Consider the following 144,179-nt stretch of genomic DNA (forward strand, 5'->3'; position numbering starts at 1 on the left):
ACATTATTGATAGAGCTAGAAAGTTGATGAAATTTAAAAACAAATTTAGATCTTTCAGACTGGAGTTTTATACACAAAGACAGGACCTTTGGGCTTTAATGTTCATTCGAGCTAGATGTGATAATAATAGTAATATTCTGGTTTTCTGTGACATCTTCCCAGCAAGTAGATGAATATACCTTGATAGCAATATTGAAATATTTATCACATTTCCATAAAGTAGATGTAATACTGTTATCCTTCCCTGTTTATAAGGAAAACAAGGCCTGCTTCTTTTAAAGACATTGTTCAAGGTCATACAGAAAGTGGTTGAGTTGGTACTCTCAGGGTCTTTAGAGCAGGGACACTAGGGAAAAATTTAAGAATTCCATGTAAATGTCATATAGCCACACTGCAAACCCTTTATAAAATCTTATTTGAATGTGTTAATATTGAATAATCATATGGAGTGAATCGTGCTTGAAATTCACATATCTCAAAAAACTATAATAACGGTGTTCAGAAGATCTTAAGAAAATTGGAGCATTTGTTTCCTCTGTGGTTCACCCATTTCCATTCACTCTTCTCCAGTGACATGTAAAAACCTTGTTATCATACAACGTGTCATTTCAGGGTAAGAATCTATCTCTGCAAGCGTCCTTTTGCTATTTCCCTCCCAGGCTAGTCTACAAAGTTCAGATTGCAGGCCACAACTTCAAGTGCAAGATATCTCTTGTATGCTTGTGAGTGTGGTGTAATGAAAGCACTCAGAATCCAAGGTAGGGCGTGAGGCACATTGTAGCACGATCTCTTAAATTCTCCAGCAACACAAGAATGTTATCTTACACAGAGCGAGTCAAAGAGCGCTGTGTCTCCATGTATTAACGATTCCTGTGCTCTGATTACCTCAAACTCTAAAGCAGCTTATTGAATTGAAAATATCAGGGGGAAAAGTATGATTAGGGTTGGTTATTCATAGATTTAAGAAAATACATAATCTTGCCATTTGCAACAACACGGATGGACCTAGAGGGTATTATGCTAAGTGAAATAAGTCAGAGAGACAAGTACCAAACAAATGAGTTAAACAAAACAGAAATAGACTTGTAGATACAGATTGGTTACCAGAAGGGGGCAGAGTTGAGGGGCAGGTCAAATAGGTAGGGTTACTTACTATACTTCTACCTAACAGAAGGGGATTAAGAGGTACAAACTAACATTCAGAAGATAAATAAGTCAGGGGGGTGTAATATACATCAGAGGGAATATACTCAATACTGTTGTAATAACTTCGTATGGGGACAGTTGGTAACTAGACTTACCTTGGGGATCATTTTGTAATGTATAGAAATTTTGAATCACTATGATCTACACTTGAAACTAACAGAATATTGTATGTTAATTATACTTTAATCAAAAAATATGTATATTCTCCTAAGCTTTTAGTTTTGGTAAAAACATTTGAGATTTTAGCAAAGAGAGACTGAAGGTTGTTAGGTAAGCCTTGATGCAGATTCATTAGGCTGTGATCATACTTTTGAAATTTAATAAAATGTGCATTTAACTTAAACATCTGTGATTACTACCTACGTATAATTTCAAAATCAATTGCCCCACTAAAAATAAAAAGTAAGACAAACAAATAGTTCTTAACGACATCCAGGAGAGCTTAAGTTTCTCTTGCATGATCCCCTAAGAACTACTGAAATGTGTGCCATTTGCCACGATAGTATCTGAAAGTACATCTGTCATGAAGATTAGGCCTGAATCTAGCATAAGACCGTGGTCTTGGCTTTCGGTCTGTGGAGTAGATATGAAGCTGTTACCCCTCCCTGCCCTTGAATCAAATTAAAGATCATGTTGCCTCCAGTAGATGCAACTTTTCTTTTATTTTTGTGTAAGAGAATAGTCCTACTTTTCCACGTAATCCCAATGGATGGAACCAGAATAAGAAATATTAGCACCAAACTGCAGCAGTGGAAATCTCCTCCTCCCTGGGATGCCTTGTTGAGTCTTTTCCAGAGATCAGAGAAATTTGAGCTGATCAAGTAATCCCTCCCAGCATTGTATACAAAATTACATATACAAAATTGCATATTTGTATATGTAATTTCTCTAGTTCTTGTCCCAAGTATAAATCAAAAACAGAATTGAATGTCAGGAGAAGTAGTGAATAAAGTACAACATTCTCTTGAAAGATACTCAAAGTAAATAATTAATTTTTTTAAAGATTTTATTTATTTATTTGACAGAGAGAGATCACAAGTAGGCAGAGAGGCAGGCAGAGAGACAGGGGAGGAAGCAGGCTCCCTGCCAAGCAGAGAGCCCGATGTGGGACTTGATCCCAGGACCCTGAGATCATGACCTGACCTGAAGGCAGAGGCTTAACCCACTGAGCCACCCAGGCACCCGTAAATAATTAATTTTTGCATAAATACTCTGAGCCTATAGAATCATGCCTTGACATCTCCCTGTAAGTACCAACAAAATAAGAGTTTAAAATTTCAAACCTTTGGGGCGCCTGGGTGGCTCAGTGGGTTAGGCCTCTGCCTTCGGCTCAGGTCATGATCTCAGGGTCCTGGGATCGAGCCCCACGTTGGGCTCTCTGCTCAGCAGGGAGCCTGCTTCCTCCTCTCTCTCTCTGCCTGCTGTTCTGCCTACTTGTGATCTCTCTCTGTGTAAATAAATAAAAAAATCTTTTAAAAAAATTTCGAACCTTTTATGTCTCATATAAAATAATATTTTAGGACTTAATGTGCCATGTTTATGTACAAAACAGAAAACATTCAAGATAGAATTGTAATAGTTTTATTAAGAAGAATGAATCCCTGTCAATATTTTATTTTCTATTTTGAAAAAAATTTAGAGACCTGCATAAAGGTGCAAAAACAGTCCAGAGAGTTTACATATGCCCAGTAGTCAGCTTCCCCTAATATTAGCAGTTTCTCCAGTTTTTCCTCTAGTGTTCTTCTCTTTGAGGCTCCTATCCAGAATTCTACATTTTGTTTAATTGATGTGCCTCTCTAACCTGTGTGACTATCTTAAGTCTTTTTTATTTTTTTGTGGCCTTAACACTTTTGATGACCACTCGGTCAGATATGATGTAGAATCTCACTCAGCTCAGTTCGGGCTTATCTGATATTTTCTTGTGAATAGATTGAATATCCATTTTTGGCTAAAATATCATAGAAGTGACGTTATGTCCTCTTCAGTACATTATATCAAGGGCTGGTGCATGATGCCACCATGTCATATTGCTGATGGTGTTTACCTGGAGCATTTGGCTAAGATGGTATCTTCCAAATCACTAGTAATTTTGACTCTACTACCCTTGAGCCAATGAACCTTCTACACCCAAATGTGCTGTGTATTTGAATCTGCTATCCTACTAACCCAGTTATATGTTAGGTGTGACTCCATATCTTACCTCTAAGGGTATGCTAAAATATTACTCTTGGTAACCCAGAGTTAGTTTAGATCCAAAGAAGCAAGAATTCAAGTGGAAGACTTTATCATGTTTTTTGACCCCCGCAGTCTTCAGTGTGTGTGTGTGTGTGTGTGTGTGTGTGTCTGCATGTGTGTCTGTGTATGCATGTGTGATGTGAATAAATTTTTGTATATGTAATACATGATATTAAGTGATACATTTTATGTCAAGACTATCAAGAAATTTATAAATATGCTTTTATTTGTGATTCCTAACTGAGATTAAAGCTAGGGCTCTGAATGCTTTGGGAGGGACCTTAATTAGTCTCCTGCTGGTTTACCCCTCCTTAGACCTGATGAGGTAGGTAGCCATCCTTTCTTCTCCCTAGGCCTTCACCATGGTGGCTCCTGGTGAGCTCATGGTTTGCTGTGAAGCAAAGAAAGTGTTGAATGGTGGGAATATCATTTTTTAGTAGACAGCAGTTAACAATGGAGATTAGAATCCTTATCGGTGAGGGTCCTGGTAAGAGGTAGCGCACTCAGCTAGAATTCTTAAAAACCCTTTTTTAAAATTTTTAAAGTATTTTATTTTGAGGAATTTCTGATTTACAGGAAAATTAAAAATTAAAATATTTTGTAATACTCCTCTGTACATGTCACCCAGATTTTCAGATTGTTAATACTTGATCAACATTGTTTTCTCGTTCTCTCTTCCTCTCTCCCTCTTTCTCTATATTATTTATATATATTTTATTACATGTCCTATCATTTTTATATATAATATAGAAAGAGACATATATGGAGAGAAGGACTATATAGAGAGAGTATATATCTCTCTCCATATATGTTACATATCTAAGAATTATTAACTTTTTCTATTCCATGTGAAAGTGAGGTGAAGACATGATGTTTCTTCACTTAAGTATTTTAATGTGCATTTGCTAACAATAAGGACAGTATCTCATATAACCACGCTACAATCATCAAAATCAAGAAATTAACAATGATACATTGCCATTACCTAATGCACAGACCTTATTTACATTTCACCTGTTTTCCCAATAATCTTTATAGCAAACATTTTAAATCTTATCTGCGAGTCCAATCCAGGATCACACGTTGCATTTAGGTGTTGTGTTTTTTAGTGTTCTTTAATCTGTTTATGTTTTCAGTGTCCTTTTTTTTGTTTCATGGAAATGACATTTTGAAGTATAAAGACCAGTTATTTCATAGACGGTCCCTCAGTTGGATTTTGTCTGATGTTTCCTCATGATTAGATTGAAGTTGTGCGTTTTTGACAGTGGTGTGTCTTGAAGACACTCATGACAGAGGGACAGTGTTCACAGGTATGGGCAGGATTAAGGAAACCAGCAAGGGATGCAGAGGCACTTAAAACTAGCAAAAGAGGTGGGGGACCTGGGTGGCTCAGTGGGTTAAGCCTCTGCCTTCGGCTCAGGTCATGATCTCGGGATCCTGGGATCGAGCCCCGCATTGGGCTCTCTGCTCAGCAGGGAGCCGCTTCCCCCCCCCCACCTGCCTCTCTGCCTACTTGTGATCTCTCTCCCTCTCTGTCAAAAAAGTAAATTTTAAAAATCTTAAAAAAAAAACAACAACAAACTAGCAAAAGAGAAAGTCATGCCCCTGGGGTAGTCTGCTCTGAGCTAGAGCTAAAACCTTGTGGGGGTAAGGGGGGTTATCACTGCCAGTTGTGCCGAAGCAAGTGGGAGTAAGAGCAGGTGCTTCCCAATAGTGGAATACAATAAGAAGCAAAAAGGCAAAGAAGAACAGTGTTGTCATTCATGAATGTCAGCCTCCTGTGGCCCAAAGCAAAACAAAAGAACAGAAAATGGACTCAGTAGGCAAAAGAGAATAACCACTGCAGAATTTAAGATTCCCGCTTCATATTACCCCTCTTTTTCTTTTTTTAAAAGATTTTATTTATCTGACAGAGACACAGCCAGAGAAGGAACACAAGCAGGGGGAGTGGGAGAGGGAGAAGCAGGTTCGGGGCTCAATCCTAGGACCCCATGATAATGACCTGAGCCAAAGGCAGACACTTAATGACTGAGCCACCCGGGCAGCCCAACATTCCCCCTCTTCTAAACAACACTTACCATCAAGCTCCAATATGTAATGTTCTATACCATAAAATATCAAGGATCCTAAACCATGCATCGGAAAACCAAGGCTCAATTGCTAGCGTCACCTCCTTCTGGGCATGTCACCTTGGGCCAAATGCTAAGGCTTCTGGGACTCTGTAAAGTCAGTGTCCTGACGTCTGTCCTTCTCGTTCATGGCGCAGTTACAGAGATTATTACTGTGCTATATAATAGGTATAGGACTATGAATTTAGCCACAATTCGTTAACTTAGAGCAAGAATAAATGGAGCATAATAATTTTTGCTTATGCCTCACGTTCAAGGTGAGGACAACTATGCCTCCTGATTAGAGTTGTTTTCCAAAAAAATTATTTTCTCATGTAGTGTGCCTTTCTTGCATCTACTATATTGCTACTTCCCTGTGAATCGAATAAATCATAAACAGCTCTAACTTGAAAATCCACCATTTTCTTCCACTTGGGGATATCACTGAAAAGAGCTGAGCTTATTTTGACTGCTCTATGTCTTGTTTTCTCTGTTTTTCTTGCCCTTTGGAATTTCTATAGTCATTACTTTGTCTAGGTGACCACAATTCTTCCAACAGTCAGTAATATCCAGTTGGTGTAAGGTAAATAGAATGACTGCAAGCATGATTTTTATGTATTATTTTTTTAAAAAAAATAGTATCCACCGGGATTCAAAAGGACTGAGAAATGAAAAGAAGATTTAAAAAAAAATAGGATGGGACAAAGCACTGATAGGTGGAGACTTAAAGGTTCTAAATCTCAGTTCTAGGGACTTTTTTTTTTTAAGGATGTAGAGATGCCAGGAGCTTAGGCTTAGATTGGTGACATAGAGAAACTGTGGCTTTTTGATTGGCAGCAAACATCCGAACACCTTTCTACTTACATCTTCTCAGCGTGGGTTGAGTAAATATTGATTCACTGGCATCTTCAAGCATTGGTGACTCTTACAGAGAATATATTTTTAATGCCATGGGCACTTGTCAGATACATGAAAAGAAAATAAGACATCTCTTTAAAATTTCCCGTTTTATTTTTAAATCTCTTTCAGTGATGGTTCCAGTTTGTGTTACTTGAATCTGGTATTCAGTACCTAATAACGTAAATACTAGATACCAGGATAATGCTTAGCACTCACCCTTTGCAAACACACACCACAATGTCTGCCCTCAGGAGAGAGCTTCCCCAGCAAAATCCATTTATTCACACATTTGCACAAATAAATTCACTGTTTGAGAATTGCTAGGGAGAACCTTTGGATTACTCTTAACAATTCCTTCTTTGGCTTCACACTCAGTGACCTTGGGTAGGAGAAGAGTGAATTGTTGAGACATATCCACATCAAAATCAGAATATTGATTAAAATCACAGAAATGATGAATCTGGTGACTGTTTATTGCCCAGCTTTTGCTTTAGCTGGCTAATATCAGTGTCAGACTTTATCATAAGAACTCTGTATCTTACGGATCAATGTGATTTTGTTTATTTTTAGAGACACTCCACTTTGTGGGCACTCACATGACTTTTAAACAGTTTAGAGACTGTAAAGTCAAGATAAGGATTATTTATCTTTACATTTCTTCAAAAAGTACAATATAAAAACTTGTCTGAATATCTTAAAATATGCCCTTCTTTAAAAAGCATCTTCTTTTTCATACGTTTTTGTTGAAGCTTTTCTGTTTGTGCGTTGACCAACTAGGTCTCTTTCGGGTTATATGTGGTTGACCCATGGCCACCCTGTCAGTGAGATCTCCTAGTTTTATTCTTTAGACTTAGGCATAAGTCATATCCCCTCAGGACATTCTCTTATGTGCCTATCAGAATTGTGTAATTCAAATGAAACAGCCCTGATTAGTGGCAAGTGCTCTTTGAATAAGATCATCTGATGATCTCCAATCCTAAAACTCCCTGTTAAAAAGGTTCTGTAGAAATACTTCCTGCATCATAATCTTGCTTTCAACACTGAGAAAGTCTTAGTGAAAAAGACCATAATCATCATGTATTTGTTGCCTCTTGAAGGTGGGGCTATAGTACCCTTCTCAGGGGTCAGTCTGCTGCTTTTTTCTTCTGTCCTTTACCAACACCCATCAGCTCAAATGTTGAAAGGAAGAGTGGAGAAATGATAAAAAATTCACAACCAGAAATGCATAAGCCAAAATACTTTCTCCATTAATGCCTTCACACCTCTCCAACTTTTCCCAGCTTTATGAAATCCAAACTTTTAAACTTAGAATCTCAAAAATAAAGCCCGCTCTATACAGCTGTTGGAAAGTCATGACATGCTGCCTATGCATTTCTTGTCATCTTTTATGAACATGTTATTTCTGCTGTTTTCCACTATTTTATTAGTGGTGTTCGTTTTGTTATCTTTGACAATACTATTAACAACGGTTTTATATTTCTACGGTGGTTCCTTATACTCCCTGTATCTTCATCTTTTATAAATCACTAAGGCTTCTGATGCCCCTTCCTAAGTTAGCTGTGGGAAGTGGGGTAAGATGTAAGGCTAATAGCCACGATGAAATCAGAGAAATCATTAGTATTTCAGCAATGGAACCATATCCCTTGTGACTTGATGTGAATTATCTGCCTAAGCAGGAACCTAAAATAACTTAGAAATTTCTGCTAACAAGGAGTTTGATCTATGGATTCTGGTTTTCCAAAAGCTGTTGCTTACCTGCCTCATTTGGGGCAGAAATGCCCTCTATTTGACAGGACCCTCTAGTCCTAGGAAAACTGGTGCATTCCAAAGGAGATGAAGGAAGATTTGTGTGAGACACATTGAGTTGGACATTTATGTATCCTTTTGGTAATCAAGCTCACATAACCAAAATAGGAAAAAGGGGAGGAAGAGGAGGCAATGGCAAGGAAAAGTAGACTTCCCCAGTGCCGTGGCTCTCAGGAACAGGAACATGATAACCGTGGTGGGAAATGACAATCAGGATCTACACAGAAACCATAGTTTTGATGGGTACCATCTTTCCAAAGCAATGACTCATATCAAATTTAATTCAACACCATAACCTCCCCTCTTTCTGAAACTTCACTGCCAATCTTAAGGAAAACGATCGCTCTCATGAATATAAAGACTCAGCAGTCTTATTTTCAATACTCTGAAACAGCCTATCTCTTCCCTTGAGTGCGCCAGTGTTTTTATTCAAATATATTGCAAATATCTGTGCTTCCTTTGCAATGGAGTGCCATGAAAGAAAACACATTTTTACCAATTACAGAGCAAACATCAAGAACTGTCAGATGACTTGTCACAGAGCTTTTAAGCTTAGTGTCATTTTATTTTTACAATCCAGGGTTTTAACAACTCAGAGGCTTTCTATATGTTCACTCATCATAAATCTGTAATTTAAACACACTAATTTTCCTGTTTAATAATCGAACATATCATTTCCATTCATATTTTCCATTTCTTCCTGCTCTCAATACTCCAACTAGATCCAAATATTTCAAACTTTTGTGACATCTTTCACATGTTAAAAGTGCAGTTTTGCTGAACAAAACAAAATAAATAAAATTCAGCACTGGACAGCACTCCCCAAAGCTGCTTGGTTAAGGCGAAAAGTATTCTGTTTCCATATTGGCCTGGGGCAAATATTTATGTAAATTTTCTGAAGCTAGAAATCCAGCAAAATTATTGTGATTTTTTTTAGGTCATTACATTGGGAATAAAGAAAGATCACCTAATAATAACTAAAATTAGCAAAAAAGATATTACTATGAGAGTAGTATTCATTTCTTCCCCCATCCCCCCAAAATCTAGATATTTGTCTTAAAAATGTTAGATTGATTTGAATAAGCACTTTCATCTAGATTAGATAAAGTTAAAATCTAAATCTAAGATTATATTTCTAAATATAAATATATATTAAAATATTTGTAGTTTCTATAGCATATTTACAGTTCACAATTCTGCAGCTATGAAAATCCCTCATCATAATTTTGAAAATCATAAATGTCAAAAAATTTCCATTACAAGAAATTCTCCTAAGAACATGTAAAAGATACCCCCTGCAATTATAGTGAATGTACCAGTAGTAATTGAAGAGTTTGTTCCTAGAATAAGTGTAAACTATTGAGATGTTATATGAATGAAGCATATATCAGTCTACTTCAATCATAACACGCAAGTGGGAAAAAATTTTAATGGACCACAATGAAAGGAAATTGTTGTTATTGAACATAATGACGTATTTGCCATTACTTCAAGCTTTAGCTTATAAAGTTCATATTTATTTTTCTTAGTTTTTATAACTATGTGAGATTCATCTTTTTTGTTGTTATCACTGAAATAACTGTATTCACAGGAATTAGGAATGTACACAGATACCTATAGAAATATGTAATATTAAATATATACATACTAAAACAAATTATATAGTGTGGCCATAGTCAAGGTTTATTAGAAATGTCAGTGCTGGAGTTGCCTGGTGGCTCAGTTGGTTAAGCATCTAACTTTTGATCTCAGCTCAGGTCTTGATCCCAAGATTGTGAGTTCAAGCCCCATGTTGGACTCCAAGCTGGGTATAGAGCTTACATAAATACATATCATAATGAACGTTAGCCAAAAAATAACACTGAGGTAGATATATAGATATATATGTATATCTGTATATGTATGACAATTTATGATGATAAAATATGATGATAATTTAAAAAGTGAGGCCAATTCAAGAGTATTTGTAACATACCAAAAAAAGGTAATAACTATTTACATTGTACTTTATGGTGTCTCCGAGGGTAAGATTGTTTCATAAATTTGATGGATTGCATTGAAATATCCCATAAAGACCAGTCACAGATACCTTGCCTCAAAGGTAAAATGTGTTCTGATTTTGAGGCCCAATTCATTCTTGAAACAACCTGGAGATCTCAAAAATAATCTACAAAATTTTAAAATTTTGACATTTTTGTTTATTAAGTTAAAAATACCTCAGGGAACTTACGACTTTCTGACAACTATAATACAAATGCAAATTTCTCTTTCTTTGTCTCTATATAAATAAAGCCAAACATCCGGCACAGTCAGTAAAAAATTCAGTTATATGTTTTGTCTGCCAAATATTTGGAAACATTTTAATTTTTATTCCATCTTTTCAGATCTTATAGACGTTTTTGATTAGGTCATCTTTTTAATTCCCCCTCCCTCTCCTGTATACCTTAAAAGGAACAGTATATGCATTCCAATAATTTAAAACTTCAGTTGATATTTTTTAGGGCTAATGAAACTGTATCAATCTTATAACACTAAAGTTCTTTCTTCCTCTGAAATCTTTTTGGGAATGACATGGAGAGTAATTAACAACAACAAAAAATATGATTCCTTAGAACTTAAAATTATTTTTAGTAAAAGAGATTTCTACTAAGTTTGTAAAATAGCTTTGTTCCACACTTCCTCACTTTTTAATACGTGCCCTTATTTGTTAAATTAATAGAAACGTGCATACAGGCATATATGTGCTGAATGTGTAAATGAATATGTATTTGTCATCTTTAATGTATTTGAATTTGGCTGATGTACCCATAAAAAAATCCTCCAGCATATTTGCATAATTAAGCATAATATTATGATAAACCATTTCAAAGAAAAAAAGGAGGTTTTACCATCACAATATGTTTACTTCTTTTAACCTTGTATATTCAGAATCCATCTCTGAAAACAATTAGAGGTAGAAAAGATTGGCTTTGCTTCATGAAGAGAAGTAAAATATTATTTTAATTACTCTTGTGTTATGCCAAAAAACATAATTATGTAATAAATATTAAACATGATTGGTACCATTTTAAGGGGTAAGATTATCCTATCCTTTCCAACTTTCACATAAAAATAGAATTCCAGAAGGCAGTATTGATTGAGATTACAGTATAATACAGCCGTGTGTGTGTGTGTGTGTGTATGTGTGTGTGTCATCAATGTGTTTATTTCTGAGTCACCAAAGGGCCTGATAGTCAGTGTTCAGTATGTACTCGTTGATCAATTCTTACTCATCCCTGAATTATATCATCATAACATATGTGAGGTTAATAAGAAAATAGATCTTTTGAAAAGAAATTTTAAAAATCTCATTATTAATATTTTAAAAATAAATTTAGAAATGTATAAATTCTGAGAACCACACTGTAGTTGTAAATTAATAATAATAAGATAGTAATAGATGGATATTGAGTGTTTGTAGTTTGATGAATAGAAAGAAAATTCATGAACAAAATAGAAAATAATTTAACCTATGAGGAAATGCATGCATTAAAGTTCTTCCCCGGAGCTCTAAGTTGGTACTGTAGTTATTGGTGACATCGTGTGGTTGATGTTGGTATCTACAGCACTCAGAGAGTTTCCTAACAACAGTTAAATTACTCATATTAGCAGATTTTGAACTCTACAACAGTGTTATTAACTGTAGACACCATGTTATATGGTAAATAAGCAGATCTTATTTATCTGATTAAGTGAAGATTTGTACCTTTTTACCAGCTTCTCCATATTTTCCCCACCCCTCAGCCCCTGGCAACCACTTTTCTACTCTGTTTCTGTGATTTAACTTAAATGTGCTCAACACACACACACACACACACACACACACCACAAAAGGTATATATGTGAGCTGACGAATGTGTTAGTTAACTCAATGAGTGGAATCCCTTCACAATGTATATGTCTATCAAATCCTCACCTTGGACACGGTAGATATCTTATAATTTTATTCATCGTATATACCTAAGTAAAGCTGGACAGAATAGCTCCTGAGAAAAAAAACAGAGTTTAAATATATAGTATTCAAATTACATTGGAAACAAAGCACTTCACCTATATCATGACTAATAATTTGTCCTTCAAATGATACACTTCTTTTGGAGTAATATAGTATGCAGCCGCTTATGAGAATTGATTAATTATATTATGACATACAGGGTACACAAGGGCAGTATTTTGTACTATAACGTTTGCTCCTGTCCATTTAAAAGAGCTAACATTTTTAATTACTAGAGTTAGACAGTAGTTGTTTTTCTCAAAAGAAGGTAGAATTCTCTATTCACTATCTCACCTCTTTATTTGAAAAATGTTGCCAGCATTAAAAACACTTTAAACAATAAATTTTATCCTGTTTTTTCACTATAAAAATCTACAATGTTTTCATCAAACATTACCATTTGGGGGGAACACCTAATATCGCCAACATTTTAGATGTGTTTTTGTCATAATTCCCTTTCCAGTTCATAATAGAAAGAAAAGTGATTTTCTTGTTAACTTTGAACTTAAAAGGTCCTTAAATGAGAATGCTGATATCTAATAGAACTTTCGTCTCTGCTGTGCCCAGTTTAATGAAACAGGAGGTCGCAGATGTTAATGGAGCCCTTGCCTTGGAGGACAGGTGAGGCTGAAGTACAGGGTGACCAGCGCAGGGACAGTAAATGTCGTGTGCTGTCTCCCCCCAGCAGAGTGAAGGGGGCCCATTCCTTCAGTCAGCATTCCAGCTTGTCCCATGCCTGCACCACTCCCTCCCACCTGCCTTTCTTGCCTCTTCGCACCTTACATTGTGTTGCCCGATACAAAGCCCTCTGGGAACCTTCTGTCCCTACCCAGCTAAGGACTTCTAAATTCTATCGTATCTCCCCCTGAGCTATCAATTTGCGACTTTTGCCAGGGTTTAGTGAAAGCAGGTTCCCCAGAGGAACTCTGTGGTGCCATGCGATACGAAACGAAAACCTCCCTTTTGCTCTCTGTCTTTTAAAATTCAAGCCACAAAATTGCACAGGGAGGGGGAGCACAGATAACATTTATTCGTATAGGCGATTCTCACTGGTTTTAAAGAAGGATGGGAGTCGTGGGTCCTGGCGTTAGAGAAAATGTTATTGTCAGTTATGTCTCAAGGCCAAAGTCACAGGAAACACAGTCTTTAGTTGACTACGAAAGCGTCTCAAAGAAAGCACAGGGATGAACAGTCTCTTTCCCGAGCTTGGACGACTGAGAAATCTGGGATGTGCCTGGCATGGCGGTGCGGGCTATTTTTGGAGAAAGCCAAGACCTGTAGTTGCTTCTCATCGAGAGAGATGTCCCACAGTGATATCCGGTTATTGAACTGGTGGCATTGACAATTGATGAGGCGATGGTATCATCTGTTAAGTGCAGGTCACAGGAGGAAAACAGGGTGATCTTGAGGGCAACGAGATACAAACCCAGCAGAACCACACTGCCATTGCCTGGAGCTAAATTAACACTGGTAAGGAAAACCCCTTGGAATATTTTTCCTTCTTTGCTTGGGGCCAGTCTTGGGACTAATTCGATAAAATCAGCTGAAATCTCCTTTTCCCTCGACAGAATTCACTTCATTACCTCATATATTCCCTCATCCGGGTGTAACGGGACCGGGTTAGGTTCAAACAGGTCCTGATGCCACTTCCTAAGATATAGTCCCAATTTTCTTCTCCTGTATGTGGCACAAAGGACGAGAATTTCTAGAATGTGAGGAAATTGCTTATCAAATGATTGTCTAAAGATCAGCAAATTATAGCTGAATTTCACTGGGTAATTTTCACCCTTCAGAATCTTTTGACTATAGGTGACGAAGATCTCACCTTTTTTTGTACTAAATTATTTTGGTAATTCATCAGGAAACCCACCTTCCCACCCCGTAAGACATATAACTTGAGGTAAAAGTAACAAAGGCTTCACTTGTGTTTCAATTACTGAAAAGACTGGCAAGTTTTCAAATGTGCTTTTTCCACATCTTAACTCTATCAGTCTTGCTTTTTGAACAGAGTACGGGTGCCATTTTGGACATTTAATTAACTGGTACATCTTGTAAAAAATTCAAGTGTGATCTGTAACTGCTTTGAAGGGACTCCCCACCAGATACTGACGAGGGGCCCATCAGCCACTTGTGTCATTTGTACAAGTGGATTTTCCCATTCAATTTTGGTTCCACTCTAAGTGATGACTTCAGCGCTTGAATTTATTCCACGGAAGGCCAGGAAAGCACTGTGTTCTCCAAGCCCGATGGGACAACCTTCAACCAAAGGCTGAACTTTTGTTGTCAGAAAAACTGGGCCTAATGATTGCAGCAAACAGGGCTGGGATTTTATTGGTGTCCTCTCTGTGACTGTGACAGTGTTGACATTAAATCAAATTCAATTAGCATGGGCTTGCTAATGACTTACCCTGCTTCAGAAAGTGGCGAGGACAAAGCAACTTGGCAAAAATTCTCCCGGTTACAGTCTGGTTTCCAGCTCCTTTTGGTCGCTTTTCAGTGCGATAGCGAACTGCCAGCTTGTCGCCGTAGATGAATGTTAAAGACCTTCACTAATGAAACTCTTGACAGTATCTGTGTGCCGCGAGAGGGAAGGGGGAGGGGGGGCAGGGGCACCTCTGTCCTCAGGTGCTCCTGAAGCAATGTGGACGCCCGGCGCGGAGCGCATGGAGAGAAACAGCTACTGCGTCCCTCGAGGGTAGCTTGGCTGGACAGGGTATCAAAGCCGCGAGGGGAAATGAGGTCTGGGGTGGGGATTGGGTTTCCGTAAAGCTAGAGGCACCCTCTCCGAATGCGTGGGAGGCCGGCCCATTATCTGGGCAGCATTTTAAAGGAACAGAGGAGCCATTCTGATCCCCGCACCACCCCAGCAAGACGAAGACGATGTCCATTCCAGATAGCTGCAGCTTTGATCGACTGCCTCCCCATTGTGGCTTCCCCATGGGCTGGCACTGTCCTTATCACACCCGCCCCTCCCCCAGAAGGGGCAAGGACAGCTTACATCCACATCCAAGCCTCCCACTATGCTGTCAGCAAACAGCCCCAGTGCTGAGTCACTCTCAGGAGTCCTCCGCAAACACAGTGTTGAGTAAATAAAGTACGATCTTAATTTAGAGAGTTTATGAGAGAAAAAGCCAATATCCTGCCATGTTGTTATGTCGTTTTAATATTTCAAGCTGGCTTCCTTGAATGTTTATCTTCAAATTATCTTCTCCTTTCGCCTCATAGACATTTTCCCTTCGTAGCTTTTTCTCTGTTCCTTTAAATGGACTCTTCATGGCAACTGCACAAAGAAGGAGCATTCCAGGGCTCTGAAACACAGCCTGTGTCCGGTGAGCGCACGCAGATTTGTTTGGTCTTCAGGTGGAGAACATCACCGTCCCTCTTGGAGCACAACCTGATGATTGTAAAGGAACGACGTCGGAACTGTGCGAAAACTTCAGCCTTCCTGGATCTGCTGTAACTGACAGATAAATTTATCATGTAAAACTGCAGCTTGGAAAGACTATGAGAAAGCCCCGATCTAGCGATACCCTTGAGAATCCACGGCTACCGTGAGGGAGAAATCTCTTCATTCTCGTGATTTCTAAGATCATAAGGAGGAGAAGACGGAGCGCTGCGCTCCAGAAAGGAGCATTCTGTTGGGGAGAGCCCGTGCCAGCAGCTGCCTGCCCCTAAGCTTGTCTGGGACGGAAGCCTGGCACTGGTCGGGGGCAAAGGAGTATTTGTTCAGGAAGAATATAGAAGTAAAGAATTATAAGAAATTCAGACTACTCTAATTATGTCCCGATTCCTTTAAAAGTTGACTGAGCCATGTGTATGAGAGTCTGGACACCTCAGATATCCAGAACGGTACAGAAAGTGTGGAAAGTACCCCTCACTGTTTAATAGCAGCAAGTGCAGAATGTCCTTTTTCACGCCTCTGTTCTAAAAGAATCACCTTGCCTACTCTATAATTACCCTGAAAAAAAAATAGATATTCTTCCTCTTACTTTACAAACAAGGAAACTGAGGCTCGGCCTCAGGGGCAGCTCTAGAATTTCTCAGTGACAATGTCCACTTACAGGAGGCAGTTCACAGAGAAAGGGAGGGGCTTCATTTGCTTGACTGTCACTCTCTTCTCACTTAAGTTGGTTGTTCATGCTCCTCGCTTAACCAGAAAAGGTGAGAAACTTTTTCAGAGTCTACCCGATAGTGGCAGAGCCAGGGTGATTATAGACTGCTTGCAAAATGCTCCATCAATGGTAACTTTCTTGACTATTACAGGCTTCCACAATCATGGTGCATGCCTGGACATTCACCCAGGAATAGGCTAACTTTCCCAAAAGGTCTGATTTTTAAAGGTCTGTCGGGGACCAGAAAATGTCTCCCACTCTCCTGTCCACAAGTGAAGGGTTTGCCTCCCGCAAACACATTAACTCAGTCTCCTGACTGAGTGATCCAGGGAATATTACATTCCACAGAGTAGGAAGGACAAATTGGACACAGAATTTTGTGAAGATCAAATGAGATAAGGCGCGCGGAAGCACTTTGCAAATGAAAAGTCACCGTGAAATGTAAGCTGGTGTTATTAATGATATTATCACACAGGATTTCTCTGCCTCCGTTCTTAATGGAATAATGGTCTTCTTCAAGGTCTCTAGAAGCCAGACCAAAGGAGTGTGTTTCCAGAGAAACAAAACGTAGAGGTAATTGTGGATGTTCAATAAATATTAAACAGCCTTGCTATTTGTGGGAAGCTTCAAGTACATGATTAAGTTGCAGGTGATGGTAAAGGAAACCAGCATGATCTTTAATTATAAAATACTTGTTAGGTTTGATTCCAGCAAAATGCAATTACCCTTGAGACTTCCGGTTATATCTCACAAGAGGTTATGTTCTCGAGATGAAAGCTTTTGTGGGTGAATGTTAGACTCCATTGTTTGGGACCATCTACCCCGATCCTGGCTCCTGTCTGTAGCAGCTAATCACCGTTCACTTGGCGAGCCTTGCAGGAATTCCCAGTTGTATGCCAGCCATTCTGTGGCCTGCCTTGAAGTATGGAAACATCACAGAAGTGAGGATAAGGGCAACAGTGGCATTAGCTAGGCTCAGGGAGAAAGGAACTTAAAGGGAATTCAAGATTTCATAGTGGACAAAGAAGACTCAGTAGGAGGGAGAAAATGGAATTGTGCTTGTACATGGCACCATGATTATAATGCAAACAAATATCTTTTTTTTTTTTTTTTTTCAAAGACTAGCAGGGAAACCTCTGGATTTCATTTTGGAAAACTATCCCATAAGTCTGTAATACCTTCTGTTAAACTGAAAATTTTAATCAGTGTCTGCAGTTGATAGACTAAGAAAACGCTATTTTGAAAGCCTTTTTTAAGTTTCATGCCAGTAGGGTTCCAAAAGCCTTTTTATTAAGAACACTGTATATAATAATAATAGCTAGCATTTAACTAGTGCTTGCAACATGCCATGTTCCAGCAAGTGCTTTATATATCGTTAACTCAGTGCTCATAATGAACCCACGGGGAAACTGAGGCACACTAATTGAACTCCTCTCCAGGTGCACAGCCTAAAATGGTAGTCCGTTCCTGTGTCCAAGAGGACTGGATGCAGCATCTGTGCTGTCATTCGCCAAACCATACTGCCTCCCAGGCTAGTGCCACGGGGGTTCCAGGCATACACAGGTTATGGAAGGGTGTGTGTGTGTGTGTGTGTGTGTGTGTGTGTGTCTACATGATCTTTGTGTCTTATGCATGGAGGCAATTGAATTTTGCTGTTTTCCTTCTCTTTATATTCCTCAGTTTCTTTCTGAAATTGATTCTGTCAGTTGGATTTTATCTCTTCACTAGGTCAAAATGGTTCTGTAGAAGAGTCCCATCTACCTTTTGAGAGTGGACTTGGAGTTTCTCCCTTTGCCTTGAGTCATCTCTGCCCTAAATTAGAGTCAGGAGCTTTAATGCAGGGTGACCATAGTTCTACTTTTAGGAATCTACCTGGTTTCATTTGCCTCATCCTACATCTGTTCTAGAGAGCAATCGCAGGCGTCACTGGACAGGAATCTTCATGTGGAACACGCAAGTTCATGGTCAAAGTAGTTAGTATATTTCCGTTTGAGAGAAACTAGGTTCTAAAGACTATGAGGTGAGTGGTAGGTCACCTTCAAAATCAAGAGCAAACACTTTCTCAGAGGAAGTTCGAGAGGATGACACCCGTTCTGGGTGCAAAGTGAAATTGAACAGACTCAGAAACAAGACAAACCTGGGTTTAACTGACAGCTTTCTGACTTTCCAGGTATTTAGTCGCTCTGATCCTGTTTCCAACCCTGTAAGATGAGGACAATAATACTGAACTAAAATTACAACTAAACAGTACCTTCCTGGGCATTTTTCATTTCTCTTTGCTTTTTTTTTTTTTCCTGTATTGAAAGTCTTAGGCCAGTAGGGATCAGCCAAGAGCAATCCTATTTCTAAATTTTTAGCCTTGTTTCCAATGACCACCAAGATCAGAAGATAAAAATACAGGTTCTACGAAGGTCAGGGAAAGTATGGGTTATTGTAGGCCTTCGAACACTCATGTGAGAGAGAACAGTGACAGTTTACAAGGGGTGACTCAGATGCAAGCTGGACACATTCTTTGGCGATGGTTCTTTTACCTTTTATTTGGGTCAGTGGAGTGTATTCAGGTTCAGGACATGAAGGACTCTAAGGAGTCAGTTACAACAACCAGATCATACGGGTGTCTTACAAATGGATTCTTAAAACTGTGCCATAAAAATGTAGTGAAAAATATTTTATTTTGAATATTAGAAATTTACTTAAAGATTCTTTTAAAAATACCTAATCAGTGCTGGGTACCAGTGACTTAGCTGAAATGGTACAAGCCCTTAGTATTTTTTGCACTATTTCCAAGTGAAGGTTATTAGGGTTAAAATCATCCATCTTTCCTCTGAAAGCCACCTAACTCATTTGCACAAGCTCTGATCGCCAATCAAGCCCTCTGCCAGTTGATGTGTTTCTGCATGTCCTTATCCCTTTCCTTCTGCCCTGCTTCAGATCAGCACTCAGCAATTGTCCACATGTGAAAAAAAGAACATATATATACATACATATATATATGAGTAAATGAGTACATCTTCCTGGCAAGCCAGTTTGTATACTATATTCATTTTATATATAAATATATGCATGTTACATATAAATGAGTATTTTATCTAATCATTAAGTTCTTATCTTTTTGTGATTTTTCTAATGCTTATTCCATTATTTCCTCATCTAAAATAGTAATTCACATTTAGTATGGAATATTTCAGTTCTTTAAGACGTTTTCAGTTTTGGGGCGCCTGGGTGGCTAAGTGGGTTAAAGTCTCTGCCTTCACTCGGGTCATGATCCCAGGGACCTGGAAGGAGCCCAACATCGGGCTCTCTGCTCAGCAGGGAGCCTGCTTCCTCCTCTCTCTGCCTGCCTGTCTGCCTACTTGTGATCTCTATCTGTCAAATAAATAAATAAAATCTTCTAAAAAAAAAAAGGACATTTTCAGTTTTGACCTTCAGCAAGTCCAGTGTATGGACATGGAATTTATAATTAGTTAGAGATATTAAGTATTGGGTAGTAGCAAAACTACTATTTATTGTTTATACTTTAACAATAATTTGCGGGGTGCCTGGGTGGCTCAGTGGGTTAAAGCCTCTGCCTTCGGCTCAGGTCATAATCCCAGGGTCCTGAGATCGAGCCCCACATTGGGCTCTCTGTTCAGCTGGGGGTCTGCTTCCTCCTCTCTCTCTGCCTGTCTCTCTGCCTGCTTGTGATCTCTGTCTAAAAAAAAAAAGAAAAAGAAAAAACAATAATTTGCATGTTGCAGTTGTGTATTTTCACTTTTTTTCTGTTTAAGTTTCTTTCTTTCATTTATTTTTAGTTCTGGCCACTTTTTTTTTTTTTTTTTTTTAGAGAGGGAGAGAGGGTGCAAGTGGTGGGGGAGGGACAGAGGGAGACAGAGAATCTCAAGCGGGCTCCACATGGAGCCCAACACAGGGCTTGATCTCCTGACTCTGAGATCATGACCTGAGCTGAAATCAAGAGCCGGCTTCTTAACCAACTGAGCCCTGGCAGCATCTTTTAGCATTATTAAAGGGCTGAATTCCCAAAGGCTTTCCTCCCCGAGTCATATCAGGGTTAACTGAACTCTGAGGGGTGGGCCATGCTTCTTATTAAAAGATACAGTATTGTCATGTGCCGAAGTTGGATAGACATACAACATTCAAGTGTTGATGGTAAATAAATTGATAAATAAATGAGAGATGGAAAAGAAGTTCCATTTGCCGAAGAATGTAAATTGCAACCCTGAACTTGAGAAGCTCTTTTCTGTTCACATCACCAGAATGGGTGTGTCTTATAAAACACCAACTGTAAGAATTTGAAAATACTAGATTTTGATTTCGGTTTGCGCCAGTCAGCCTTGGCTCTCTTCTGTCAGTGGCCAGTTTGCATTCCCTTTGGGCAGACATATTTGTCCAGAGAACATTGGAAGGCATTTCAGAATAGCTTTAAACAAGGGTATTGTTTAGGGGGAGATGGAAATGACACATGTGTAGTAAGCCTCAACAAGAATGTGACTGGAGGGATGAGGAAATCATCAGGCAGTTTAACATTAACTTCCCTGTCATACAGTCTCCAAAATATGCATGAAATAACACTCGAGTGTTCTGTTCTCTGTTAATTTGCTAAGCCAGTGTTATGTCATGCCAAGATTTGCATGAATGTTCAAAAAAGTGAAATGATTCTTCTGGTTTTGCCCCCTACCCATCCCCAGTTTTATGGAGATATGAGTGACACATAACATTGGGCAAGTTTAAGGTGTAAAATGCGATGACTTCATACACATATACATTGCAACGTGATTGTCACAATAAGGTTAGTTAACTCATCCTTCACCCCAGATAATTACCATTTTGTTGTTTTTGTTATAAAGAGAACAGTTAAGGTCTTTCTTAGCAATGTTCACATATACGATACGGTATTGTTAACTACAGTCATCATGGTGTACGTTAGGTCCCCACAACTTACTCATTTTGTAGCTGTAAGTTTGTACCATTTCACCAAAATTCCCATTTCCCACTCCCATCAGCCTCTGGCAACCATCATTGTACTTTGGGCTTCTAGGAATCCACCTTTTTTAGATTCCACATATAAGTAAGGCCACACAGTATTTGTCTTTCTCTGACTTACTTCTCTGATCTTGCCCCTGGATTGGGATCCAGAATCATCTTTCCAAGAATTACTGCCAGCAAGACAGTGTAAGACACTGAAGTGTTTTTGGTATGCTAATTAATGGTAGCTATGGAAAAATTAGAAAATGGCACTTCTCTTACCTGTTACTGGAGCTCCTCAAAAAGAATTCTGTAATGATTTTTAAGGAATATACTGTTTTTCCAAGGAAGGAATTAAGGTCACTAAAATTTATTCATAAAGGGTGGTAGATCAAATAATTAGTTGTAGCTCCCTGTGGGGGTCCAAGGAAGCTGCTGGTCCCAAGTAACTCACAGAAACCAGTCCAATTTAGTGGCGAGAACACTCTAGGTACCCATGACTTACAATGGTATTGCCTTACCTTGGGATGGTCACTGAAATAAACCATGCCTCAGGCTCAAGTCCCTGACATTGGTAGCAAAGAACCCAGGAGACCCTACATAACTCCTTTGGGTCCCAAAGTAGAAGTAAGAGTGTATTTCTTAGTTTCTCTCTTACCTTATAAAAATTCACCAGCATCTCGAGAGCCCCAGCTCATACCTTCTTAAAGATCCAGAGCCCCAGAGAACAGGCTTATGCATCTCAGGCACTGAAAATGTTACCGTTCCTTAGAAAACTGATCATGGTCGAAGGTGGGGCATGAAATAGGATCCAGAAGGTTTCCTTTCTCTTGAGCTATAAACAGACATTTTTCTATGTGCTTTCACTCCTGCAGTAGTGGATGAATAAAACTCACGCTAGTTTCAGGATAGAGATAAGGATCTCTATTTGTTTGGTGTTTCCCTCTCCTATCCTGGGAACTTAAGAACAAAGGCAGACTTAGCAAGCAAGGTTTGCCAGCAATGAATTGATAGGAAATACCTCCATCTGCTTGAGAGGGCAAAGTGTGTAGAGTTCAAATCAGAATGCAAAGGAGCTAGAGGCATTAATGATAAAATGTGAGCCTACATCCCCCTCTTCAAATACCCCACTCTCCCTACAGATGTATCTGTATCAATCTATTCAGAGGCCCCGGTCTGTCTAACCTGCAGAGAAATTCTCTCTTAATGAAGTGATCCTCCCAAGAGCCAACATCATTTGTTACTGAATTCATGACTACCAGTAGGCATTAGAGCTTGGGACATTCTTCTCGTGGATTATTTGATAATATATTTTATGCTATTTCTCTAGAGCTTTAGAAACTCAGACACCTGCTACATACTTTATACATGTGTAGGTTGTTATTTTGCATATTTTTAAAAATAGCATTATTATTTTTGTTCTGAATGTCCATACTCATGAAGTGAGATAAAGAATTCTCACCCATATCAATCAGTTCAAAGAAAAATTGGATTCCTTGCATTTATGGTGACAATATAAATATTCTATCATCTAGCCAGTGTCTGTGTATATCTCTTCTTGAAATTCCCAGCATGGGTGAGATATTGCATTCTGTCAGAAGAAATAGCACCCCAAAACAGCAGTACATTGTATATGAAATGGAAAAAGTTTATAACCTGTTTACTTAGTTTATTAGGCCATGACATTAATAAGACCAAGGTTTGGAGTTGAAATTATGAGCTTGTTAGCCATTCTGTGGTAATTTACTCCCTACTTTCTGACATCAGTTTCCAGTTGGCTTTTACTATGTGTACAGAAAAGAACTTAGCCAAGAGGTTAAGTGGATCAGTGGAAGTTGTCATCAATATTAGAAAAGTGGCTCAGAGCCTATGGCCTGGGAATGGCAGGTGAGGAATGCCAGTGTCACTTAAAAATGTGAAAAAAATGGGGTGCCTGCGTGGCTCAGTTGTTAAGCATCTGCCTTCAGCTCAGGCCCTGATCCTAGGGTCCTGGGATCAAGTCCCGAATCAGGCTCCCTGCTCAGCAGGGAGTCTGCTTCCCCCTCTCCCACTCCCCCTGCTTGTATTCCCTCTCTCGCTGTGTCTCTCTCTGTCAAATAAATAAAGTCTAAAAAAAAAAAGTGAACAAATTATTAAACTGAAAAGAACCCAACAAAAGTTACAAATTGAAAGCCTGTTTGCAAAATAAATGCAACAATTTTATTTTGTTTGACCCCCAACAGTATTTAAAAATACCCAAATCAGTTACCAATGTGAAGCAAACTGGAAGATGTCACACAAAATTTGGGGTGCTCCTTGTATCACAACAGTCAGCTAGATGTGAGCAGCAGCTGCTCCTTTGGACAGAGTGCGTGCCTAACAGTTCAGCACAGTCCCCCCCTCCCCATGCCCTGTTGTCTTGTGCTCCCCTCCCTTCAGCCACATATGTTACCCACCCGAGCCTGAAAAAGTACTGGAGCTTGCAACCTCCTGACGATCACATATGCACAAGATAGAGTTGTGGGGTCGAAGTAGTTGATCTTTTGGGGGGAAAAAAAAAGATCCACTCTTTGGAAGATGTCAAAATTTGCTTCCAACAGATAGTAAAGTGAAAGTTGCTATATCTTCGAGGAAGAGTAAAGATCTTACACCACTTATGCAGATCTCTGCATGGGATTGTGTGTCCTAACGGCCCCGTCGATGCGTGAGGCAGTCATGTGGCATGTGGACTGGGCCAGTGTGTGAAAACGGAAAGATAGGGAATGCATACCTAGCTTCCCCTACCGATCCTCCTTCCTCAAAAGTCTGCAAGGCTGGCCACTTCCAGAACTGACACTGACCTAGTTTCCTAATTCTTGGACTCATGTAAATGCTTCTCTTTAGAAATTTACTGTTGCCTAAGTGGATGGTTTATAAAGCAGTTTATGGACTAAAGAAGACCTGGCATAGACACATACAGGCAAGTCCCAAAGTTTCACCTGCCCCCAAGCATCATCTTCCCCGAACATCCAGACAGTCCGCGTTGAGCCATTTCCTATACAGAGTCCTGGCAATTCTGCAAAACAAAGGCCCCCTTTCCTCCCTCTTCAGGATTGTTTATATTTCCACATATTTATTATCTGTGTTTTATTTGGTATGGGCAATAATTTGCCAAATCATTGTTTTGCCTAGTCACATAGATTTCCAGAAGTTGTCCCCAGGCTGCCGATCTGGCAGCTACAGAGGGCAGACAGTTCCGACTCTACACCAGCTTCCTCCTTCCTAAATGCAAGAGCGTGGGCTCACGGTTGAGATACAGCTTCTAAGGAGTAAATGCTACTTAGCTCTGAACCTCTCAAATGTTTGAGACTGAGCGCTGAACCCAAAGACGCTCCGTGTGCGTTCTGATGGGCAGTCTACAAGTCACACGTCTCTTCCCTCTACAAGGCAGAATTCAGCATTTGTCCTGCCAGAAAATAAATTCACTAGGAAACAAGCTCCGAATTTTGTTGGCTTTGCTCAAGTTTATGCAAATGTTATCTTTGGGTAGAGCTGGGACAAATTGAAACTTGCCCACGAGGGCTTCTATGATGGTGAGAAACCATTTCGGAGGATTTAGCTTGTACCGTCTCTCTGCACGCTAGTCCTGATGATGAACATTCTTTCCAATTTTGAGACACTGGCTGGACAGACTGAAAGTTAAAGACCACTGATATCATTAAATGGGCTATTTCTGGTAGGCTCTGTGTTGCAAATCATACAGAATTTTATTCCCATCCCTATGCAATCTTATAAATTATATGAGTTTTGTCTTTTGCTTTTGCTTTTTTTTTTTTTTTTAATACAACTCTGTCATTTCTGCAGCACTGTAGACAGTTTAATGAAGCGGTGGAGAGGTCCTTTGGAGCCAGTCTGTCTGCGTTGTCCTGGCTGCATGACCTTGGGCAAAATATTTATCTTCTCTCTGCCTCAGTTTCCTTGTGCAAAATGAGTATTATGATAACAGAACCGTCTGTGGGGTTGTCGTGAAGCTTAAGTGAGATGGTCTAGGAAACAAGACTTACTATAATGACTGGCATGTAGCAAACACTTACTTAAATGTTAATTTCTTCTTACTCCTCCGGGCATTGTAGCATGCTGGGCTTTCAGAGTAGTCTAGGACGTTCACAGTGCCAGTCACTGCGTTGGAAAGGTTATCTGTTTATGCAAGAGTCTCCTGTTCTTCACGCCAGCTCTGTATCGCAGAGGACAGAAGCCACAAAGAACACATTTAACTAGACATGAGTTTATTTTATTTAAACTCATTGTTCGTTGGTAATGGAGACACATGCTGTGCAAACAGTTGCCATTCTCTCTTCGGTGACTATGTGGCAGACCCTTAGACTAAGGGAGCTGTAAGCAGAAGCGAAGCAGACTTAGAATGAATGTGGAGACTGTCTTCAAAGTGAGATCACCAGCTAAATGCTCTAAGGCTTCTGGCACTGGGACTGGCTGTCAATGGATGTAAAGTTGTGTTGTCACGTACAGAACAACTGTCCATAATTGTAATGCTGTGGGACGATATCCCCAGGGCTCTGGTGCACGAGGTCTCCATTCTCCCTTTCAATCTCAGCACCAGGGCGGTGGTCTAACCAGACACCCTCAGGATAACGGCAGAGCCATCCAATCTATATGTGCACCAAAGTGTTGCCTGAGGCTAAAAAATATTATCTAGTACGGATACACGTGACCGTTTTTCAAAGGTAGACGCTGTACTGAGGGCATTGGTAGCATTTTATAACTGTGACTCTTCCCCATCAACAGGATGAATCTGAAAATCTGCCCACTATAAGTAAGCCTTGTTATTCCAAGTTGTAGAAGCCACTCCACCTAGCCTAATTTCAAAAAATATCAGGGACAAAAAGAGTAATGTACGAAAATACAAAAGTTAATGGAGTTCTCCAAGAGTTAAATTACCATATTCTATCTGGAGTTTTTGTAAAGGATATAAGCAAGGGTCTGCTCTCAGATTTTTCAACAATTTCATAAATTATTCAAGGTTTGTCAAACTGAAGAGCTGTTGCTTTTCAGCAATCTTGCTAAGTCCTCTTCCTCTGTTGGAATTTTTAATGTTGGAAGGCAGGTGGCGACCATAGTCTACCCTTTGTTTGTCCTGACCATCAGGTTATGAAGAAGAGTAACTTCATTGGTACCACAGTAGCCCACCTTCTCCACGGTTTTGACTTCCATAGTTTCCGTTACCTGTGGTCAGCCACCCTCTGGAAGCAGACCATCCTTCTGAAGTATTGTCAGAAGGTCGACATTGGTCTAACATTACGTCACAATACCTGCGCCATTCCCTTCACTTCATCTCATCATGTAGGCATTTTATTATCTCACGTCATCACAAGAAGAAGGGTGAAGAAGGTCCGATAAGGTATTTTGAGAGAAGCCGTATTCACGTAACTTTTATTACAGCATGTTGTTAAAATTTTACTTTATTATTAATTATTGTTGTTAATCTCTTCATGCACCTAATTTATAAACTAAACTTTATTATATTTATGTATTTATATATAAAAAATAGTATATATAAGGTTTGGACTCTCTGCAGTTTCCAGGATCCACTGGGGGTCTCGGGACGTATTCCCCACAGATAAGGGGGGGACTACTCTGTGCTGCCAATTGGTCCCTTTTCTCTCCCCCATAAAAAGCTATTCAGATGCAGCTTTCAACTCATACTTTCAGACTTGTGCATCTTATCACTTAGTTCTCACCCACTCTAAGTTTATGAACACTTAGATATACTTTTAAAGATCTACACAGCAGTTCTTTGAGACATTATTTTTAGACTTTATTTAGAGCAGTTTTAAGTTCACAGTGAAACTGAGAGGAACGTACAGAGACTTCCCATGTACTCCCTGTCCCCACATACATAGCCTCCCCCACCATCAGCATTGCTTACAGGATGCTACGTTGTTTAACAGGGATGAGCCTGCACTGACTCATCACAAGCACCCAAAGTCCACAGTTCACCGTAGGGTTCAGTCCCGGTGCTATACATTCTCTAGGTTTGGATAAATGTATGATGACATGTACCCATTATTATCACAGGATATAAAGCATTTCCCTGCCCTAAAACTCCTCTGTGCTCTGACTATTCACCCCGCCCTTGCCCAGAGCACTCTTTTTCACAGAAGATATTAACACGGAATATGTCCGTAATTTACCAAAGTGCTAATGATCCATAGATGCCAATGGTATATGAAAGTCTAGAGCTAACAGGTATATTGTAAAGAAATATATTTCATTTATTTTTATTTGTATTTATTGATTCAGGAAAAATAAAATTGTGTGTGTATGAGTGTGTGTGTGTGTGTGTGAGTGTGTGTGTGTTTTCAGAGTATTTTATTTTCGGAATTCTTATTTTTGCTTCTGTGTTATACGACTCCACATGGACAGAGTTGGATCTTTTCTCGGAGGCTGGCAAATGTTTTTATTTGCGTTTTGCCATGTTCTTGAATTTCGAGTAGAGAAGAGATTGTGGGAGAAGTGCTAACAATGGGTCCTAGCATCACTCAGGAGATTGGTCAGACTGAGCACAATTTTTAACTTCGGTTTAATCGTAAAATTAACAGCATAGCCCTCTCCTACCTATGGCAAACTAAATGCATTTTTCGATTTCAGTATCTAATGCTCCATATTTAAAAGTCATGTCTGATAGGCTCCTAACCAATGTATGTGTTTTCTTCGTACCAATATTAGCTGGAAATTCCTTGCAGAACAGACGGTTTAACTTTGGCTTCACTTTCTCCATAAATAAAATTAACGACTTCGTCTAAATGGACAGTGCTGTGATAAATTATGGGAATACTTAGGAATTAATAAAGATAACATAATTAAAGGAGTTCAGTCTACATTGGCCCACAGTGCTCTGTAGGGATGGTTTGGTGGTTTTGGGATTTGGATTTGAATCCATTAGAGCTTCCTTTCAGTGAGAATCAATCTCTTCACCTAAAAACTGAGGGATTTGGGCTAAGCCTGCTTTTGACTCTGATAGTCTACAACACAGGGTGTCCAGAATATGTATAACTGTATAAAACTCGATTCTGTGCTTCAGTAAACATATGGATATATTGCTCTATGAGGAAAATATTGACCTTGGCAAACTCGAGTCAATAAATTTTGATGTTTGCCTTAAAAAAAAAATCAATACCCACTTTTTTATCTCCACATAAAATAGTGCTTTCAAGAGCCAAAGCTAGTGATAGAAATGAGTTTACCTCTCATCCTAATAAATGCATTATATACAATGTAATATTATTATAGATTATCATTTATTATGGTTGGGTGTTCTTTGATTTAGAACAAGGATATTATACTCTTAATTCATCATTCAATTAACTTTCCTTCTGAAGGAAAGATAAAAAACATCTCTCCTTCTTTTGGGGCCATTAGTACATGAAATAGTATATTCATTACATAAGAACACTCGGAGCTTTTAGGCTATCAATGGAATCTTGTTTAGTCAGCTAAAGTACATGTATTACCTTGTTGTATGGGTACAGAGCGATTCAAAGCAAGATATCTTTTAATCCTCTGAGGAAAACAGTTGTATATTTCTCTGGCCTGCTTTCCCTGTTAACGTTTCTTATTTCTTCTGATTTTCCTTTGGATTTGGCTCTGACCATTAGATGAGATTTTTTTTTAAACAAGAAACCCAGAAATAAAAAGCGAAGGCTTTACATGCATGCTTGACAAAAGAATGGTTGTACCTATCATTTTTCTTTAAAATGAAACACTGGGGGCACCTGGGTGGCTCAGTCGGTTGAGTGTCAGCCTTTGCCTCAGGTCATGATCCCAGGGTCCTGGGATGCAGTCCCACATGGGGCTCCCTGCTCAGCAGGGACCGTGCTTCTCCCTCTCCCTCTGCCTGTTGCCCCCCAGCCCCACTTGTGATCTCTCTCTCTCTCTCTGTCAAGTAAATAAATAAAATCGTAAAAAAAAAAAAAAAAAAAAGAAACACCATGTTGACATTTAGAGAGCAGTGTAGGTTGGACATCCCATTATAGAACATCTTAAAAACATCCCTTTCAAAAACTTATCCATCATTTTCCCACAGTTAGATTCATTCTGACAGTTCAGTAATTTTGCAAATAGGATGGGCAGAAAGTGAAAGGAAGGAGGAACTTCAGTGATCAAATGAAAGAAAAGACACCACAGCCACCGCCCCCCCTCCCCCCCCTTCCCCGCCTCCATGACTTAGAGTTTTCTCTTCCAACAGGGTCTGCATGGTTCAGGGATAAGAGCCAGGACTGGCCTGGATTCAAAACCTGACTTTGTCACCTACATGCTCTCCTATGGGCAAGTTGCTTTGGAAGCCTCCGTTTTCCCATTCTTTCAATGGTTTCAAGACCTGTCTCGCAGGACTCCTGTAAGAATTAAACACCTTTTATTGTATGGGATGCATCTAGCAAAGTACCCTAACTCAATAAATACTGGTTTTCTTTATCACATCTCATCTCCACATCTATGAAACTTATTTGAAAAGGAAAAGGAAAACCATAAGGAAGAACATCACAGAGGTTCTCACATGCCCCCCTGCACAGACCATGCTCTCCTCTCGTCTCCTCTCTCCAGCATCGGGGGGGAGCTGGCCCTCTCTGCACTCCGCCCCAAACTGCAAGCTTCCGGTCTTCCTCAGAGAAGTATTTTCAAACCCAGAGATGAGCTTGGGTGTCCAGTTACGCAACCTTATTCTTCTTTGCTGCAATTTGCACACTTGCGGTTAATTCCTTATATAGCATTATATATAAACGGTATTACTAAATTAAATCATGACAGCGACTGGCTTTCTGTGGTAGCTAACAAACATGGACTTTGGGGTCAGGCTGTCTGGATTCTGACTCTGGCTCCTCCACTTGATACTTGTGTGCCCTTGGGCACATTACTTAATGCTTCTGTGCCTCAGTTTCCTCATCTGTAACTTGAAGATAACACTATCACCCATCTCAAGGAGATAATAGAGAGAGAGCATTTAAGATCAAGCCTGACCCAGAGCAAGCTCTGAGTCACGGTAGCAGCCACAGAAGTAGGAGTGGTAGCTCTGGTTACGGATCCTAGCGCTAGGCGTACTCAACGCACTGGGAGTAGCAGCACCCCCTGCTGGACTGAAAAGCATAAGTCTGTGGTTCAGCACTGTCCCCAGGGCCCAAGTTTGGGCCTGGCCCATAGGAGACGCTCAGATATGTTTGTTGACAGACTGATGACTTTCGGAGCAATTATGAGGCCTTCTGAAATTTCTTATACATTGTTAGTCATATAATAACAGTATTTGCTAATAGTCTGGGTTATAGTCTAAGAGTTGTAGTGCTTGGGGCGCCTGGGTGACTCAGTGGGTTAAAGCCTCTGCCTTCGGCTCAGGTCATGATCTCAGAGTCCTGGGATCGAGCCCCGCATCGGGTTCTCTGCTCGGTGGAGAGCCTGCTTCCCCCTCTCGCTCTGCCTGCCTCTCTGCCTACTTGTGATCTCTGTCTGTCAAATAGATAAACAAAATCCTTAAAAAAAAAAAAAAAAAAAAAGAGTTGTAGTGCTGGAGTGTAATTCTATACTCTGACCTCAACCAGACCTTAGTTCAAGTCCTGATTCTGCACTTGACTTTGGGAAACTTATGTGCCCCCCATCATCTTAGTTTCCTCACCTGTAAATGGGAATTGTCATGAGGATTAAATAAGATAATACATATATAATGTAATGCATACTGACTTACACACTCTAAGGCTCTTTCCACGGATTGCTATCATGCTGAGTGAGCTCTCTGACCCATCCAGCTTGTCCCTCACAAGGCACCCAGGGGTACTTTGTGAGTATGTTACTGCTTGTTAGGAGCTATTTGTATTTTTAGTTTGGAAAGTTTCCTAATCTGAGCAATTTGGTTAATTTAAAGGAAATTTTCAGAGCCCACTGAATGACAGGAGGAAAGGGGGAATGATGAAGACGTCTTCAACCAAATACTAGATAGCCCTGAAATTTCTAGCCAAATTGAGTTCTTGTAAAATGGACTTTAATACACACTGAACTTCTATAACATAACTAACCTTATGTTGCCTTTAAAAAGTGACCCCGATCTTGAATTGAGACCATGATAGTCTGTGCACGTGAAGGAATGGCTTTCCATGGTGGGAGTCGGTGTCTAGGCAACAGGCAACCCATCATGGTCCTCTCATTAATTCTCATTGTAAGAAGAAGTCGCTCAGCTTTAAAAATATTTTAGGAGAACACAAAAGTTACACACACTCTAGTTACCAAGAAAAGAAGATTTCAGATTTATAGCAAATAAATGTAGAGAAGACATAGTCATAAACATTCTAATTTAAGGCAGGTAGCTGGTACTAAATGGACATAGATCATAAAGTGCTGGCGACTGGGCTGATTATTCCTTTAACTGCTCTGGAGAGACAGGCTTCAGATAAAAAATAGGTGCTTTCATGGAATTTGAAATCGTTTTTCACATAAAGCATGTTTTTCTCAAGGTTGGATTTACCTAAATTCATTGACAGCTGGAAGCCAAATGTATTCACATTAAACTGTTTACATCACAGGGATTCCAGTGGATAAACTACACTTCATTTATTAACATACGTCAAATAGAAGAGGCCCTAACTCCTACGTTTAACCAAAGAGGTTTCTCATCATTTCTAATGCCTAGAACGTTACTGAGAGATTCTGTGTGTGTGTGTGTGTGTGTGTGTGTGTGTGTGTGTGTGTGTGTGAGAGAGAGAGAGAGAGAGAGAGAGATGAGATTATGGTCGATTTTTTGGTTTTGATGGTATACCATTATTTAAGGTTTTTTTCTGTTTAGTTTAGCAAAATGGGAAGTGGATGACTATCTAGAGTGGCTCAGACTTTGATAGTTCAGAAACTGCCCATAGCCATCCATATCCACTTTCCCAGGAACCCTCAATCTCCTGCAACCTCCTGTATTTCCTGGAAAATAAATGGTGGGAATGTAGAACTTCAGGAATGACAAGATGAGAGTTTGCTTTCTTGTTAGAGAAAATATAATTCCCAGAGAAGGATTTCTTAGAAAGGCAGACTCTCAAGCCCATCCCAAACCCCCTGAACCAGGATCTGCACTTTCCCAAATATTTGTGTGTACATTAAGGCTTAGGAAGCCCTGCCCTGGGAGGTCCCCCATACTGCTGGCTACCTCCAACCCCCAGGTTTTTTTGGAATATCCTCATGACATCGCTGTACAATTTGTAGAACTGGAGAAAAAGAAACAGCCAAGGGCCTCGAGAAAATGTGATTCTGTCGCCACTGCCTGCTGGGCCAATTTTCTAGGAATAGGTGATTTAAGGGCTGGTGAACATGTAGAAAATGAAGGACCTCAAAGGGGAAGGCAGATACTGCCAGTATGTCATACGAGAAGCCAGACCCCAAGCTGGTTAGTCGTCGTCAATATCATGTCTCCAAACCTGCAGGAGGTACTGTGGGCCTGTCAAGGATGTTCCAAAAGCCACGATTCAGGGGTGAAGGGAGATAGGGAACTAGGGAACGCCAGCAGTGACAGGCCTGTGAAGAGCTTGCTCAACCTTAGGAAGGTCTTCCTTGTGTCTCTAGACTGTTTCTTGAGCTGATGAGGTCACAGCAGTTCGAGGGCCCGCCCAGATTCGTACAGTTACCCAAGTATAGCCCTTCATCCATCTGTAACTCAACTACCTGGCAATGTCATTTTCCCAGATGACACATCAGAAATTTAGTTTCATTCGATTTTACAAATATTGATTGATCACATGTGTCAGGCACCATACTTACGACTCAATTTTTTAATGAAAAAAAAAATGCAAGTAACCAAAATAGGCAACAAATTCATTGCTTAAGCTCATGTAGCTCATTCTTCGATGTAGAATCAGGATGGGCCAATTCTGAGTCTATTTTTATTTAACCAATGTAGGCTACTTTACACACAATTCCTGCAAACTCTGTTATCTGGTTTTCAAGTCCTCCATAGAAGGAGTAAATGGCGCAGATGGAGAGGAAGATTCTGTTCCTCCAGGAAAATGCACCAATTCAGCCAGAAGGGCAATAGATTGTCCTTAAATAAAGAGGCGGAGATCTGCAAATAGAAGATCAGCGCTCAGAAGGCATAGCCATCTGAAGCCATCTTTGTGTAGAGACCAACATTTCCACGTACCTCACAAGATCTGGGCCATGATGTGCTACGTCAGTGCACTGGATCCTTAAAAGGGAGCTGAACCTTTACCAAAAAAAAAAAAAAAAAAAAAATTGAATCATGTTCAGAATACTAGTTTAAAGAAAAATAAAACTTATGTAACATATTTTAGAAGGCTCTTCATGAAAAGAGGCTCCAGTAGAAAAATCATAATGCTTGAAAGAGCAGCTGCTCATTTTAGGGGAATTTGCAAAGGCTCAAGCTAGAAAATTCTGGATATGTGAGGCTTTCGTGTATTTTTAAAGGGAGAAAACTTACTTGGCATGACATCAACAAATTGAAATTAGGAACATTCTCTTAGATGGACCCTAATTTATTCTACATGCCTTTTGCATGAATGAAGCTTTTTTACCAGCTATACATTTATGAACATGGCATAACATTTGCCCATGACACATGTGAGGACTCAGAGCTGTCGGCACAACCCTTCTCATATTTCAAACCGCATTTCCAGGTTCTTGAGGATCATTTCAGTTCAACTTCGAACAAAAGAACCACGACTCTTATCTGCCTGCTCCTTAGGAAATATGCAGAAATAGGGATATCTGAGTATCAAGGATCATGGAAATTGTATGTACAATTTGTACATAACTTGTTGGTATAGTTTATTTAACACAAATATGTATTTTCTATTACATTATCACACACATATATGAGAGAGAGAGAGATGGGAATATGCCAGGAGAAAGTTCATAAAAAATACACTCAAAACTCCTTAGCAGTGGTTTTTCTCTGGGAAATAAGATTAATTGTGTTTACTTTCTTCTTTATATCTCTGCGTTTTGTGGAGTTTTGTAAAGAGCACACACGCACGTACACAGGCACTCATACCTTTTCATATATAAATTACCAGTATTTCCATTTGGAAGGAAAGGGAGAAAGAAAGGGAGGGAAAGAAGAAGAAAGGAAGGAAGGAAAGAAGGGAGGGAGAAAAGGTGGGAAAGAGGACTGGGAGAATGAGCAAGTCCGTTCATTGACCTCCTGAATGCCACTGAGCCAGCTTCCCTTCATCCTTCTTCATTCTGAGCTATCCTGTCCTTTTTATTGTTTGGGGCTTCCCTGTCATTGCCACAGATCATTCTGCATACCCTGTCCCTGAGAATGTCCCTTTTGGGTAGATGATAAAAACCAGCCTGAAGTCTCAAGGCCAGATGTGGGTACAGCCAAAGATTGGGGACCCTCCCTCAGTTGAGTCTCTCCCAGCCCTACAAGGCTCTCTGTGATGCTCTCTTTCTGTCCCATATGCAGTCTGGTTATCTTCCTCTTCAGAAACACATCTGTGAACCAAAAAAACAATCCTTGGTTCAAAATGACAGTCACCCTGTCATGGGTTGATGAATATTAGGACAGGCTGGAGAAAGAGAAGACTTTGGGTACAGGCAGCCTCTTCTTGGGTAGAGTCATTGCTCAGCCAACTAAGCAGGGCATAACTCATCTAAGGAGGTAGTTTTATTTTTTCTCTCCAACATGCCCTTTCTTTGTATGCTGTTTAAGACTAAACAGTATAAAATGGGATTGACATTATGTAATTACTTGCCTTTTACACTGTGCTAACTTAATTTGCTTTTCATTCTCAGGTATTTAAGAGATCATTATTTTCCCATCAGACTTTACTGTCTGCCAATTAAAGTGTTAGATGCATGAGGTAGACCATTGTTCGGAAAGGTTTCAGGTGGACATGGTGAAAACAACAACTTTGTATCACTTTCCTTTGGTCAAAGACAGAATTATTTTGCCAGCCTATCAGTTTACGTGATACTCTCTGTGCATTACTTGGTGGTTTTTTGGTTGTACTTACGAATAAAAATGGCATGGCCATCATATGAGTTCTAGCATTTACAACTAGGTACAAATTAAGTCTCCTGTCTCTGGGAAGAATAAGCAGATGGGGATCGGGTTCAGGAGCTGGAGTTGTTCTGAGGTCACCCTGAGTCCCTTGGCTGCACCTGTGTTACAAAGCACGTTGCAATGAAACCCAGTGGTGTGGGGAGCTGTGCTGTCCCTCTGTTTCGCCTGGTCCACTTCATCAGAAACCATATCCCGGTTCCACAGGACCCACTTTAGTCACATGATCAAACAGGACTCATGTCCAGGGAATCATGGGATCTAAGTTGGTTTAAGAAAGGTGTGTTGGGGCGCTTGGGTGGCTCAGTGGGTTAAGCCTCTGCCTTCAGCTCGGGTCATGATCTCAGGGCCCTGGGATCGAGCCCCACATAGGGCTCTCTGCTCAGCAGGGAGCCTGCTTCCTCCTCTCTCTCTGCCTGCCTCTCTGCCTACTTGTGATCTCTGTCTGTCAAGTAAATAAATAAATTCTAAAAAAAAAACAAAAAACACACAAAACCTTTTAAATAAAAAAAAAAAGAAAGAAAGAAAGAAAGAAAGAAAGGTGTGATGATTTGAACAATAACAACAACGAAAAAAATCCAAGCCACTTTTCTTCTCATCCACTCTCATTTTAGGTAATAAGAGCCATAGCACCAAGGATTTTTCATCTTAGTACCTGAAAACACAGTCATTTTCTTTTTTTCTCTGTCATTATGGAAAACGCTTGTGCTTTGGAAGTGCAAGGAGACCATAGTAATTGCTGAAGAACCGCACAAGGAGAAAGGGTCCAAAATAAAGGTGGGGACATTTGTCAGCTCCAGAAAGCACTTTTCAGAAAAGAGAAGTAACAAATAAGAAAGGTCACTGTAAGCACAGCCAGATTGCCTGGACCATTAAAAAATTAATAGACTGTCCGTTATGATAACTCAGGGGCCAAAGGAAGAGAACAGCTTGTGCAGTCATTAATTACAAAATAATATTATGGTGTCATGGCCTCCTGGCCAGAATCTGGGTTCTACTTTGGACCTGAAAAAATAAGCCCCTGGGTCTTGATCAAGCAGAGGGCTACAGTTTGTTTTGATTACCATAATCCTGGGTTTAGAACGCACACCGGTTGAGTGAATCCACTTCATCTCTCTTCTAAGTGAGTAGCCCTGGAGAAAGCAGGGCTGTTGCCTATCAGATTCTACCTCCGAGTTAACCCTGAGCTCACTCCAGGTTTGGGTCAGGGATCCTGCACAGTTACTGAACCCCATGCCTGTCTGTAAGAGAGGCTCGTTAGATAACCACTAGCCACATGTGGCTAACTAAATTTAAATTCAAGGTAATTAAAATTAAATAGAGTTTAAAACCTAATTCCTTATTTGCACTTGCCATGTCTCAAGTGGTCAATGGCCATGTGGCTGGTGGCTGCCATATTGGACAGTGCAGAAAGTTCTGTTGGACAGCGTTGTAGATTAGAAGCTCTTGTTGTCTTGGCACCCCTGCCCCGCAAGGAAAACCTTTAGACCTATCATGGTAGTTTTCAAGCTTGAACATGAATCTGGATCACCTGGAGGGCGTGAAAACACAGATTGCTGGGCCCTACCACCAGAATGTCTGACACAGTAGGTCTAGGAGGGGTCCCTCAGATTTGCATTTTTAACAAGTTCCCAGGTGATGCAGATGCTGCCATTCACTGGACCACACTTTGAGAACCATGCTCTCTACGTAGCAGGAGTAATACCAGCTTAAGGACAGGGCTACAAATATCAAGCCTCAATTCTGGAACGGAAAAGGAGTGTTTCTGGAGCTGCAGTGTCCCATACAGCAGCCACTGGTCACATGTGGCTCATGAGCACTGGAAATAAGCACCTAAAAATGAAAATGTTAATGCTATTTAACTTGGATTAATTATAATTTAAATATTAAAACAGTGTAAAATGTTTTTCCATTTATTTTAGCTATCTTGTTTTGGCAGAACTACATTTAACTTAAACCATTGAAAAGGTAACATCCAGATTGAGATGTATGTGTAAAGTGCATATTAGATGTCGAAGATTTCGTATGGGAAGAGAAGGTAAAATATCCCACTAATAATTTGTATACTGATTACAAAAGGAAATGATAATGTTTGGTACCTATGATGTTGAAAAAAACATATTGAAACTAGGTTTTCCTGTTACTTTTTAATGTGGCTACTAAAAAAAATTTAAATTATATATGTGGTTTGCGTTATATTTCTGTTGGGCTGTGCTTACCTAGAACTTACCCACTCTCTTGAACTATTAATTGCCTATCAGTTCTTTGTAGTCGTAGGTTGGAGGGGAGGAGTGGTAGGTTGGTGATCTCCAAAGGCCCTATAATACTCTAAAATTCTGCAGTTCCTACAAGATGAACTGCCAGGAGATAATCTTTCTCCCCTGCAAAACACTGGGCTCCCAACTCCAAAAATTCTTTCCATCAGATACAAAAGCCCATGAATTGAAATGCCAGCTATTATTCAATGTCCTCCAAGGTCAAAAATAGGGAATTTACTTCTACCACATGTACATGAAATTTTTAAAAATGAAATTAATATACCATGTTCATAATAGCACTATTCAAATAGCCAAAAGGTGGAAGTTACCCTATATCCACCTGTAGATGAATGGGTAAATGAAGTGTGCTATATACACGCAATGGAATATTATTCAATCTTTAAAAGGAAGAAAATTCTGACTATGGTTGGATCTTGAAGATATTGTGTTAAATGAAATAAGCTGGTCATAAAAGGACAGATGGTATTTGAGAGGTATAGAGGACCTAGAGAATCAAGTTTATAGAGACATACAGAGGGGTGGGTTCCAGAGGATAGCCCCCTTTGTGTTGTGAGTACTACAGCTACATCGAGAATTAAGATTCAATGATATGCCCAGGTCGTAATGGTGGGTTGTGGCAGAGCCAGGATTCTGCACCACCTGGGGTCCTAATAGCTGCCCCGTGATCATCTCTGAGCCAGACCATGCCAAACTTCAAACATCCCAGAAACCCAAGCTACTTTAGAAACTACTAGTATGGAACTTCCCCAGACCAATTAAAGAGACAAAGATCAGCCCTAGACAAATTGTGGAGGGGTTGAATTTTTTTCTTTAACAAATATCTGATTTCACTTCTTATCCTGCCATCTCCTGGCTGGTCTCCTGTCATCTCATAAGGTAGCCAACTTTGCCACTGCTTCCTAAAGACTACTTTTCAACGATGGCCCTCGGGGAAGCTGTAGACACATCCCTCAGCCCTTCTCCATTAAAACTTACCCATCCTGGGTCTCCTTCACTTGGAGCTTTGCTGAGCTCCTGACCCCTAAACCATTAGTTCACATTTAGAATCACAGTGGCCTGTAGAGGTGGTTTTATTCTTAAAAGTAATTCCTTAGAGATAGCAGTGTCTTCAACAAAGAAATAAGTGATCAAATGGGAAGTTTCAGACACAAGGGAGACCAGAAATGAAGTATTTTCAGACTTTTGGTGGTGTCCTTAGTCAAATTACGGGAATTGTCTATCTATAGGTGAAGGTTGTATTCAGAGTTAATTAAAGTAAATCTCCCTGTTCATCACTGAAATGCTTTGTCCATCTACCCTAAAGTTAGTCAGGATACAGAAATCTTCACAAAGGCCCTCCTGAGGATCCTTGGTGTCCCTCAGATCACTAATGGACCACGCAGACTGTCATTCATGGTCATTTCGGATCATCCTCTGAACTACAGGTGGTCAAAAACCTGTCATTTGGGGGCGCCTGGGTGGCTCAGTGGGTTAAAGCCTCTGCTTTCAGCTCAGGTCATGATCCCAGGGTCCTGGGATCGAGCCCCGCATCGGGCTCTCTGCTCAGCGGGGAGCCTGCTTCCCTTCCTTTCTCTCTGCCTGCCTCTCTGCCTACTTGTGATCTCTGTCAAATAAATAAATAAAATCTAAAAACAAACAAACAAACAAACAAAAAACACCTGTCATTTGGTGCAACATGAACTGAACCAGCTCCAAGATCTCCTGTTGGCTCTGGTAGAGTTTTCTCATTGAGATAGACTCAGATGTTAAGATAGTAAAAGATTCCAAAGATGAATTCCAGAGCTAGAAACATCAATAAATTAAAATCTTCTGTTGAAGTGCAATCCTATCGTATAGTACAGTATCATATGCATTATTTATCCAGCGAAGAAATAAAATAGTGCAGACTTTACCAAAATCATGGGAAACCTGAAGACTATTTCTAGCCAGGCTTAACCAGATTTCCTTTAAAAATTATAATTTTCTTTAAAAAATAAAATAAAATAAAAATAAAATTATCATTTTCTTAGGCTAATGCTTTTAGTAATTTTCATTCCTCAGATACAAAACATATAAGAACCAAAATTTCATGTTAAATAGTAGATAGACATCATTCTAGGGTAAATATTTACTGTATTATAACCCTGAGATATCAAGAGGCCATTTTTCACCTATTCCATTCGCAATTACTGTTTTGAAATATTAATAATAGTATCAGAAAGAGTATAAAGAGATAGGCATGCTCATAACATGCTCACTGTTTCAAAGAACCTTTAAAATCATTATGCCCTTTTTCTTAGCTGGTCCTTTAATGGGAGTCTAAGGGAAGTAAGCAGAAATATGCATTTTATTTTAGGGAAAAAGTCTTAGAAACAACTTAAATACCCACTTATGATAAAAATCGAATGAGTTAAGCAAACTATGTGAAGAAGTACTACATATCTACTAAAATTAATGTTTATGTGAGAATTTTTTAAAAAGATTTTATTTATCTATTTGACAGAGAGAGAGAGATCACAAGTAGGCAGAGAGGCAGGCAGAGAGAAAGGGGGAAGCAGGCGCACTGCTGAGCAGAGAGCCTGATGTAGGGCTCGATCCCAGGACCTTGAGATCATGACCTGAGCCGAAGGCAGTGGCTTAACCCACTGAGCCACTCAGGCACCCTATCTGAGAATATCTTAACAACTGTTTGGGTTTTATTTTAAATTTTAATTGAATTTAAATTTGCACAGGAATATCTGAGTAATATAGACACAATATTTTAATGGTTCAAAAGGTATTCTGCTAAATGCTCCCTCCACCTTTAACCATCTCCCCAGAAACAAACAGTACTACCAGTTTCTCATTTATCACATCAGAGATATTTTATGCATATATGAGTTCTAACAAGTGTGAATAAAATGTTTATTTTCCCTTGAGGACACTCATATTAAATTTGTATCTTTAAAAGAGATTACTTCTCAACTCTAAGTATCTCAATTCTTACTATAAAGCTTCCTATGAGATTTCCAAAAATTACTGTAGAAGAAGGACTTAATATCATGTGACATTGCTAGAAATCCTATTTACCCACATCTCTATAGAGACCTGTGATCAAGAGCTAAAACATAAGGAGTTGTATTCCTGCAGGCACTTTCCCTCCGGACTCCCAATAACCTATTATAGTTCAGTGGGAGAATGAGAGTGGATGAGTTTTCTTTCTCCAGCCCAGGTTATGGCCACCGGAAGACTATACATTTAGTGTAAATGTGCAGTAACCCCCCCAATCTTGGCACAAGCTATAGTGACAAGGAAGAACCACATTGTCCCCTTAGAAGCAGGACTAGACCTTGAACTTGGCTTAGCTCCTGGTCAGCAGTATGCTGGCCACCCAGCACCAAGTACTCCTGCTCCACGTCACGCTGACCAGGGTCTAATTCCATCATCACAGCCCATCTGACTCCCAGCCTGGCCTTCCGTCAGTGCCACCGCCCTCCCTGTGCCTACAGGAAACCCCAAAGCCTAGAGAGCCCCACTGTTTTTCCAGGCAGAATAAAATATCATCCATTGTGGCTTTATGTTGAGACGTTGTGCTTTTCCCTCAGATTAAAATCAGAAGATAGAAAATTTGTTCTATAAGCTGTTGGTTGAATTCCTGAGCCCAGCACAAAGCAGCATTCAATAATTTTTCAAAGAGATGCCTAAATGAATGAATCTTGTATTGTTTCAAAGAATACTTTTTTAAGAGGCATGCATGATGCCTTTTGGCACTGTATGTTATGTTAAATAAAAACAGTGTGGGGGGAAGTTCTGGTGGCAAGAAAAGAACCTGTTCTGTTGTGCTTGAGAAAGATTTGTTGCAGCATTTGGTTCAAAGGCCTCAATGATGACAGGATGCACAACGTGGCGACAAGTGTTGGCCCTTCCTTTGCAGCTGGCCTTATAAACAGGCTGGTGGGGCCCCAAGCTGTTTCATCTGAACCGAGCCAGCCATGGAGAGGGGTAAAAATGGATGATCCCGGAATTACCTAGCACCTTTTTTGTGTGTGTCTGAACAACTCCACTGTTCAGGCAATAATTCCTTTCCCCATATCTGGTTATTTAATACCTTTCCTCCTGTTTTGCCAAGAAATTATTCACGATGTAAATTAGTTTCGTTTATAAATGGTGAACATTTTCAAATTTTAAAATGCACATAGAAATGTACATAAAAATGTGCCATATAAAGTATTGTTATTTATGGTAACTATTATTGCTGTTCTAATTAGTGTAAGAGTGATAGTGTTTATAATGTTCTCCCAAAATAACAGGCAACTTGTTCACTGCATAACTAGAGAGTGTAAATGAGCACTGGCCTAGGCAGTTAGTACGCATTTGGTAGGAACTTATTGCTGAATTAATCAGTAGGTGTAATTTTTCGTGTCATGGGATTATAGAGAGTAAGAACTAGCTTGGGAGGTGAGGTCTCCCCCTCGGTGGGAGGAATGCATGGTCTGTGGGACAGCTCTCCTTGAAGTATGATGTGCCAAGTCGTAAGAGTTTCTCAAGTATCCAACCCCCAAACATACGTGTCCCCATGGTGGCCCTCCAGGAGGACCCTCCACCTCCAGCAGTAAGGAAGGTGCAGGTACCCAGCATGCCTTGGGTTGGAGCTCAGCTATGGGGTGGGCAGTTTTCATGCTTAGTAAGGGCTACCATGTGCTGACCACGTTCTGTGTGCCAAGCACGGACCAGTGACCTTACCGCAGGATATCATTTTATTCTTTCAACAGCCCTGTGAGGTAGGAGTCGTCACGCCAGTTTGGTAGCGGGAGACCTAGATGCAGAGAGGTCGGTCATCCTGACAAAGTTTACATCTCCTGGGTGGATTAGGACGTGAGTGCAGGTTAGGGCCCATGCTGCCAACCAGTGTTTCTCAGAGTGTGATCCTCGATTCGCTGGGAGGGCCATGAATTCCTTGAGGCCAACCTCTAATTAAATATTACGGGCCCTTCTTATTTTCAGTTCTTGTAATAGGCAAATGACAAATCCACAGTGCTTCATTTTTACGTAAGACCAGTTACTCACTTAGTGGATTACAAGGAGCTGGTAAAATACTCAAATTAATTGATTTTAAATTTTAAATAGTTCAATAAAAAACACTATACTGTATATAATATATATAATAAATATATATAATATAAAAAATAAAAATATTAAAATGTGGATATTCAGAAACTAAAATTAACATGTGATTAAGTACTTATAGATAGCTCTAATTTATATTCTGTAAGAAATTCAGACTAACAGATCACGTTGTAAAGTTGCCACTTTACACATGTCACCACAAAGATGATCGGAAATCCACTGGAAAGTGGGAGAGGGTGGCATGGCCTAGGAGTCCCGAGGTATTGGTCTGGCTTAAGTGTGTTCCAACTTAATAAGGCTCAGTACCGCTGTCCTAACCGGTATACTAACATGGAAAGGGAAAGAGGCGTGTCAGTCCACATGGGCAGCTATAATGAAGTACCATAGAGTTTTCTGGCTTGGAAACAACTGAAATTTGTTTCTCCAGGTTCTAGAAGCTGCAAGTCTGGGACCAAAGTGCCAGCATGATTGGATTCTGGTGCCAGGCCCTCTCTGGGTTATAGACTTCTTGAATCCTCACATGGCAGAAAAAGAATGCTAGCTAGCTCTCCGGCCTCTTCTGCTAAGGACACTAATCCCATTCACAAGGATTCCACCCTCATGACCTCATGACTCCCTGAAGGCCCCACCTCCTAATACTATCACTATCATATTACCATCATCTCATATTACTATCATAACCTCATAGGATGTTATGAATTTTGGGGAGACACAAATGTTCGGTCCATTGTAAAGAGTTCATTCCATTACATGTGAACAGAACAGAGCACGCTGGTATTATCTTCGTATACGTGGAAGTGAGCTGAAGCATCAGATGTCAACAAGTTCACACATTCCTATCGTTTATGTAAGATAGGATCCTTAAGATTTTATTTATTTACTTGACAGAGATAACAAGTAGGCAGAGAGGCAGGCAGGGGGTGGGGGAGGGAAGCAGTCTCCCTGCTGAGCAGAAAGCCCGATGCGGGGGCTCCATCCCAGGACCCTGAGATCATGACCTGAGCCAAAGGCAGAGGCTTTAACTCACTGAGTCACCCAGGCACCCCAAGATAGGATCCTTTTTTTAAAAAAATCCCGTTGTTATTTTCAGAACAAATGATCTGGAATCTCAAATAAGGCAGGATGCATTCAGTACTGATGAGCTCTGTCTTAAGTCTCACATCGATTCTTTCTTTGAGTAAATGTTTGACTCCTTTCCTGTTTTAAGGTATCCTAACGATTCTGTCTCTTTCATACCCCAAGCAACATACTCTTCAGCTAGGCTATTTAGTCTCTTTACAGAAAGTCAGAATAAGCACTTTTCGGAAACATACCTAAGGCAGCTGCTCCTCCGACACATCACCCATCAACTGCCTTTAGCAAACGAAAGATAATTTTTAGATTCCGAGCATTAACTATTCTTGGACCCATTAGCTGCAAGGGCATTGGTAAATTGGGTTATATTCACTCTATGAGCATTTTTGTCACAAAGTCAAAGATCGGTATTGTCCTTTATTTATTGAAATGTCCCTGCAGCATTCATGCCCAACTCATCTGAAAAATTCCTTAGCCGTTGGGGTATACAGTTTTTAATTTTCAGCCAATAAGACAATAATTCACTGTTCATTCCTAAAGATCACCCAGTCATTATTTGTTAGTAAGTGTGGTGGTAAACAGCAATTATTTCTACTTGGTGATTTTATCTCAGCCCAGGAAAAAAAAAAATGCCTAAATAGGGTAAGAAAAGAAGTCTTTTAAGTCTTTGATATGACATTTATCACTAAAAATTCCCCAGGCTTTGTTGACCTCCCAAACAGCAATATTTTGATAATGCTTTTCAAGCAGTTTAAAAATAACTGTAATTTACCACTTAATAGTGCTTAAGACAGCTACTTGCACACCTAATAAGTATTAAGGACAAAAAATATATATAAATGGAATGGGAGGGCAGATGCTACTGCATTCACTAAGTGGTATCCCCATGCATTATTTTACCCTTTGTTCTGGCAAAACAGAGTAAGCCTACAAATTGTATACAGTAACACTTTAATCCTAGGAAGCAAAGGGAGATCTCATCATAAACATGTATTGCTTTGTTTCCCTTTCTTTCTTCAGGGACACTGGAGTTTAAATCTTCCTTTCAGTCCAAAAGTAACATTCCGCAGAAAGTATAGTAAAGGTATGAATGATACTAAGTAAAAATAGTTGTGACAAAAGTGCCACCCCAGCCTAATACCATGATTAAAATGTAGATAGAGAAAATAAGTCTTTTCTTATAAGAAAATAAGAATAAGTCAATTCTTTTCTCATTCAGACACACAGTTTGATGACAGGTTATCAAATTTCCTGAGGGCTAGGAGGATCCTAGATCATCTCTAGGACCAAAAGCTCCGCGCTACTGTTGTATTAGTAAAACCTCCTATGGGCCAGTGAGCATTGTCCCCAAGAGAAACATTTTGTGGAATTTTAACCCTGGCAATAGTGACGTGCCCCGTTTTTCACAGTGTGGGCACTGTATCTACCATGGCGATCGCCAATTTGCCCCCAGCAAGGAGATAACCCCTTGTCAGTTTGCTCCTTAAAAATAGAGAGGGGAAGGGTGCCTGGGTGGCTCAGTTGGTTAAGCCTCTGCCTTCGGCTCAGGTCATGATCTCAGGGTCCTAGGATGGAGCCCGGCATTGCGTCGGGCTCTCTGCTCAGCAGGGAGCCTGCTTCTTCCTCCCCCCCACCCCTCTCTCTGCCTGCCTCTCTGCCTACTTGTGATCTCTGTCAAATAAATAAATAAAATCTTTTTTAAAAAAGAGAGAGGGGAAGGCTTGCATAATGTGCAGCTTGTCCTTGTTTGGCGGAATCATCTAGGCCTACTGAAATTGCCAAGGCTGGAAACAGGCCTTCAGGACTTCCTCGAATAGAAGAAACAAGCAATGCTTAATGCTTAACAGTAAAAAGTGTGTCTCAATTGTAGTGCTCCTAATATCACTCACCTTTGTGAACAAGTTTATAGCTTATGTATGTGACTTAGAGCACGGGCTTAAATGTCCAACCAGAAATGGATCCACCATTATTAGGCATGTAATATAAGCCATGGTCCTCAGATTTTAGCAGTCATTAAAATCAGCTGGAGGGCTTCTGAAAACACAGATTGGTATAATGTTCACTCCTGTAGTATTGGGAGCACACCTCAGTAGATCCGAGGTGTGCCAGAGAATGTGCATTTCTAAATACATTACAGAATAATGTACAGAGGAATGGGAGGTAACACTGAGGCTAGTCATCTGTAGGCCACATTTTAAGACTAGCACTGTAAGGTTCACTTCCCAAGCCCCACTGTGCCTCAGTCTCCTCATCAGCTACCTGGCAGTACTCACACCCACCTCCCTAGTTGTTGGGACGATAAATAAGATAATGCAGTTAAAGCTCTTTTTTTTTTTTTTTTTTTTTTAGATTTTATTTATTTGACAGAGATCACAAGTAGGCAGAGAGGCAGGCAGAGAGATGGGTGGGGAGGGGAGGAAAAGCAGGCTCCCTGCTGAGCAGAGAGCCTGATGCAGGGCTTGATGCAGGGCTTGATCCCAGGACCCTGAGCTCCTGAGATCTGCTGAAGGCAGAGGCTTAACCTGCTGAGCCACCCAGGCGCCCCACAGTTAACACTCTTAACACGTGCCTAACATGAACTAAGGTCTCAGCCTATGCTAGGTGTTACTACATTTTACTTTTGTGGACCCTGGGGAGGGATTCTGCAAATGAACACAGTGAATGGCTTCATATATTTGCCTTTCAAATAAAGATTTTGTTTTTAAGTAATCATTTTACCCAGTGTGGGGCTCAAACTCACAACCCTGAGATCAAGAGTGGCATGCCCTACCAAATGAGACAGCCCATGCACCTCATGTATTTGCCTTTGATCACTCCTCTGGATTTTCTGCTTTTAACTTTAGATCAAACTAAACTGCTATTTTCACTTTGAAGTTAGGAAAGATTTTGTTCTTCAAAGATGCTAAACCTACTTTCAGTTTACCAACATGTGATTTGTTTATGTGGTTTCACACTCTCCATTTGTTTCTTATTCTGTTCAATAAAATATTCATGATCTGGTTGGCTGTAAGAAGTGTAAGGTGTCCCAGGATGAGTGAAGGAGAAGAACCATACACTGTTCTATCTTGTAGGATACTTTAGGGACAGATTTCCTTGTACGAATGCAAACTTGGACTGCACACAGAGATAATGCTACCATTCTTGGACTTTCTACATTTTTAAGTAAATTTGCTGTATCTGGTTGTTAAGCTGTCTCTTGGCGAATATGTTCCTTAGAAGATCCGAGATGAGAAACTCAGCTCCTTTGCCGATTTTGGAGCAAAACTGAGTTGTCTTAGCACTTGCGACTGTACCTGAATTCATGTAAATTAAGATATCTTGTTGGTGCCTTTGTACAGAAAGGGGAAAAAAAGAATCTAAACAACAGTAATATATGACAGAGCCTAGATATATAGGCTAAAGATCACTGATGTTTATAAAATTATTTTTCTTGATGACAACAGTGCAAGAAGACCAGGCTCTTAAGAAGTAAGAATGGTTGTGCTAGAAAATTCTGAGCTGCTGTGGACAAAGCCCATGGAAGAGTTCATAGTAATACAGGTCCCAGGTGCAGCAGCTGGTAGCCATGTGTCCTGGATTAAAATAATCAAAGCTCGTCCTCTGATGTTGCATGTTCAGCAACACGCAGAATTTCTGCTGTCTCTCATGGCACCAAGTAATTTAGGTGGTCTCCATCACAGGCAGGCTTATGAGGGAGCTTATCTGAAGCCGACTTCCCAGTGAAGATACCTTGGCAAACATTCTCATGGTATCAATCTTTTTGCATATTTTTAAGAATGGTGTCTCTTCTACTCAGGAGAATGACTTTTAGATTGGAAGGAGGTACAAGAGTCAGGAAGGCAGAGTGGAAGCTCACCAGTGAATAGAAGGTTATGAGTGTGAAGTTTGCCACTTTAAGTAAGGACAAGTCTCCAGATGAATGCTATATTGGAGATTACAGATTGTTTCTTCTTTAGTGGTAATCTTTGAGATTCCTGGCAAACTAAAAAGCTTCCCAAAGATTAGAAATAACTCAAATGCCCCACATTCAGAAACAGGCAGAGGAAGACGAATTACATATAGGCAAGTATTTATACCATATAAGTATATGTATATAGATATGGATACGTGTATACGTATATATGCATATATACACATATACACTGAAAACCCTCAGTAGCGAGAACTTAGAGCAAATGACAGAGTAGAGCCATAGGACTTGGGAGGTAAATCTGTATCACTGGCGTTCATATTGAGACACCAAAAATTAAGTAATGACATGCTAACTCCAAGTACTTTTTGATAGTGTTTATAATACTGATAAGACCAACAGGACACCAGAGGAATCCTACTTATATTTATGCAAGGCTTGTGGACATCCTATAATATGTGGGCTTTAGGTAATCATGCTTGATTAATCAGCAGGAGAATGCAATAGTGAAAGTGGTCGTCTTACAAAGTCCTGAACCTCCCATCATTGAACACCACCAAACAGATGCCAGGGAAATCTCTTGGCTCTCTTGCACCATACACTTACACACCAGGGATTCATACGGGAAGGTATTCATTTCACTCGGTTACCAGAATTTAGGATGCCCTTAACACATGTGTTTGCTGAATGAACAAATGTCAAAATGCAAGAAGTTGGATTTCAGCCGTATCCTCATGTTCGAATGTCATCGACTCCTAAGGCTTGGATTTCTATTGAATTAGTGTTTGCTTAATATCAAAAACATTAAAAGCAAAACAACGGAAATAATAAAAAGATTGGGGGTTGCTAGAGGAAGGGAGGGGGGAGATGAATAGGCAGAGCACAGAGGATTTTTAGGACAGTGAAAATATTCTGTATGATATTCTAGACACACGTCATGATGCATTTGTCCAAACCTCTAGAATGTACACCACCAGGAGTGAACCCTAATGGAAATTACGGACTTTGGGTGATTATGATGTGTCAATGTAGGTTCATCCTTGTTTTAAAAAATGTACCATTCTGGCGAGGGATATTGATAATGGGGGAGGTTTTGCATGTGTGCGAGCAGTAGGTATGTTCAAAATCTCTTTCTTTCAATTTTATCGTAAATCTAAAATGGCTCTAAAAAAACATAGACTCTTGAAAAAAATATTCAGCACTTTTTTATGTAAAGAACAAACTAGTTGTTCTCCAAAGTCTACCTTATGTATTGTATCGATCTAAGAAGTCCTATAATGAAAGGAATCTATTTTCCAGAATACCGGGAAGTTATTCCTGTTCATTTTCTCAAAGTTTAAAACATGATATTTTGGAAGGAAGCTTAGGAATGTGTTAGTGTATGAGCAACCAAGGCTCAGAATTTCTGCCAGTTGAGTTTTGCGTTCTGGTACTGATGTCATCATCCAGTAAGCATATTGCTAGTCTCTTTGTTTTTGATTCTACTGTCTATATAACTTTCCCTTGAATGGAAAATAAATAGGAGCACTGTAGGGAAAATGCTTGGACATGTAAATGGTTTTTATAATACAGGTTTGAACCAAAGTTAAATATTTACAAGCTCTGTCACCAGAATAATTTAGCTACTTACTAAAGCACTGATCGCTACTGTACAGCATTTAAAAAGGAAAGTGTTGAACTTTCTTAAATGGGTTGTACAAGGTAAGTGTCTCCCAAGGGATATTGGGCAAGATTTGGAAACCCTTTGGACTGTGACAGCTAGAGGGTGATATTGGCATCTAGTGCATAGAGGCCAAGGATGTTTACAAGTAGCGTAAATACTGCATTTACAAAACCTTCAATAGGTTAACCATTCCTTTCACCTTCTGGAGAACGTATAGTTTTGACTACACTAAAGTGTATATATTTTTAAGTGTATATTTAATTTTGCTAAGTACCCTTCATAAACCTCATTTTGCAAATGCAACTTTGACAGAACAAAACGTTTTCATGACTGGAGAAACACTTTCCCCTGCTTCCTTGTCAATTTAGACAAAATGATGCCATTTGAAGTACACGCCCATGAAGACAGAGACAATGCCCACCTTGTCTCCTACTAATGTGATTCCTACTTTACGGAACTAAATGTTTCTTGCATGCCTTCTGTATGCAAGATGGATATTGATGTATATGCTTTCACATTTTTTGAAACAAATACATGAAACGGTAATTATTTTCCCCAAATTACAAAGGACAAAGCAGTGGTTTGAGAGGGTAAGTCACTTCTTAAAAATGCAAGCTGCAAAAGGGTGGAACAACCCTGCTCCAATCCTGACGGGCTTCTGCTCTTCCCTCTATCTTCTGCACCAGCTGTAGACCTTAATACGTATACAAGTATAGTCATTCTGGTTCATTACTCAGGGGGCAGATTGATGAATGGATATACAGCTTGTATGTAAAGACTTCAAGCAAAGAGTTTTCTCAGGTTTTTTTTTTTGGCATCAAAATAAGACTATTGAGATATCTACATCAATATAACATAACACATGCACACGCTGTATATATGCATATATAAGAACATCACATACACACACGCATAAATGTTAGCTGACATTTACTGAATACATATTATCTTAGTACACATTCAGGGTACCTCAGCAAAGTGGCACGGACTGGTGGCTTATAAGCAACAAATAGCTCCCAGTCCTGGAGGCTGGAAACCTGAGATCCGGGTCCCGGCAGGGTTGGATCCGGTGAGAGCTCCCATCCAGGCTGCAGACTGCTGACTTCTCATTGTATCCTCCCCATATGAAGAGAGAACCAGAGAGCTCTCTGGGGTCCTCTGAGAAGGGCACAAATCCCATTCATGGGGATCTAGCTCATGACCTAATCACTTCCCGAAGGTCCCACCTGTTATTACCATCACACTGGGAGTTAGGATCTCAGCATCTGAATTTGGGAGGACATAAACATTCCGACTATAACACCTACCACACTCTAGATACTGTTCTCAAGGCTTTAGATGCATTTTCTCTTCTGTCTTCACACGGGATCACCAGAACTCTGTGAGGTGGGTGTTATTATTACCTCCGTTTCCTAAGAGTAGAAACTGAGGCACAGAGGGGTTGTAGCTTCCTCTGATCAGATAGCTGTTAAATAATAAAGCCTGGGTCTGTGTCCAGACACTGAAACTCGAGACCTACAGTTATCAACTGGGGGCTACAGTTATCAACAGGGGATATTTGGCAACATTCGGAAACCTTTTTGGTTGTCACAGCTGCTGGATGATACTGGCTTCTGGCGGACAGATAGAGACCAAGAATGTTTACAATTCACAGAAAAGCTCCCCAGAAAAAAAGAATTGTCCGGTCTAAAATGTCAGTAATGGCAAGGTGGACTGCTCTAGAACCTATGTTTAAGCATTTCTCTATACTTTTCTGCCAATGCATTGGGACAAAATCATGAAAATAATGAATGACATCTGACTTTATGGATGATTAATTTTTACCTGCATTTGATCTCACACCTCTTTCTCATGGCAATATTGAGTTTAACATCTAACACTGTATTATAGTGTATATCGGAATCATCTGGGACACCTGAGTGGCTCAGTCAGTTAAGTGTCTGCCTTTGGCTCAGGTCATGATCCTGGGGTCCTAGGATCGAGCCCCACATTTGGCTCCCTGCTCATCACGGAGCCTGCTTCTCTCTCTGCCTGCCGCTCCCCCTGCTTGTGCTCTCTCACTCTCTGACAAGTAAATAAGTAAAATCTTTTTTTTTTTTTTAAAGATTTTATTTATTTACCAGAGAGAGAGAGAGAGAGAGTACACACAAGCAGGCAGAGAGGCAGGCAGAGGCAGCGAGAGAAGCAGGCTCCCCGCTGAGCAAGGAACCCCATGCGGGACTCGATCCCAGGACTCTGGGACCATGACCTGAGCCGAAGGCAGCGGCTTAACCAACTGAGCCACCCAGGCGTCCCAAATAAGTAAAATCTTTAAATAAAACAGAATCATCTGGGTATCTTCTGTGAAATAAAAGGAAAAATGCCTGATCTCACTTCCAAAACTTCTTACTGAATTAGTTTCCAGTGAGTCTCTTGGGAATCAGATATTTTTCTAAAAGTTTCCCCCAAGTGATTTTAATGTGCAGCTAGGTTCTGAGACAATTTGTAAAAACAAAGAGTGGAGCTTTTTAAAGTACAAAACCCTTCCTGTTCTCCACTAAAGTAATAACAGAGCAATGGCGCACAGTTACCGAGCACTTATTTTGTGCTTGGGGCCATGCTGAATACTTTACAGGAATCTTCTCATTATCTCCCTTTAAATTCATCCGCACTTCCATTAGGTGGGTGTTCTCACGGCCATCTTACAAGCGATGCAGCCGAGGTTTCGGAAGACTTGGTCACTGGTCCGAACCACACAGCCAGTATGGGACAGCGTGCAAATGACCTCTCCCTGCTCCGGACTGGGAAAGCCAGGCTGCACAGCCATGGCCCTGAACAGGAGTGTGCCCAGGAGCACCTGGAGGGTTGTGAACACGTGGAATTCTGGACACCCCTCCCCCACACACGCCAGAGATTCGGATTGGGTAGATCTGGGCAAGGCCCAAGAGTCCGCGTTTCTAACAGGTTCCCAGGTGCTGCCGCTGATGCCGCCGGTCTGGGGAACCACCCTTTGAGAACCGCAAAGCTAAAGAGGGACAGTTGCGTATGAAATCAAGCCATTTCTCTTTTATGACATTTCTTTTGTTGAAGAAGCTTCATCTCTCACCTCCTCCCTGAATTTTGGGAGTTGTTTTGTGTTTGTTTGTTTGTTTGGGGGGGTTTGTTTGTTCGTTCTTTAAGAGTTTATCTGAGAGCGCGTGACGCAGGCGCGCATGCGCGGGGCTCCTGAGCAGGGGGAGGGGTAGCGGGAGACGCAGACTTCCCGCTGAGCTGAGCGGGGAGCCCTATGCCGGACTCCACTGCAGGACCCCGGGATCATGACCCACGCCGAAGGCAGACTTCACTGACTCAGCCACCCAGGTGACCTGTTTCTTTGTTTTTTAAGAACTTTTCTGTGCCACTAGCTTAATGTCTTGTGATACCAGGGACAGTCTAAGTACACGTTAGTGCGGCAGGCGTAGAGTGGCCTCTGCGTACCGTGGCGCGGAGGGAGAGCCGTCCGGGAGGAGAGGTCAGTTAACGATAATGCTTACAACCGGAGAAAAAGATCCACCAACGGGACAGAAGAAAGACGGAAACCAATGTGACAACGGCCCAAAGAGGCAATTAAATGTCAGACAAAGGGGATGAGGGAAGAGTAGTAGATGAAGGGGAAAGAGGAAATCAAGAGAATTCGTTTGTCCCAACCTCCTTGCTCCTATGCTGAGAACCAGTCGTGAGTAAATAAAGAACAAAAAGAGGCAAACGCTTTTTCTTCTTAACCTTCTCTCATTTCCACCGAGGAGCAGCAAGCAAATAAGCTCACGTGCCCCAAAGATGAGCTAGAAAGGTGAAGGAAACGGTGGGAGTAGACAGACTCCTGTATGGTTCCCCTCTCCCCCGACGGCCCGGCTCGCTGCTGTCACTGATGGGCTCCATACATTTTATTGACTCTTTATGCTAGACACCAACGCACAGAGAGCGCTTATCCCTAAGGAGCTTATAGTCAAGGTGAAATGTAAGCACCTAAAAAGGATTAATGAAGAACACCAGTACCCATGAATGGTGGAGAAATAGGATCCCGGGGTGGGATTCATGGTGGATGAAGTGGTCAGTGATCTAGTGGGTACGTGTTGTGATCTTATTTCGGAGATATGCAACCTGAGGCACAAAAAACGTTAAGTAACTTACCCAAGAATTCAAAAGAGATGCTCTAATTCCAAGTCCAGGGTTTTCCCCAAACTAATTGTTGCAAATGCATGAGCACTTGTTAGCATAGCTTCCCAAGCTCCTCCTCAAAAGATCCTGACTCAGTAATGGGCGGGAGTCAGGAATCTATACATTTAACATGTGTCTCTGGTGATTCTGAGGAACATTCTGGGGCTTCAGTCCTGGCTGCCCATTAGAATCACTCTAGAAATGTTTAAAAATTCCAGATACCTTGGCCCACACAGAACAAATCAACGGGAGATAAGACAGAAATCCTTGGGCACTGATATTTTTAAGTTCTCCAGATTATTCCAGTGGGCATCCAAAGTTGGAAACCAGTGGGCTCAGCTCCATCACGAGTAATATCGACAGGCTTGGCCACAGCCTCCCCAATCCACTTGACCACTCCTTGCCTTTCTTCCCACTGAAAAGCATTTTCCAGTACAGTGTGGGCCAAGAAGAAACACAGGTGCTTGAGAAAAGAGAGGAAGAGAAGGGAAGGAAATCAAGAAACCATTTGTGACAGGTGATTAGAGAAAAGAAAATGAGAGCTGTCCCAGGTGGTAGGGGGAGGTGACGGCAAAGAGAAAGCATTGTGGTTCATCAGTGAATCCATATGGTAAACCTAAGCAAGGGTTAAATAAAGCTGCCCCTCAGGAGAGCGTTTTGCTCGTGCATAAAAATAGCGCTCTTTTCTGTAGGAGTTAAAGCAGTTTTTACCTAGCCATGGTAGTCATGAAGTCAGAAATTTCTGTCTGTGTGTCTTTGTCATTCTTATTTTATAAGTGGGAGCACCGAGGCATGCGGGGGCGGGGGGGGCGGAGGAAGTCACTTTAAAGCCCAGGGTTAAGATCAGGTTAGGGTCAGAACACACTGTTGCCATGGGCATGGTGTAAGGCACGTGTGTTTTCTTCTGTAAAACGCCTGTGGGCTGTATTAAGTACTCCATGGACAGCTGGGGTCCAGCCTTCATCCCTGGACCTCCAGAGGGTCTCAACTCATGGGAGCAAAGTAATTCTGAAGAAAATGTACATTATACTCTTATAATCACAGAGATGACCCTTGTTACGTGCCATGGGCCTCTTGGATCAGCTTCCAAGGGGTTGAGAACGAAGGAGAATTTCAGTGCAGAAATAACAGTTCTGGGGGCTGGATGCAGGGGGGTGTGGGGAAGGATCCGCAGCTCTTAAACTGCTGATTGTGATTTAGCAAACGCTGCCTTACCTCATGACTAAGTAGTATCAGAAGGAAAAGCCAATATTCTCCCTGCTGCCTCCCTCGCCTGGGCAGGCCCTTCACCCTTCACTTAATGAAATGGAACAGTTGATACCTTTAACTCCCTCCTTCATGTAATCTCATTAATGCAGTCTGTTGGGATTCTAGTTGTGGAGTAACGTCAGGGCGGTCATCGGACCTCCAGGGAAACGTGCAATATTTTTCAGTTAGACTGGTAATCGCTACGTCAAAATGTGTGAGAACGAGCCCAAGAGTAAAGCTGACGCCACTGGTGAGTTTTGCGTTTTCTTCTCTCTCCAGACGCTTAGCTGTACCAACTGTCCTTCAGGCAAACAGGAAGCGGGTAGAAGCTCTCGGCAAAATGAAATGATGGCTGGGGTGGGAACAATACATATTTTCGGACTTGAGAATGTCTGTAATAAAGGCTTTATTTTCCCCTGGAGAACATATTTATATGTGAGTGTTACCATATCCTGTATTACCAAACGCATAAGTTTTGAGAATGAATTCAGGTAGTCACGTGACCCTAGCATGAGGTTAACTCTGGGAACAGTCTTGTCACAGTTTTGTGGCTCTGATTTTAGTCATTGGCATTACTACCGTTAGGACCATTTACTTTCTCTGATTTTTAAAAAATTCACGTTATGGTTATATGATGTCAGGCAGTTTCTCATATGTAAAAAACCTAGTTTCCAAAAAAGGAAATCTATTTGGTTGAGTGATTACTAATAATGAGGTGAATCATATTTGAGTTTTTCTCCTAAATTTTTTTACAAGTTAGTACCTCGTTCCCTGAATGCACATTATCTCATCATGTTTTGAGATAGGTTTTGAGCATTTGTTTTAAAAACATATCAGGACAATATGATATTGATTTGCTGTACTTCTTTCCCTAGGACTAGAGAGCAATGAACAACAGTTGAAAATATGAAAATGTAACTTAACATAATTATTTGTTTCAAATAATACAAATCTTACCACCATGCAAAAAAAGTTACTAATCAAACTAAAAGTCTTTTGGATATTATGTAAACTGAGAATTACATCTTTGCCTGTTTATAGCTTCCTGGTGCTTGCAATTTTAGAAAAGAATGGATATTATTTTAAAGCAATTATTCACTGATTTCAAATGTATGTTTTTAAAGACCGTCTTGGTGAAAGAAGTCATTACAAGCAGATTGCAGTTCTGACATCAGTGGATTCTTTAAACACTATTTATCCTTACTACTGACAGATTTACTCGGGATATTGTTGCTATTGTTGTTTAGAAATTAATAACACTGGACATATTAGCGTCTATGCACTTAATCCTCTTTGCGTCTGAATTAACAATTAGCAGCGGCTGACAGGTGAACAGAAACGTTCCTTTCTCTCCTGATTTGGTGGGGAAAAGAACAGGAGTTTTCCCCTCTGTTGCAAAATTACATAAAACACAGTGTTTGATTTTAAGAGCTTACGCGTGTGTTCACACACATTTTTTAAATAAATTATATGAGCAAATGTGTATTTACGTTCTGCAAAGAGAAACAAATATTTTACTTTCCTTTTCAATTTTAGTGGAATTAAAAGGAATATGCTAAATTAAATCTGCAGCTTCTTTTAAAAGTTACTACCGTAGAATACTTAGTACTGTGCTCAGCAATCTGTAGTTTTCACCGGTCTCTTTCCTCTGTTATTTTCCCCCTCAAATAAATATCTTTGCGGCTTCGAAGTAATTCAGACCTCTAAAGAAATGACAGGAAAAAGGAAACTTGCCTTTCTCCTACTGATTCAGTCCACTGATAACCTCAAAAGGCCTAGGGTATAATTAATGTATAACAAACACGGCTAACAAATGGGCCGACCGTAAACATCTCCATGCAAACGCTGTCAAAAACTATCAATGATTGTGAATCTTCTGGTTGTAGAAAAAAAAAAAAAAAGACAACAACAAAGGAAACTTGTTAAAGTGAAATTGGAAAATCACGGTATTTGTTCTTAGTACTTGGTCACCTTTGTTCCTACACCCCTTTTTGCCAGCTTACGTAAACACTGAATAAAGCTGTGACAGATTACATGCAGCAGGCTGGATCTGATGAGCTCAAAAATAAGATAGCTTGGGTCCTATAATATTTAGGATTATGCTGGTAATCTCTTTAGGGAAAGTGTGCGATATCAGCAGAATGGGCATTCCGTCTTCGAGGGAGCTGGGCACTCCTAATTCTCCATTTGCTGGTGGCTAAACCTTTGCCTACATTGACAGAGGGCCTTTGTGATGTTTGGCGTAGGGGGAAGTTATTAGAGCTTCGAAAGTGACATCCTGAATTATCATTTGACCTCTAAAATAATTTCTGGTGTGGCGTGAAGATGCAGACTCCTTCCTTTAAAATCTGCATGTCTCCTTTTTTTGGAAAGGCTATTTATGTAAGGATGAAACTGAGCCCATACCTGCCTTGGCTAGGACATACATGATACGATGGTGTAATTCTCAGCGCAGAAACTTGCAGTACATTTTGCTATGGTAGCATTAGCTGTTAAAAACAAAGTCAGAGCTCTTGTAGAGAGGGCCTAAAATGAGGGCCTAAAATCTGAGTTCTTATAGAATACTCAATGGTGCCGTTAAATGTCCGGAGTGTTTTCCTATAAGCTAAAACTCCCTCATGTCATATTGGAGTGTCTCTTCATACAAATTTTTCACCAAATCAACTGTCCAATGGCAAAGCAAGTCTTTATATTGACAATTCCTTTTCCATTTCACTGTCTTTCCCTCTCTCTGACACGTAAAACAGACGTAAAACTCTCATGTATGTCCTAAAGTTTGTTTATGTAATAATTTGCTGTATTAATAGCTAGGGGAATATAAAAAGGGATATGTTTATAAATATGAAAGAGTTCAGTTTTGGGCCATCCAAGCAAATTGTAGGACATTATGAGCCAGTTAAATAAGATTATGGCACCAGGAGGAAAAAAAAAAAAGTTAACATAGTGCTAACATTCTGATCTTATGTGGACATTGTCTTGCAGGACAGTAATCCACCCAAATACCTTACAAGAGGATGACATGCCATTTTTATTTTATAAGGTTTCTCTTTTCCAGAGCAAAGGCATTGAAATTGGATTCTGATCACTGCCTTTTAGAATATAACCTAGTTCTTCTCCCTGTGGTCCTGCCTTGTCTCTTTTTAAACATACTTCAAGAGATTTAGCCTTTCTTTGCCACCAAGCAGAGAAAGATGTATTTTTCTTCCTTTTGAACTCACTAAACAAGGGCTGAGAGCTTCCAGAATGGTCTCTCCTGCTTTACCAATGAAGAAAACGAGAAGTAGTATTGTGTGGTTTCCATCCCAAACTTCAGTTACTTGCAGGGGATGTGTGTGTCTTTCTGTCTGTGTTTAATTAGTGTTCCTGTTCCAACCTTTGAATCTTCTATCTTCAGATACATAATAGGATGTTTTGATTTTCATATTCATCATGTATGTCCCTGTTAACTGGTCTTTCCAAGTATTGTTGAAAAGAAAGCGTACAGACCACCTCTTAGAGCACTGAGCCATACTACACGAGCCATATGAAACTGCCAATCCTGAGTGCTCCCTTGCACACAAAAAAAGTGGCAATTTCGTGTAGTTCAACCAGATGCATGTGACTACAGATAGAAAGCCTAGCCGTATGATAGTTCTAAAAGCATTCTGTTCTACTGTTCACTTAACGCCAATAACTAGCCCCCAAGATAAGCTTAAATAGCTCATCTAGAATTTTACTCTCATAATTGGATTTTCCTCTTTCAATCTTTAGTCACCAATTTTAACTTTGACATTTTCCTACCTATTTACCACTTGAAGTTCTGTTCACTCTCTAAACCACCTCACCCGCCAAACCTTCCCAGCGTCTCCTACTTGAAATCAACATCTTCTACTCCATGTTCTTCTAGCACTCTCAGTCTGCCTTGCATCCAAATTATTTAGACCTCTGTGGGGCTGTACAATCACTGGATTCATTCTGAAGACAGAAACTTGGACTTGCTTGTATTTGTGGCCGAAAACAAACAAATACTTGCAGAATTAATTATTTTTAAAGTATTCCTTACTTGTCTTTCTTGAGCTATCTCAGAGGATCCTGACCACCTCCATCAAAAGAAGTGCTTTTGTGTAATTCAATCATTTTTGATAATTAATAGACTTTTTAGTGCACTTACAGATGTGCAGAGCAGTTGAATAGAGTTCCATAGAGGTACTCACCCCCACACATGCAGTTTCCTCTATGATTAATATCTTGCATGGGTGTGATATATCTTTTACCAGTGATGAACCAATACTGATACATTGTTTTTTTTCTTTTCTTTATTCTTTTTTTTTTTTTTTTACTATTTTTAGATTTTTCTATTGTTAGTTTCAGAGGTAGAATTTAGTGATTCATCAGCTGCATGTAACACCAGTGCTCATTACATCAAGTGCCCTCCTTACTGCCCGTCCCCCAGTTACCCTCATCCCCTCACCTGCCTCCCCTCCAGCAGCCCAGAGATTATTCCCTAGAGTTAAGTGTCTCTTTTGGTTTGCCTTCCTCTCTGTTTTTATCTTACTCTATTTTTTCCTTCCTTTACCCTATATACATAAGTTTTGTTTCTTAAGTTCCACATATGAGTGAAATCATATGGTATTTGTCTTTCTCTGACTGACTTACTTTGCTTAGAATAATACACTCTAGTTCCATCCACATCGTTACAAATGGCAAGATTTCATTCTTCTTGATGGCTGGGTTATATTCCATTGTGTGTGTGTGTGTGTGTGTGTGTGTGTGTGTGTAGATATATGTATATCTATATACAGCTGCATACATACATACATACGTATACACCACATCTTCTTTATCCATTCATCTCTCAGTGGACACCTGGGTTCCTTCCATAGTTTGGCTGTTGTGGGGCATTGCTGCTATAAACACTGGGGTACCGACGCCCCTTTGAATCACTATTTTTGTATCCTTAGGATAAATACCTAGTAGTGCATATTAGGTATGCACTATTATATTATGTATTATTATATATTATATTATATTATATATTATATATATTATATATATATTATATATTATATATTATATATTATATATATTATATATATTATATATATTATTATATATTATGTAATAATATTCTGTATTATGCACTATTACTACATAGGGTAATTATATATTATGCAATATTACTACATAGGGTAGCTCTATTTTTAAATTTTTGAGGAACCTCCGTACTGTTTTCCAGAGTGGCTGCACCAGTTTGCCTTCCAACCAACAGTGTAAAAGAGCTCCCCTTTCTCTTCATCCTCACCAATATCTGTTGTTTCCTGAGTTGTTAATTTTAGCCATTATGACTGGTGGTCTCTCACTGTGGTTTTGACTTGTATTTCCCTGATGATGAGTGATTTTAGCATTTTTTTCATGTGTCTACTAACCATTTGTATGTCTCTCTTTTTTTTTTTTTCATTTGTATGTCTTCTATGAAGAAGTTTCTGTTCATATCTGTTCATATCTTCTTCCCATTTCTTGATTGGATTTTTTTTTAAAATTTTTGGAGTGTTGAATTTGAGAAGTTCCTTATAGATTTTGGATACTAGCCCTTAATCTGATATGTCATTTGCAAATATTTTCTACCATTCTGTAGGTTGCCTTTTAGTTTTGTTGATTGTTTCCTCCACTGTGCAGAAGGTTTTTTAATCTTGAAGCCCCACTGGTTCATTTTTGCTTTTGTGTCCCTTGTGTCTGGAGGCATGTTTAGTAAGAAGTTGGGGCAGCCCATACTGATACATTATTAACTACAGTCCATACTTTATATCAGGTTTACTCTTTGTGTTGTATCATTTTATGGGTGTTGACCAATGGATAGATATTTATGCATCATTATACCATGCGCAATAATTTCACTAACCTAACAATTCTACATTTCATCTATTTATATTCCCCTCCATCCCCTGAATCTGTGGCAAGCACTGATTTTTTTTTTTTTTACCGTCTCTATTTTGCCTTTTTCAAAATGTAATATGGTTGGAATTACACTGCCTTCTTTCACTTACCTTATGCATATATGATTCTTCCATGTCTTTTCATGGCTTCATAGCTCCCTTCTTTTTAATCACTGAATGATATTCCTTGTCTGGATGCAATGTAGTTGGTTTATCCACTCACCTATTAAAGAATATCTCATTTGTGGGGCAAGTATGAATAAAGTGGCCATCAACATTAATGCAAAGGTTTTTGTGTGGATGTAGGTTGCCAGTTCAGTTGCTGCCTTCCAAAGATGCTGTCCCATTTCTCATTCCCACCAGCAACAAATAAGCATTCCTTTTGCTCTGCATCTTTGCCAGCATTTGGTATTATCATTCTGTTTTGTTTTGCTTTGTTTTGTTTTTTAGATTTTAGTCATTCTGGTAAGTGTGTAGTGGCATCCCATTGTTCTTTTAATTTGTAATTCCCTAATGACATATAACATTGAACATCTCGTATGCCGATTTGCCATCCATACATCATTGCTGTGGTGTCTGTTCTGGTCTTTTGCCCTTTTTTTTTTTGGAATTTTGAAAACTCTTTGAATATTTTGGTTAGAAGTCCTCGGTCAGATTCTTGTTTTCTAATATTTTCTTTCTGTCTGTAATTTGTCTGTTCTGCTCTTAATGCAATTTGATATTTAACATAGAAAAGCTGTATTTTTTCATCTCCCAGGAAGAGGGGGTTTTGCTGTTTTTGAATTTTTATCAAGGGAATGAAGTCTGCCTGTTCTCTCTGAGTCATCTGTGTGACTTGGTGTGTGGAGTTCTCCATTCCTGTTCTCCTTCAGTGAAGGGGGTGCTGCATAAACATGAGCTTTCTGTTGAAGATTTCAGCTAAATGAGGACTAGAGAAAGAGGCTCAGGAACAAAAGAAGGAACTGCAGAGAGACTGGTTTTTCACTGAAGCAAAATAATCGCTGTTTTCTTCTTTTTATAACTGAAAAAAATTAGCTCTCAAGAATACACATCTCCTTTTAAGTTTTTAAAATTTATTTAACTAATTTCTACACTCCCATGTGGGAATCAAATTCATGACCCTGATATCAGGAGTCACATGCTCTTCGGACTGAGCCAGACAGATGCTCCATGTCTTTTTTTTTTTTTTTTTTTGAGATGAAAGTCTCTTCACATGGAGCTGTGGTTTAGGGGTAGACCCTCTGAGAGTTAAATTGTAGAATACCTTCTCCTTCTTTCTTCCAGAACTTCTCAAATTTCGCGGTGCATATGAATCCCGGAAACATTGTTACAATGCAGATTCTGATTCTCTTGGTCCAAGGTAGAACCTAAGGCCTGAATTTCTAGGGAGCACCCAGGACTTGCGGTGCTGCTGGTGAGGGACCACACTTTGATGCTAGGGCTCAGGACAGCGTGATGATCAATGGGAGGAATGCAATGAGAAGCCATCGTGACTGCTGAGCTCTGTGTTGATGAATATGACTCCACCAGATGGGGTAGCTTTCTGAAGGTATCCTCTCCAGGATTACCACGGAGAGCTGAAATGAGTTCATCTCTTTGCAAATATTGTTTGTCCTCCTTATCTCCACCCAAATGGAGTAAACTTTGTGTGACTAAAAATTTAAAAAAGAAAAACTACTTTTAAAAATCTCCTTGAAAGGCTTTTTTTGCAGAGCATCCAGTGAGTGAGCTAGTAGTAGTGGTCAGACCCCAAAAACAGGTCTGCAGAAAGGGAGGGGAGAGGACATACTACCACACAGGGTTACAGTGTGAAGAGATGTAGACCAAGCTGACAATCGTTAAAATCTGTAAAGGAAACCCGGTACAGCGAGTGTTAATTACAGTAATGCAAGATGTTTCTGGTCATACACTGGCTTCTCTTTCTTCTGCCTTGTCAATTAATGACAAGGTTTTTTGTAACAAACCCTTCAAGTGTCCTTCCTACTGCCTTTTGAACAAAAGAGAAATACCTAACAGACAACAGCAGAAACTGCTTTTCCTGAGTCCTGTAAACTTTTTAATTTCCCTTAATGCCAGAGAAATTAAAAATTCCATTAGTTCTCAGAATAGCTGCAACTGTAATTGCCTGGACATCACCGGGCAGTTCTTCTCAAACCTGAATGCTGTCCTAGGCAGCTTGTTAAAAAGCAAATTCTGATTCAGTTGGTCTTGGGAAAGTGTTGATTCGAGGCATTTCTGACATGCCCCCAGGTCATGCCAGTGCCACTGGTGTGCAGACCACACTGTGGGTGGTCACCAAAGACATGCCTGCTTTTATCCTGAATGATGTCAGGTCCTACACACACATTATCTTGTTGTAATTAAAACTTTGATAGGATAAGATGTAGTTAATGGGAACCAATTCATAAATAATGAGTTTAAAACCACTACGACTTCCAAGGGGGATAGTTAACTTACTCTCAGTAATTGCTATTGATGATGATACTAATTGCTGCTACTGTCCTTTGTTGGTCTCATTCTTGTTCTCTGTTGTTTCAGTCTTTTGCGGTGTTAGAGTAGGTAAGCAACTCTTTGGGGCTGAATGTTCCTCTGGAAGATAAATCAACGCCCTTCATGATAATCCTATAAAGCAGGCCTTTGAAAAAAATCATTTTTTGCCATTCTCATATGATAGTAATTTTTTTCTTACTCTTGCTCCCAACAACATGTGGGATATAATAATATAAAAATAAATGTTACCTGTAGGTCATTCAGAAGCTGTCTATCTAAACTGAATGGAATCAAAGGCTCACACGGACTACCACCCAGAATATTACAGAGGAGAGTTTAAGAAGAAAGGGAGATCCCAAATGCTGATAGAGGAATTAGAGGAATTCTAGTAGGAATTAGAGTGTACTGAATTGCATGCACTGTATTTGGTATTTAAGCAGGAAGCTGGGATTAAAGATGCTGTGTGCCCCGTTGAGACACACATGAACACATACCTGATCCGACGTCAGGAATCTTTTAGAGTCACCACATAGCGTGATATAAAAGCTCAAAGACTTCTGCTTTTTTCCTAAGGGTCTCATTTTTCCGCACTTCCGCTCTTTTCTGATAAATCAGAGTTGCAGTGAAACCAGATCTTAGAAATACTCTCTTTATCCTGTAGGTTTGCTCTTATGTGACATCAGAAGATTGTATAGATTGTAGAAGATTGTATAGAGGTAGAAACTTACCAGTCTGCCAGTGAGATATGGAGAGAGTACGAACAGGGATTTTAATTAGGACTTGCCACAAACAATAGGTGAGCTGCAACTTACATAGCTACTGAGACCATGTGCAAAAGGAATTTTAACCAAAATAGTCAACCTTATTGGAAGTTTTGTATGTGCAAATTGTGCTTCACTCAGACAGTAAGAGTTTTTCCTGCCCTGCCCACTTTTAGCATAACTGTAAAATTCTGGGAAACAGAAACTGAGGGGTAAACCCAGTATCCAGGAATAGAAGTTATTGTAGATGGGGCAAATGTTTCTTATTTCCCTTCAGGAAAAGAAAAATGGGGGTGCCTGGGTGGCTCAGTCCACTGGGCATCCATCTCTTAATTTCACCTCAGATCATGATCTCAGGGTCCTGGGATCAAGCCCTGACCCTGGCTTCACTCTCAGTGGGTCGTCTGCTTGAGATTCTCCCTCTCTCTCTGCCCCAGCGCCCATCAAATAAATGAATAAATCTTTTTAAAAAGAAAAAGAAAAAAGACAGAAAACAAAAGATACTAAAAGTATACCCCAAACCAAAGGTCAGCAAACAAAGAGAAACTTCTTGGTCACTCCTTAGTAATTTCAGATTATAGGCTTGTCCCTGGGCTTTATTTCCTTTGCAGGTGGTTCACATGCTACAGAGAATTCCTAGTTCACAGTTTGATTCATTTAATCATCAATGGAAGGGAGCCTTACTGTAGCAGAATCACTTGGGGATCTATTCCAAAATATATATCCACCCCAATCCCAAGATTCTGATTACTTTTCCTCACTCCAAACATGGTAAATCTGTATTGCTTAAAGCCTTTTTTTTTTTTTTTTTTTTTTAGATTTTATTTATGTGAGAGAGAGAGAGAGAGAAGGATAGCAGACTCTCCACTGAGCAGGGAGCCGATGTGGAGTTTGATCCCTGGACCCTGAGATCATGACCCGAGTTGAAGGCAAATACTTAACCAACTGAGCCACCCAGGCACCCCTGCTTAAAGCCTTTTTTATAAAAGGGAACATGTGGAATCTCTTGGTTGTACTGAAAGAAAGAAAATTAGGACTACTGCTTTTAGGAGTTATACAAATGATCTTTGGTCTCAGTAGAAAATTTTTTGTGAAAAAGTCCTGAGGCTCCTGGGTGACTCAGTCAGTTAAGCATCTGCCTTTGGCTTAGATCATGATCCTAGGGTCCTGGGATCAAGCCCCACGTCGAGCTCTCTGCTGAGCAGGGACCCTGGTTCTCCCTCTCCCTCTGCCTGTCATTCCCCCTACTTGTGCTCTCTCTCCCTCTTTGTCAAATAAATAAATATATATATATATATATATATATATATATATATATATATATATATATATATATTTTAACCCAGACACTTTCCTCCATGGACTTAAAATGCCCAGACGATAAAAATGGCCAGGTTGAGTTGTAGGAGTTGGAGTGGGGAATTGAGAGCCACAAGAACATATGCAGTTTCCTTCAACCAGACAGTACCTGAACAGTCTACTATTACTACTGTGCCTGGTGGATTCTTTTAAGAATGAAGGTATTTTGATGCACCAAAGTGATGCATTTCCTAGTGCATGCATTCGCCTGGATTAGTTAATCTAACTTCACACCTGCCTTCAGCAGCGGGGCGTTCTGAGGGAGCAGAACAAAAGACATGTACATTTTGATCATCAAGAAGCACTGAACACACAGTGACTTCGTGCGATGCTGTAGTAAGGGGCTCTAAGCAAGGGAGAGCCTTCAGGAGGTACCGGGGGAGAGGGGGATAAGAGAGAACGGCCATCTTCAAAGAAGAGACCAACTGTGACTAGTTGATAATTGTTGAATAGGACCTGCCTGCCAAATCAGGGGGTATTAAACTAATTGTACTTCCTAATGTGATCTTATATAAGGTAAAACATCAAATTCTTTCAAATCTTTCATGATATTTTTTGATATTGTATGAATATCATTTCCGAAATACTATCTAGGATTGCTTTTATAAACAAAAAGATGTAGTTGGTAAATAAAATTTTAACTTAAGTCTCCACAGAGGATTGCCGGTAGGAAAATGGAAGTGAGCAGAAGAGATAAGAAATGGGGAAACTGTGAAATGAGCACATCTCAAGCCATCTCTCAGGGCATCCTGGCTCCTCTGTGTTTGTCTCTCAGAGAACACTATTGTTGAATTAATCTGCAAGTCACACAAAAGCAGGAAAGTTGAACTCCCCCTTCAGTTACCTTAGAGCGCCTTCACCGTCACAGCTGGTGTGGTCCAAGCCACCACATCCTCCCTGGACATTCAGCTTGGACCCGTGATAAATAGCATGTCCGAAGATCTGCGTTCACTGCAAGATAACTGCCTACCAGACGGTGGCTGGAGTACTGGCAGGACGTTTAGAAATGTCCATTGGAGCAGTAACGTCTTCATTGTCCTAATCAGTGTCCGAAATTCTCTGCCTTGAAGACACGCTTTATAAAATACATAGTACGAGTTGTGATGTTGTAGCGCAGAAGCAGTTTATTTTAAATGAAGGCAAAGGAATAGGATTAGTCCTTTAAATTATTTAAATTTATCTTTACCTATAATACGCCTCAGATGACCTGTTCTGCCATGAAAGGTAAAAATGGCCCTAGGTTTTCCAAATTGATAATCCCTTCCCACATGTAGCAACACACATATACCCTTTTCTTTCTCTTTAAAAATACTGTTAAAATGTTTATGGTTCTTCAGGATTACACGTTGAGCTGGGATAATAAATATGTATAAATATGCAGATGCTCTATTGAATCATTCCTTCTCCCATTTGTATTTTCCAAGTTGTATAAGATAACCTTTGTGGCTTTCAAAAACATCTTCTCACACCCTGGGGGGCAAATTACCTCTATTTTCATTTCCTTTAGAGTTAGATCATTTTATAATTAAGAACTTATTGAAGCAGATTCTCCCCACGTGTAAGTTACTCCCTGGGGAGTAATTTATGCAAAGAGTGCCTCTGACTTAATATAGACGCCTAACAACTGTACAGCAGATACCTGTTATTTTTAGTCAGTTTTGTAATCATTATAAAGAATCCCCTGTTTGAAAGGTTATCACTTAAAAAAAAAGTACAAATAATGTATAGTGTCATTCTTTTGAGTTTCTTAAATAAGATTTTTTAATAGAGGAATAATAACATGGTCTGTCATAATTCTTGTCCAGTAGCATTAGGAATACCAGCTAACAGTAATTCTGATGCTGATGAAGACTGACATTTTGTAGTTCTTGACTCTTTGCAAGGCCCTTCACATAAAATATCTCATTTAATCCTCACCAATCTATGACGTTTGTCAGCTAAACTTGATAAACCAAAGAACAAGAATTTGATCTTGGCCGTGGACCCAGTCATTAACAGATTAAGGACAGGAATCCAGGAAAAGAGAATAGAATTACATCAAATCTCACATTTTTCCCCTATCACAAAACCTTGAAAACAATTACCAGTTTATCTCATCTGAAAGCTGAAGAAACAGGACTAATATAAATACTTAGGCTAATAACTATTTTAGTTGACTTTGTCTCATCTCCTGATGTGTTGTTTTTTTTTTAATTTATTTATTTGTTAGAGAGAGAGCGAGCAAGCACAGGCAGACAGAGTGGTAGGCAGAGGCAGAGGGAGAAGCAGGCTCCCTGCCAAGCAAGGAGCCCGATGTGGGACTCGATCCCAGGACGCTGGGATCATGACCTGAGCCGAAGGCAGCCACTTAACCAACTGAGCCACCCAGGCATCCCTCATCTCCTGATGTTTTTATCATTATCTCTTTGGCTGGTGCTATTGGACTAATACAGGAATTCAAAATTGTATTCATATCCGAACCCTGAGGTAGGCAGGGAAAGGGTTACTGAACAAAGTCTTGGGAAAGCTGGCTAATTTCTAGTTGCCATCTCCCAAACCAGCTCAAGGGCATCATTAAGCACTTTGATCCTCAGTTTTCTCATATGAAAAATAGGGCCATAACGCCGAATTTTTTGCTCATAAAGATGACTTGAACTTACCATGAAATACTTGGTTTCAAAAAATTGAATACACTCTCCTAAAGCTAAGTATTCTCTTTTTAAAAAATTCAAAACAATAAGAGAAAGAGGGTTATGTCTTACATTTATCTGTTTTGTATATTCCAGGGTGAGAAACTGTAGAAAAGCATCCAAACGGCAGATTGATGTACAAAGCATTTTGAGGCATATTTTGCATAATTATTTTAAATTGGGAACAGGAATAGCAGCTCTTCCTGGTGTGTACAATTTTAACAGCACTTAGAATACTACCAGAGACATAGGAATTACTATATTCTAAATAAAGTTTATCTCATGGATCCATCCATAACCTCAGTGCTGATGACTTAAAATCATCTTTCCAAAAGTTTCCACCTACAGGTGCCTACCCGTGCACACAGGCGAGTTGGAAATCCCATGCCCCACCACATTCCACAAAGTAGTTGCCTTACCAGCAGCCCCATTTGTGTCAAACCTGCTGTTGAACCTGACCCTCAAGGGCGAAGCTGGAAGTCACCTTTGATTCTCCATCAGTCTCCACGTCTGTGTCCTTTCTTTTGCTGATCCCGATTGAAATTCCTATTTGCTTCTTCCTCTCCCTTTCTCCTGCCACTGATGTAATCCACACTTTCATCGCCTAACGCCAGCTTTGGAATAGCCTTTGAATTGGTCTTCTGCTTCATTTTGTTCAGCTGGCTGAACCCACCCTTCTAAGGGACCCAAACCACCACTTCCAACATGTCTTCACCATATTCCCTTCCCTTTGCCCTTTGCCCTTCACATCAGCCTAACCTCATCGTACACAATCTTCAAACTCAGCCCGGATGTCTTCATCCCCATGAAATTATTTTGTTTGTATTAAAGTCATAGTAGCCACCTGTTTTTATCATTTTCCCCTGATTTCTCCGTGTATTAATTTTGTTGTATTGGTGAAATTATTTTTGTCCTTAATTTATCATATCTTGTGTCGATAACTTTTATTAGTTTCGTGGTCATGTCAGTATGCTCAATAAATATTGTCACCATTGACATTTTCACAAGTAAACATCCAGCCACATAATGTATAAAGCCACCACTATCCCTTCCAGTTTTGCTTTATTTACTTATTTAAAATGCTGTTGAAATGAGGCAGTGGGATAGCTCTCAGTGCCCTCGTGTTTGTAGTGCAAAATAAGAAAACCAAAGCCACAGGTTCAGGGGATTTTTTGAGTCAACTTAATAACCAGGTCAAGATTAGAAAAGAGAAAGCAGTGAACTAAGAGTTTAGAAAACTTCTGATCCCTGGTTATATTTTTCAGTTTTAGAAAAACAAAGCAAACAGTGGTAGATGGCTGCCCTTTCTCTCCAGTAGTGGTGGGCGACCCCACTCCAGGGTCCTCAGACCCTAAGGTCATGCTGGGAAGAGGTGGGGAGAGAGACAGGAGAGCAAAAGGATGAAACTCAAAATGTCTCTTTTCCCCTTTCAGCACAAATTGAAGTGATACCATGCAAAATTTGTGGCGATAAGTCCTCCGGGATCCACTATGGAGTGATCACGTGTGAAGGCTGCAAGGTAGGGGACTTTAACACAGCACTGGCCAGGCATCGTGTTTGCCTCAAGCATCCGTGTACCTCCCCATGCACGTGGTGACTTCTTTTCAAAGAGGGCTGAAGGATGCTTGTGCCTGCTGCTGACACATGGGAGTTTCTGCTTGGTGTGTGGGTGGGTTGGTTTTCTGTTCTTTGGCCTTCCAGCTTTTTTGCGGTTGCCTACCTGGTCAGCAGCTACTTAAAAATGGATTGTTATTTAAAAGCTTGACTTAGTCACATTTACAGAGATAGAAATACAGCTTCTTCCTGTTTTAACAGTACTGTCTTCAGTAAACTCAAGGGTGTTGATTACTAGATGAAACAACTAAAGGTTAAAGATTGCAAGCCAATGGCCTAGATTTATGAATCGGCTTGAGAAAGAAGTCAAAGGTAACAGTTGCAATATGCATAGGGCCATCCTTTATTCTCACATTCCAGAAAAATAAAAGTAGAAGCATAGAATGTCAGAAGTATACCAGACTCTAAATTAGTTAAAAATTATCTGCCCCAACCTCCTCCTCATTTTTCAGTGAGTGAGGTATAAACAAGATCACGCCATTAGGCCAATGTCACTGATGTAATTAGTGACAGAGTATGGCCAAAAACACAGGATTTTTATTCTCAATCCAGTGTTCCTCTCCAAGGAGAGATTGAACCAACCCTTCCAAAGGCAAACAACTTGCTCTTAAAATACAAAGTTGAAAATAGCAGTTAACACAGACCTAATCTGAAATAAGAGAAACTTGAAAGTTCACAGTAAGTTTTTACAATTCTTCCTTAGAAGGGGGGCGGGGGGAAGAGTGAGAGGCAAAACACCACGGAGGAAATAAAAAATAATTCCACACCTAATTTCAAAGGGCAAAGTGTCACGAGAACACAGAAAACACTCTGCAAGTGAAAAATGATATGTTGGCAAAGTTATTGACAAAAGCAGTCATATTTTTGATCAAAGATGGAAGCAGAGCAACTCATTAATTAATTAAAGATTGGTAGATGGGGGCCCTTGGCTGGCTCAGTTGGTGGAGTACATGACCCTTGATCTCAGGGTTTTGAGCTCGAGCCCCATGTTGGGTAGAAAGATTACTTAAAAAATGTAAAAAAAAATTTTATTTTTAAATCTGTAGACTGAAGGAGATGTACCACAACCATAGATTCTAAGAACCAGCCTTAATCTTAACAGACTCAAAAACACGTGAAATGAAACTCACCGTAACTGTCAAATAGTAGTGGTATGTGAAAAACTGGCAGTGTCTTCATAATAGTCTCAGAAAAGTATGATTCCTGGAACTGAAACTGGGAGGAAGAAATGAAAAAGAAATAAATGAAAATAAAGTGGGAAAAGGATACAGAGAGGGCAGAATAACATGAATGTAACTAACCTGTCGATACACTGACCTGCTTTAAAAGTGATTAGTGATAATCCATATTTGAACATCATGAGACCTATGTTGCGTTCTGTTCCTCTGCAGACCTACAGTTGAGAACTGCATGTTACCCACCTTAATGCAGTTGTTTCCAACTCATCAGAAGAAACAATAAAGCAAAATTACAAATCAGCAATTTTTTATTCTCCTTAGACAAATAGTTTTCTTCGTAATGTTAATAATTTGAGAATCTGAACCCTCCAGGGAAAGCATTCCCACCACTGTGCTAGTTTATTATGCAATTTTAAGGCTCCTGGTCTAGTTTACAAAGTACCCACCACATACATATTTTTTTACCTGTGTCAAAGTGTGGATGTTTTTTGTTTCAACATATAAGCTCTATTAGGAAAACGCCTGATTTCAAAATATGAGTGTATGTTCATGTTAAAAAGCAAAACATTTTAAACAGTAATTTCCAGAAGATTTGACTCTGAAACAAATATATTCGAATAGGTCAATAGCCAGAAACAAGTGTATAGGTTCCTGTCATTTTTCTGTTTAAAGGAAGAAGACCCAATACTAGAAACTACATTGCCATTCAGAACCATATTCTAAAGGTGTAGCCAGAATGACATTGTACACGACACTACCTTTTTTTATGTCCTGGGAAAACCCACATGTGTCAGTCTGCTGCATCTTTCTCCAAATAGAAAACTCAAGAAACTCAGAATAAGATGTTGGAATCAGCACGTTCACTATCAACCTCTGAATTTTCATAATACAGTTCTTGAGTCAACATAAACAACCCATTTCAAATAACATCAATTCAGCTTGTGCACTTATTCAAATTCCTCCTCATTCAATAAAATTTGAAACAGAATCTCTTTTTTATGCCAAAGACCTCATTTGCAATAATGAGCAACAGATAAGCAAGAAATGCCTCGTAATTAATGTCAAATTGGTCTTAAATTAGGACTGTGGCTATGACTTCAAAAGTCTTCTCTGTCAGCTCTTTTGCTAAGTGGCAGTAAAGCATCCAAAGATAAAAAACCACCAATTCTTTCTTAAAATATAAATTCAGAGTCCTCTTTTATCAAGACTGATGGGCCAAAGTTATGGCTTCTGGCCACTTTGATGGTATATATCTTCCTTGACCTGCACAGGGGTTATTATGTCCCTACAAACTTAGGATGAGTTGAAAATACCTGAAGTCAAAAATGCATTTAATACACTTAACCTACCAAACATTGAGGCTTAGCGTCGCCCACCTTAAGTGTGCCCAGAACACTTACATTAGCTTATAGTTGGGTAAAGTCATCTAACACAAAGCCCACTTTATAATAAAGCGTCGAATATCTTGTGTAATTTATTGAATACCGTACTGAAAGTGAAAACCAGAATGGCTGTGAGTATAGGGGATTGTTGACCCTCGTGATTGCCAGGCTGACTGGGAGCTGGGGCCACAGCCCTGCCCAGCATCACAAGAGAGCACCGTACTCCTCTCACTAGCCTGGGAAAAGATCCAAATTCAAAGTATGGCTTCTACTGAACGCGTACTGCTTTCACTCCATCTGTAAAGTCAAAAAATCATAAACTGAACCATTGTATGTCAGGAACCATTTGTGTGAAGAGTACATCATTTCAATCCCTGGGGATTGGATGTGAGCTCAGTTTTAAAGGGCTCCGTGAATTCATTCAAACTGGACAATTAGATAGCTCCTTCTGCCATCACTGGTCCATTATGTAAGCAATACACGTGGGCCTGTGGGCACCAAACTCATCCTTGTTTTGAATGACTTGGAGCTTACAACACAAAACTGGTTGGCATTTTTACTCTCTAAAAAGATATGGACCACACATCCATTTCTGAAGTTCTTCACAAGAGTGGCCGAGCTCTCTTCATGTGCTAGGCCACGCCATATGAGAGCCCCAAGCTAAAAGAAAATCGATAATCTTGATCCCTTTAAACTTTTTGGGGTGTTTTGCATTAATGTTGATTCTCAATATATTGTGTTAAAATATTACTTATCCTGATTAACAAGTTTTTTGGCTCCTCTTAAATTTTGTGGCCAAGATGGGTGCCTTACTAGCTGCGACCCTAGTCCCAGCCCCACTCTATCCTGCTGTTGATAACTGAGGAAACACAGATTTTCCCCTATAGGGTTTTCTAATTAAGGCAAGTGGTATCCAAAGACTTTTTTAAATGATTAACTCAGCTGTGGATTCATTTAGAAGGGTTATGTATAGTCCATGGCAGTTATGTTTGTACCAGAAAGACCCAGACTTACTTATATGAAAACCTCCTACATCTCCTGAGCCTGAGGCCAAGCAAAGAGCATGTATTCAGCTTTTATTTATTGCTGATTTTTATTGAACAATCAATATATGGTATAATGTATATACCATATTTCCTTTATTTAGAGATGAGGTTAATTATAAGGGACATCGCTGGTATAAAAAAAACAACCTTCCAGATGCATTCTGGCCAAATTTAAAATTTTTAAAATAGGTAAACGTGCATCTTAGGAACTATAGGAAGGTGATGGTACACACTGGGCCCACCCTCCTCAGTACAGCTATTACAACCAACAGCCCAAGTTCTTTACCCCGCCCCCCAGCACTTGCCATAAGGTTGCATTATTGTCCCCATCATGTTTTGTCACATTTGGCTTGGCAGTGACGCTGTCCTTTGCCACTCCTCCCCGACTCCCTCCTCTTTGAAGGAAGGAGCTCTGTTCTGTTTTTCTTTGCAAAGATCAGTACAGGTCACAGATGTCTTTAGTAAACATTGATTAAATGAATGAATGAAAGACACCTTCGTCTCTCTGCAGACAGTACACATTTTCCCCAGTGCAAACATCTGTAAGCTAACCAAGGAGAAGTGTCAAAAAAAATTTTTTTTTACTTAAACTCAGTTCCAGTCACTGTAGAAAATGTAGCAAAGGTATATGTTAATTGTCTCCATTTTCCTTCTTATAGATCCACCTCCCTCCCATTCTCTTTTTGCTTCTAGGGATTCTTTAGGAGGAGCCAACAAAACAATGCCTCTTACTCCTGCCCACGGCAGAGAAACTGTTTAATCGACAGAACCAACAGAAACCGTTGCCAGCACTGCCGACTGCAAAAGTGTCTTGCCCTGGGAATGTCGAGAGATGGTAAGACACTGCGTTCTTATTTCTTACTTAAAGGCTTTCACATGGATGCTTTGCCGGAGTCTGTTTAAGCCACCGGAAGGATTCTAGACAAAGGGACTTGGGGATAAAAGAAAAGAAAACCGTGTGCTGGTCGTACATGAAGAAGATAAGAAAGTATAAAAATACTGTATTGCTTCTGAAATAGGAAGAAAGGAAAGACTTTCCTGTTGTTCATGGAGCAAACTGGGCTACCAAGTTTTGGTGAGAGCCACATAGGCCTGGGTTGGAGCCTATCTAGGTTTGCCTGTGCAGGAACGGTTTCCTAGGATGTGAGATTTTCAGAGCCAAAACCAGGGACAGTTTCAGGGAAAGCAGGACCGTGAGGTCACTGGGTGAGTCTGATAGGTGCATAGGTTGCTTGGTACGTGGAGATGCTAAGGAACGGCCTGCATGTCTGTAGGAAGCGCAGAAGTTCTACTGTTGGGCATGGACTTTGGGAAAGCATCATGAAAATCGCAAAGGCTGTAACAGAAGTCCAAGTCTTTAAAAAGGCCATGTGGGTGGTGTCCTTCTCATAATACAGCCCAAATGGGGGATGTGGGTCCCCAGCTGAATTCCACAGATTAATGAAACAGGACAAATAAACTCACACAAAGAATTTCATCTTGTATTGCTTTCATTTTTAAGCACTCATCTCAACTAATTATTTCCCCAATGACATTGGCCACAGCACTCCTATATCAGGTTGTGAGCAACCCTGAGTCCTGGGGGCATTTCTGTCTTGTTCTCACTGTATCCTCAGGGTCTAGTTAAAAGCAGGCACCTAAATGTTTACTGAATAAACCATGGAATTCTCTTTTACCTGGAGCCTGACATACAGGCAGTTCCCCTGGTACTTATTCTCTGTGTGTAAATTGTTGTGGATTCTCTGCCTCTGGTCACACCTCATGAAGGTCAAGGTACTATGTAAGGAAGGAAGGGAGGAAGGCTTCCAGATTTTAAAGAAATACAGGTAACTGGCATGCACTGTCTGTTGGTATAAAGGGATTTTATGAGTTATTAAGTCACCGTGAGCCTTTTACTCATTTGGATGAAATCAGTTCTCCATAAGTCTTGGTATCTAAACATAAAAACTGCTCAGTTCTTAGCTTGCATTCTCAAAGTACTTATAATTTTTTGTTTATCTTTTTCTACTTCCCAGTCCACCTAACTTTGCCTTGCATAAACATATACCTAGGAGATAAATTTGACCCCCCCCAAAAAAAAAAATCTGACTTTGAGCCTTTCAGTTTATAGGTAGCTTCCAAAGTCGCAGAGATGTAAGTTTCCAAAACTCTTCTATTAACTAACTGACTTTTTGTTGTGTTTTGTTTTTCTTGCTTTTGTTTGTTTTTCTTGTTTTTGCTTGTTTTACTTGCTAACTGTGTAGCTTACTCCTAGGGTAAATTGATTACACTATGTACTTCCACATAACTAAAGTGAAGAAGGTAGAGGGTGGGGATTTAGTAGTTTTAAGGATTTATTTAGTGAAATTATATGGGAACTTGAGTTGATGATTTTATACTTTATTTTCACCATAGTGAGGCAACATATTAATTGACAGTGTATGGAGGAGAGTACATATTAATAATTGTGCAAAAAAAATAAGTCATTAGTTATTTGTCTCTGTTACTTCTTCCTACAATAAAAGAAAGTGCCTCTTTTGGAAGGCAGGTCTTAGGAGTCCATGCTGGTGAACAGAATTATGGGCAAGAAAAAGGCATATGGTCCAAAGTTCTCAAAATCTAGGAGATTGTCTGAATCCCATGGCATAAAAGAAATGTGTTGGGGGGGGAGGGTTATTTAATGGATAAAGCCACAATCTACTCTCAAGGGGGAAGAAATTCGCCACAGCACAAAAACTTTCAAGTAAAAGTAATACAATGAAAATGTCTTAAAGACACTGGGAATTCAGAATAATGATCCACCTTAATTTTAGGTCCAGAGATAATCCTGAGACAGCCAGAGATGTCTTCGAAAAGATGTCCTAAATATGTTTTATGTCAAACTAATGATGAGGAGAAATACTTGGGAATGAGGATAAGAGGCTCCAGCAGAAGCAAAAGATGATTCTAAGGGAAAACAATTCTTCTTGACTATGTTATATAGAGGAAGTTTCATCTGAACCTTGATTATAAAGGGTACTTTGTAGCAAATAAATTATACTAACCAAAGTAGCTGACTAGGTTTAATCTCCTGTTGATATGTAATGCCTTGTTTGTGGATTTCAAAAGCCCCAAAGTTATAGTTGATTACCTATGTCTAGTAAGGACTCAAGAATGAGAAATGGTTAAAAAAAAAAAAAAAAAGAAAAAGAATGAGAAATGGTACTTCCTTTGCCACTAATTTATTATACTTACCTTCTACTGATTAGGCAAGTACTTTCAAGGTCCTTTAGTGGTAGTACCAGTAGCCAAGATAAGATGCCCTCACACCTAACTTCTTTCTGCATACACCTTGCCCATTTTCCTTCAGACAGAAAGTGTCATCTTCATTTTGATATTTTCATTTGCTTTCTGTCAGTTATACATGGCACCAAGAATGTTTATTTCACCATACCTAGTCAGCAAAGCAACATGGCTACTTATGGATCATTTGATATAACTGTTAAAATCACTGAACTTTCATTAATTCCTGAATTTCCACTTCTATAATGGTTTATCAGCCATGGCACATATATGAGTAGACAAAAAAACTCAGCAGTAACAAATTTGTTCAAATTTATTTGGGGTAAAGACTCGAAAATCAAATCCACTTGGCATGCACACACATGTGTTTCTGTGTCTAAAAAGGCGAGGGCACACATGTTTATATGTGTGAGAGTTGATAGCATGTATTCGCCCACCAAATCTTCTCCACATTCGTATTTATTTTTCTTTTTAATGGGCCCTTCACAAACGTTAGTTTCAGGAGTCTTCAGGATAAACTTTCCCATTATACTACTACAAACAAACAAACAAAACCCAGAAAAAAATGCTTGGTGTCAGCAGGAAGATGTGGGGCCCCAAAGAAAAAGCATGATACTCACCTTGCAATAATTTGGGTGTGTGACCTCCTAAATGACATCCATCAATGAAAAAGCAGCAGCTGCCCTACAAGAACAGGCATCACAGATTAGGCTTCTACTTCTCCAGAATGGTATTGTCCAATATCCAGAATGGCATCCACATGTCACTATTTAAGTTTAAATTTAAATTTTTTAAAACTAATTTATTTTAAAATTCACTCCTTCACTCACATGAGCTGTATTTCAAGTGCTCAGTAGCCACATGTGGCTTGTGGCTACCATCTTGGAAAGCATATAGAACATTCAGTCATCACAGGAAGTTCTGGGAAAGGAGAGCGAGGAGAGAGAGTATTTTTAAATTATGAATAGAGTTGGGTAGGTTGAATCTGATCTTTTCTACAAAGCTTAGAGCACTATAAAAAAGGCATATCCTTGAAATTAAAAAGAGTTAAATTAAGACCGGTTTCCTTGGTAAGCAGCAAGATGTAGGCATAGAGAACTTTACAACCAAAAGATTGTAAGATAAAATAATTTCCAAAATGACTATGGTAGTTCTACGATTGGGTTTTCTTGAAGCCAAAAACACATCTCTAGATGTCATGTGTTAGTAAATACAAATCCTCAAAGAATCGATGACTTTGTTTTATAATTATTACAAAAACTTCTGTTCCATTTAGAATCCCACAGTCTGGGGCGCCTGGGTGGCTCACTCATTCAGCATCTGCTTTCGGCTCAGGTTGTGATCCCAGGGTCCTGGGTTCAAGCCCCACATCAGGCTCCCTGCTTGGCGGGAAGCCTGCTTCTCCCTCTGTCACTCCTTCTGCTTGAGTTCCCTCTCTCACTGTGTCTCTATCAAATAAGTAAATAAAATCTTAAAAAAAAAAAAAAGAATCCCACAATCTAAATAAATATGAAAAGATTCCCAATATTTTGCATAAAATTGTTCTTTGCTAGTATGGGATCAAAATGAGTGATAAGAGCATATCATAAGCAAATATCATCATCACTGAATATTTATAAAGCACTCTGATATATACAGAATCGTGTGAGTTTGAGAGCTAGCAGTTTAACAAGTGGCTGCCTCTGTACTCAAGTGAAAATCATTAACAGAATAATTCAAGTTTGAGAGGGGCAAATGCTTAAAATATGTGCCATTCTGATTAATGAGTAGTGGTAAGAAAAATGCTAATACTTGAAAATATAATAGTAATGCAGCCTTTGTTAGAAATAGGCCTATGAATATAACAAATGTTTTTACAAATGGTGACAAGGAATTTTTTATATGTATAATATATACCTGTCTGTCAGGAAAGTTTTCAGTAGATTTACTTGTTCCATGTACTAGAATCATTTTCCCCAAATATATCACGACTTTTGTTACAGGAAGGGGCACAAAACTGAAATACTGGCTTATCGGTGTTTCTGAAATAAATGGAAAATTTATTCTAAAATAGTATTATAGTAATTGTTAGTGAAGTTCTTGATTTAGGATGAAGCCAGATAATTCCAAAATGTAGGAGAGCTTTAAGTTGTCTCTGAAAATATTTCGGTTTGTTGGTGACCTGGAAAGAGCATAACTATTCACCATTGGGTTTTCAGGAGTTTACCAGGGCAGAGGTCTGGACAGCATACTTACTTGACATCATTTGCTTTGATTATGAGATGGTTAACAGCACATTTCTGAACCTAAAATTATTTAATGTAGGGTCTTAACTGAGTTCACTCACTCATCTGCCTCCAGCTATAGGTCAGTCTGTGCCTCTGCCGAAGATGAATAGCCTTGTTTGGAAAGATCCAGAGGACTTGGGCGGGGCTTCACAAACCTTATCCTCTAGCAAGCTGGTTTAGGCACGTCCTTTTCCTGGTGAGATAATTCAGTCACACAAGTACTTCTGAAGCCTCTGTTTGTCACATGTCAATCTCCCATTGGCCCAAAGCATGTCACATGACCCTGTGGCAAGGGGTGGGGCTGGGGGGGGCCCTTCCCACAATGATAGGTGGTGTGCATTTACCCTGGGAATAGGTATGAAGAATCAGGGTCATTAAAGCAATCAATCCACCCCAATGTATATTTCACTTAAAGGTAGAGTGTATGGAAATCTGAAGCAATTTTTAAACAGCAAGGGTTTTAAAAAGAGACATTGCATTTATGTCTCCACAATGGAGGAGTTTCTCCTCAGTTGTTTTTTTTTTTTTTCCTCTATAGATCTTAACAAAAAAGTATTCTACTAAAGTAATTCAGAAAGTAGATCTACTCCATGGGGCACCTGGGTGACTCAGTCAGTTAAGCAGCTGTATTCAGCTCAGGTCATGATCCCAGGGGTCCTGGGATCCAGCCCCACATGGGATTCCCTGCCCAGGGGAAAGCCTGCTTCTCCCTCTCCCTCTGCCCCCCGCCCTGCTCATGCTCTCTCCTGCTCTTCCTCTCTTTCTCTCTCAATTTAAAAAAAAAAAAAAAGGTAGATCTACTCCAGCCAAAATAAAATTTTAATCTACAACAATAAATAGAAATTTTGTATCCATCTGCATAGCTCTGTTATAAATGCTATGCTGAACCTACATGAATGCAAAGGACAGGTTAGCAAATAAAGAAGGGTGTCAATTAATTTCTTGGGGGGAAAAGTTCTTCTTCCTGAATCCAGAGTTATCACGGTTTATTTTTTCTTAAACAAAAAAGGTTTTCCCAAAGGAATTTATATATTATATAAAATATATGAATTTATTAATACATTTATTTATGAAATTATAGTTAAAATGTTATATATATTATTTGTAAAGATACAGTATAAAGGTACACAGGATGCTTTCCCTAAAATTTTCTTTAGAATTTTGTCCATGGACAAACTGGAAATGTTGCACATAAATGTGTGTCTGAGATACAGAATCTAAAAAAGAGTGTGTCTCTACCAACAAAATTAAATGCAGTGATCTAAATGATTCCAGACTCTATAAAAATGACAGTTGAGGTGGAAAGGGGAATTTGGTGTGAATTAAACATGTGAATTGTCTTCGGTCAGAAAACTTACTGGGTAATTACCCCTTTGTTTTTCTGTTTAGGCAGCACCACAACTTAGTCTTTTAAGGAGGACCAAGGAGAAACAGGAAATTTGGGCTGCTCTAAATCCAGCCTTCATAGCCACAACCTTCCAGCAGGCAGGAAGGAGGAAGACAGCATGTCCCCACTCTCAGAAGTATATGTAGCCTTTCCATTTACTTCCTGCCACCCAGAACTTAGTCACAGCGACACCTGCCAGTGAGGGGGGCTGGGAAATGTGGTCTCCATTCTGAACAGCCAACGCTTAGAGAGAATTTGGTAGCTCTGTAACCAACAGAAGGAGAAAATGAACATTGATGGAACATGGCAGGGGACGGGGGCGTTGTGAAATGGCAGCTCTTTCACTGTAGGTATCTCTCTGGGGACTCTCTGTTCTGGAGAGTTCTTAAGCACTTCCTCATTTAGTTTTTCTCAGAAATTATGTTCACCAGCGCTAGTGACTGAATCCAGGAATTGGACCCGCTTCTACCCTCCAATTTCTTCTTTCTACATTCCCTGGGCTTCCGGTACCAAAAGATGATTGGGGTAGCAGGGTCTGGGTGGCTCGGTCCATTAAGCATTTAACTCTTGGTTTCTGCTCAGGTGATCTCAGGGTGGTGAGATCAAGCCCCAAGTCGGTTCCACGCTCAGCAGGGAGTCTGCTTGTCCCTCTCCCTTTGCCCCTCTCCCTGCTCACTTGGGTTCTCTCTCTCTTTCTAAAATAAATTAATAAATAAAAATATTTTCTTTGCAAAAAGGTGATGGGAACATTGTCGGGAAAGAAAAGAAAATGGAAACTCAGAGAGGAACCTCCGTGTTTGTCATAGTCCCCACCATTAGCATGAACTGAACGACAGTGTTTGATGATTCAGACAAGGTGGTCCCTTGGCTTCAAATACTCACTTGAGAGGAAAACTGTCAATATCCATAGCAGTTCAGGAGGTTAAGCTCTTCTAGTTAAGAAACAGTGAATCCAGATCAAAACACCCTCAGATCATTCTGTGACCACTTACAGAGCCTCTTCCTTCTTTTTCCTTACAGCGGCTATGGATTTTTCCAGAAGAGATAGGCAATGTAAAACTCGGGGGTGGTAGAACAAGAAAGGAAGGATATAATGGTGGGCTCACTTGCCAAGCTCTGGATATACAAAACTTCTATTTTCCAAAGACTGAATTTGGTCCCAAAAGCCAACTGAAGACAAATGCTTACTTCAAGTGGTGTTCATCATCCTTGGTCTCACCCACTGTGCTGTTCAGAAAATGTGAAATATGGGATGCCTGAGTGGCTCAGTCAGTTAAGCATCTGCTTCCAGCTCGGGTCCTGGGATCGAGTACCTCGTCGGGCTCCCTGCTCGGTTGGGAACCTGCTTCTCCCTCTGCCCCAACCCTGCTTGTGCTCTTTCTCTCTCTGACAAATAAATAAAATATTTTTTTAAAAATGTGAAATAATAGGGTCCTCTCCAACAATCTAGTAACCCTAGTACTTAGCCCAGGAAGCTGAGAAAGAATATTGGTTGACATTTTTTTTTAATTTCATAAATTCTTTTTTTATTTTATTTTATTTATTAATTTGACAGAGATTACAAGTAGGCAAGAGAGGCAGGCAGGGAGAGAGAGGAGGAAGCAGGCTCTCCGTGGAGCAGAGAGCCCGATGTGGGACTCGATTCCAGGACCCTGGGATCATGACCTGAGCCGAAAGCAGAGGCTTTAACCCACTGAGCCACCCAGACGCCCCTTGGTTGACATTTTAAAAGCAGGCGCTATTTGATAGTTTTGGGTTTGTGGGTTTTCCCCTGCACAGAAGAAAGAACCAGGAACTATGCTTTCTAACTTCATAGCAATAAGAGATACATACGTAAGTTTGGACATTTCTTCGAAGCTTAGATTTACTTCTCACTATGCACATTTTAAACCAGGACGGACCCTCCTGAGTCTGACCTTCCCCCAGGTGTGGGGGGCAGGTGAAGGCACTCTTGGGTGTCCAGGTGCTGGGATTCTGCGCATCGATGTTGAGGGGACAAGCACCCAGGACCCCTTGGACTTGCCGAAATGATAACCCCAAGCCTCTCTCCTGCTTTTCTCTCACCCTCCCCCGCAGCTGTGAAGTTCGGCAGGATGTCCAAGAAGCAGCGGGACAGCCTGTATGCGGAGGTGCAGAAGCACCAGCAGCGGCTGCAGGAGCAGCGGCAGCAGCAGAGCGGGGAGGCCGAGGCGCTGGCCAGGGTGTACGGCGGCGGCCTCAGCAACGGCCTCGGCAGCCTGAGCGGCGAGGCGGGGGGCGCTTACGCCAACGGACACGTCATCGACCTGCCCAAGTCTGAGGGTTACTACAGCGTGGATTCCGGCCAGCCGTCCCCGGATCAATCTGGACTTGACATGACTGGAATCAAACAGATAAAGCAAGAACCCATCTATGACCTCACGTCTGTACCCAACTTGTTTACCTATAGCTCTTTCAACAATGGGCAGCTAGCGCCAGGGATCACGATGACCGAAATCGGTAAGTGGGAGTCGCCTCCCAGCTCCTTTTTGGCAATTCTGCTCTGAAGTCAGTCGCCTTGGTCCTGCGTAGTGTGGTCGTTGTCGCAGGTCTAGGTTCGATGGCTTGCGTGCTTGGCTTCTAGTGAAAAATGCTATTTGAGTTAAAAATCTTTTTTGTGATAAATGTCATTGGTCTCCCGGCCCACAGAATTTGATACTGGGCAATGGAAGGAAGAGGACATGATCAACAGGAAAGTGCTGTGTGTAAAGGTGTTCTCTGTTGAATTTGGGTTCATCACTGAAGGAAAAATATTATTGGCATAAACAAGAGAATTTCAGCAAGTATTCAGAGTGATACTATATAGAATAACTATAGATATATACTAAATAGAATATAGATATATACTAAATAGAATAGCTAAGGGATGTAGAAGCAGTTTGTAATACCTGAATGAACAGGGCTCCAACTCGTTCTCTAAGATAACTTGGGACAAACCAGAAGCAAACAGTACCTCCATTTCCTTCTTTTTAAAGGCAGAGGAGTAGACCAGAGACCTGTGTAAAGATCTGTGTCTCTTGTAAGTCTGAATTCAAGAATTCTACATGGGAAGAGAGTCTAAACTCCTGGCATGGAAAGAGGGGAGTCTGGAATGTTACAGAACGTATGAGCAGCCAGTAAGTTACAGTGAAGAGGGTGAGTCACAGGCATGAATGTGACAGCAACAATCCTCCTTTGGCGGCAATGATCTTTGATCCTTAGGGAGTGGTCCTCAAGAGTGCACTCTCCTAGCCATGCTCTCTTCTGACCTGTTTCAAATTTGTTTTACCCTGTTAAGCTCAGGAGTCTATTAACCAGTGGATCTCGTTAACTAACTGCCATAAAAATATTGATGTAGGTTTCACATGAGCCTCCTGGGTCACGAAGTTGCCTGTTAACAGTAGCCTAGAAGAGCTACCCAGACAGTGGCTCCGTGGGACTTCATTGTGGTCTTAGGTATGGGGGAGGGGGAGGGAAGCGAGCTGGGCCTCTGGAACCTTGGAGGAAACGCTCACGTCCTGCCTTGAGAGGGTCACTAAGCCCCAGGCCACCTGAGTTCCAGTGCTGACTCTGGCTTGTTATTTAAGCTGGAGCAAGTTTCCGGATCCCAGTTTGCTCATCTTTATAAAGGGAAAAGTATTAGTTCCTAGATCACACAGTTGTAGTAAGAATTAAACGAGTTCATACTTGCAAAACAGAGCAATGTTTGACACTCAGCAAGTGTTCAATGGTTATTATTTGCATGCCAGTCACCTTCTCTGTCTAAACTATGAGTAGGAGCCCAAAGCCTACGAGTGTTTTAAATAAAGCTGATGTGAACACATAATGAAGTCCATGCCATATGTATCTTGGCTATTTCCACCATCTGGTTGAGGAAGAGTGATGTTACACAGTTATAAAACCTGAAACCTTACCTCTCTTTTTTAGCGATTTAGCATGTGACAGTGAGTAAGGAAGTTGTTGACAAAGCACCTGCAATGACATTCATAGCCGAGAGACACAGCAGACTAAGCCTCAGCCGTCATGACAAAAACCTTCACTATCATCGCCACCCTTAACCTTGGCTTTTTAACTGTGTCATAGGCACTTTACATGCATTTAATTTCCACGAACATCTCATAAGTAAGAATAGGATTCCCATTTTACAGATGTGGAAACAGAGGCTTAGGGGTGTCTCATGGCTTTTCCCAGGTTTTTCAGTTCCATCCAGGCAGTCCGATTCCAGTCCTTTTGCTTATCCATTACTCTGCTACCTGCTTGGGTTTAATATCCACAAACTGCACTGTCAGCCAGTAAGGTCAGTCTTTCAAAGTGGAGTCGCTCCAGGTGCTTGGGAGGCTCAGTCAGTTAAGCTTCTAACTCTGGATTTTGGCTCAGGTCACGATCTCAGGGTTGTGAGATTTAGCCCCACATCGGGCTCCATGCTGGGCATGGAGTCTGCTTAAGATTCTCTCTCTCCCTCTGGCCCTCTCCCTTTTCTCCCTCTCTAAAAAAATTTTTAAAATAAATAAATAAATTACAGTCACACAGTCTTTCCAAGTCGACATATTAGAAAGAAAAAGAAGTGGGCACCATTTTTTGCTTTTATCCTCCTTCATATCTAAGTATCTGAGTCTGGTCTTGATTTTGAACATACATATAAAATGTAGGCAAAAACTCTTCATTTTGGGGCAGTCCTCTGTCCCATACCCCAAAGGAAAGGCTTCTAAGAATTCAGAAACCACAGTTCCTTTGTGGTTTAGAATCGGTCGGAAGTATTAGGGAAAGAGAACTACAGCCAGAGCCATCAAGTCTGGACCTCCATCTCCCAGTAACTTTTCCTCTCTGGCCCTCTATTTATTTATGAACTGATGCGTTTGGACAAGATGATTGCAAAACTCATCCAGATTTTCTAGAGACATCAACACCCAGATGAAAACTAGCATGTATTTTTTCTGATTATTTCTTGGTACCATTAGTCTTTAGAGATCTCTAGCTGAGCTGTGAAGTTGGGGGGTTTCTTCCATCAGACTTTCAGGGATCCAGCTGGCTTGTCCTGCTGCTGTTCGCAAATTTAGCAGGCCCCTAAACCCAAGTAGCGACTTGGTTCACATTTCATTAAAACAACAATGCCATCTAGTGGACGCAGACTCCCTCTATGTGTGTCAAATGCATATAACCTATGACAAGTCACAGTAAGGTGATACACTGTTCTTTCTTGCACCATCCAAAACACTGTTCCTCATTTCACTAAAACACCGTGTCCACAGCATTATCGTTGAGCAGAAAAGCATCTGTGGTATGGAATGGTAGTGAAGAATTCTTTCCAAAGCTGAATAGCCCGAGTTCAAATCCTAGTGTGCCCTTTCTCGTACGCAATCTACCTGATCTCTTTGGGTCTCAGTTGTAAACCTGGAACAGCAGTAGTCCCACCAGAGGGTGTTCATGAGATGAATTAATACTCCTAAGCTCTTAGATCGGCAGCTATCAAGCGTAAGCTGTATTATTATTATTATTAATGTAATTGATATTGTAATGTGATTTGTATCATTATAATTAATAACATTAGTGGTTATTACAAGTAATATAAGTACCTTTTATTGAGCACCTACATTGTGCTGAGCAATGTCCTCAATTTATTCTTATAACAATTGTATTATGCCTATTACAGAGGTAGGCGTGTGTCCATTTTACAGATGAAAAAAAAAGGCTCAGAAGTTACAAAACTTATAAAAAAGCAAAATAAGCATGTGAGCTCAGGTCTGAGTAACATCAGAAGCCATTCTTTGAACCATTATACTGTATGTCCTCCCACCAAAGGGAACCCCTCACAAGGTAATTGGCATTTGCACAGCAAAACATGCCTAGTGTTTGCTGCCTGCCTGCCGTCCTTCTAGGTGCTACAAAGGAGCACCCAGAGTGAGAAAGCTGACATTTTGACCTGCCTTGATTAATGAGCATCTATTCTAATGTGGCTGGTAGCAAGTTGTCACAGAGAGAACTCTGTACAGACAAAATAGTCTCATTTTAGCCACATTCTCACTGGGTGAATTGAAAGTGATATGACACTAAAGAATTTTTGAGCATCACTCTTGGCTATTAGAAGCCCTGATCTGCTTTCCTCTGGTTTCTGAAGGAATAATGAACTGTGTATAAGCACGACATTATTCTGGTATTGAATTTATCATAAAAGCAGCTTTTTTTTTTTTTAACCAGTTTGGGGAATAGTTCGTGTAGAATATGGTCTTACAGCTTGGAGTTATTTTTTAAAAACCACATGTTTCAGAACCATGAAACAACTGTGTAAACAATAGAGGGTCATCCCAAAAAGTGAGTTAAAGGAATGTCATGAGAGTCAGGAATATTCCCCAGAAAATCCAAGCTTGTCTTTCTAAAAATGTACCAAAGAAACTACAAACTTCTTAGGTTAAGTACCTAATAATAATAACTTACTTCATGGAGAGAAGTGTAGAAAATGCATGTTAGCCATTTTGAGCTTCACACCAATGCCTTCAGCTGGATAGTGAAGAAATCCCATTTTGCAGATAAAGAAATTAAGGGATTTTCCTAGAGTAGAGTTAGTTAGGTGACAAAGTTTAAATTCTGACGTAGGTCCTCAACTGCCCTAGACTACCAGACATTTTTTTAAAACATATTTTTGAAATGTGCCTGGCCTTCAAGACCAGCAGACTGTGGCTCCTGCCCTCACCTGCAGACATGAAAACAAACGATAGTAATTCAGTGTGTCACACATTACAAGTCCTGGGCGTAATGCTACCACAGACCCTCGGGGAGGTGAGGGAGGTTGGGGGGGGCAGGTATTGCTTACTCTGAGCCATAGCTCTTAATAGGAATAGTTTATTCTCGTGGTCTTGGAAATAGAAAACAAAATGTGGGTAAACAAACAGAAAAATATGAAACATTTCAAGAATTATATCCTTGGGTTTCTCAAAATCCCGTAGGAGAAAAAGCCGTGAAATAAGACAAGGACGAAAGTAAGCAGCAAATTAATATTTAGGCAGGAGTATTAACTGGGTTTAGTTGGAACTTTACTTCAGGCTGGCATAAGGATGTGTTATATCTTTGGAGATAAAATTTTGCAGTGCTTGGTGGCTGGGAGAGAATGCTGGCTAACGGGTACCCAGCGAGCGAGCAAAGAAAGGAAGGGAGGCTTCTGTATGTGCTCCCCACAGCAGCTGTCAGACCGGTTGAGGGACCCAATAGGGTCCTTAAATGAGGAAAGCTCATTTAAGCTCAAAGATGATTGACAACATATCTGCAAGGTACTAGACAACAAGACAGTTCAAATAGCCAAACAATATGCTTTTAAAATCGGGGGGGGGGGGGACCCATCAAATTCGCTGTGAGGCTAAGGGAACAAATGACCTTTTACACACGCCTGAATTTGCTCTTGCTTTTAGTAATTTTCTCTCTAGATAAAGAAACGTGAATTCCTTGGTCTCCCTATATAAGCTTAAATATAGATTTAGTTTCCTGTTTCTTGTGTGTTCCATTTATGGAGTTTGGAAATTTAAGCCTAAAAACTAGGCATAAGCCTTTTTTTTTTTTTTAAGTTACCTATTCCAGAAGCTGAGTAGTAATAGAGGAGATTGCAAAGAGATTTGTATGAAAGTGATCTAGTCCCCTTCACTACCACTGAATTCTGTCAAGTCCACATAGAAACTCAGAAGATCTCACTAGCATGCTTTATTTGGGAGAAGTCTATCAATATTGGTGTTTCAGTTTTTACTTATTTAGAACCCAAAGCAGGTGCTATGGTCTTAAGGTGGCACGTTTAGTGACATACGCTTCTGCAGATAAATCTTTTATAACTACTTAAATCTGTCTATGCATATTCATATGTATATTTAATATACATTTCTCTGTGTGTAATTAATGACTTATTCAGAAACGGTACAGAGAATAGAATTTAGTTCTAGCTACGTATCTCCTTTGTCCCCTGATGGCACTGGTGGCAAACACAGGCAGGCATGTGATTCGAGAGCAACTGTCTAGTAAGTCACTGAAATAAATAGAAGTAGACCAAATTAGTGAGAAAAATCATTCAAGCAGCACGGGGAAAGGAAAGTCAGTGTCTTTTGTTCTCCCTTTCTTGCTTTGAGGGAAGACATCTTGGGAACTTCCACTGTCCTCCAGTACCTCTTGTTCCCTTCCCCCAACCACAGGCCCTTTGCAGGCAGTTTAGGGACCCTATGTTGAGGTTGAGAATCCTTACTCCACATACTGGTTGTGTGAACTGAGGTTCAATCTCTTCGTTCAGAAAAATAAGGTGGGTTGGATTAAATGACTTTGAAGGATTATGGTTCTCCCACCTCCTGTAGGAGGTTCAGCCCTCTGTACAAATATTCCCTCTGTTACAGCCACTCCCCAAAGAGAAGGGTAGGGTGGTAGACAGGAGGGACTTGCAAGCAGCTAGGCTATTCTACAAAGTGCTCAAGCTCTTGCCTGGGGCTGTGGCCAACTACACCTCCCTCATGAGGAGGGGGACCCATGTGCTGGGCTGACCCTAGTGGTGATAAAGTTAATAACCACAATTAGACCAGAACTAGGCACCAGCCTTTTCTCTCCCATCCACACTCCTGAAACAAAACAAAACGCAAGAAACTAGGTTGAAATGAGCATCAAGGATAACCAGAGGCTCAAGAAGAGGGTGGCAAGCAATCTCCAAGTACCGGAGTTCATGTTCATTCAGTATAAAGGATGAGATGCTGTGCAGATACAAGTTCAGGGTAAATCCACCCACCCTCACTGGCCCACTCCAACTTGACTACCTCCCCGAGCCTCTCTTGCGGGAAGAGAGGAGACTATAAAATGGAAGATATGTTCTTGACTGCTAAGGGGACTTAGCCCTAGCCCCAGGCCTACTCAGTTACCTCGGGCACTGGAGAGAGTCTTACTTGACTCCTCTGAAATTTTCACACCCCCTTGTTCTTTGCCACCTACAGAATTGGCTGCCATTTCTAGAATCCTGCTCTCTATCCCAAGAGAAATTTCCCAGATATGGGGACTGGCCTAACCAACTCCATTTGTCACATTTCTGGGATCTCTACTGTGGCCACACTCTTGTGTTAACCAGTCCATGGCTGTGCATTCCTCTCGAGTGTCCTGGGACAAAGAACTACAGTTCTTTGCTAGGGTCATTCAAATCCGTATCCTCCTAGATATCCTTTAATAACCTCACAAAGATGTTCCAAATGTTGTAGCCACTCTAGTATCAAGCTCTGTGCATTTAGTGGAGTCAATGGCATAATGTATACAGAAGCACTCTGTGACCAGCAAGGCTCCAAACAATTATAAAGATGGCTTACATTATAAGCAATACAAAGGTATATGCTCAGTTCAAGTTCGTGTACATGTTTGCATATTTGTCACAACATGCTTTACCTCTCTGTTAATACAGCTTCCCTAATGTGCTAGCATTCACTCCATTAGTAAATATCTTAACTCACCTTTTCTGTTTTGACTTGAAATTGCACAAAACTGATTTTCCTCACTGGACTTTTCCTAGCAATATTAGTTTGGGATTAATTTTTGACGCAGAATTCAGAACTTCGTAAGAAAACTCTAAAATCCACCAACCAAAAAAAAAAAAAAGAGAGAGAGAAATGCTATTGAGAAGCTGTCAATTTCACTCAATTTCAAAAGCCGTAGTAGATATGAAATATTCTGCAGTAAGGAAGAGGAAAGGAGATTTCAAGAGGTTCTGCCTACAACTTGCCGAGGGGGGAAATGTTTATGCTTATGAGATAACCTCTGAAACAGCCCCCACGGTCGAACAGCATTTTGAGTCATTGCAAGCTTTGACACTGGCTCTTGGCAAGAGCCCAGAATTGCTTTTCCATGCACTCATCTTGGGAAGAACGGGTTAGGGCTCAGATACCACGTGGGTCGTCGTGGAACACAGAAATGTCATTTGCTGGCCAAGTCACTGGAGGTTAATGCACTTCAGTGTTACTGGCATAGGATACAACCAGCCTGAGAGGCTGTCCCTGTCAGTGGGCTCAGGATTGACTTCCATGACGTTTATGAGTGTGGGGAGACCTGTGGTAAAAGTTCCTAGCTGGAAAGACTTATTTCTTTGTTTTATTTTTTTTTCTTATTGTTTTGATTTTATTTTCAGGATCTAAACTTTCCTGAGGCAAAATACGTTCTACCCTAAGGAGAAAAAATGTGCTATTTAAATTTGAGCCATGTTTCCAAGGCCCATTGTGGAACTGCTTTCTTGTTCTCAGACATGTTTGTTGTAGGATGACTTAGAGTAAGACTTCATAGAAAACACTTATTTTATTTTATTTATTTTATTTATTTTTTAAGAAAACACTTGTTTTATTTTCATTTATTTATTTTTTTTAAAGATTTTATTTATTTGAGAGAGAGAGAGAGATCACAAGTAGGCAAAGAGACAGGCAGAGAGAGAGGGGGACCAGGCTCCCCGCTGAGCAGAGAGCCCCATGTGGGGCTTGATCCCAGGACCCTGAGATCATGACCTGAGCTGAAGGCAGAGGCTTAACCCACTGAGCCACCCAGGCACCCCGAGAAAACACTTGTTTTAAAACATTAGTCCACTAAAGGTATTATTTAAGGAATCAAGTTACTTTCAAAAATTTGGATTTAATGTTTGGAAATGTTAAAAGTTTGCCTCCCAAGATTTCCTCTGAAATAGTTCCTCCTTAAGGTCAGAAGTACATTGACTAAATTTCCAAAAGGGGGAGGGGGATTGCTTCAGTTTAAATTCACAGTCAATCCATAGGTCAACAAAATCCAAATAGTAAAAGTCAATGCTGATGATGGCCCTGAGCAATTTTCATAATTAGGTTTTCATCATTTGTGACCCGCTGATTGTCCTTCGGGTGGCGCGCGGAGGTGCAGTCTTTTAAAGAGTGTAGGGAGAGATCTTAATGGGCTCTGGGTTGCATTGCTCTCGTCTGTTCCATCTGAGAACACCCTCTGTAACTCTGTGAGACTTCTCCCACATGAGTCGAAACAAAGAGAAATTCCCATGTAGCCCCTCAGACTCAAGTCGCCATGCTTCACACAGTCCTTAGAATATGTCTCTCCTGCCAAATCCTTCTGTAGAAAGAAAATCAACCCCAAAGACACTAGGACTTTAGGATGTTAAGTGACTTCCCAAAGGCCACAGAGTAAAAATCCAAAGGGGTCCATATTGGCTTCCTCTGTCTTAGAAGATAGCTCCCTTAGAACTGATCAATTCTAGGACATTGAAGTAAGTTGATGTTTCCTGATTGTTCTGTGAAAGAGGCCTTTCACTATGAAAGTTAATGTTGAAATGTTTTTCATAAAAGACTTTCTCGATTCTATTAACTAGTTTGAAGAAAGGAAACTGTAATTTCCCAAAAGTTAGACTTATACACTATCACAATAAAACAAAATGCCTGTGAGCCCAAATGGCTTTCCATTATTAAAGTATTAAGAAAGCACCCTTTTATATAGTTCATCTGTTTCGCTGCTTTGTGACGCTTTGTGGTTTGGCTTATACTCTGCTTAGACATAAATGCTATATAATTTCTTCCAGTTTTTCCTCTTTACATTCTTTCTTACCTTCTATTTAAAGTGCTCTTGGGGCACCTGGGGGGCTCAGTTGGTTAAGCATCTGCCTTTGGCTCAGTTTGTGATCCCAGGGTCCTGGGACAGAGCCCCACATTGAGCTCCTTGCTCAGCAGGGAGTCTCCTTCTCCCACTCGCTCTCCCTCTGTGATCTCTCTCACTCTCTAATCTCTCTCACTCTTTCTCAGATAAATAAAATCTTTTTAAAAATTAAAAAAAAAATAAAGTGCTCTTACCTGAGCTTCCTAAAATTTGAGGAAATAGTAACCATTTTTATTAACCATCCATTCATTCAGTCTTTGCCCAGATAATATTATTACTGGTAGTAATAGTAATCTAATTTTTTCATTGTTTTACTCTGTGTTCATATTTCATCGAACTGTGTTGATCACATTTTCATCATTTTTTATAGTTAATTACATAGTCTCATATTTTGTTAATATAATTTTTCTGAAGAATTCTAAGAACATTTTGGTTCAGGTCTACATGAAGTAAAAATCTGTTATACCATTTTTTGATATACTCATCAGCAGTATAATTTGTATGAAAAGGAGACCGGAAGCTATGTTTTTTCACTGGTGAGGGAGTAGTGAGTGGTTAGACCATGAAGCTGAGCCAACAAAGGAGTTATAGGTTATTTATGCCCCCAATTCCTTCTTAAAAGAATTTAAGAAACTTAAATGCTAAAAATAAGCGACTTTCCTGTTGCGGTTATGCATCACTAAGGGATGGCTGTTTTAAGCTTAAATGTTATTGATGTTTTTATGCTGACAGCACAGTTCTATTTATGTTTTAAAAATAAGAAGCTCTAAATAGAGATTGGAAAAATCAGAAAGGTCTTGAAATTGATAGTCACCTATTAAACCCCCAACCTGTGTACTTGTTCTATTCAGTGACAGGAAACTTACAAAACTAGTAGTCTGCGGTCAAAAAGACAAAATGCACACTTGGTTAAATGCTTCACCTTTCAAGCGGTTGTTCTACTATATTATAGTTACTGCCTCAGAGCATGGATTCTGAGGAATCCTGATATTCTGAAAACCTAATGCAGGCACTTAAAACTTGCCTTGAGCAAGTCCGTGGAGATATCCTGGCATTAATTCAAAGTGAATCCCCTAAGAATTCCACTTTCACACCAGTAATACAAACGAAACAGAGAATTGAGTGGTTCTCTAGATCCTTAAGGCAAGCGATAAATTAAAAATTCATTAATCATTTTGATTGAGGCGGAGAATATAGTATTTTAGGGAGAATACTTCCAAGTTTAAAAGAAATCCCTTGTGGAGGAAAATGAATAGAGGGTATAGTTCACCAGGAAGAAACCATCCTTTCTTACGGAGCCAAAAAAAAGGTGGGGGGAGGGGGAGGAGAAAGAATTAGGAAGTTCAGATGCACTATATATAGCGTGGAGTCTCAGTTTTCTCTCCTTGGTACAGTTGGGCCACGGGTGCTCTTGGTAATAACACTGAAAGCAGCAGTTTTTAAAGATACACTCAACTTTCCCCGCTCCCAGGATGTGGGATTCTAATGAAACCACCTGTGTAATCCGTGTCAGAGATGCTGCAGCCTTTGGAGAGCACCATTTGCTGAAATGTCTAGTGAGAGCTAAAATAAGCCCCTTTGGTGGAAAAAACCCGCTGAGTGGTTGAAATCAGAGCTGCAGAAGGTCACTTGCTATTTTAGAAGCTGCAAGCTGGTCCTCGTTCTATAGCATTACAGTTATAAACAAGGAATTGTCACCTTACTTGTCAGTTTACTTATTTCTCACCGAAATAAACACACGTAACCTTTTCTTCTACATAGGATTAGGTAATTTGGATGACTTGTTTCCCAACCTCACTTTACTCTGTGGATCAGTACGTATGCAAAATTATTTTTCATGTATTTCTTTAAGCATTACTTCAAAATACTATTTTTACATTGGGCAACAGGACTGATCTTTAAAACTCCACTTACCTTTGTGAACTTTATCACATACATCTCAACCATTTCTAAGTGCCTTAAGGAAGGAGTCGCTGCCTACTTCTTACATTTATTCAGCAGATCACAGTGAAGATTGATGAGGATGGGGGAGGGGTGTGGAAGTCCTGTAAGTCTCGGAGAATAGAGAGCCAGTTCACTTCTGAAATTATTTAGATACAGTCCATTTGGAAATGGAAGAAGGAGGTTAGTTCCAGCCCCAGGGTTCTATAACTTTTGCACACACTGTTGAGAATTGCCATCAATTTTATTCTAGATTTCCCTTCAAAAATTTAATTTTTCTCTTCTTAATGCCCACATCCTAAGTGGATTTATGATTACCCCTAAGAGTTCCAGAGAAGTGTGACAATTTTAACAATATTGTTTGTTTGTTTTAATGATTAAGTATATTTGCTTTATATCACTTATTTTCTAAGCCTCTTTATTGGGGTATGATTGGCATACAAAAAGCTATGCATACCATTAAATATACAACTGAGTGAGTTTGGAGATAAGCGCAATCTGTTAGCCACAATCTGTGCCATAAATGTATCCCTATATCAATTATTTAAAAATTTTCTGGGATTATGCTTTCACTTGAATGGATGTTGTGTCTCATAAGGTTACTTGATATGTGGAGTTACAAATTTTGCCAGTTATAAGTCTTGTGTTCCAACAAGCCTTCCTTCAAGAAAAGTATCAGGGTCAAAGTTTAAAAACAAAACATCAATTTTATTGGGGGGGAGGGGCGTGGAGAGAAAGCAAGAACGAGACCTTGCTCGTGAAATTAACAAACAGAAAACAAGGCTCCTGGACTTGACATTAACCTGAAATTAACCCCCAATTTTTCCTTGTATCAGTGTTTGTGTTTTACCTCATTGGGATCGAAAAGAAATGACTAGACGGAGCATGTAAGATTGTTTTTCTCATTCCTTGACATCACTTTATTAGCTATCAAAGCAGCTCGCGTGCTTAGAGAACTGGACAAACCTGTGTCTCACTGAACATATGATTTGCCTTAACTCCTGAGAAAATGTAGCAACGTCTTTATATCCACTTAAGAAACTTCCAGCCTCATCCCTGATCTCAGGAAGAACAAGGTAGAGTTCATGGACATTGCCCCTGAAGGCGGGAGACCTTCCCCTCTGTCAGCCGTCCAAGCCCCTATCCCAGCTCAGCACGGTGGGCTCCCGCTTGGATCTGTGCTGCCCGCGGCCCGGGCTGGTTAAAGAATCCAACAGAAAGTAGGCTCTGACCAGCAAGTGCAGTCCCAGCCCGGGAAACGGATGAAGGGTGTGCGATTGCCCGGAGAGATTCCGTGTGCTCTGCTCCTTTACCTCAGTCTCTTTGTCTGGACTTCTCATGTGGTCGGTCCCCGGAGAGGACTGCGTTTACTCTTACCTTTTCTCTTTTTCCAGGCAAGGACTCTTGAAAGTTCCTTTGGTTCCTAGCAGGAACGTTGCCTCCTGTATTCTTTGTCGCTCCCTTTGTCCCTTCTTCTGAAATCCTTCTCCCCTTTTCAAACCGCAGACTCTCGGTCCGGGCAGAGCATCTCCTCTGATGGCCGTGTGTCTTTCTAATGGACAGCATGAGCCCTGGGGCCCTGCTCCTGGCGCAGAGTCTAGTTCACCCTGCGGTGTGTTGACCCGCACCTCGAGGGGCCCACGGCGGGTCCTGCACGGCTCACCTTTGCAGGGCGCACCCGCGGGAGCACTCTGTGCCTTCGCCTACGCGGATATTCCTGACTCTTATGTCAGATTTACCTTTGATTTCTCACCAAAAGGGTGTGAGAGTAATCGTGCGCGTTCCATGTTTGATCTCAAAACCGCTGGGAGTGCTTAGGCTTTAAGATCATCTATTGAGGGGGCAGTGTAAGCTTTCTAATACCCTTTGTGAAATAAAGCAGAAAATGGAAGACTGGGTGCGCGGAGGGATGGATGGGGCAATGGACATTTTCAGCATTACCGTTACTAACTCAGCACTGGTTGAGTACCTTCCACGTTGAATGCTCTCTGTCTCCTGTCCCTCTCTCTCTCGCTGCCACACTTGCGGGTCTCGTGCACCCCGCTTCGGAACTCTCCTAGAGCCAGAGCCGCCTCCTCTCTTGCTTGACTTCTCACCACAGCCTGATTAATCTTGGGTACTCCCGCATGCCCCTGCCCCTTCTTTGCCATGGCCAAGGTCACCTTCATAAAAGAAAAACCCCAGCGGGTCACTCTCCTGCCCCACGGCTTCCACTGGCTCCCAGTTGCCTAAAGATAAAAAACCCATATTCTTTAGCCCCGGCTCACTCCGCTCTCGGGTTCCTGGTGCCAGTTTCCATCCCCGGCCTCGTGTCTCCCATCTCTCCACGCACTCTCTGCCACGCTCTACAGAGCTCTTGCCAGGAAAGACAGACCTGATGTCAAATCACCATTTGCTGGCTCTATAAAAATGGCTCTAGAGGCACTCAGTCTCTCTCTCGGTAAAGGGGAAATTGGTTGTAAAAGGTAAGGCTTATAAGGAGCAGAAATTATCTAGCTCCTAATAGCTTTCTGTCTGTGCCTTTGTAAGGGCAGCCCCTCTCCCTGAGGTGTGTGCCTCTCTCTTCTCCCCATGACAAACCCCTGCTCAGACCCAGATCAACAGGCATCTTCTCTATGGCTATGTTTCTGCCTCCCCCAGATTGAATTGGAGACATTCTCCTTCGGGCTCCCAGAACAACTCAAGGGCATTTATTACATTATGATATGATATGTTATGATGTATGACACAGTGAGACCCCTTAAAAAAGACAGTGTCCTATTTTAAAAGATCTGTACCTTAACCTGGTATAAAATAGCTTTTCAAAAAATATTTATTGAATGAGTGTGTGGAGGCACTCTGCTAGGCTCTGCAGTCCAGTTCTTAAAAAGCACACACACGCAACCTCGAAAGGTCTGGAACAGACCGATCCGCACACATAACCACAATCCAAGTTTAAGTGGAACAGGGCTCTTTTGGATGTGGAATCACATGTAACAGCAGCCGACCCCGCCACTGGAGGACACAGGGAAGCAGGGAAAGCTTTGCAGGGAGTGGACGTCTGAGCGTGTGTGTGGATTTTACTTCCAGTTTTGTTTAACCTGCCCATGTATTTATTATGCCCACCTGTCCTTATTCCCCATAGGACCCCAGGCTTTGGTGGCAGAAGGCTGGAGAGTTTTTAAACCTTGGCCAGTAGTTCCCAGGAGATGGCATAAAGGGACAGATAAAAGAGTTTTCCATAATGCAATTTTGAGTGGCAGTTGCAGTTTTGCTTATAAACCCTGAAGCCTGTAAATTACTGACAAATCAGCATATCTTTGAAGATGAAGACAGACTACAGCAAGAAGATAACAGTTTGAAAACTAGAAAGCCATAGAAACCTTATGTTTTCATTATATACTTAGGGATAGATTTTTTTTTTTTAGATTCTAAGTAATTAGACTGCCCAAGTGAAATTGAAAAATGATGAACCATGACATACCAATCTATTTTAATATGATGTATAAAGTAATTCCTGCCCTTTTTTTTTTATAACATCGGAGGATATTCAATAAAATTTTGAATATAGGATTTTTTTAAAGAAAGGATTTTAGAATATGATAAGTAATGGGAGTCTAGAAATTCATTCAGTTCAACTGTAGAGAATAACTGTAATCATAATTTAGCATTTTGTAGCATCTTCTACATCTAGCACTTAATGTTTCTGATTGGAAAACTCTACGAAATATTGAAATATCTTCCTCCAGTGGTACTGATTGCAAAGTTAAATCTCCCTGTTTTGTGTCCATTGGAGTCCTCACGTTGCTTCCCTGATGACAAATTCTATAGAGTGTCCTAACAATGATCAGTGTGGCTAACATTTACTCAGTGTTTATAGTATACCAGGCAATGGGCTATACAAGATTTTTTACTTGGAGAGCTCACTGGAGGCACAGCATACATGTCTTTATCCTCTACATCACCAAAACTCAATATATTTCACGCCACGTGTCCCAGAAGCTTAGCGAGATAAAAAGAAGGTGCCTCAGCACCACTCTGGGAGTTATCCTGGAGGAATGAAATATGGCCATTTAGAAAGAACAGAAATTGCATCTGAAATTGCATAACCTGAGACACTAGAAAAATCCTATTCCTGTATGAGCCAAGAACAGTTATTAGGCGGAAAAAAGATTTGGTCATCTTCATTCTACTCATCCCGCTCATATAGAATCCCTGGGTACTTGGGTTCCCGAGGTCTCGTGCTATTCGTATGTTCAAATAGCTGAGGGATTTTGAGGAAACCTCCTACCAGCTCTGTCTAGCTCTAGGAGACTTGTTGCAGGTTTTTAAGGAGATCTGTTATGTCTGGTTCTGTTGTTCAACTGGCCATACCTCCAAACCCAGAATGTTCGGTATTTAAGATACAATACCAGATACAGCTCATTTGAGATGAATGGCCCCAAAAGACCACCTTTGTTTGTTCCTACTTTTTTATGAATGTAATCATCTTCTCATTTTTAAAAGAAAAATTTCCTCTTATGAAAAATTAGAAAGGGGAATATAATCGTCACCATGGCCCAACTTCAATAATTAGCACCTCATGAGTCAATACTGTTTCATTTATATTCCCTCTGCCATTATTTATCATGTAAGATATTTATATGGTTCCAAAGTCCAATCTACAAAAATAATATCAGAGCATCTAGCCTCTACGCTGTCCTTCTGCTCTCTTCTCTTTCCTCAATAGAGAACTTATCTTTTTAGATTATTGTTTTATCTTCTCTTGAAAAATATAAGCCAATAAAGTTATATTTAAATTCCCCCTTTCTGAGATAAACAATGGGAGTCTGGTGATTTTCAAAATACTTTTAAAGTCTTTGGAGTGAAATGTCAAGCGTGTTACTGGTCTTCTAGGCCAAAAAGCAGGAAACATGGTCATTCGTGTTTATTTTAAAAATAATTATTTGGGGCACCTGGGTGGCTCAGTGGGTTAAGCCTCTGCCTTCGGCTCAGGTCGTGATCCCAGGGTCCTGGGATCGAGCCCGCATCAGGCTCTTTGCTCAGCAAGGAGCCTGCTTCCTCCTCTCTCTCTCTCTCTCTGCCTGCCTCTCTGCGTACTTGTGATCTCTCTCTGTCAAATAAATAAATAAAATCTTAAAAAAAATAAAATAATTATTTGAACACTTTACAACTTGTAAAGCCCCGGGTTTGTGACCCAAAAGGGGGAGGGAGTAAAAGGCGGTAAATTTTGATTAAAAGACTAGAAATTGAGGGATGCCTGGGTGGCTCAGTCGGTTAAGTATCTGCTTTTGGCTCAGGTCATGATCTGAGTGCCCTGGGATCAAGCCCCGCGTTGGGCTTCCTTGCTTCTCCCTCTCCCTCTGCCTGCTGCTCCCCTTGCTTGTGTTTTCTCACTGTGTTCTCTCTCTCAATAAAATCTTAAAAAAAAAAAAAGACAATAGTTAGGAGATACATAGATAGATAGTAGGGTTAAAGACACTAATACAATTGGAGTGTCTCCAAAGGGATTCCTATAGTAAACAGTAGCAGCTAGTTTCTTTGCAGAGCGGGAACTTACTCACAGACCCTCTAACTGCTCTTCCTTCTCACAGATCGAATTGCACAGAACATCATCAAGTCCCATCTGGAGACGTGTCAGTACACCATGGAGGAGCTACACCAGCTGGCGTGGCAGACCCACACCTACGAAGAAATTAAAGCCTATCAGAGCAAGGTACTCTAGGAAACCATGAGACCATTTTTCTTGGGATTTCTCTATTTCTGGCTTTCTCGAACCTCAGCATATCACTGACATTTAGGGCCAGATAATTCTTTGTGTAGAGACTGTCCCGCACGCTGGCGGATGCTTAGCGTCTCTACCCGCCAGATGCCAGTAGCAGTCCCCTCACACAGTCGTGGCAGTCAGCTGCCTCCAGATATCGCCAGATATTCCCTGGGAGCCCAAACCACCCCAATTAAAAAACACTGCCCTATTCGAGGGACCAGGGAGACTGTGCCCACATCATGCCCACATCATATGACTTTAAGACCTCTCATGGTGGCTTCCCAGGGCCAGGCAAGGAAGAGAAACAATTGAGAAATTGTAGCAGTAGTAATAGTTGCAAATTTACACTACAAAGATATGTCATAAAGCATCCTAAATGTTTTTTCTTGCCCTACATGTTAAAAAGGACCAAAGACAAAAAGGACAACTCACTTCATGTTATAATTATTTATTGTTATTATTATTATTATTACTTTGTATCTACTAGAGAAGTTTTTAAGAGAAGGAATTTGCTATTGTTATATAGTCACATCACTTTTCTTTGGGATGGAGATCCACAATTACAAGATCTACCAGTAAATGAAATTTTAAATAAAATACATAAATGGGTCTATATCTAAACATATGAGGGTCGCCTGGCTTGGTCAATCAGTAGAGCATGCTTGATCTCAGGATCATAATCTTGATCTCAGGATTGTGAGTTCCAGTCCCACGTCAGGTTTAGAGATTACTTAAAATAAAAAAAAATATATGTGTAAGTCAATAAATATATGATTATAACATTGATTTTTCTCCACTGGCATAATTAAATCTTATCCCTTTTATATAAATAAGACAAAATCATAGGTATTGTTATGATCAATAAAAAGCAGAATTCACACGCTTGGATTTATGTCTCCTGTTCCAAGGAAGATAATGCAAGGGTCAAAATACATTTCGAGATTCTAAATTACTTGAGAGTGATTTGATGGTTTGAGGTCTTTCCCCGTGAAATTCTTTCTATAGCAAACAGCACTCTCCGTAAGTTCTGGAAAAAGAACACAATGTAAAAATCTTACAAGTTCAGTGTTCCCTTAGGTGCCCACGAACATGACCAGATAGAAGCCTGGGAACGAAGTCACTGCTCCTCAGTGCGAGAGTTTTTTTTCCCCAAAATGGACTAAGAGCCCGAGCTTGTTTAGGGGAAGAGGAGAGGAAAAGAGCAAAGAAACTAAACATCTATCTTTACCTATTAGTGCAACGCGTCCATTATTTTCGTCTCAGTACATTAATCGTGTATCAGGGTTCGAACAGGTCAGAACAGTATGTCAGAAAATGTTGTCTACCTCTTTCAAAGGAATTGGGTACATCTTGGCCTTGGGCCCCATGTGACAGGTGAGCCCTAGGAGGGAAACCCTGACTATGTCACTGACTCTCCATGTTGCTCTTGGCCCCACGTTCATTCCGTGTTTCTCTCTTGAAGTCCAGGGAAGCGCTGTGGCAGCAGTGTGCCATCCAGATCACCCACGCCATCCAGTACGTGGTGGAGTTCGCGAAGCGGATCACGGGCTTCATGGAGCTCTGTCAGAACGATCAGATTCTACTTCTGAAGTCAGGTAGGCCGGGAGGAGACTCATGGGGGGCCTGTTGGCGACCAGGACGCAGTCAACCCTTGGCTCAGTGTTGGTTCTGGAAAACCTTCCTTCCAGGGTGTAGTTCATATTTACTACCCACACGGTTGGCCAACTCCCAGAGGAGACTCCCGGTAATAAAAGTGCCCTGATACTCATTCAGTTCCCCTTTGAAGTCAAATACAATTTTGCTTATTGAAAGTGGAGCTATTAATTGCAGAGGTTGAGATTCCCCAGCCTGACAGGCCGAGCAAGTCATGAGCGTGTCAAGGCAGCTGAACTGCCGAACTGGCTCTCAGACGCGCCACTTGCCTTCTGTCGGGGGGAGACATCCAGGCTAGCAGCGCGTTGCCTCTGTGGTCACTCCCCATCATTTTAATGAGGATAGCCTGCAGCCAGTCTACACCCGGAGAAACCCCCTGAGCTCTAATCTCCCACCCCCTTCTCTCATACCTGCTCTCTGACTCGCGCAGTCACCTAGGAACGTCTGCACGTGGCGGACTTCCCAGATGCTGTTGCCCAAGCAGGAAACGAATTTGCCTTCTTGACCCCTGCCCCCCTTTCAAAATAGAAAATAGGAACCATCATGGTGTTTATTAACCTTCCTGGACCTGGGCTGTAGTAATGATTATATATACACGTGTGTGTCATAACATACTTTACATATGTTCATGTTTACTCACGACATCTCACTTAGTCTGGGGACATTGGTATTATTTCCCTCTTAGAGGAGGAGGGGAAGATTCAGAGAAATGAAGGGCTGCGTTCAATGTCACAAAGCCAGTGTGTGGCCGAGCTGGCCAGATAGAATAGTTATAAGCTGCTGCTGCTGCTTTACCACGTGATTGAAGATGGTACAAACCTTCTCTCGGACATGAACTTGATTGATCAGTTATCTATTGCTGGGTACACATGACCCTGAAACCTATAGGTCAGACGACAGTCATCATCGATGTTGTTCCCAAAGCTACCATGTGAGCAGGTCTCATCTAGGGTTGGCTTGTCTCTTGCTCCATGTGGGGTTCACTGAGGCAAGCGACGAGACTGAGGGCAGGAGGATCCCCTCACTTGGCTGCCAGTGTGGGCTGGTTGAGTCCAGAGTTCAGCCAAGGCTCTGGACTGCAGGCTCCAGTTCCTATGCATGCACGTCAGCCTCTCCACAGAGCGCTTGGACTTTCTCACAGCATGCTCGCTGGTTTCAGAAGCCGGCACTCCAAACGCCCAAGGCCAAAGTGCATCACATTTTTCTGGCTTGGCTGTGTTATTTCCACCTCACCCTGTCAGGGCAGCCATGACCGCGCACCTGGACTCAAGGGTAGGAGACATGAATCCTCCTTCTTGATGGGGGAGTGGTAAGGCCCTTGAGAGGCATGTGGGACTGAAGATGTTTTTGTGACTCTCTTTGAGAAAAAAAAAATCTGCCACTTTTGATACGTGACCTTGAGCTAGCCTCCCGAGAGGGCAGTTCCCTCATTTGCAAAATAAAGAGACGGAGTAGAATAAGGAATTCCAAACTTCAGTGGCATTGGCAGCTTCGGAGGAGCTCACTGACTGTTCTGTCTGAGTCGTGGGCATCATCCGAGGCCCACGGATCTGAGTCTTTGAGAAGGGAACCCAGCTCACTACGTTTCTAAGTCTCGGGTATAACAAGCCCATAGACGGATACTGGAGAACCACTCCACCATATGACCTTCTAACATCTCTGCCTGCTGTAAAAACGTTGACTCTGGTATAAAGGGCAGACAGAGTACTTAACCTCCTTAAACCTCCCATAACTCACCCCTAAAAAGGGGGGGGGGCTAATAAAACTCACCCGAAATGGTATTGTAAGGAACAAATTAATAACAAATATAAGGGGCCAAGGAATGTGCCTTCCCCCTTATAGATACTCCATAAATGGTACCTGTTAGTGTTTTTGTCAGAAAAACCATTGTTTTGGGGGATTTTGTTTTGTTTTTACAAGACCAGTGCTCTAACCACTGAGTTATGGAGCTTTGTTTTGTTTTTAAAGTTGTTATTTATTTGACGGCAGAGAGGGAATACAAGGGGAGTGGCAGGCAGAGGCAGAGGGAGAAGCAGAACCCCGCTGAGCGGGGAGCCAGATGCGGGGCTCGATCCTGGGGCCCCTGCCCCAAAGGCTGCCACTTATTGATGGGTACCCCAGGCACCCCAGTAAAACCACTGTTTTAATTAAGGTTTACAAATCCCCTTCTATGTGTAAGCCCCTGTGCTGGGTGACAGATAAGGGAAAGCAGAGAGAAATTAGCAGACCAAAGAAAGTAAGACACAGACATAAATATTCAGTGGCAAGTAAGAAAGGCACCACAGATACCCTGGGGAAACCATGGGCTTAGCCGATTCACCTGTACGGTGGGTCCTCAGAATGTCCCTAAATGTTCAGAGGGCAAAACAAAGGCAGCAAACTGGTTCATTCAACAAATATTTAGAGGCGCCTGGGGGGGCTCATCAGTTAAGTGTCTGACTCTTGGTTTCGGCTCAGGTCACGATCTCATGGGTCACGGATGGAGCAGCACGCAGGGCTCCGCATTGAGCAGCGAGTCCGCCTGAAGTTTCTGTCCTTCTGCCCCTCCCCCCACCCGCATACTCTCTTCCTCTCTCAAATAAAGAAAACTTTACAGAAATAATAAAAATAAGTAGTTAGTAAGCCCCTACTAGGTGCCAGGAACTTTTTTAGGTCCTGGAGATATAATAGTGCATAAAGTAACCCCAACTCCCTAATGTCTGCGGACACAGGTCCTGCCCTCCCTGGGCCAACAGTGAAGTCAGAGAAACGCTAGTCTCAAGGCTGAACGAGTTCCTTCATGTTAAGGCTTCCCCAGGCCTTTGACCTGTGAATGCTGATTGTAAGTCTGAAGTGAGATCATATTCAGCGTTTTGCCAAAACTCATTTGACCAAGAAAACCTCATTTCAAAGACATCAGACGTCCGTGGTGCCCTCCAGAAACACCCTGAAGGGGTCCCTATGTAAAGTCGTCCTGTGCTGAAACCTAACACGGACTGTGGTCGAAATCGAGGCAGGGAGCACGTGTGACCCCGGCAGAATTTCTGCAAAAGGGAACAGGCTGGACTTGCCTGCTGCAAAGCTCCTTGTGGATTCAGGAGTCGGAACCACCTGTAAGATTAGTCCAAAGGGGAAAAAAAAAAGGGAGAGAGAAGGAAGGAAGGAGAAAGAAGAAAGAAAAGAAAAATTATGTATGCTTCCCAAAAACCATATTGTTACTGCCCTCCATTTTAACCTCCTTGAAGGTCTATTTTATCTTTAAGTCCTCACACAAGCACAAAGAGAGGTTGTTTTTTTTTTTTTCCACTCGGGAAGGGATCCTGAGGTATTTCTGAATGGGTGCAGCTATGTGTCTGCGCGTGTCTCTGTGTGTTTTCAAAGTTTTTTTAGAAGTCTCGTGGCCTTTATAATAATAACTTTATTATTGCACGTATACACATATTTCCTTTATTTTTTTATTCATAGGTTGCTTGGAAGTGGTTTTAGTGAGAATGTGCCGTGCCTTCAACCCATTAAACAACACTGTTCTGTTTGAAGGAAAATATGGAGGAATGCAGATGTTCAAGGCCTTGGGTGAGTTTACCTTTGATGGTGACACAGTTTTCTTAGCTGCCATCAGTTTCTCCACTGAGAAGCTGGTAAATGAAATGCCTTGATTCTTGAATTTGAACTAGCGTCTCACTTGACAGGGGCTGGACCAGTGTTATCTAAGATCTTAGAGTTGTGCATCCTAATATGAAAGGTGGGGAGAACCACAGACCCCTTTGAGATCAACCACACCTCATTCAGAAATCAATGGAGACCGGTTCCGAAAGAACTGAGAGACATTCTAGATTATTCTTCGTAAGATCAACTTTTATTTTCCCTTCTAGCTTACTGCCTCGCAAAGTACACTAGGTAGACCACTGGTGGTCCGTGGGTGAGTGATCTCTTAGTGTCTTCTGTAAATGCATAATCGTTAAGATATTCAATGAAAAGAAGCGCTCCTTCCCTTGCTTCTCTCCCATAGCACTGACTTTCTCCCTGTTAATTCATGAGGTTCTGGTGGGAGCACAGGAAGAGGGGGTGCCAACCTGCCTTCCCATGATCCCCAGACCTTTCCTGTGGGGCGGCACACACAGAGGCAGTCTTTGAAAGTGCTGGGTATCGTTCACATCCAGGCATCGGTCACAGAGCAGATAAGAACGTTAGCGAAGATGGGCCGATGCCAGGAAAGGTTTTAACGATTGGCAGTGCCATTTGTTCCATACGTGGCCCCTGGACGTCACAGAGGCCAGTGCCCTTTCACCTTCTGTGCTGTCAGTTGATAGGGCGGCGAACGGCAAGTCCGTCTGGCTGGTTTTGCTTGCCTTCTGCCGCTGATACACATCCACGTCCTCTACAAGGCTAGATTTTCAAGAAAGGAGGAAAAGCCTTGGCAGGCAACTTGGGTATATTTCCAGCCTCATAAAATAAACATTTACCAAGGATCAGTGTAGGGACGAAGCATTCTTTTGCCAAAATTCACCATTGCTAAGCAACTGACCTACAAGGGATCCGTGAGAAGGTAAAAATAAATGAATGCCTGCCCCTCAGTAAGATTTTCAGGGAAGTTACCCACTTGAAAGCTACCTCCTCTTCGTTCTATAAGAAGTTTGGAACATCTCAGTTTGAGGTCTCTGGGCATTCTATGCTGCCAGGTTCCGGGGCCACTAAGACCGATAGCCCTAATGCCTTATGTGTGATGTTTTCAGTTTTCTGCGTATGTTCTCTCTCTACTGAAGGATCCCCAAAATCACTTATTTAAATATTTTTAGGTGGAACTAATTTCAGACTTCCAAGATTATTTTTAGTTTCTACAGTCCCAGTTGAACATTACAGTGGGCACACACCATCCCCATTGGCCCCTCATTGGTGTAATGTTAATTTTCAGTGCTTGATTGAGATGTTGCCCAATTTCCTCATTCTGTAATTCCTGGGAACTTGGAAAAATTTTTGCCTAGTGTGCAAATCCCTGAATACCGTCTGGATTATGGGGCTTTCCTTACTATTGCCCCATTCCATTCAATTTTTCTCATTTAATTGGCCTTCTTTTATAGGTTCCGATGACCTAGTGAATGAAGCATTTGACTTTGCAAAGAATTTGTGTTCCTTGCAGCTGACTGAGGAGGAGATTGCTTTGTTCTCATCTGCTGTTCTGATATCTCCAGGTAAGGAGGTCTGAGGTCTTGTCTTTAAAAAAAAAAAAATTTCTATCTTTAACATGAATTACATCTACCCAAGCCTATGTACTCTGGCGAAATTTAAATTTCCTTAAGCAAGCTTGTGATATTTTTGGACAATTCAAAAGAAAGTAGCCTTAAATTAATTAAAATGAGCCATTTTGCCCCACAAGCAAGAGAAGGGTGTGTGGTAAGGCTCACTCCAGATTTAGATAAGTGAAAGTATTCCTTGACAGATTAATGAGGGCGGATGGCGGCCTGAGTTACAGCTAAGTTCTATTTCGGTTGTAAGAGTAAAGGAGGTTGAAAACAAATGTCCATCAAGGTGAGACTTAGTAGAAATATATTTAAATGAAAGATCCAGCATGAGGACAAAAGGAAATAAAATATACAACCTTCTCTTTAAACACCTCCTTTGTTGGCTCTTCCACCAAGATTACCAATATGAGGGGCTTTGAAAAGCCCCAATATGAGGACAGCAGAGGGAAAAATGATTCCCACTAAAGACTGGGAAAGGGAGAATCTCCGATGTGGACGCAGACATTCCCATAGGGAACGTGTCATCACTTCTCTCTGTGACCTTAAACACTTGACCTCCCCCCCCCCCAGAGCTTTAGTCTCCTCATCTATAAAGTAGTAAGTGTGGACTTCATTATACTAAAGATCGTGGGGCGCCTTAACTGTCCGACTCTTGATTTCAGTTCAGGTCATGATGTCAGGGTCATGAGATCGAGCCCCGTGTCGGGCTCACACTCAGCTTGCTTGGAGTCTGCTTATGATTCTCTCCCTCTCCCTCTGCCCCTCCCTACCCAGCATGCTCTGTCTCTGTCTCTCTCAAATAAATAAATAAATCTTAGAAAAAAATGAAGATCATGTCTAGCTCTAAAATGCAGTAACATACCAAAATTTTCAAAGAAGATAAGGTGTAATGTTTATAGATCCAGCAGAACTCTAGCAACTGAAATGCTGTTAAAATATATGGCAGCTTGAGGGGGGGAGGAGTCAAGATGGCGGAGAAGTAGCAGGCTGAGACGACATCGGGTAGCAGGAGATCAGCTAGATAGCTTATCTAACCATTGTGAACACCTATAAATCCAACGGGAAATCGAAGAGAAGAAGAGCAACAATCCCAGAAACAGAAAATCGATCACTTTCTGAAAATATATGGCAGCTTGAGAATGTCGAGAATCCTAGTATAAGTACATGGCTCCTTCTTCAACCAGAATGAACTCAGAGTCACTCAGCTGTCTGCTCAGTTAGATTTTGGGTGAAAGGATACCAGTGTCATTTATAGTTCTCTGCTTATAATTTTCATGGCCACGAGACTCATTCTTTCTATAAAATTCATCCTAGGGACTAGAGCTCTTTTTGTTCCCTAACATAGTTTTCAGTGGGACTGGAAGAAATTAATCTTACCTGTGATTGCACACACTGACATGTCATTCCAGCTGTATCTACCAATAACACCAGTCTCTACACTTTTTATTTGATCTTATCTGGGAGAGAGAGTAAGCAGAGGGAGAGAGAGAATCTTAAGCAGGCTCCGTGCTGGGCACTGAGCCTGGAGTGGGACTTGATCTCAAGACTCTGAGATCATGACCTGAGCTGAAATCAAGAGTCTGACACTTAACCAACTGAGCCACCCAGGTACCCCTTAGCCTCTACGTTTTTTTATCAGTGAGGCTTTATCTATTTATCGTTAAATTTTATGAAGACTTTTAAATTTGCTTCTATTTTTTATTTAACCATGTTATCAAAAATAGAAATTATCACTTGGCATGTTATTACTAACAGTTTCTTCTGTGGCTCTGTCTACAATCAAGTTTTTCCTCTAGGCCTTTTTTTTGTTTTTTGTTTTGTTTTAAACCCTCCAAAGTTTCCCAGGCCTGGAAGCACAAAGATAAATGGGAGAAGTGACAAGAAATAGTTATTTCTGATAGCAACCACATGCCAGATAATTTTCCTCCTACCATTTTCTCATCGCATTTGACAGTTTTCTTGGAATATAGTTAAATAGAAGACTCGTTCTAAGCCTGTGGGTCTAGGATGAGGGAGGAGATTTCACTCTGCTTCCTGCTTGCTCAAAGGAAGTTTTGCAAAATACACTGTGCTTATTAGGGATGTTTGTGTTAAGTGAGTAAATTCCTAGCAGCGAATATAAGATGTGGCATAACTCACCTAAACTATCTATGAAGATAACTGCCCAGACCTAAGGTAAGCCTGTTGTTTATGGATCAGCTGAACTGTGAGCCTCTAGCCATCAGATTCTGCAGAGTTTGGAAGCATGACGTTTGGCTTTGTCTACCTGGCCGAGAATCTTCCAGCCCAGACGTTTGGCTTTGTCTACCTGGCCGAGAATCTTCCAGCCCAACTCGGGGGCTTCTGCAGCTCCCGATACCTTGTTTGCCATCCTGGCCTAGTGCCATATTCAGAAAAGAGAGGAAAGACAGATGTCCAGCCTCTGCAGGCTCTGTTCATGCCAGACCCCACCCTTGAACCCCCAGATCTTGTCATAAAAGCCACTGTCTGTTCAGCTCCGGATAGTTTAGAGAAGGGCGAGGGAGAGAAACCTAATTTATTCGGATTGACAATTGTCACTGAAGGCTTTTGTGCTCACTTACGTAAGGGTTTTGCTTGACCGGTGGCTAGACTTGTCCTTACCCTGTCTAGGATTACAGAATTGAGTTTCTCACCTGACCTGAACCGTGTTCAGATGGACCATTTCCAAGTTCTTTTCCATGAGTATTTGTTCAGCATTTGGAGACTCTAGATGTCTCTTCATGGAAGCTCCCACCCGAGGCATTGATGCTGGCCTGCATTTTTGTCACCAGACATAAGGCTTCTAGGAGGAAAGGAAGGAAGGGGGTGGTGGAGAGAGAGATACAGGAAGGAAAAAAAGAAAATGTAGGATAGGAGAAAGGAAAGGAGGGATTGTCCTATCCACCACTTAAAAATTCCATGTAGAGAAAGAGCACACAGGATTAAATTTTTGGAATTGATTCATGTTTATGCTTTGCATTATACCTTAGCTTATAAAAGGGAAGGGGGATCCTGAATACCAAAAGTATTCCTGTGCAATAGATTTTCTTCTAGAATTCATTTTCCTCACAAGCCATAAACTTAGATTCTTTCAAAGTAGAAGTTAATGTCCCAAAAAAAAAAAAGAGAGAGAAATGTAAGTTGTCACAAGATAATAAGAAACATGCTGGTGTTTACTAGAACCATTGGGTTCTTCCCTCCATCCTCCTTTCCTGGGTCAGTGTATCTGGCATTACTATCATCAGGGTATTTCTTTTAAAATAATTTGTGTTTTATATAAATAACTATATGTCTTCAGAAGCAATGAAATGGGTCTGAAACTCAGCACCTGTAAATGTAGTGAAAGCTAACATTCCCCCCTACCCACCCTTACCTAATTCTTTTCCTTTGTCAGACCGAGCCTGGCTGATAGAACCAAGGAAGGTCCAGAAGCTTCAGGAAAAAATTTATTTTGCACTTCAACACGTGATTCAGAAGAATCACCTTGATGATGAGACTTTGGCAAAGGTATGTCCTGGGAGAACAGACCTAATGTCACTGGAAAAACACAGTGACTAGTTAGAAAGCAAGGGCATTTCTCAGCAGTATCAGTGTTTGGAATTTACCAAAGATGCATAAAAGTTGAGGTGCTGCTTTAAAAAGGAGATCAGTAAATGAAATAGATTTAGAGGAGAATGACTTTCTGCGGGAGGATATTGATGGATCTCAACCTCAGGCACAAAAAGACCAGGGAAAGAAACTAAGGGTGTTTTATATGAAGAACAAAAGCCTAAAGCAAGGAATCAAGGCTTCAGAATTGACAGATGATGAACGAAGAGACTTTGTGGCACTTCAGAAGTCAGATGTGGGCCAACCTTAAGAGTAGGGAGATTTTTATTTAAAATCAGAACCATAAAATAAGAATTGCTGAACAAAGGCGTAAACCATTGTGAGGTAGTGAGCTCCCCGGCATTGGTCGTATTCTAGTAGACACTGCTTGGTTTTTTGTCAGATGTGTTGTAAATCAGAGTCCTTCCCAGAGTAGAAGATTAGACTGAGTACTTGTAAATTTTCCTTCAATTCTAATCTTTTCACACACGATTTATCCAGGGGTTCCTTCAAAATAGTGAAGTATCCCTAGGCCAAAATGTGTGCATCCTGCCATCAGTGTCTTTGTTCAGCTGACTTAAGAATAGTGATCTTTAAGAAGAGTTCTGAGAAGAGATGTTTACCAGAGTAAAATTCTCATAGGGGGAAGAAGTAATTTCCTAATGACTGAAACTAAACATTACTTTAGATCTTAAAGTATCTTAGATTTCTTAAGAACTGGAATTTTTTAGAGGGTAAGCAACTGGCAAATGGAGCATATTCTCAGTTGAAGACAATAGGAATCCTAGTCTATGTTTATAATCATTAAAACCTTCCGACTGCTTTTAAAGTTCCTTATTTTTTTAAAAGGGGAAAATTCTATTGGAGGTATTACCACATATTACTTTGCAAATACAGAAACTCCTATCTATAAAAAAAAACTATGAATTACATATGCTGTTTCATGATGGTAACATTTTGTTAGGATGAAGGCCTCACTCGGAGGGACATTTTTACACTATAGAGGGATAGTTCTCTGGTAGAAATTGGTACTTTTTATATGGCCCAGGACAAACCACTTGCTCTCTGTACCTCGGTTTTCTCCCAGTCAAGAGCAAAACTTCTGCATGCTTTCAGATACACGGGGCAGAAGAGATGGTTATGGAAACATACACCTGTCTCTATAATTGCTCTGCAGAATATACAATAAATACATCTGGTCAGTTAATGGAGGGGGGATGTTTCCTGTATTTTGGATCTCCCAAAGACCTTGTCCCCATATCTGCCACCCTAAAATTGAGGTCCTGATATGAGAATAATGAGGATTATCATTTTTTTGCATCTGTATGGTTGTTTTGAGGTTCAAATGAGATCCACAGTATATAGATTCTCCTGCTTACGCCATTTACTACCTCCTGGTGTCCTGAGGGTGGCCATCAGAAGTATTTGGGGTAGAAAGGAAACAAGAGAAAGTGTTAGAAGAGGATTGTTTCTTGTATAGAACTCCCTGGAGCCAGATGACGAGCATTGCTACCATGGGTTGTGGGTGGATGTAGATTTCTTGTGTGGACCCTTGCTTATAAGCCAGCATTTCCTAGGATGCTCTGTGAAGTAAGGGAGAGGGACCATGAAAGAGAATGAGCTCTGGACTCTAGTCGATCCCAGCCCTGAACTGTGTGGCTTTGGATGAGTCACTCTATTTATCTTAGTCTTAGATTCCTAAACTGTCAAGTGCTGGAGATGGGGGGTTGGGAATGGGCAAGTATCTCGAGTTCCCAACCACTTTAACACTCAAAGGACAATGGTGCCATCGACATACAGGCACTCTCTCTCACGAAGCCCTTACGCCCTGAAAGGAATCATTTCATTTGTATCCAGCAAACACTCTTCTATCCCACCACAGACTCTCATCTTTTCAGAAATGCTCCTTCTGCCCCCATAGTCACGGAGCTCGTCTGCCTCTATGATGCCTCTCAAACAGTAGCAGCCATTCTTAATACTTGTAACTTATAGACCCCTCGGGGAATCTGGCAGACATCCTGAAACCTACCTCTAGAAGAATGGACACACACCCAACGATGGTATTCAAGTCCAGGGGCGCAGGTAAATCCGCAGTCAGTGGGGTGGATTTGCCTTCTGGGTAATGTGCAAAGACTATTTATAGTGCGACCAATTTGACCCTGAATGAGTGGAACGGACATCAGGTGAGAGGGGTGGTGCTCAGACACAGTCAGTGGACTTGATCCTGAAAGAACAGGCTCCAACAGACTTCCGCCATGCCTACTTCCTGAAATTAAAGTTCAAGCCTTGTACTTTTGACCAAATTTGGATGTGCGGAAGGTGTGAAAATTAGGAATTCTGTATCCATTACCTAGAAGATTTCAAACCCAATATATGAACCAGTTTATTTTTTAAAGCCTTATTAAAGACTCTGGTTTCCTTTCCTCATAGCATCGTGATAATATGTAGCATATATATAATAATCATCAGAACCACTTTCTAGCTGAGTGACCGTGGAAAAGTGACTTACGCTCTCTGTGCTTAGGTTTCCTCATTTGTAAAGTGTGACTGAAGACAGTGTCGAGGTTCTGTGGTGGTTTTGAGGACGAAATGGTATTCGGTATCAGCAGGCGGCGCGCTCCATAAGAGGTCTTGTATGTGAGTGCTGCTGTTGTGGACAGAAGTGCATTTCGGCAGGGAAATTTTGATCCAAAAGGTGGTATATTTGAGTTAATCACTAATGGATGAGAACTATTTCAAAAAAAGGAAGTTGGAGGGCTGAGGAGATGGAGTGTGGCCTTCCAAGTGATGGAGGAAATGATAAGAGGTGGGAAAGTACAAGGTATATTTGAGCTGCGACTAACAGGGTGGGTGTATATCTGAACTGCCATGACCGGCGACAGTCTGTTGCTCCGGCCAGAGGACAGAGCAAAGGAGAAAAAGGAGTCCATCTAGCTCGGGCCGGGGAGGGGCAGCATACTCACGACTGAGGGCAAAGCTTGGATCGAGACATCTTGCTCACGTCCCAGGCCTGCCTTCAGCGCGAGCTCCGGGCCAGGGCCACAGCTGGAGGCCTGTCTGATAAAGTCTTCTCCAGCCCGTGCCCTCCCGTGGCAGCTCCTGGATAATCAGAGTCGTGACATCTTGGCAGGTAGTCTGTTTATTTGTTCCTAGCCCTCCTGCAAATACATGCGACCCTCCTGAGTTCTTGCCCAAAGCTTTACTGAGAAGTTTAAAAGTAGCAAACTCCGTACCCCCACAGGAAGGCCTAGGGGACCCGTGGTGCGAGTCGGACCACCAGCTGCTCGCTCCGCCATATGCAGAGACCAGAGCAAGTGCTGGTACTTATTCTGCTACAACCGGAACACTTCAGGGAGTACCGTGCCCTTAATCCATTTCTCCAGACAGTGTTCAGTTGCTTGTGCCTGGCCGTGCACTACAGATGGGCCACACCACCCTTCCGGGTGTTTGTAAACACACAGTTCTGTGCTAGTGGAAATTCGAATTCTTCTAGATAGGGAGGAGTCTAGTGATTATGCCGAAGCTCAGAATCTCTCTCACACTTCTCTTTCCACCTATTCCTGGATTACTTGTCCCCTTTGGCTCTCTCTCTTCAGGTCACTCTTTTTTTAAATTTTCTATTTAAATTCGATTTAATTAACATATACTGTATTATTCGTTTCAGAGGTAGAGTTTAGTGATTCATCAGTTGCAGAGAACACTCGGTGCTCATTACTTGAAGTGCCCTCCCTACTGCCCATCCCCCAGCTACCCTGTTCCTGCATCCACCTCCCCTCCAGCAACCCTGTTTGTTCCCTAGAGCTAAGAGTTTCTTATGCTTTGTCTCCTTGTTTTCAGCTTATTTTACTTTTCCTTCCCTTCCCCTATGATCCTGTTTTGTTTCTTAAATTCCACATGGGAGTGAAATCACATGGTATATGTCTTTCTCTGACTGACTTATTTCGCTTAACATGATATCCTCTAGCTCCCTCCACATCACTGTAAAGGGCAAGATTTCATTCTTTTTGATGGCTGAGTAATATTCCTGTGTGTGTGTATGTTTGCGCACACACTCCCCCCACATCTTCATCCGTTCATCTGTCGGTGGACGTATGGGCTCTTTTCCATAGTTTGGCTATTGCGGACATTGCTGCTATAAACATTGGGGTATATGTGCCCCTTTGAATCACTATGCGTCTTTGGGTAAATACCTAAATAGTGCAGCTGCTGGGTCATAGGGTAGTTCTATCTTTAACTTTTTGAGGAACCTCCTTACTGTTTTCCAGAGGGGCTGCACCAGCTTGCACTCCCACCAACAGTGTAGGAGGGCTCCCCTTTCTCCGCATCCTCGCCAACACCTGCCGTTTCCTGACTTGTTAATTTTAGCCTGGCTGCCGGTCACTCTTTCTAAGCCTTTGCTGCCTGTGAAGATGTCCTACCACATCCCTTTGTCCATAAGTATTAGTCTACAGTTGTACCATGTTAATGAAAACACATTAACTGTGGAGAACTCAAGTCAGCTGTGGAAAGAGACTGTCCTGGACAAGAAGAATGGCTGCACCAGGTGGTGACAAATCTGTTTCTTTGAGGTTCATCTCCTCCTTAGCTCTGGAAGGTTCCAGCCTTCCCCAGGGAAACTATGATGAGTTGAGCTGGGAGAAGTACAGGCCAACTGATATACTAACTTCTTCATTCCTAAGTCCCGTTTCTAGCGTAACAATAGCAAAACTGTCTCATCAGCATAGAGAGGGAAGTTCCTTCTGTTATTAACAGAACCAGGTTACTAAATGGAGGCTTACAAGATGGAAGGCTTAGACGGCCCTATATCACATGCTAATAAATTGAAATTTTACTGGAAAGAAACCAGCCCTGGTCACTGTGACATTAATGGTGCTCTTTTGATACAGATTTAGAAGAAAAAAAAAAAAAAAAACCTCACCATGTTGGTTTTCTGATGGAGCCTGGAGAGCAGATAATGACCAAGGGATCCGTGGAAACAGACAGGGTCATCTCCATTGATCTTCATTGCTTTCTCAAGGAGGTCGAAATAGGCTGTGTCCTGATGAGCAATGGAATGTTTAGTCTAAAGCCTGCTTTCTTCTTGCAAGACACTGGGTGTTATACTAGAATTCTCAGTAGGTGGCCTGTGGGGCTGTGGAGTCCATTTCATCTTGAAGAACAGCTGTCCCGTGAGCGCCCAAGGAGCCCCTGCCCAGGTGTGAGCCTCCCCATCCCTCCACTCGGCTAGGAATTGGTTTCCTGCTTCAAACTTGCCATGCTTTTCAAAAGCAGAACACATGCTGAAGAGTTCTTAAAGGGTAAGTAGATAGCCTGCTCCGAGAATGATCGCAGAGTTAACATAACCACTGCCCCCATGAAGCTGGGCGCCCGGAGCACCACTCAGGCTTCTCGGGCTTCCTCATAACGGTGTTTATGCTTTAAAATCATCCAAGGAGAGGCAGAACTATGGAAAACAATTCGGCATGTCACCCACATTTATAAGTTCCGAGTCCATACCTAAGAAGCATAGCTTTGTCCTGGGGCCGTTTCCTACTTCAGCTCAGGTTTCTGGTGGAGGGTAAGCTCTGTGCCAGATGCAGGGGGGAGATGGTGCCCATATGGTCTGGGCCAGTTTCCTTGCAGAGTTACTGTGAAAGACGAGATTATTTTGGTTCCTTTTAGCTGCTCCAAGTTTGCTGGCATACGCTGCGTGTCCACCACCCAGAAATTCCAAGGGTTCTCCATCAGACTAATGGTCTGTAAGTAAGAAGAGAGGTCTTGGGGTGCCTGGGTGGCTCAGTCAGTTAAGCATCTGCCTTCGGCTCAGGTCATGATCCCAGGGCCCTGGGATGGAGCCCCACATCATGCTCCCTGCTCAGTGGGAAGTCTGCTTCTCCCTCTCTCTCTCTAATAAATTTTAAAAGAGAAAGAGAGACCTTGATCTCACTCCTCGTGCCTCAAGTCAGAAGTTGATGTCATCTTTGGAACTCTTTGGTAATAAGTAAAAGGAACCAATTCACACTAGCATAAGCAAAAAGAAAAAAGAATGGAGAGCGATCTCCTGGAACCTAAGGATGAAAACGCAGCCACCATGCAGGAAGGCTCTAGAACAAGGAATCAAGACACCTTCCTAATTCTCCATCTCATGTTTATCTCTCTTAAGGCATCTCCTTAATTCTTCTCTCTCCCTGAATACCAGCCAACCCTGCTTCCCTGGTCCATGTGGTGAAATATGGCTAGCTTGTAGCTTCTCCAACTACATTCTTCAAGTGTAGTTTCTACTCAATTTAAAAAGTAACCTGCTGGCTCTCAGTCCCGTCCCAGCTTCCAGCCCCGGCTGAATCCATGTGCACTCCCCCTGCACCCGGTGGTTCGGCATGGATGCCAAGGATGGGGTCAGGGGTGGGGGGCTCACAACCAGATATCTCAAGTTCAGTATTACAATTCTAACCCAAGTGTCTGAGTTTAGCCAAACCCCCGAAAAAGAAAAGCGAATAGGCATGCAAACTAGGTGTATTTGGCCTCACTTGATGTGCCTGGTTTTTATCCGTGCTTCTGAAGTTTCCTCCACTTCGTTCAAACCGTTGCTGGCTTCCTGCTTCAGGCTAGAGGGCATCTGGATGGCCTGGAAGCCTCTGTGAACGAGATCAGTCGTCTTACCCTCCGTGTGTTCCATTTTTCCACATCAAACGTACTCGTTACAAAATTGTGGATTTTCTCATAAAACCACCTTCTGGAAAGCAGCATTGGATTATTAGCTCTTCTCCAACAGCTGCTTTTTCTTCTCATAGACCCCTGTAGGTATAAGCTAAAGCTTCCTTCTTATAAGAAGTGCTTGTCCTAAGAGAGATGAGTGCAAAAATGCCTTTTTCTGGACCCTCTGTCTACTGCTAGGGGGATTATTTAAACATGAAGAAATTTCATGATGGTTTGAAATCGACTACCCCCTCCATCTCCAAGTGCTTCTGGATCACTTCCCCAGCTGTTTAAAAAGTTGTTGAGCCATTAACTGCCGCTGAGGCTGCTCTGAGCTCCCTTTGAAATGAGGGTCCCCCAGCTGCAGTACATAATATTAATGAGCAGTCAGTGACTGCCTGCCGCTCCCTCCACCAGCCCTTCTGGGCTCCGACCAGCGCTGCCGCTGCCTCTGCCGCTGCCTCTGCATGCCCTCCTGGCCCTTCGTGCCTCCTGACTGATGGATGCCCTGTCAGCATTTCTGTTTCCACGGACCGGGTGGCTTTAAATCAGCCTCCTCCAAGAGCACACAGGTTAGGGACGCTCCTTGCCTTCCTTGGTGCCCTTTGCTCATGCGGCCCCAGTGTTCGTCACAAAAAGCAATTCTCCTCATCTGACCCATTGTACAGATGAGCAGCAGGGACAGGATCCAAATCCCATAAAAGAGGGAAGAAGTAGGTCCTGAATCAGATGTTCCTTAAACCCCAGTTTGGGGCAGGAAAGAAGCAAGGGTCCATATTCAGTCTCTCTAAACCAAACACGTAATTAAGTATTCCCAAGGCAAATAAGCAACTATAGAAGGGTTGTCCTCTTATGCATTTAGTGACAAATAAATGCGTGAGAGGACATTTCCTCCCCTTCCCAAAAGGAGCAAAAAAAAAAGCTTTAAGAATTGTAGTGTATAGGATTCTACTTTATAAATCACAGTTTCCTAAATGAGCAGGTTACTTTAATTGCTATAAGAAAATGAAAATACAGTTTTGCTTTTTCATTTCAACAAAAGGAAGCGGCCGATTTCCGCAGCATTAACACATGACCCCATTTCCAGTGCTTGGTTAAGGGTTAAGTTGGGATCTTGCCCCCCTGGGTCGTTGGGTGGAACAGGCGTGGCCTTGACTCTTCCTCTCCTTGAAGGAAGCATTATATGGGAATGGAAGCATAACACCTAACCCCCCGTATCGCCACCATGTGCCAGGCACTGCTCTCGACAGCTCGTGCCGACGCACTTAACCCTCACACAACCCCCCGAGGGAGGGACCATCTGACGAATAACGAAGCTGAGAAGTTAAGTGACTTGCCCAAGATCACACAGCTGTAAATAGCAGGTGCAGAATTCAGACCCAGGCAGTAGGGATTTAAAAACCACAGGTTTAGTTTAGTTTTGTTTTTGTTTTAATCACTAGGCAGATCCTCTCTGTGGTGCGTTTGTGTCCCATTGGGAACTAGGAATTCTATTTCTTGTCCCCTGCTAAACTAACAGAGCTAAGCAGATGGACCGTCTCCTCTCTGAGGGTGATCAGTTCTGTCTCTGTCTCCTGAAAAGGAGCTAAGCTTCCACCCAGCTCCCAGGGCTGTTTCGGAGAAGGTACCGAATTTACTTTGCAACTCGTAAATGCACAGAATTTGAACCTCCACGGCCACAGTCCATCAGCCTCCCGAAGGATGTTTGTCTCCAACATGGAGGCTGATAGGCCACCTAGACTTACGGACACAGGCTCCTTAAGGGTAGGTCCCAGGAGTCTGCATTTCTCGGGAGTGCCCCCGTGATTGTTCACGCAGAGGAGAGGTTGACAGGCATTACGGATCGCAGCTGGAAGTTTTCGGAGCTCCGCGTAGCATCCGCTCAGCTGCAGGCGATCACAGAAAGCCTTCAGAGCCTCTCCGCGCTCAGTAGCTCTTCCAGGGAGGCTGTAATGTGTAAGAAGCGCTCCAACTTGCTGTAGCCTCCATCATCGTGAACCAGCTGGTTGAGAGAGCTTGGATAATTTCCCAAGGGACTTCAGGGAAGTGGACCCTGGTATACCCTTTACCTAAGAAAATATAGAAAAGACATTGTTTTCCACCCTGGACCCAAAGTGACTCTTTCAGAATGTGACTCTGATCATCTCTTTTGCTGAAAACCCTTCCAAAGAACCTTATCATCAACTTGTATCTACTGGCCACGCCCTTCCCTCCCGCTTTTCCATCAGACATGCTCGCTCACCGCTCCGTTCTTCCTGTACACCAAGTACCATGGCATCATTCCATGTGGCTCTGGGGCAAATCCTGTACCCCAGCATCTGATCGGCTCCCACTCTCCCTTCAGAGCTCAGCTTAAGTGGCGCTTTCTCAAGGAAGCCTTGAGAAGAGAACGTTCTGTTCTCTAGCACTTCCAGCCCATTTCTGCATGGTACCCACCACGGTTTTCCAGTCTGCTTTTGACGGCGTGGTGCCATTATTCATGTCCGTCTTCGCAAGCAGGTGATAAGCAAGAACCATACTGTCTTGCGCACTTTGGTGTCTAGCAGAGTGCCTGCTGCAAGTTCAAGTAACATCCTGTAGGAAAGAAGGTCTTGATTCTCAGCCTAAAATTTAACATGCATTTTAAACAAAGATGTCACATTTTTCATTTCTACCCCTGTCATTAAACAGCCATGGAAATGGAATGTCTGAACCCCAGCCTTCTTTGTGTGTTCTAGATCCCTTTAATGAATGTGTCAACAGCTCTCATCCTGATGCTATTTTTGAATTGCTCATAGTGTGGTTATACAGTCATTTTCGTTGTTAAAGGGAAACAATGAAAGTGGAAATTTCTGATTTTGAAGAGCCACAAAGTAACTAATTATCTGTTTTCTCTTTTACTTCAAAGGCTGAAATGGTTTCTTACTATTGAATAGGGTAGGGAGCACATGAACCGAACTGGTGATTAGATGGGTTTTAATTTTATTTTATCATCACTTTCAAGTGTACCTTTGGTCAGCTCTATGAACTATCGGGCTTACCTTTTATGAAACACATCTTATTCCAACAGTGATTTGATCATGATGACGTTTGGTTTTAAGCTAATTTTGACATGAGATGATGAATTCTAGGTGTCCCCACGTTACAAATATGTTAAAAGCTAGAATTGTTCATCTCCTAAGACCTATGTAGCATTTTACAAACTGTGGACATTTTAAATTATTATAAAACCCTGTTTTCTGGGTATCTGAACTAAAAAAAATCACATCCCACATGATCCATATATATCAAAATCTAGCAATTATAAGTGGCTGTTTCCCCACGAGTTTTTTTAAATGCCTCCCTGAAGAAGCTAGTGCCAGTGACCTCCCAGGATCTCTCCTGATTAAACAGAGGTCTCGTTTTATGCATTAGAGCAGAAAAGAACGAGGATTCAGGCAGGCTAGTGAGCAAAGCAGCCCCGAGGATTATGGATCACGCCTCGTACAGTTTAGATCACACCTTCCTCGCATGGTCGCCTTCCAAAAACCAAAAATCTCACATTCATATCAGAAAAATCTGTGGGAAACGATAGATAATATTAGCTAACAATGGCGTTTCATGCCTACACTATTCTCAACACTTTTATATGAATTACCTCCATCCACACAACAAGCCAAGGAACTAGGAACTGTGAGTAAGCCCTCTTTACACACGAGAAAACCAAGACAGAGTGTATCACAGCCACACGGCCATTTAGCTATTTTGGAACCAGGATTCTGACTCAGTCGGCCTGGCACAAAGCACCCACTCCTACCGATCAAAGTCGACTACCTCCCAAACACAGTTTTATTTAAAAGCAGTGAAATCAGGAAGCTTGGCCCTGCTTGCGCGCTTTCTCTCTTTCCCCTTTTGAGGATGGGGGTGGGAGGCACGTTTTGTTTTGTTTTGTCAGGAAGGAGAAGCTGAAAGTGAGCCTGCTCTCTTCCTGAACATCTTTTCCCAAAGCCAATGCCTTCATCGGAGGCCAGGAAGGACACTGATTGAGAAGACAGAGCACTAATGAGCTTCCTTCCCGCTTTGTCCCCTCCCCCGCCTCCCCCCACTCTGCAGTTAATAGCCAAGATCCCCACCATCACGGCGGTCTGCAACTTGCACGGGGAGAAGCTGCAGGTATTCAAACAATCACATCCAGACATAGTGAACACCCTCTTTCCTCCATTATACAAGGAGCTCTTTAATCCTGACTGTGCCACCGTCTGCAAATGAAGGCGACCAGAGGACTGTCTCCTAGTCACGGAATGCATCACCATTAAGACAAAAGCAATGTGTTCATGAAGACTTAAGAAAAATGTCTACTGCAACATTAGGAATGTCCTGCACTTAATAGAATTATTTTTCACCGCTACAGTTTGAAGAATGTAAATATGCACCTGAGTGGGGCTCTTTTATTTGTTTGTTTGTTTTTGAAATGACCATAAATATACAACTAGAGGACACTGGGTGTTATCTTTTTTTTTTTTTTAATTTTATTTTATTCGGGTATGTTTTGGGAGACAACTGTTTATAGAATTTTATTGTAGATATATACGAGAACAGAGCGGTACTTTACGTGATTACTTTTCCTGTTAATTGTTCAAATATAATTTAAGAAAACTCCACTGAATAGGCTTACCTATTTCTATGTTTTTAGATAGTTGATGCATGTGAAAATTTGTAGCTGTCTTGGAAAGCACTGTGCAGGTAGGTAATAAGTATATAATATCTGAGAATATTATATATGATTATTACTTACACCTGCACGTGCACTGTGGCTTAAAACACCATACCCACTAGTGAAGGAGGTTCAGTCAGGCTCTCTCTTATTATTTCCCTTCTGTGTTATCTTTATGTTAGACAATCAGGATTCTGTTTTCCCAGCCAGACTTTTCAGCTATCGTCTACAGCAGGATGGTACCGATTCAGAGATAAGTCTGTGAAGGAACAAACGTAACGCCCAGCCTCTGAGTAAGAACTCTAGCTCTCTCAGTGACATCAAAGCCTTGTCAGGATGGTAAATATTGGGGGGGGAAAAAGTATTTGGAGCCATTTTCCTGTTTTAAGAATTAGGCCACAGATAATATTGTGGAGTCCAGAACTTTTTTTAACCAAACAATCACTGTTTCCTATTTTTCACCAGGACACGCAAAACACTTTTGTTTTTTCTTTGGATTTTAGGCTGGGAAAGAAACTGATTTTGGTGCTCATTGTATCTTCAGCAGAGAAACACAGTCTGTAGGTTTGATCACCAGCAATTTTTTCTAATAAAATTAGAGTCACAGCAGAAATCAGAAGCCAGGGTCCGGATGCCATTTCATGTCAACGTGTCCTCTCTAACCTGTTTTGGTTTGGTTTGGGTTTTTGGGGGCGGTTTGGGGTGTTTTTTTTTTTTTTTTGGTGTGTTTTTTGGTTTTGGCAAAGAAGAGGTAGAAAGAGCACCTACAAAGTAAAGAAGTAGTTCTTTATATGCATTCCCTTTGCTAAGTTTGTTAGAAAAAGCAGCAATAAAGGGGGAGGCAGGATTTTATATGTCCTTCTAGTGTGGGGCCTCTAATTTCTCTCAACTCCAAAATGCTACACTGTAAGCACAGAGCAAGAACTCGACAGATAAGGAAAACACATCTGAGTTATTCTGTACAACTAATACACCCCAAAGCCAAAACTATTTCCCATGTGGTTTGAAATCGCATCATCCATCTAGCCTGGGCTTACTTTTTTTTTTTTTAAGCAACTTGTGCAAAGCACAGAGTGCAAGAGGCAAGACGAAGCTTAGTGAATTCAGACTTCCTAGGACAAGCCTCCCCTCTCCACCTGCTCTCCAGTCGAGTACCAGGAAAGCATAAACCACAAGCAGCTTGTTCGGCTTGGGCTCTGGAGGCCCCATGTCTTGGGTCTTAGTGGATCCAAAACAAGAGTCCTTAAAAAGGAAGCTAGAACCGAGCTTTGTGTAAAAGACAATGACATGCAGCATCTCCCGGAAGCGTAGCCCAGCTGCCAGCTCACGAGGCCCCGCCCTCTCCTCCTCGGCAAACGCACCCGCACGCATGCGCGCACACCTGCTTTGAAAAGTTTCCATCAGTGGAAACTTTGATTTCCTTTTCATCTCCGACGCTCTCCTAAAGTTACACGGTCTTGAGAGCCATCTCCGCGATGCCACCGAACCCCTCCTTGATGATCAGACAGTAGCGCTAGTCTTTTCTTCTAGAAAACAGAGCCTTTTCCCACCTCATGATTGATGAATTCCAAACCAATGGGGAAAAACAAAAAGGCTTTAAAATAATGACTCTCTTTCTCAACTACTGTTATATTCAATTAATTTAACTACATTGAACCAAATTACCTTCAGTGTCTAAGAAGACAGCTGCGCACTGCGTGTTATGCTGCTGCGGGGACTTGGTTGTTTCTGGTGTAAATGTCACTCCTGCTAGCTCTTTGTATAAAGAATTAATTCCAAGAGTCATATTTCCTTCTAATGGAAAGATTACTTTACTGATTGCTAGGAAAACAGGGTAATGGAAGGCGCTCAATTAAACCAAGCCGTTTCCAAATGCAATGTATGTTTTATGATTGGCTTGTGATAGGCAACGCTTAATGTGTCTACTTGGTGTTTCCCTTTGAGCTTTGAACTTATGTCAAACTTTGCTTTCATCGTTCTGTCGGCCTCGTGTTTTCCGTTGTTGGCCTGTAATTCCTGCTCCGTTGCAAAGGGAATCATTTGTTTCCTCCGGTCTTCCTTCGAGGATTTAAATTGGCTCAATTGATGAAGTGGCTGAGAATTTTTTCCTCCCTTGTCCCATGGGCGATGTAGGAAAAGGATTATTTCCCACATGTGCCTCAGGAGGTACCAGATTTGAATTTGTTTGTCATTTCTACCAGTGCGAGCATCTCACTGGGACGGCAGGAACCTTTTGAAGTGAGGGCACAGGAAACAGCTAGCGACTGAACGAGAACAAAACAGTGGCAACCAGTACACGCTCAGGCCACTTCAGCTGAGAAGAGAGATTTCCATTTTGCGCCCCAGTTGCCAAATCTGTCCCTGAAAAGAGAACCAGGTCGTATCGTCGGTGGCGACATATGCCTTTCAAAGCTGCCTTTTGAACATCTCCTATGACCACATCTCAAGGTATTTTGAAATTTGGTTGAGAACAACTTTGTGTACCACATGCAATCTTTGTCCCTTCCCTGCGAAGACTCGCAGGGGTTCCCACCACCTTCACGATACAATGCACGCTGGACCAGAGAACCCACGATCTGTACTCTTCACTTCATGCTTCGTAAATGACAATCACTGCTTGATGCAGATATTGCACTGTACCCACTCAGGGATGTTTCATTAAAAAAAAAAAAATACATCAAGGGGGGGAATAAAACAGGAAAATGACAACAAAATGTAAACGGCATAAATTAAATATGCCAATAAGAGAACCTCTCTGACAAGGCTTTCAGAACAATAAGCAGTAACTTCATGTTGTTAACTGTGTGGACTTGCTGGAAAGTTGCACACGAATAAGGACAACTTGGTCTCATTTTCTAAAATCTGCTAAGAGCCAAATAATCGAGCTGCTCTATTAATAGGAATATGTGTCTCCCTAGCAAACCCAAGCTTCCTACACAGGTCCTGAGCGGGGAGAATACAGAAATCTAAGTGGCATTAGCTGACTCTGCCAGGGGAGGTAAAGCTGTGTGAATTCAAATTCCGGTATATCTGTGATCTGGAAGAGGAAAGGCAAATTTTGGAGGGAATATAGGAGAAGAAAGAATTCCAGATCTGGCTTAGTCCACCACACATACTCTACTGTCCACAACTTGGGTCCTCTTAGTATCCCTAATTCTGTGGCTCCCCCCCACCCCACCCCCCGCCCCAAAGAATGAAAGCTGAGGGTAGAGCTGTACTACGCACTCTACAAACATACCCTTTCTGGATTTCCCTCATTTGAAAACTGTCTTCAGAGCTCTGGAATAAAGGACCACTGTGTAGGTATAAACAGAATATAGTGGTCTCCAGGGTAATGCGACTTCTTGGGCAGAATCTGTGACACCTTAAGTCATAGGGAACTCTGGACGTTAGTAGCAAGAGGTGCCAGGGACAAACCAGTACATTTGCTATCGCAGCTGCCATGTTCAACACCTAACTTCACAGCAGTCAAGCTAAACTGTTCGTAGAAAACCCACACACACGGCTAGTCAACTCACGCTCACTGTCCACAATCCCATGTGTACCAGGTTTGAATGCAAAAGTGATTCTTCCGTCCCAAGGACAACCTAAAACGTAGCCAGCTTTTTTCAAAAACATCAGTCAGATGCAAATGATGTCAGTTTTGTTGCATTTGCTTTGTTTCCCTGTATTACAGAAGGAAAAATTCCACTGCTATCGGAAATTAGAAGAAATAACTTTTTCCTGACTCTCTTTTCTCTGTAAACATTTGCTTCCAATGAAGTTGCCACAGTTGGCAGCAAATTCAGGCAAGGATGCCTGTGCCTGACAGAGCCGCCGTTCAACAGAACAGCAAGAGCTGGAAAGTTTGCATCTGTAGTGAACCTTTGCACGGAGTCCCCTGTACCAGGAAGACCAGAAGCACACCATCTGCTTTAGATGAAGTGGTATTTGATTTTTTTTATTTCTGACTGCCGATAAAAGCCACAGCCTGGTATGGGAAACCAACGTGGGTCATTAGACGGGAGCTGACAACCTATTTTTTTGGAGGGGCGCAGGGACAGGCCTCAGGACCCAGAGGTACATGTTCATTTGAAGCAAGGGTTAAAAATTCAGAAGCCTAAAAGGGCCAGGGAGTTGATGCAAATGAGCGAAATCAGTCCAGCCGCCAGCTGGCAAGGAAGTGTCCCACCTGAAAGGGGACATCCGGTGGCCAGCTAAAGCCCAAGTGTCGCTAACGCTTCTGAATCTCACAGTATCTCTCCGGTTGGAAGGGATGTCAGTTGACTCAGAGCTGAGGACAGACCAAACAAATATACCTCCGAGCAGAAGAGGGTCCACTTTGTAACCTCTGGTTTAAAGCAAAATTGAATCTCGGGGCCTGTTTCCTGGAGTAAGTCTGGCCAGACAGGACTCCGCATGAGAGGGGCGGGGGTGCGGAGCTCAGCGGGGTTTCCACATCTGCCTGTCACTCCCAGAGGATGCAGCAAGAGTTCAGCTGGAAAAACAAAAGTAGTCTAAAAATGCAAGCGATCCCATTTAACGGTGGCTCATAAGAGACATCTCTCTGTCTCGCCCAAACTCCTAGCTTCCTAGAGCCAGGTGGCTCGATCTCTCACCACTTTTTTTCTGAACATCAAACACACGGTTTTTCCACTTTTCAGTCTTGATGTGTCTCTTCTGGTATGTGGCTTCGATATCTGTGGCACGTTTTTACTTTCCCTTAGTTGTGTCTGCAGAATGTATTCGTGGTCATGATCACGCAGTCCTCTGTGTTCTGAAGTGCGGGACCTGGGATTCCTATGCAGCAGGTGGAGGTCGTCTGTTTGTGCACTTTTTGCCTAAGCTGCTGAAAATCCTCCGAAGTGAATTGCCCATAGTAATCTTTGCCTCCTGCATGACTACAAGCCCGACCTCCAGTGGATCAGAAAAAGCAGCTCAGTGATTGTTCTCATGGCCAAAACTAAAGCACAAGGTAGCCGGCATGGAATAGACCCCGTTGAGGGAGGCGCCCCAGCTGGGCAGCACGATCCTTCTCTTGAACCCTACCCTTGTGGCGGTGGCCGGTGGAGGGCATCTGCATGCCTCAGTTGCAACCGCACGCAGACACACGTTAGGTATGTCTGAAAAGCTACAGCTCGCACATCCAAGCACAGTACTGTCTGCTTCATCTGAGGAACACACACACACACACACACACACACACACAGTGCAAACCACACCCACAGAAAACTGAGTACGTATTGTAGAAATGTAGAGGAAAAATAAAAATATTTTTTCAAATGTAATTACTTTTAATATATGCTTGTGGAAGGTCTAATACAATGTATGCTGTCTCTGTAATTTTTGCTGTAAATAACTAGAGACAGTGAATACACTGATTTTTCTATGTCTCTGTTTAAGCTTAAGACTTTGTAACAATTTTTTTAGAGGGGGAAAACCAACAAAGAGCAAATATGTACTTGCTTCCTTTCTGCGTGTTATGCGTGTTATGTACTTCTCAGAAACTGGTTGTTAACAGTTTAAGCATCTTGACGGGTCATTGGTGTTAAGTGTATGCTTCTTTTTGTAATACAGCTGAGAAAGGGACAGGGCTGTCCATTAAATCTGCTCCAAAGAATTTGTATTGAAGATTGGCCCAAGACCTGCAAACGCTATCTGAACTAGACAATGTGAGGAAAGAAAGTTTAAAAAAAAAAAAAAAAAGAAAAAAAAAAGAAGTTGCCTGAGTAAGTCATCTTTCCTTGTAGCAAGTGGCTTTGTCCAAATCCTTTCTGCATGGACTAGCTTAAGGAACACAAACTCTGCTTTCTGATGAACAAAATATTTTTGTACACGTTGATTTCTTATGAATAACCTGAGGTCAGATCACTCATTCACTGAAGCCATAACTGACCTTCACCAAATAAATGTCGCAAAGAACCTGGGGGAGGGTTGGGGAGACACCGAGAGGGAGGAAGATCGAAGGTGTCCTGAGCTGTAACCACACAGGCAGGAGCGAGTCCGATGAACCTGATGCTTTTCCTGCATCCCATATATGACTTTAAAAGGCTAGTATTTTATGATGATCGATTTATAATAAAAAAAAAAGATATTTAGATTTAAATGAGACTTTCCAATATTTTTTAAGTCCCTGACAATGCTTCCCTGCTTTTAGGATTGAGAGAAATGATTTTCATCTACTTCCAACATTCAGAGATTTGATTTTTATGTTAGCTCCAGCCTACAAGTGTAGAGTGAAGAATGACTCCAGGTCCTCCAGTGGTTGGAACCATGGGCTGCTGGGGTTGGGGGGGGGGAGGAGGGTGAGGGGTGGCGCTCAGCTGCGCTTGCCAACCAGGGTTGTACCTGGAGGGGCAGCCTTGAAGTACAGTTGATACGTCTTATTAGCATGCACACCAGTCGGCGACGCACAAAGGCTGCATTGCCAGACACATGTAAAATAAAAGCATTCACTCTAAGATGCATAATAATGATACTTTTTTTAAAGAATAATGCCTCCTATAGTCACCATTGATTTTTCTGGAGCTTAATCACATTATTACCATGTATTATTATTGGCCTATAGAGGCAAAAAGCAAACTACAAATAAACCCCATGACATCTAGTTTTAAAATCTACGATTTTTCTGATCTCTCTCTCCTTGTTTAATATATAAGCCCTAATTTCTGTGTACGTGAGTAAAACTGCAGCCTGAGTCATTTAGGAAGTAAGCATTGAGTTGTTTTTTATTATTATTATTATTATAAATATACTAGAATAAAACAGCACTCCCTAACAATTAAAAAAAGAGTTTTATATTACTTTAGAATGTAATAGGTTTTTGTCCTTATTTTATGTCCTGTAAATTATTAGTTGAATACTGTTAGCATTCCCAGATAATGCACACATGATTTCTGAATGTTTTCTGTAAATGACAATCAATGTTTATGAAGTTCCCTCCTTTAATGCTGAACAAAATTAAAAGAAGAAAAAGAAAAAAGTCTTGCCTAATTGTTTTCTTTCCCTGGACAGGGAACAAGGAAGGGATGAAGGAGATAGCCAGATTGGCCTTTGCAAACATTTTCCCAGGGGCTCTTACCTAGAGAATTGCCCTTTTCCAGGATCTAATGGATAACTCTTTTTCTAGAAATTCCTGTGTCCTCATGGACCTGGCCTGGGTTAGAAGTGCTCATTGAGAAAAGACGCACCTTCACTGCAGCCCAACAACTCACTGAGTTGCAATTAAACTAGGAGCAGAAGCTCTCAAAGATGGTGGCCCTCCTTTTCCAGAACTTTCATAAAAGGAGACCCCAGCCAGCGGAGCCATAAGCAACACCTCTGCAAACACATTGTTGGAATAAGTTGCAGCAGGTCTGCAGAGAGATGTGACAATCCCTACATCTCATGAAAGCTTTCAGATAATGAATAATTGATGATTAAGTCTCTAGGTCTGATTGTTTTTTCTTTAACCAAGCAGCACCAAGCTGCTCCACCCCAAAATCAATGCCCACCAACATATAAATACTCTTTTGAGTTTTATGTGAAGATGTAGTAGAAAGTCACTGAGGATCATCACAGACTCACAGAGATGCTGGAAAAGTCAATTCTAAGAGAGGCTGGTGATTTTTTGCATGCTAGGATTGTCCTTGCAGTTGGCGTCTCTAGAGCTAAAATGTTCTACTAGGAGTTCAAAGCAAGATTTAACAGGTTTTAAAACTAAAAGCACTGGTCCACACAACAAGATGAGCCTCACAAAGCCTTATGTAAAGTTCCTCCCAACTTCAGTCTTTGGAGCCAGTGGTGACCCCTGCAGCGTGTTTCAGACATCCTATTCCAGACATCCAGATCCCATGTGGCCCTGATCAGAGAGCATAGAAACACAGAACTGCCACCATCTTTCAGAGCACCATTTTCATCCCATGCTTTCTAATCAGGTCCTCAAATGACTGGTCAGAGACAGCAAATCTATGACCTCAACTTATCCTGGGCTCGTGTCAATTGCCACCAACAACTGATCACAAAACCCTTGACTGTAAAATTATCTATTTTTTTTTTTTCCCCAGAAACCTAGATCTAGGCAACACTGAAACACAGAACGAAACCACTTTTAAACTCTGGTGGGACCACAGAAGATGACAGTTATTAACCTTTGATAGCATTATCAAAAATTATGAATGAAGTCACTTTTATGCCCAAAACATTGTTCCATTCCTAGATCCTCTTCCCTAAGAGTAAGAACCGGCAGCATGTTCCCATCATCACACCAAGCTAATGTGCATGAGACATTTCAGATATCGAAGGAGTACCCAGCGTTTGGCCCCACACTCCACGTGGCAGACCAGCTCCCTGACCCTATTGGAGAAGAGGGAGAAGTGAAGCAGACCCCCTAATGCTATCTTGGCGGAGGAGGGGAGTACCTCATAGGACCAAGCCTCTGTGCTATACAAGTTCTCTCTCACTGTTGCCTGAACTTGAACTTGTGAAGTTCAACTGGTTGAATAAATATTACTATAAAATAAGACAATATAAAATTCTTTATAGCTGTGTCTCACAGATCTTTAAACCTCCCAAGTTCATGAAGCAGGGCATGGCGTTGTATAAGTACTCAGTAAATGTGTCAACTACATGTATTGAGATCCAGTCTCCTTTTGTAATTTTAGCTTCCCAACTAGCTGCTGTCATTTCACTGGTTTTACCCTGGACCCTCGTGAAGAGGCACCGGATCTAGACATGCCTTTTTACCATAGCAGCGAGAGAGGAAATGGATACCCCCTGGCAAAAGGCATGGGAAGAACACTCTTTCCCTTCTCTTCTCCAAAGATTTAGCCAAAAGCAATGAGAGAAGGAGTCCAAGTGGCTGTTAGTGGTTAAACATCACTTCCTAGATTTTCACAGAAGACTCAGCCAGGCAGGAAACAAAAAAATAGAGAAATCGGGGAACTCAATTTGTAAAACAAATTGGACATAAAAGTGTGGTCTTGGCATATCCCTCTCAAATTCCCCCAGTCTGGTCTGATCAAGTCCCAACGTCTCAGTCAAAAGAAAGAGAATCTGGAGAACTGATCACTCCTTGTGCTATTTCACTGCTCAAGTTAAGAAATTTTAGAGATGTTACTGCTTTTTAAGAGATGGAACTTACTATAGTTGTACTCATGCACTCCTAATGCAACAGTCAAAATGCGGAGCCCAATGTCATCGTACGTGTCACCTTCATCGCTGGATACTTTGCATGTGGCCAGAGGATGAGGCAAGCAAGAAAGAACATGCAAGATTCGAGTAGGTTTGGACGGGGTAGGGTTACCCACCTTCCACCAGTCAGAAGTAACCCCATGATGCCACATAACAGCAAAGGTTACGGGAATTGTATAGTCCACTTGTGTGCCCACAGAGAAAAGACACCAGGTTTTCGAAACACTTAGCAGTCCTGACACAAATGTGGAAACTCCAAGAAAGTCTGTAATTTCCTATCAGGTACTGTAACAAGCATTTATCCAACAAATAATTACTTCCACTACAGGCCAGGCACTGTTCATGGAAATCCAAATCATGAAATATGACAGCTATAGACTCTGCTCTTATGGTCCAAGAAAGGTGGATATACAAGAGGTCAGAGGCAAAGATAAGTTTTATTACAGCCACTAACTACAAAAAATATTAGACGTTCCTACAAATGATCATTTATTCTCTGTTTAACTCTACTCTTCGAACTCGTTATCACTCATCATTCACCCATCATTGCTTATTCTGCTTTAAAAATTTTTTTTAATTTTTTAAAAAATTTAAAAAAAATTTTAATGTTAATTAATTAATTTCTTAATACTGAGACGAAATCTTCCTCCACCTATCTTTTACGCCGGTTCTAGCTGGTTTGGCTGGCTCACTGAGACTAAGCAGAGCATAACCATAAACAAAATCCATCTTGCACTCCTGACTCTCAGTCTTCCTTTTCACAAACTGAAAATTCTCAGTGATCCCAAACATCTCTGACCATGTAATCTGCTCACAGAGACCAGTATTGTTCATTTGAAGAACGTCTTCAGAACGACCAGCAACACAGATCGGTGACATGAGGGGCGAGTAGGGATCCTGTCTCTATCACCCATATCGGTCATCTGCATTTAGAACATGGCTTTTACAGACACTTGTGTTTTAAAAACGTAGGTTTTGTTACTCTTCAAGTACAACGAGGCCGACAGACAGATCAGGAGGTGATTCCCACTGAAAGGAGTTTGCTGTGAACGGTTTCCAAGAGAAGGGGGGCGCTCATGCCGTGCCATGCAAGACCACGGGGGGAAGCACCAGATTGGTCAGGAGGCAGAAGGAGTGAGGGAGAAACCCAGGAAAGAACTTTTCTTGCGGTTTCCATGGTAAGGAAGGAACTGATGAGGCAAGGTAAGCAGGTTTAGGGTTGGCTAATTTGGGTAATTGGATTTGGATAATTTTAGTGGGCTCTGGGATTTAGGAAGTGTCTCCAGTCCTTCTCCATACCTGGCCCTAGAGTGGCTGGGTGGGGGGAGAGTGAGCAGAGTGTGAGAGCTCAATCAAGAACAGAAGAGGTTGGGACAGGGACTCTGCAGTGGTCACTATGCATTTGCAAGAGGCCACTCAGGGGCTTCATTTACTGTCCTAGGAAAAGGTAGCCCGGGGTGGGGGTGGGGGGTCTTTAGTCTTTGCAGGGTCAGCAAGGCCCCGAATGCATCATAATAAAAAGACATGCTTAATATAAATTGATTTGTGCATATTGACCCACAAGGGAAAATACTGGATCCCAAATCTTATATGTGAAGAACAGAACAATTTCTGTCTTTTGAGGAAAGACATTTTTTGAGATAATCATCTGTGTTTTTCCATTTTTCCTCCTCTGGGTTCAGACTCACATCTTAGCTCTTTGTAATTCCTTCCTTCAAGGATTTTTACAGGGTCAAAATCTGAGTCCCAGGCTCCTGAGTCCCTGTCCCAGCAAAGATTTTTCTATCTCACAAAGAGCACCAGAGAAGAGAATTTTCATTTTCATGGTTTAGATCATGAAGAAATATGCAGTGATTAAGCTGACTGGAACACAGACACTTCATCCCAGTTTCTAGGCACGACAGAGACCTCCCCTAGGAGGGGGACCCCATGATTCATTCATTCAGCTCTTACTTATTAAGCACCTACTATGACCAGACAGCCTGTCAATTTTGACAATAATAGTCTGCTAGGGCTCCTGTGAGAAAGTGCCCCCCCAAAACTGGGTGGTTTAATGACAGAAATGTATTGTCTCCCAGTTCTGGGGGCTAGAAGTCCAAGATCAACATGTTGGCAGGGTGGGTTCCCTCCGAGGGCTGTGGGTAAGAATCTGTTCTGTGCCTCTCACCTAACCTTTCAGGTTTTCTGGAAATCTTTGGTGTTTCTCCGCTTATAGAAACACCATCCCGATTTCAGTGTGTGCGTGTCTGTATCCAGATTTCTCCCTTTTAGAAGCCATATTGGATTAGGGCCCACCCTGATGAGCTTTACTGCTGTAAAGTCCCTCTCTCTAAATAAGATCACATTCTGAGGAAGGCGGGGGTTAAGACACCAACCTGTCTTTTTCTTAAGGGACACAATTCAGCTAATAAAAACCAGGGAAAAAGTAATGAACAGACAGACAAGTTTCTTCTGCTCATATATTGTACATTCCAGTGATCTCGGTAAGTTCCCGGCCATTCAACGAGAGGATACTCTAATGCAATCTCAAAAAAATAAAGGTTTGGGGCGCCTGGGTGGTTCAGTGGGTTAAAGCCACTGCCTTTTGCTCAGGTCATGATCCCAGGGTCCTGGGATCGAGCCCTGTGGCTCTGCTTCCCTCTCTCTCTCTCTGCCTGCCTCTCTGCCTACTTGTGATCTGTCAAATAAATAAATAAAATCTTTAAAAAAATAAAAAATAAAGGTTTTTCTCAAAAGTCTATATGAACCAACAATACACACACCACACAACTTGTTCATAATGCAAAGGAAAGTGGTCAAAGCAGCATTAGAAAGTAACGGGGCAGCAGGGAAGAGATAAAGTTGTCTAAAGAATGCTATAGGAGGCATTTAAGAGGTAAGTGAATTAAGTGGGAATGTGGAGATTCAAATACGGCCACCCAATTCCAAACCTACCACCATCCTTCCATGCGCTTTCCCAGAGAACAAATGTCCCACTTCTCATTTCAAACATGAACTGAGAATTTATACTTTCTCACAGCCACCTAAGAATGTTTACCCAGGAGGGTGGAGAATGGAATTAACAATCCCTCTGCAGCTCCACGTGGCCATAGACAGGATCTGCCAGGTGGCAGGGACGTTTTACCGGAGCTGTGATCCATGCGGGTTCAACTTAGTATCATCTAGAATGTGCTCCCCACTTCCTGCGTGGTACTTTCCATCCTCACCACCCTTTACAAACCTAAAGCCCTGACGTTTTCTAACACACTTGGGTAAAATGCCATTTTACTGACTAAGGACTGGGGTGGGGAAGCGGGGAAAGCAAAGTCAGGGAAGACTTTGCCAAAATAAACAGTAACTCTCATGACCCTCGGTCTGCAGAAACTTTCCTTCCACAAGCCCCAAGTCCACATCACTGGTCAGGGAATCCTGGTGCGTGTAGCCTTGAAACTCCCTGTGCACATACTAGACAAGACAGAAACATGACACGCGTGGAAACTGTTGCTTTTGTTTGAGCTCTAAGATGTTTCTAGTCTGGGGAGAAAAACTCAGAAAAATATTGGTTATTAAAAGAATACTCCCCTGCAGAAAATCCCTTGGTGTACATCTTAATTCTACATCATCCTGCTAAAAAACAAAACAAAACAAAACACACACACAACTTTATCTTTATTGACTTTTTAAATTAAAACTATTCCAGGTTCGTGAGGGGGAAGGGGCTTTAAGTTTTCTCTCTCTAAATTCTCCTTTCCAAAACACCATCCTCCTGCCCTCCAGAAATTAAGAATTAAATGCCTGAAAGTAATGTTACAGGAATATGTGGAGACTCACCCCTCAGATGGTTAAATGGCATCGTGCTATGGGAAATACTCATCTAATTTTAGCATTTAAATCTCTTATCCAGACAGATTCAAGGTAGCAGTCAGGTTGCTCTTTCTAGTTCACGTATGGAGAGGACACCCAGGTGTGATCTAGAAGGTTCCATCTCGTGTCCAGCTTTTACCTTACTCAAGCCTTCCCCTTCATGCCACGAGACCACATGCCTGTCCAATTGCCCTTAGTGGACTGTGCAGTGAAATATTCTTTAAAAATAAACTCTTCAGTGAAAGAGAACAAATATTTGCTCAAAATGACCAATAAATTGTTTCTTCCACACGAGTTTTTCACACACATGGTATTAGCTATTTTGCTGCTAGTCTCCAGAGGTCAGGGATAAGAACTACCGAAAGGCAAGACATTGTGATCAAACGTTAAAAAAAAAAAAACAAAACCGAAACCCAACAATCTGAACAATACAATAAGCAGATTGAAAAAAAGCCAAGCTCAGGCCCCACATCCTGAAGTCATGTCTGTTTCCCTCATCCATTCAACAAACACTGAGCGCTTGCTATGTGCTAAGCATTACACACCACACCGCAAGGATAAAAGACAGTTAACACGGTCCCTGTCCTCGAGGTTTGCACAGTGTAGCAGAGCCGGCAGAAGGGCAAACACAAGCAGCCGTACACTTCACAACAAGAATTTACAGAGAGGATTCTGATCACTGTGAAGAAGGAGTCATCCCTATGCGGAAATAGCTGTAGGAGGAAATGGGGAGATCTAGAGAAACAGCACTGTTTGTACTGAGCCCTGAGGGGTGACAAGGTGTTTATCGGAAGGAGGAGCATTTCTGGCTGGGGAAGAAGCCGGAGCAAACAGAAGGCAAGAAGCCTAGAACCCGGAACCCTGTGGCTGCATTCTGAGTGTCACCCCCAGCCGTGTTCTGCTCGGGTGACACTTCATTAGTAAAATCTGTATAAAACTGGACTCTCCAGATGCTTTCGCAAAAAAATAGGAGATCTAGCAACATAGTGCCCATATTCCCAGCTGGAAAAACTGTCGCTTTTAGACAAGACGTGTTTTCTCTAGTTTGGCTCTTTTATTCCTTTCCTGCCCTGCCTGGCTCCTTAGACAAGTGAGTTCCCGGCGAGCAATGATGGAAGATCAGTGGAGAAAAGTCAAAAGTAGGCCGGTTACAGAGGCTCTGGAATGCCTACCCGAGCAGCTTATTTTTAGCTCAGTGTTTCTATGACTCTGCCTCGCAGAACTGGTCACCCACAAGCTGGATCAAATAGCTGATCTGTTTCTCCTTAAAATTTTTTTTCTTTTAATACTGGGACTGGTTGCTACTCTTCTATGTTGGTATATTAGGAAAAAAGTCTGTTACTTATAATCACAACTTCCTGCTCAGGGAGGCAGTTTCTATTAAACAGAAAACCCTCAAGAGAACTGAGTTTTGGAGGATACAGAGGTCCCAAGGCTCTCCGAGACAAAGGTAGGACACGAGGAAAGAGAGGGGAAAAACACCAAGAAAGGAGTCAGTGAGACCATGAAGCTTGGGCACCAGTGAGCCGAAGAATCAATGAGAAACTCTCTGTGGCAGAATGTACCAAAGGATTTTTAAAGCAGGGACGGTAAATGTATGGTTTCAGGTTAGTTGCTGCTCAATGAACAATGTGGGACACACATACCTCATCCTCCCCCCATTTATGTGGCTCCTGATTTTCAGTAATGTCAACCTCAAAATGCTTACGTGGCCTTGAGGATTTAGCTATCCAGATACTCACAGAAGTCATCAGAAGAAGTTTAGACTTCTCTAATTAGGTATTAGGCAGACACATGGAATTGGAATGCTTTAAGCTAGATCTCAGAAAGGAAAAGCTCTGGCCAATACGAAGTTAATAGTAGAACTTAATCACTGATGAAATAATACTTAAAACAAAATTGTGTTTTAAATTATGATGAATCTTAATATTTCATAAAAAAAAAAAAAGATGCCTTACTTTTCTGTAAGGAGCAACACGAGTCCCAGCAGCTCGGACACCCGAACACATCTGCGGAGCATGAAGCAAAGACAAGACTCTTTGAGGCTCTCCGGTTCTCTGGTTGGGAGATGGTTCATGGAACTCAACCTAGGAGAAGCCAGAGGGTTTTTTCTCCAAGTCTCCACTTTCCACAAGGGAAGAGAGTGCTCTTTTATGCAAATACCCTTGCCCTCACAGGCAAGGTTCCTGCCAGCTTGCCTGATTGCCCTTTGCTCGTGAGCCCAACTCTACCTGCACTGGACCCGAATCACGAAGTCTCACCAGCTGGCGAAACAGCTTTGGTCCTTAATTTACCTCCTGGCTCCTGGCCCTTGTGCCCGAAGGATGCAAATCCCCATGCTACCCATTCCAAATGGTGCCTCTAGTCCGGCTTGGGTCTCATGGTAAAGCCTCAGCTCATAATCCTGCCATCAACTGCAATGAATTGTGTCCCTTGGATTTCCCACTCTGGAGACTCTTGACAAGACAACGAAGGCCTCTCAGGTGGTTGGGGCTCAAGCAAGCGTCTGCTCAGCTTTGTGTTTGACCAAAATGACCACAGGCGTGCACGTATTCCACAGATGTGTTGGCAGAACCAACAGAAAAATGAGAAGGGAAAAAACAGGACCCTAATGTCTGACTTTAAAAGGAAGCTTTATGTGGTAATCCATTTCTAAATAAAAATTCCCACAGATCTCCTATGTCGCTGGGCACAGGATCACATATGCCTTCCAAAAAGGGCACAGATGAGTGAAAAAGGAAATATGTGGTAAAAGCGGCCAAGTTAGGGATCAAATTGAATCAGCACATTCAGACTGAGCACCCACTCTCTTAATAGTGCCCAACCACGGCAGAGTTCTTGACACCTTATGGTGCCTCTCACGTATGCTCTTCACTTGAGCATCACAACAGCCCATTATGCGGAAAACCGGTGTTACGGACAATCATCCTATATTTGTTATCAGTACTTGCAAAATTTAGCTACGGAATGCAAAATCATCCTTATATCCTACGTAGTATCTAGAAAATCCAAAAGATTTTCTAAAATCTACTCAAATTAAAAAGATAATTTCACCAGCTTCATGGATGATAAATATGCAACAACCTAAATTCTATACTCCTATGTCAGTAAGAAACGAAATGGAAAAAAAAATCTCACTCGCTACAGTAATACTTACTACAAAGTTCAGTGAACCAATTAACAACAAAAGTACAGAGCTCATATGAACAAAATTATGATCTTTCTCAATAAGGCAGAAAAAGGGATTCAACGCACTGCATTCCTAGAGGAAGAATGAGGAAAGAAACAACAGAAGGCATATTTGTAGAAAACATAATAAAATGACTCAAGAAGTTTGTGGTAGTAATAATTTATAAGAGATGTGTTAGCTCCCTTTTTAATTTTTTTTGATTTTTTTTTTAGTTCCCCTTTTTAAAGGTAGAGGCACAAATCAGGTTCTTGTAAAAATTTAAATATATTGTGTTTTAAGAGAGCTTTAAAACAAATTGACACAGGAATGTTGCAAATAAACAAACTTAAAAAGATGCCCTAGATAATGCTAACAAAAAGATGATTTAAGGATGTAGAAATAGTAATCAAACAAAAAAGGATTCAAGAGCATTATAGTATGGACTATTTAGTGTTTTTTAAAATTAAAAATCCACCTACAATATTCAATAGTCACTTATTTTTTAATGTACCTATCAATGTAGTTTGGAAATATATATATCAAAATCTACTAGAGTTCCCAGCAGAAACTGAAAAAGCTACAGTGAACAAAAATCACACAGATCTCAGATCATACATCAAAATTTTTTCAAGAAAATTTAGAGAAGATTTTAATAACACAGTTAACAACTTTGATCTAAGAGATAAATACTTAACTCTGTACTCAATAAACAAAGAATGCACATTATTTTCAAAAACATGGAACAGTCATAAAAATGGACTCTGTATTGAGTCACAAAGATACTCTCAATAAATTCCAAAAAGAAGAAAGTATACACCACAATGGAAAAAACTAGAAGCTAAACAACAACATAAAGATACTACCACCACCAAGAAAGAAAGAAAGAAGAAAGTGAAAGCATCTAGAAATTTAAAAATAAACTTCTAAGTAATTCCTGGATAAAGAGGAAACCAAAACTTAAATTACAAGTGGTTCAGAAATGAAAATAATCTAAGCTCTAAATACCAATATTTATGGGATGCTATAAATATATATAATATATATTATACATAATATGCTATATATACATAGAAAGCAATAAATACATATGTGGATATATATTCATATGTTTTAAAAGACAAAACTAAGCTTTCAGCTCAAGAAATTAGAATAAAATAAACACAAAGTTGAAAGGAAGAAATAATGCAGACAAAAGCAGAAATTAATCAAAATTTAGAAGAGTGTATCAAGAAGACAAAGGATTGACCCTAAAAAAAAAGCTATAAAACAGACAAACTCCAAGAGAGGCTTCTCTTGCCAACCCATCTACAAGAAGGAGCACCTCCGTGTCCCTCTCTATCCCCCTTACCATGCTTTATTATTCCTCATTGCATTTACTGTATACATATTGGTGTGCAGTGAAGAATTAACCTCTCCCCTAAAAGAGGTCTGGATCTTGCCCTTGGCTACTGGGAGCTGAACAAGAGGGCCCTGAAATGTCCTAATAGGAATGTCTTTGTCTGGGGGTCCTGGTCCAGGGAAGGTCTAACATGGTAGGGGCTTTGCACTGTGCCACATCAACCAACTTCCAGAAGGATAGAGTAGGAGCCCGACCTCCAGGAGGGGCTAGAGACTAAAAGACAGCAAGGCAGGCTACATATGCAATTGAGTCCAGTAAGAACTCTGGACACCAAAGTCTCAGGTGAGTCTCCTGGGTTGGCAGTACTCTGTGCAAATTGTCACACACTGTGGTCAGGAGGAGGTAATGCCACCATGACCCCCATGGAGAGAGGACAACCAGAAGTTTGTATCCCTCTAAGAATCTTCCCTATGTGTCTCTTCCTTTGGCTGGTTCTGATTTGTATCTTTTCCCTATAATAAATCCTATCCATGAATACAATAGCCTTTAGCAAGTTCTGTGAGAACTTCCAGTGAATTATCAAATCTGAAAGTGGTTTTGTGAATACCCTAAATTTATAATCAGTCAAAGAAGCAAGAATAGTCTTACGGGAACTGTTCCCTCAGACCTTGGATTTTAGCCAGCTCTGGGTAATTTACTTAACTCTAGGTATTGTCTTCCTCCCAACCCATACTCCAACAAAGCTGTCAGCTTCACCAGCCTTGGTTCACTGTTATATACCCAAAGCATGTAACTATCTTATACATAGAAACAGCACAAGAAATATTTATTGAACTGATTAATTAATCTAAGAAGATAAAACAATTCACTTTCAAGGGACAAAAACTGCATTGACTTTTGCAACAATAAACACTAGAAGACAATAAAACACTATTTACTAGCTTTCAGGGGGAAAAATTATTATCCAAGATTCCCACTCCACCAATTTCTTGTTCCTATGTGAGAATGCAAAAAAATAATATTCAAATATGCAAGATTGCCAAATAACAGTAACTATATACTTTTTCTAGATAAAGAAGAAGACATTTTCAAAAGACATTTACCCAAACACTGGTAGATAAGCCAAACACAAAGAAAACAGAAGATAATAATAGCTAATAGTGCTTGCTATATGCTAGGCACTCTCTCCTTGGTCCATATAGTAATTCACTGAAGTCTTTTTGTGCAAACCAGTGAGGTAACTATTACTATTATTCCCCATTTCCAGTGAGGAGGACGATACATAGAGAGGTTCACTCTCCTGCTCGAAATCACAATCAGTAAGAAATGGTACCAGGATTTGAACGGCAGCATTCTGGATTTGAATTTCAAACTTACAGACCTTACACCTTACTGCTTTTAATAAGGCTGTGAACATGATCACAAAAGTTAATTGATGAATCTAAATATGTACTTCAGCTATTATTACAAAATTGAACACTAGAGAAAGAGCTTTTGTTTCAAATGATACAAATCATTTGAATGTACAGAATACAATGCAGAATCCCCCCCCCAAATTAATGAAGATTAAAAAGTAGAGAACACATCTTTAAAACAAAGATACTAACTCTTGCCTATAAAGAAGAGTCAAAATTAACTGTTTTTGATTTTGATATTGATGACTGGATAGATACAGGCTTACAAATTTTCTTTTTTAGGGGCACCTGGCTGGCTCAGTCAGAGGAGCGTGTGACTCTTGATCTTGGGGTTGTGAGTTCAAGCCCTGTATTGAGGGTAGAGATTACTTAAATAAAAAAACCTAAAAAAATTTTTTAAATGCGCTTTTTAAAAAACTTTGATGTAATCACTCATAAAGTATTTAAAAGAATGTCTACCTATGATTCAAATCAAACTTCCATGGAAGGCATCTGAAATGCTAAATAGCAGACAGGTAAGGAGCGTCAGGGCAGGAGGAACCCCTGGCGCAGGACCCCTGGAACATGGGGACCAGCCTGTCCTGTCTGGAGTAGAAGTGACTCAAAGATAAATCACTTAAGGTTCTGGTCCAGGATGGTGACATAGGAGGCTCCTGAACTCTCTTTCTTCCATGAACATACCAAGTGTACAGCTACACATAGAGCAAGCAAATTCCTTTGAAAGAAATCCAAAAACTAGGGAAGCAATACCTACACATCAAAATGGCAGCTGATTGCCACCCTTCCCAGAGACTGGGAAACCAGCAGATGTGTCCTCCACTGTCTCCCTCTAGCCCAATCTAAATCACCAGTAACTACATGGAAGGCGCTTAAACATGTGTCTGTGCCCCAGTTTTTGCAGCTGCTGCCCAAAGGAGGGTCCCTGGATCTCCTGGCTTTGGTAGCCAAGGGCGCTTGCATTCACAAGTCCCACAGTACTGTAGCAAACAAAGAAGCTATTCTTTTTTTTTTTTAATTTATTTATTTATTTTAATAAACATATAATGTATTTTTATCCCCAGGGGTACAGGTCTGTGAATCGCCAGGTTTACACATTTCACAGCACTCATCATAGCACATACCCTCCCCAATGTCCATTTCCCCACCACCCTCTCCCGTCCCCCCTCCCCCCAGCAACCCTCAGTCTGTTTTTTGAGATTGAGTCTTTTATGGTTTGTCTCCCTCCCAATCCCATCTTTTCATTTTTTCTTTTCCTACCTCCCCCCAACCCCCCCCGCCTTGCATCTCCAGTTCCTCATATCAAAGAGATCATATGATAGTTGTCTTTCTCCGATTGACTTATTTCGCTAAGCATGATACCCTCTAGTTCCATCCACATCGTCGCAAATGGCAAGATTTCATGTCTTTTGATGGCTGCATAGTATTCCATTGTGTATATATACCACATCTTCTTTATCCATTCATCTGTTGATGAACATCTAGGCTCTTTCCACAGTTTGGCTATTGTGGACATTGCTGCTATAAACATTCGGGTACACGTGCCCCTTTGGAGCACCACGTTTGTATCTTTAAAGAAGCTATTCTTAACAGGTATAGGATCACCCCTCTATAGCTATCCACCCAGGCCAAGGAGAGACAAAGTAGGCAAAAATACCCACATCTCCCTATTTCTTCCTGGAAGGGGTTTAACACCATAATTTTCCAGCTACTGTTTAAGCTCCCAGCTTCCAATCAACTTGCATCTAGGTGCTCACTGCAATCCTCCCCTTTTGGACCCTGGAGGTCTTGGCACACCCTCAATAAGAACAAAGGAAGTGGCTTGGACAGTCACAAAGCTTTGTGCAGATAGCCAAGAGATGGTACCAGGCTGATTGACAAGGTTCATCTCCCACATGAAAACACTCTGTTAGGAATGAGAAAAGTGGCTGTTTTATCTAATGCATAGAAACCAACACAGAGAGGGAAAATAAAGAAACATAAGAATATATTCCAAGCAAAATAAAAAGATAAAATTCCAGAAAGAGACCTTAATGAAATGAAGAGAAATGATTAATCTGATAGAGGATTCAAAAGATGGTTATAAAGTTGCCCAGGAGAGCAAAGTGAGCACAAGCAAAGTGAGAATTTCAACAAAGAGATAGAAAATATTAAAAAGTACCAAACAAAGTCACAGAACTAAAGAACACAATAATTGAATTGAAAAATTCAATACAGGTGTTCAACAGCAGACTAGATCACGCTGAAAACAGGGTTGGCAAACGCAAAGACAGGACTGCGGAATTCATCTGATCAGAGAAGTGAAAACTTAAAAAGATTAAAAATGAGTGAACGTGGCCTAAGGGACTTATAGGACAATAAACTGGATCAGTATGTGCATTATATGAATCCTAGAAACAGAGGAGAGAAAGGGGCAGAAATCTTATTCAAAGAAACAATGGCTGAAAACTCCCCTATCCTGGGGGGAAAAAAGAGACATCCAGATCCAGGAATCCTAGAGAATTCCCAACAAGCTGAATCCAAAGAGACCCACCCTGAGACACATTATAATTGTTAAAAGTTAAAGAAAAGGAGAAAATCCTAAAAACAGCAAGTGAAAAGCAACTTGACTATCAACATATTTTTCATCAGAAACCACAGGCCAGAAGGGAGTGGAAGGATATATTCGAAGTGCTAAAAGAAAACACTGCCAACCAAGAATATTCTATCTGGAGAGGCTGTCCTTCAGAATTGAAAGAAAGAGTTTTGGGGCGCCTGGGTGGCTCAGTGGGTTAAAGCCTCTGCCTTCAGCTCAGGTCATGATCTCAGGGTCCTGGGATCAAGCCCCGCATCGGGCTCTCTGCTCAGCAGGGGGCCTGCTTCCTCCTCTCTCTCTCTCTGCCTACTTGTGATCTCTGTCAAATAAATAAATTAAAAAAGAAAGAAAGAAAGAAAGAAAGAAAGAAAGAAAGAAAGTTTTTCAGATAAGTAAAAATGCTAGATAAAAGACATAAGATGAACTGTAAGAATATCTGGCTAACAAATTAGGACTAAAGATAAATAGGACTAAAAGACAGCTACATAAAGTAAAATTGACAAAAATAAAGTACTGGGACTTCATCAAAATAAAAGCTTCTGCACTGAAGGAAACAATCAACAAAACTAAAAGGCAGCCTTCAGAATGGGAGAAGATATTTGCAAATGACATATCTGATAAAGGGTTAGTATCCAAAAATCTATAAAGAACTTATAAAACTCAACACCCCAAAAAAGAATAGTCTTTAAATTCAATTAAAATGGGCAATTAAAATTAAAAATGGGCAGAAGACACAAATAGATATCTTTTTCCAAAGACATACAGATGGCCAACAGACACATGAAAAGATGCTCATCATCACTCAATCCCAGGGAAATGCAAATCAAAACTGCAATGAGATACCACCTCACATCTGTCAGAATGGCTAAAATCAACAATTCAAGAAACAACAGGTATTAGTGAGGATGGGGAGAAAGGAGATCCCTCTTACACTCTTGCTGGGGATGCAAACTGGTACAGCCACTCTGGAGAACAGTATGGAAGTTCCTCAAAAAGTTAAAAATAGAGCTACCCTAAGACCCAGCAATCACACTACTAGGTATTTACCCAGAGAATATACAAACACTAATTCAAAGCGATACATGCGCTCTGATGTTTATAGCAGCATTTTCTACAATAGCCAGAACATGGAAGCAGCCCAAGTGTCCACTGACTGATGAATAGATATAAAGATGTGGGATACACACACACACCCCACACACACATATACACACACACATAATGGAATATTACTCAGACATAAAAAAGAATAAAGTCTTGAAAAATCTTGCCATGTGCAACAACATGGATGGAGCTAGGGAGTATTATGTTAAGCAAAATAAGTCGGTCAGAAAAAGACAAATACCAAGGATTTCACTCATATGTAGAATTTAAGAAACAAAACAAAATGACCAAAGGGGAAGTAAGAGAGAGAGAGAGGGAAGCAAACCAAAAAACCGACTCCTGAAGCAGA

At 41.1% G+C, this 144,179-nt stretch overlaps 1 protein-coding gene across 1 annotated transcript; it reads left to right on the forward strand.

The window, feature by feature from the left end:
• Positions 1-55,024: 55,024 nt before the first annotated feature.
• On the forward strand, positions 55,025-120,793 carry RORB (RAR related orphan receptor B; the record flags this gene model as incomplete). The annotated part of the gene is made up of 10 exons (XM_080820498.1): positions 55,025-55,064; positions 69,439-69,524; positions 73,919-74,060; positions 82,217-82,618; positions 99,259-99,380; positions 100,894-101,026; positions 104,529-104,636; positions 106,142-106,252; positions 109,698-109,810; positions 120,638-120,793. 10 exons carry the CDS (start codon positions 55,025-55,027, stop codon positions 120,791-120,793), a joined length of 1,413 nt encoding a protein of 470 aa, XP_080676624.1.
• Between the last annotated feature and the right edge of the window lie 23,386 nt (positions 120,794-144,179).

This window comes from Martes martes, assembly GCF_963455335.1.
Source record: "Martes martes genome assembly, chromosome: 12".
NCBI classification, from domain to species: domain Eukaryota; kingdom Metazoa; phylum Chordata; class Mammalia; order Carnivora; family Mustelidae; genus Martes; species Martes martes.